We start from the raw sequence: 105,885 nt of genomic DNA, 5'->3' as shown, positions 1-105,885 counted from the left end.
ATATGCCCCTTTTAATTTGAAGTTACGCAACAGACCATCACGTACAGGAGGGTTACAGGTTGAAATCCCTAGAGTGAACTACAAAGTGGGAAAGGAATCAGCACAATACAGAGGACCTGTAATCTGGAATTTTATTGCTAGGCTGGCAAATTTTAGTGTGAACATTCAAAAAGACAGATTTAAAAATATTTTACGTAAGCTCTCACAGAACATAAATAGCTTCTCTTTTGAAGCGCCTATGATTGCTATGAAAGACAGAGATTTTGTATATTTTTAAGTTTCATTACGTTGCATATAAATTTTTGAATTAATTCGTGACTTGTTTGCTAATGAACTTTATTACAATGATTCATATTGAATATTTAAATACCATAGGGTGACTTTATGAATTATTTTAGTTTTACATTTTATTAGTTCGTTGTAGGTCCACATCAGCCTTATGGCTGCCCCCTTCCTTACAACCTGGATTACTAAATAAAATTATTGATTGATTGATTGATGTAGGAGGCTTGATTAATCATTTTACATCAACTGGAATAAGAACATTCTACTGACAACAACTATTCACTTGACTCTGATGATGACTTCCGCACAGTGATGACCGCCTCCCAGTTAGCTCAATGGATAGAGCGCTGGACTGTTGTGTGGGAGGTCGAGGGTTCGAGCCCCGGCCGAACCAACACTCAAGCTCTTAAAACAAGTGAGAAGAATACGCTACCTTTCTATAACATCAAGAAATGGTTAGATATTCTAGGCTTTTCGGATAGGGACTAATAAATAGAGGTCCCGTCTCCTGCAGGGTTGGGGTAGCAGAAGTTAATTTCCCACGCACGAGATTACTGTCTGATGGATGTCCTCCCCTGGGTTGGGATGGGTGGGTTGGGTTCAGGTGGGTGAACCTAGTGGGGGACCACGTGTCCTATTGTTCTCTCACCTGTACAATGTACAAATCTTTAAATACAAAATACAATATAAAATACAATAAATACAAATATAGGTTGTCGAAACGTCAGTCACTACCACCGACAACAGTCCTTCTCAGGACTACACCCACTTGGACGCTCCCACTACACTTTCACACGTTGTCTGTATTCTTATCGAAGACGGCAAATTGGCCAATCAGATTGCGACGCGACATTACTTCCAATTGTGTTAAAATATCTGTTTGAATCTACCTGCGCTGGAGTACCAATAATGAAACATGCCGCGTTCCCCAAAAGATTGTTCATAGAGAAACAATGCAAATGCAAGAAGTACAACAACTACGCCGGACGATTTTCTAGTGGAGTCCTGGAGATGAACAAAAACCAATTGTAAGTACAACCCAGACTATTACATTTTGAGTCAACAGAGAAGCAGTATCAGACAAGGCTTTTCAAGCTGTTGAAACATCTTTAACGCTGTAAACCGTATACAAGACGCTTTGCTATAAGAATATTAGACTCCTCATTAGCATCCATTTCATGTCATCAGCTCAGAGTGCATTGCAAACGTGTCGTGACGGGTAGTCGACCTCTAACCTTATAGAAGGGTGTATGCTGTTTCCAATCGTCTGAAACAACAGCAAGCATCGTTTATCTGGCCTGAGGTTTTGCTCTATTTGTACAAAGTTCTCATCTTGGGTAAAACTTCCCTCCCCAAATCTGATACCAGCCGCGGAAGCGTTCATAACCACATTTATGTCATCCACGTATCTTTTGTACACCCGTAACCCCACCCCATTTTCTTCCATTTCTTTCTGGTTTCCAGATTAAACGCCGGTACACGAGAGAGATCAAAGCCACAGAGCTTACGATCAAGGTTGTTGAGCAATCTGGAACAACCCTTAAAGTCATGCTCCAAAAATCAGACCCTTTCAAACAGAGGTGATACACCAATGCTGACTGCCTTCTTTGCCGAACTGACGGGAAGGGATCATGCCGAAGTACGTGTATTACATATGAGTTGGTTTGCCGTGCTTGTAAATCGAAATATGTAATAGAGACGTCCAGAAGTGCGTATACTCGTGGTAGAGAACACTTCCATGCTTTAGAAGGGCAAGAGGAGAGTTCTGTTCTGTGGAGACATTGTTGTTTCAAAAGTTTTCAAATTTTTAGATTTTGTATAGGTAATCACATGATTTTGAGTGCAATTTGGACTAAATAAGCACGAGTAAATTTTTTCAAAGACTAACAAAACTGCATGAGCCCGTAGGGCGAGTGCAATTTGTGGTCTTTGAAAAAATTTACAAGTACTTATTCATTCCAAATTGCACGATAAAATCATGTGATTATCTATTAATAATATACATGAAAAAATACGAGGTAGCTTATCATAACTACGCAGAAGAAAAGCGCGCGCATCATGTGCAAAAATGACTTATTCAAACCCTGCAAGTGACATTGACCTTGACATTGACCTTGACATTGACCTTGACATTGACCAATCATTCTGACCAATCAGAATGTCTGGTTTGTTTCTTTCTTTGCACTGAATTAACCCTCTTCTGCACTGAATTAACTCTCTTCTGCACTGAACTAACTGAAAACTGCATTCATCTTAACCAATCAGAACTGAGAAATTTTTTCATGTATATTATTATGTTTGTTATCAACTGACGAGGTCGTAGACGAAACTAGTTTTGAAGTTTTCGTAGTAGTGTGTTGAAAGTATAGGTTAGTTGGAGTTTTTCACTTACATGGTTAATATGGCGATAAAATTCTTTGTTTTCTCTCTTTTCATAAATTAATAAAAACTGAGCTACCTGTTTGTGACCTTTCCGTCCACAAGGTTTCCCAGTTTTACCTGTCGATTACTCTTTATTTCACGCACATCATTTTGCCATCTCCACCCACAAATAGCAAAAGCTAGACGAGGCGGGCGGAGAGGTAAGGTTACAGCAGTCATAACAGATAATATAATAATTGTAAAGTAACTAACTAACTAACTAATAATAATTGTAAAGTAACTAAATAAACTATCTAGATAAATAAGAATTACTGAAACACAAGATAAGGTTACAAAATATATAGTCTTACAGAATAATATTACAGTCAAATTTACTCCTAAAAGAGCCTATCGATTATTAGTACATTGATTCAAGGATACAGAATTTGCCATTTTTTGTAGACGAATGGGCACTTCAACATAATCGTCCTCTGTTTCCATTATTGAGAGCAAAAAGTCATGAAATTTTTCTTAAAAGCTCCTTTGGAGAGTTGACGAAGTTCGTTAGGAATTGCGTTCCAAAGTTTAACTCCAAACCGGGTGTAAACAAAACCTAGCCTTGGCCATGGACTACCCTGTGGCCTACCCTATGGCCTACCCTGTGGCCTACCCTATGGCCTACCCTGTGGCCTACCCTATGGCCTACTCTGTGGCCTATCCTGTGGCCTATCCTGTGGTCTACCCTATGGCCTACCCTGTGGCCTACCCTGTGGCCTACCCTATGGCCTACCCTATGGCCTACCCTGTGGCCTATCCTGTGGCCTATCCTGTGGTCTACCCTATGGCCTACCCTGTGGCCTACCCTTTGGCCTACCCTATGGCCTACCCTATGGCCTACCCTGTGGCCTACCCTATGGCCTACCCTATGGCCTACCCTGTGGCCTATCCTGTGGCCTATCCTGTGGTCTACCCTGTGGCCTACCCTGTGGCCTACCCTGTGGCCTACCCTGTGGCCTACTCTGTGGCCTACCCTATGGCCTACCGGTGGTCAGATTTTTAAAAACATAAAAATAAAATCAGTAAGAGTCGAACGAATACGCTGGTGTACAATTATCTGTCTCTGAAAAGGGTATACTAAGAGGTCGCTAACACGATTTTAAACGTCCGAGGGAACGAAACACTGCAAATATCACAGCACTCAACCATAACGGTAGGTTAAGGGGGAGGGTAGAGGAGGGGCCAATATTGCGTGGTCGCAGAGGATATGCAAAATAGCGGGTTTATGATGCAGGCTGTCAGTTGGTAACATATAATGGAGTGCTGGTTTAAAAATGTAATGAACGGCGTTATATCGGAGAGCATACATATCCAGGTAAGAAAACGCAAACATTACGTGCCAGGCCAATTTCTTAAAGTGCTCTTAAGTGCTGTAGAGTATTGAATTTGCAACGAGCACCTCGGGACACGCACGCATCGCCGTCGTAAACATTTCGCAAACTTTACTTGCTTTTCCAAAGAAAGGGCCAGTATTGCACTAATTTGAAAGGAGAGCTGATATGATGATGTTTGCCCAAAAGTTGCGTTTAACCGGCTTCTGTTCCTCGATTTCCTTATTCTATCAAAAGGTTAAGAAATTTTGATCGGAATGTGGCCGCCAAAACAGCAGAAGAAAGTCGTTGGTAAGACAGTACTCAGGAAAACGTTGAAAGGTTTCCAGCAATGCTATCCTTTTAAAAATCTGACCACCGGTAGGACATAGGGTGGGCCATAGGGTAGGCCACAGGGTAGGCCAAATATCCACCACTAACCACCTCCACTTCGGTGAATAGTTGTTAATCATTCATCTCAAAGCAATTCGTGAAATCATCTTTTTGTGTTATATTGTCCCCTTAGCCACTACTAGCCACCTCCACTTCGGTGAATAGTCGTCAATTATTTGTGGCACCAAGGACCATGCATAAACCTCAATTAGGGAAGGTAGTTCACGATATCTCATATCAAATCAGTTTGGAACGTTACCTTCATATAAAACTCGTTCTTAAAGAGAGGAAGAGAGGACCTGGGACCAAGTTTGTATATTAACGACAACCTTAAAATAATTATCCATCAAACGAAAAATGGATTTCTCTTGCAGTTTTATAGGGATGCCACTCCCCGTCGTGTTCGTAGTACACTTGAGTGTAGTTAGAGTTCACCGCGAAGACCTCTGGACCTAATACTTGGGGAATACCATCCCACCAAGAGGCCACTGGTACAAGACCTCCGTAAGCAAGGCGGTCAATGTTGAGGTAATAGTGCATCCCTTGAAAAACGAAAGAGAGGACAAAAGTTAATGCAGCGATTACTTAAAATATAGCAAGAGTTTCTTTTCCGTTCATTCTGATTAAGAAGGTCTTAAGAATTTTAGAGGAAAAATTGATACCTGCTCTCCTCTGTGTTTCGGAAATGTATCTGTGTTTGTTGCCGTACTTTGAAACTTATTCAGAAAAAGGGGAACCGGAAGGCATCTTTTGTCAAAAAAAATGATTTTCTTGCTTTTGAAGAAATGTAAGCAAGTAATAGAACAACGGCTAATTGTAGATAGAATAAGAAAGATAGTAAGTTCATAGCTCGGTAAAGAACTAGAGAAATATGGTTTTTGTCTTATCACGACCGTGGGACAAAGACAAAATTCTGAGTCTCCACGACGAATCGGACCTCAGACCTTTGGATTGCGCGATCTGATGCTCTACCACTGAGCCACAGAGACTCTATGGCAAGCAAGATCTATTACGAAGTTGATATAAAACACGCGTCTTGTTTACTCCTAGGATCGGCAATGTTGACAGCGTCATATTTACTACTAGGATCGGTAATGTCGATAGCGTCATGTGACTGCTAGCATCGGCAATGTCGATAGCGTCATTTTTACTGCTAGCATCGGCAATGTCGATAGCGTCATGTGACTGCTAGCATCGGCAATGTCGATAGCGTCATTTTTACTGCTAGCATCGGCAATGTCGATAGCGTCATGTGACTGCTAGCATCGGCAATGTCGATAGCGTCATTTTTACTGCTAGCATCGGCAATGTCGATAGCGTCATGTGACTGCTAGCCTCGGCAATGTCGATAGCGTCATGTGACTGCTAGCATCGGCAATGTCGATAGCGTCATTTTTACTGCTAGTATCGGCAATGTCGATAGCGTCATGTGACTGCTAGCATCGGCAATGTCGATAGCGTCATTTTTACTGCTAGCATCGGCAATGTCGATAGCGTCATGTGACTGCTAGCATCGGCAATGTCGATAGCGTCATTTTTACTGCTAGCATCGGCAATGTCGATAGCGTCATGTGACTGCTAGCATCGGCAATGTCGATACCGGCATGTGACTGCTAGCATCGGCAATGTCGATAGCGTCATGTGACTGCTAGCATCGGCAATGTCGATAGCGTCATGTGACTGCTAGCATCGGCAATGTCGATAGCGTCATGTGACTGCCAGGATCGGTAATGTCGATAGCGTCATGTTTACAGCTCGGATTGGCAATGTCGATAGCGTCATGTTTACTGCTAGGATCGGCAATGTCGATAGCGTCATGTTTACTACTAGGATCGGCAATGTCGATGGCGTCATTTTTACTGCTAGCATTGGCAATGTCGATAGCGCCATGTTTATAAATAGAATAAAAAAAATGGTAAGTTTCTAGCTCGGTAAAGAAATAGAAAAACATGTTTTTCGTCTTGTTACGAGCGTGGGACCAAGAACAAATTCTGAGTTCCCATGAGAAATCAAACCTCAGATTCTGCGCTCCGATGCTCTACCGAGTAAGCCACAGAGACTCTGGTGAGTAAGGTTAATTTTGAAGCTCATGTGTAACATGCGCCCTTTGTACTGCTAGGATCAGCGATGACGATAGGGTCATCTTTTGTTACAAGAATAAGAAAGATCGTAGGTTTTTATAACGGCTAAGTGATTAGAATACACCAGCCTATTTTAATTTCGGTTTGTTTTTTTGTTGTTCTGAGTTCTTATAGAACAAAAGAGTCAAGATCAATTAAGTAGTAAAATACCTGGAGTATCCATGGGTTCAAATTTCAAACCCAGTTTATTTTTTAACTTCTCCCATTCAAACTCCAGTCCATTTACCGTTGGCGTCTAAAACAATAAAAGTAATCTGTAGATAACACTGTTCATTTCCGAATAAAGCAGCCATAGATTCCTCATCTGACATCATTTAACCCTTTAACACCCAAAAGTGATCAGCATGTAACTTCTCCGTACAATAACTCTCCAGCAAACAGGTAACCTTAACATTTAAACTTATCGGGTAGAAGTTATCTTGTTCTAACACCAAATTCTCGAACCTAATTCATAAGGAAATGTGTAGCAGCCAGGAGGGAGAATTAAAAATCAAATTTTTGAATTAAAAGAGTTTAAAATTGATGAACTAAGAGACTGTATTTGCAAAAACGCCCTGTTACCCATAACGGTCATTTTAGATACCTTCCTTGTAGGGGATCCCAAGCGAACGCAGAAACAGCCACTTAAATCCTGCATTATAAATTTTTACACACTTAGTTGGGCATGAAACGAGATGTGTATTCTTTCCGGTTCATGTTCCATAATTCCCGGAAGACCAGAGAACCGTAAAGGAAAAGTACGGTTCGGAAACCCATAAAATTTTCATCCCCGCAATCAATCCCTTTAACTCCCATAATACCCTGCGAGGAGAGGTCCCCTCGATCGAAGGTTACTCCTAGGATTAACCAAAACAGAATGTCTCCTTCGATATCAATAAAACATCTGGCAGACTAGTAATGAAAATAAGGAAAAATATCAATTAGGGAATTATTAGCTGACCCATTACTAAATTCGCTGAAGTAACACTGACTGACGAAAATATCTCTGCTCCGCGAAATTCTCATGCTGCAAGGAATTTATTCATAGACTAACTGCACATATCGTACCTGATAGGTATCTGTCTTGTAAACAAACGAAAGCTTATGGCCTGGTATACAGCCACGGCTACAATACCAGTAACGAAACATAGTTCCGCGGGTGAAGTGTTGATACAGAAAGACCGCAACCAGAACCAGGAGAATAACCACTATGATTTTCCAAAAGAGTGCTGAAAGCAAAAAAATCATAGAAAATTCTTAGTCTCTTGTTGAAGTTCATCCATTAGAACAAGGATGGCCAGACGATAAAACCAATCAGAACCGACAGAACTAGTACCTTGTACAGTTGCTATTTGATTTTATTTGCAGTTTCTTTGTTGGAGTTGTGGATGTTGATAACTCCCAACAACTCGCAAATGTTCACTCGATACCCTTTCTTTAACCTTCACGAGGTTTTTCTGGACTGACAGATTGTGCACGTCACAGAAATTTGTTATCCAAACGACGTTTGTCAATGTGTGGATTTTGATGCCAAACTAATCCACGGTTTCTCTTTTCACCAGCAATTGCGTTTCTTTATTCTATCTCTCTCTGCTTCCTAATTTTGGTGGTCATCTCGTCAAATGTAGGAGCCAGTAACTTTTCTTTGTAAGGGTGGATTACTACACTGACAATTGGATGTCAGTGACATGCATGCCATAAAACGTAAAAAGTTATAACAAATCGACAGTGATGTACCCCACACGTTCAGTACAGACTCACGAGCAGTGTGATGACGAATATCATTATCTATAAGAGTACAGGCCACGCTAAACCACTGTCGCTATCGACGTCAAATAAAACGACTCTTTCAGTGCGTGATATGCTGCGTGACATAGCGACGCGAGCAGCGTTGTCTGTATTCTTATCGAAGACGACAAATTGGCCAATCAGATTGCGACGCGACATTACTTCCAATTGTGTTAAAATATCTGTTTGAATCTACCTGCCCTGGAGTACCAATAATGAAACATGCCGCATTCCCCGAAAGATTGTTCATAAAGGAACAATACAATTGCAAGAAGCACAACAACTACGGACAATTTCCAGTGGAGTCCTGAAGATGAAAAACAAACAATTATAAGTACAACCCAGGTTATTACATTGTGAGTCATTAGAGAAGCAGCATTAGACGAGGCTTTTCAAGCTGTTGAACCATCTTCTTTAACGCTGTGAACCGAATACAACACGCTTTGCTATCAGAATATTAGACTTCTCATTGGCCTCCACTTCATGTCATCATCTGCAGAGTGCATTGCAAACTATTCAAGATGGCAGCCGCGGGAGATTCAAAGTGGTTCTAAGACCCTTCTTTAGAAATCGATAAAAAAAGTCAGATTGCTTGGTAAGGAAATTTTTTAATACCAGATCTACTGAGAAGCACATTTGAAACATTTTGAGCGCTATTTGTTAAAAGAGTCGAGGTTCCCTTTAAGGTGTTTTCTTTTGTTCGGCTTTTGTTTTACGACCCGCAATCGAAACGGGCTTTAAACTCTAAGTCACTCATAGTTACCGCTCTTAGACAGTTTGTCTATTCCTCGTGATAAACTGGCCACTGTTTCTTTCGTTTTCAACTGATCTTCTTTAACGGAGATTAGATCACTCTCCAACGCAACATGTTTCTCTTCAAGTTTGCTGAGACTAGAAGCAAATCGCTCTCTCAAACTGTCAAGGTTGTCCCTCAGTCCTTCATGGTCTTGCACCCAGGAGTCTTTATTTTCCTCAACAGTTGTGGATAATACCTTCATTTCGTCGTGAACGAGCTGGAACACCTCATTGCTGATCTGTTGTCCGAAGCACATGTCATTACCTATAATAACAGGAGGAGAACAATATCAAAATGAAAAGTAAAGAAAATAGAAAATAAAAACCAAGTCACCCTGGCCGTTAGCAATCAGTGGCCATCATGATCACTGAACAGATCGATCTGCAGAAATATGAAAATTCTCCTTTGCTGTAATTTAGTCTGCCGTTTTATATTTTTTAAATAAATTTTTCCACTCTGTTTCTACTTCATAAGTATGCAGTACATTTACTGTGATAAGATGCAACATTTGTCAAACATACCTCTATTTCTCCATTCCTGCAAATCCCCCAAAACTTTTTTCTTGGAAGCTTCAGAAAGTTTCAGACTTGTGACAAGCTTCTCCATGAGTTGAAAGCATTTCAAATAAAAGGGTTCGGTCCATTTTGCGAATGTACAATGGCCCCATTCATTACGAACATTATCACGTACATCCCTTGCGATGATATCAATTCCCTGATGAGCAAAGTTTGGTGCTTCACATAGGATAGAGAGGGCTGCAGATGAATCCAATGTTTCATCAAAGCCTGTGAAGCCTAACATGAAAGGCTTAACAAACAGTTTAGCCAGAGACACCTTGTCTCTAACACAGTAATCATAACTGTGAGGTTGTTTTTTGTTGTTGTTGTTGATGTTTGCATAATTGAGGCGCCATATTGAAGGTGGAAGGATTCTGCGATAAGAAGACGATGTCTGCGAATGAATGCAGGTTGGTGAGAGAACCAATTTCTGATATAAATCGTGTATCTCTTGCTCAATGACCTTCCTTATTCCTGGTATAAGAGATTTTGAGAGGCAAATCCCGACGACAACCCATCGTTTCTCTTCGAGCGTTAGCATCGCTTAACGTGGGGCTTGTAGACAATCAAGAAGAAAGAAGCCGTTGAATTTGTAGTTCTGCAAAAATCACACGGGGAATATTATACATGCACGGTAAGTCTATTGATGAAGTGTGTTACAAGCTGAACTGTCTACGGACTTAACTTGCAAAGGAGGAGTTTCGGCCTCGCGGTTAGCTCAACTGGTATAGCGCTGGACTGTTGTGCGGGAGGTCGAGAGTTCAAATACGGCCGGACCAACACTCAGGGTCTTTAAATAACTGAGTAGAAAGTGCTGCCTTTGTAATAATATCTACAAACGGTTAGACTTTCTAGTCTTCTCGGATAGGGACGATAAATGGAGCCCCGTCTCACAAGCCCTTATATGTGATTTAAATTTGTGGGACGTTAAAGAACCCACATACTCCTCGAAAAGAGTAGGGCACGTAGTGCCCGGTGTTGTGGTGTATATTTGTGTAGTGTCTATCCAGGGTGGATTGGGGGGAGGGGTGGTGCCTCACATGGACGTTGTGTTCCGTTCGCACTAACCCTTCCGGGTCTAGTCACACCCGGTAAAGTCGTTAAAAAAAAAAAAAAAACTGCTGGTGTTCTGCCCTTAAAAAAAAAAAACAAAACAAAAAAAAAAAAAAAAAAAACGAAAAAACTTTAATGATAAATACTCCCAAAAGAAGGTTTCTCGGTACCTATTTACAAATATGAATGCTAACTATATCTGACAAGCTATTGTTAAATTCTAAATTCTAACTGTCACTCGATCATTCGTTCATGGCAAGTTTCAGGACTTTCTTAAAGGCCTTTACAGATGTAACGTTTCTCAGGTCTTCGTCTAACATGTTCCACAGAGATACTGCTCTATAAGCAGAGGACCTTTGGCCGGTAGCTGATCTGAATAATGGATGTCAATCTTCTCATTATTACGAGTTATGCGATTATGTACATAAGATCGTTTTTTAAACTTAGCACATAGATATTCAGGAGCTAAATTATTCACGTACTTATAAGCTATAACAGCGTCTCTGAATTTGAGTATTTTGTCAACTGGAAGCCAGTTGAGTTCATCCAGTAATGGCGTTACATGGTCAAATTTCCGAGCGCCGCAGATGATTTTGCAGGCGAAATTCTGGATGAGTTGCAGCTTTTGTATGTTCTTAGATGATGTATTAGACCACACGGACGAACAGTAGAACATTTTGCCAAAGACAAGAGATGTAATAATTAAAACTAAAGTCTCTCTATCGAAACAGTATTTCACGCGGTTGATCTGAACTAGCTTAGTCAAGCAAGAAGAGACTAGGTGGGAGATATGAGTGTCATAGGTCAGATGTGAATCTGTGTATACTCCTAGATCTCTTGCCGATTTGACAGCCGTGAGAGTCCTTCCAATAAATGAAACAGTAAAATTAACAGAATGTTTACTCATCATTTGCTTAGTGCCGATCAACATGAACTTCGTTTTCCCAGGGTTTATTAACAAATCATTTGCGCAACACCAGTTGGCAACATTACGAAAATAATATTCGAGCTTGAACTTAGCGTGAATGACGTCGGCTGTGGGAAAAGATAGCAAAACTTTAGAGTCATCGACGTATGACTCGAGCAGGCAGAATTGAGTAGCGTTTGGCAGATCATTTAAATAAATACAGAAGAGGAGCGGCGAAAGAATCGCTCCCTGGGGGACTCCGTGTGTGATTGGTAATGGATCTGATAACAGAATCTATACGCACTGATTGGATCCGATCTGAACGGTAGCTGCGGAACCACTGAACTACGGTGGATGAAGCACCTACAGCGGAGAGCTTCTGGAGTAACTTATGATGGCAAATACTGTCGAAAGCTTTTGAGAGGTCGAGTAAGACTAATACGCTGATTTCCTTTTTGTCCATTGCCTCTAAAATTAGATCGGTAGTATAAATATTCAAGGTCTCAGTTGAATGGAATGACTTATTGCCGCTTTGATGGAATGACAAACGGTTACGTGACGTTAGGTAGGTGACAAATTGTTCTAGAACAATTTTCTCACAAATTTTAGACATAACATTAAGTAGTGACAATGGCCGATTGTTCAGAGGTTCTTCGTGATCTCCCTCTTTTAGGAGTGGGATGACCTCAGAGATCTTCCAGTCTGATGGAAAAGTAGAGGTACTGAGTGAGCAGTTGATTATCTCAGTAATAGGCCCGAGTATTACTTGTAGGGCGTCTTTGAAAACTCTAGCTTTGGTTTTGTCGGGTCCTGGTGCTCTGTTTAATGGTAAGGGCAAGATGACACGCCTCACAATTTCGATGCTCACGGGAGTGAACTCGAAGCAATCATCGGATGATGATATAAGATAGGGAGTAAATGAGTTTGAAGGGATGATATTATTTCCTAATGCCAGCTTTGCAACAGCTTCAGCCGTGCGACTTCCTACGGATGAAAAATATGAATTAAACTCGTTTGCCAAGGTCTTGAGGTCTTTAGAATAGACAAGTTTCTCTTGTGTTTTCGATGGAATGATGTTGTTAATCACTTTCCAAAGGGATCTCGAATTATTCATATTGTTTTGGACTTCTTGATATGTATGATGTTTTTCAGCTTCAAAGATATTTTTTTTTCACAATATTGCGGGAGGTTTTGTATTCTGCCCAGTCGAATTCATTGCGCGTTTAGAGAAAGCGACGATGAAGACGGTTTCTTATTTTCATAAGATCCTTGATCTCATCGGTGACAAATGGGCATGGGCGGCTGCGAATCTTGACTGTCTTTACCGGAGCGTGTGCATCAAGTACTTGGCGAAAAGCGTTATTAAAAATGTCTAACTTGCTGTTTACATCAGGTGCAGCAAACACTGAAAGTAAGGAGTCAGAATGAGACGCTAAGTCGAAGGTGAAATTTTCGGGATCATAGTTCTTATAGCTGCGCACTGTTATATGATGAGGAGAGATCTTGGGAGATTTCAGTTTCAACGCAACGTAAACTGGAAGGTGGTCACTAATTGGAAAATTAATGACACCACTCTTACGAACATAAGAGTGGTCTGAGACTAAGATGACATCTAATAGTGACTCGGTGGTGGTCGTAATCCTGGTCGGTTCCTTTATTAACTGCTGTAGGTTCATTTCACGTGTGAAACTATTGATAGCTGCATACTCGTGACAAGAGCTGTCAGGCCCGTCGCAATTTAAGTCCCCAAGGATGATTATTGGCTTGTTCAACAACAAGGCTTGGGTGTAGATCGGTTTCAATGTATCTTCAAAGAAGCTTAGAGGCGTATCATCCGGATTTTTTAACCTGAACACTAAGCCATAGTTGATGGAAGTTGCGATCTGAAATACTTGAAAAATCTCTAAGTACCTTGGACTTAAGCTCACAACGTTCATAAGCACATACTCCACCTCCTCTTTTATGCAGACGATCCAAGCGAAATAGTTTGTAGCCATCAGGTTGGATCTCGGTGGATCTGATGGTGGTGTTAAGCCAAGATTCAGATATTGTTATGATATCAAACTGTTCACGATTATTTAGTTCTTTAAGCTGAGATCGATGGGAAATATTTCGGAGTGAACGGATGTTTAAGTGAAGGATTTTGAGGCCGGATCGTGGCCTTTCTGAGACCGGAATAAAAGAACGTTCGGTGTGATCGCAAATGTTGACGCTTGAACAGTTCAGTGACCGTAGATTATGCAAATTCGCTCTTCGGTTAAGGTTATGTTGTGCGATCTTTTATCCGATACTTACTATTACTGATGGCCGGGGGTGAAATGAACAATGAAGTCCCTTCACTTGGTACAAGACAAAAGAATTGAGGTGATTTACATAGTTGAATGTCGTTGATATGACAACTGCATCCACATATTCTGTTCAAGTGCAATGCTGAAGCAGATAAAACAACCCATAGTGCTGTTCTCGATATTTTTTAATATCAATGCAGCATGCACGTGTTAACAAAACATTTAACAATTGCTTTCAGTTTAAGTATGTCGTCGCAGAAAATTTATAACAACAAGCAGGTACTCTGTCGAACTCATCAGATTCTCAAGGAGAAGAAGACAACGACTGACAAAACGAATGTAACACTGCATGAAGCAACAAGATTGAAAGAATTTCGCTGCCCGACAAAATACAGATAAGGATAACTACGTCCAGCGTATGAAACAAGTTGAAATCTTTCAATTTAGACAACTGGTAATTCACGCATGGTTAACGATAGACTTCCTGTCTCAGTTTCTCCGAAAAGCATCCTTTGCCCCCGGGAAGATTACGTGAACTGAATGTGCAATCCTTCATTTCACTCAAGGCTAAGTCGTTAAGTATTTTAAACCTAGAATGACTCTCAACGTTACAGCTATTCAGTGATTCTCCTCCACAATTTTATTTTCTTATATTCAACACCTTGTGTATGTAAAATTGCAACAGCAAATACAAATGGCAAGTTTTTCATGAATTTTTAACTTTTTTGTGGCTGATTTAAATCTTTTGTCGAATATTATAAATGGAGAGCATAATTTTGCTAGCAAAAATTACATGGCTTCGCTTAGATCAAGCGGAACACGTTTCACGAAGGTGTAATTTTCGGGATCATAGTTCTTACAGCTGCGCACTGTTATATAATGAGGAAAGATCTTGGGAGATTTCAGTTTCAACGCAACGTAAACTGGAAGGTGGTCACTAATAGAGTACAACTTTACTTGCATACGACATCATTTTCGATTTGTCCAACACAACAAGGGGTCAACGGTTAGTCAGACGTAAACGGAACAATATGCTTGCCTTAGCAGAATACAGCGAATAATTGCTCTCCAACCACAAAATAAGACCTTCAACATTTCTGATTTGTCAGCTGTTCTCCGTAAATCAAGAAATGCTTCACCTCATTCAATGAATTTACCAAGCTCTTACGGCGAATTAATAAGACTTGCCTCCAGTTCATTTTTATTGAAAGTAAGGTTCTTTTCAAAGGCCATTGACGCACTGAAAACACGCAATTCTCAAGCGATAGAAGACCGCTATTTTATGATCGTATCTGTACATACAAATGAACCTTGATACGTTGTCTCAAGCTGTACTGAAAGACCTCTTTTACTTCTTTATCTCACCCCGATTTCACGAAAATACTGAGACAAAGAGTATGTCGCCTCTGTCGATATTGTGAAAGGAGTCTCCTTCGTCAGATAGCTCCCTATCTGCCCAATTTCTCGCTAACAGCCAGTCAACTAGCATTAAAAAGCCGTAGAACAGATGACTTACCTAGCACAAGCCTGAAGACGTTAGAGGAAAGCATCAATGGACAAATGACCGTTTGGCTTTTAGAACGGAGTCCATTTGCTTGATCATAATTGAAATACTTTTCCTTTCAGTTTTGGTTCTCTGAAAGAGATGGACACTTCGTTCAACGAAAGTTCTCTCGACTCCGAAATGATTTATAAGAGATCATTCGTCGAAAATGTGAAATGTGAATCTAGGTTGGATTATCCTGTACAATCTTTGAACAAGAAAGACCGCTTTAGTGATATGCAAAAACGGTCTTTCGAGGAGCGGAAGTTTAGCATGGAAAACAATTCTTAGAAAGGAGTTGGCTCAATGTTCGCCGCTCTCTCGAGTCCGGTCTTTTTCGTTCCTCCCCGAGAAGCGGAGGAGGAGCGCGGGCTCCGGTTCCCGAACAGCGGCTGGTAATCGAGCCTAAGAAAGAAGCTGATTTGTTGAAACTTGAGAAGCGAACGCCTTGCGATTAATTATTGATACTTTGAGTTTTGCATTTGTACCCCTGAGACGAAAATTGACCATTTTATTTTGGGAAAATTTTTTTACAGAATGTTGAATCGGGTCAAGTCAAGTTAAAACCCTTTTTGCCATTAAAAACTCAAAACAAACTTTCGATGACCAATTTTTACCGCTTCAAAGTCGTCCTAAAATCGTCCGCCATTGCTGAAAACATGTTCCAGCTGAGCCCGCAATTGTACAGCAGAAAACGTCATCATGAAGTCTCTCTTTGTTCGCTGCAATGACTATCACACCCATTACTTTTTTGAGAACTTTTTCGTTGTCAGTCGTGAAATGTCGACTTTGTCTGACGATGAATTGTCCCAGAAATCATCTGAAGCTTCTGTGGATAGTTTTGCGCCGGCAAACGATGAATCTTTGCCATGTGAATAAAGATAAATACAGAACAGCACGGACTTCCCATGTGGCTTTGTGGTCGCATCGCTTTATCGCCTTTCAATTGTATTTTTTCTTGTCGTAAGGGATTTTTCTTTTTTGTAAGAAATGATCGAGTGATATATAAAAATTGTTTTCGGTAATGGCTGATTGTCTATGAAGGCGGATATTGGGAGTTTGTGAAAGCCATTTCTAAGCCATTAATTTTTTTAACCCTGACGCATTTGGTCTTATTAACCCTTTCCTGCTTGTTTTTTTACTCTCGGTGCTTTGAGAGGTTTGAAGCGAACTCTGTTGTTGAGTTGACTTTGGCCTCTTTTGTTTTTTCTGTCTTATTCATGATGGCTATTGTTGTGTTGCTTCGGTGAGGTTTAAAGCAGAGTTTGTTTCAACTCTTTTAGAACCGTGACCTCATCGCGTTACAAAGTATTTTTTGGCTTAGATACAGTCTGCAAGTTGTGTTATGACAATTTTCGAAGTAGCTCTGAAGGGTGATAGAAGACTGAACCGGTGGCAATGAGTTTGATATGAAACGGAAGTGGTTCTTTGTTTTGACCGTGAAAGGTGTAACGGAGGAGCATAAATCTCGCAAAAGTTAGCCTGATTTCACATTCGTTTGTCACGGGCGTTGGGATGAATTTGAGACCCTTTGATAGCACGCTGACTTGGCTGTCAGATGGTTGATAGTTTGAGAGGTTTTTAAGAAATTTTCATTTTCTCGGTTTTTTGGCCGCAAGCCTACATCTTAAAGTTTTCCCACGCTCTGTGTCTTAAGCTGTTTGATCTACTTTCGCTGATATTAAAGGCAGCTTTTTTTAGAGTCAGCACACAATTATATTTTTCATCTCTTTTGTATAAAAGTGAGCTCTTTGAGGTCAGAAATCTCATTCCTCAATTCGGCTATTTTATCATTCTTATTTACAATGTTCAACGCGTACTTTCCTTTGTGTAAGGTATTCTGCCAGAGAGTTGTTAAAGGTGGATATTGATCGGTGCATATGTAAAGGTGACAAAACCCGTGGAGGTTCGCACTGACTTCACTTTCGTCGAGATCGCACTAAGGACGGTTTTTCTTGTCCCTTCCTTTGAACGGTAGGCACTGCACCCTGCAGAATTCTTCGCCTAGATCCTTCAAAGTACACAGATCTCTCGAAACAGTCCTCAGAGAGGTTTTTGGAGTAGATCACAAATATTCCTGCAGGATTTAAGGTTACCGTGCACCTTCAGGGGTGTCTCGCGTGCAAGCGATGTAGCGCGTCCGGTTTAAACTGTAGATATCCAAACTCATATATCAAATTAAAGATTATAGGACTGGCTATCAGACTTTACCAAAAATTTTGAAAAAAAATGAATTATCGAATTTTTCACGACTTTTAAATGCGAGCGCATGAATTACCTTTTGAACGTTACATGTCAAAGCGAATTTTGTTTTTCGCTTATTTAATGTTCCTCCGTTTCCGGGGCCAAAGCGCTTAAAAAAACGTGTCTGCGATTTGCCATATTCAATTTCAGTGAAAAGTTACAGAACATTTTTGAAATAGGATTAAAAAAATGTGGAGTGGTAGTACAAAAATCGCTCTCGAAAAAAAAGTATTTTGAAAAGGAAAATTCGGAGACACGTTTTTGTTGTCTATATCAGGGTTCGTAAACTTTTGATCTGTTAAAATTCTTTTTCCATGACCTCTTGAAAGATTCCATGACAAGAATGCAGTGTGAAATAATGTTCGCAAACATTCTCACAATGCGTGTTTCTGTTTATTTCTAATGAAATTAAATCTGATTTTTGGACTCGTCAGTTGACTTCAACTTTGGGTCTTAATGCCTTTCACTCATAGAGAGCATAAAGATTTTCCATGCCTCACACCTAAATTTCTTGACTTTCCAGGTTTTCCATGACCTGTTCGAACCCTGTATATGTACAACTAGCTACTGTCAAAATTTGAGAGCAATCGAACAAATTCCCTTTGACTTGTAGCTCTTAAAAGGTGATTCGGACGCTATGCAAGAACGCTATCATGCAATTCCAAAATCAGGGGCATCACCAATGTGTGGAAGACTCTACAGGCACATACGCATCCCTTCTTGTTTGAAAAAAGTATTTTAAAGATCCTGGCACAAAAACCACTGTTCAGGAAGCTAGGTGTGTACACCACCTTAGAGGCTTTTAGGCCTTTTAAACCATTCCTTATTTATCAGCACTTGCCCTTTTACTCTTCACACCTGAACACCAGTATGCATCTCCGTACTTCTTACCATCTACTTCACACGGCATTGGCCAGGAGAATTTGGTTCACGATCACAAGCATCTTCTTTATGGCAAAAATTTCCTTTTTCCTCACGTCAATGTTTGATTCAGAAGTAATACGGCCAAGGCCCCCGAGGTACCCTCTGCACTTTCTAAAAATATGTCATTTATGTATTTACAAGTGATAACGAAATCGGGCGACTTGACTTTTTTTTCGGGCGATATGACTCAGGTTTCGAGCGACATGACAACGGAGAAGAGAGAACCAAATGAAGGCACAAAATCGAAATGCAGCCTTGCTTCAAGCAGACAAAATTTTACCACCAATTTGCATAGCTAAATATGAGTAGTAAACTAAAAGAATCCCAGTAAAGCTAAATGGCATTTTTATTGAGTTATCCGGCTGTTTGGAGACAGCATTTAAAATTCCCGAAGCATCTCTTGCGATGCCTGTAGTTGCAAACTGGAAGATTTGCATGCACTACAACAATACTGCTATTTTGATAATAAGCTATGTCTTTCAAGCTGGTTAGACTACAACTTGGTATTGGGCTGCTTAGTAAAGCAACTGTTTCCTCTGGAAGCACGATCAAAGCCTACAGTTTGTCCAAGAACTTGTCCAGTGGTGGTATGGTCTCGGACAGACCCTTTCTTTTCCTTGTAGCAGCCACAACCCCTCCGGTCTTTGAAGTTGGGTCATAGGGGTAACCAGACGACATGTTCTGCCAATGGTCAAATACGCACTGAGGGAAGGCCTGGCCACCAGTGTTGGAGCGAAGGTCTGCGGTGAAACCTGGACAAAAGTAAACAAAAGTAATTTATCGTTATGCGTAACTTTGTAAATGTACGGACATAGTGCAGTGATGAGGTGTTAACTTCACTTTCTATGGCAAAGTTGCAAAACATTTATAATCCTACAAATGGCCAAACCACTCACCAAATGATTCCATAACGGGAAGATAGGCTTTTACTTGAAACATGGGAGTTCCTGCAACTTGATTCTCTTCAAAGACATGTCCTCGTCTTCGAGTTAGTACTCCGTAGATTCCTCCAACAGCAGCCTCTGGACACTGCAAAGTATAGATGGATTAACTCTCGAGATATCATTTAGTTTCTGTAATTACTAGTTTCTGTAAATACCCCAACCTTTAACCATAAACCCTTTCACTCCCGAGATATCATTAGCACTATTAATTGTCTGCCAGACAACTCTTATGTTAGTTCAGAGCATCTGGTATTGAATCAACTAAGAATTCCCTCCTTGATTTTTTTACTTATTCCCATCACTATTCTGCTTGATAGTGGAGGTGAAGGTTTTCAGAGCTATGAAATGGCCAATTCTAATTATGAAAATTCTACAAAATGGTGACGAAAATGCCTAAGTTTGTGGGCTGAAGGTCATCTTGTTGCAACACCAAAGTCTCCCCATTAATTTACAAATAATGGAGGAAGGAGAGAGAGGGAGAGAAAGAGAGACTTAAAATGATGACAAACATTATCCTGAAATGAAGACATGAAGTGAACGCAAAACAAAACGAAAAAAAAAACCCGGAAGGATGTCTCTACGTTTCACTACATTATAAGAACCACAAATCATGATTATTTTACCTGGATTTCACACAGGTAAACAGGTTCCATTAAACCTGGCTTCGCGGTCAACATGTACGCTAGGAAACAGCGTCGAGCAGTAGGAATAATTTGCCCTCCGCCACGATGAATTGCATCTGTGTGAAGAGTGACGTCCTTGATATTGAACCTCACGCCACGCACGTTCTCCTCACAAAGGGGACCTTCCTTTGTAGCCCACTGGAATCCGGCTACCACACTATCTTTGATTTCATTCAGATACTGAACTCCCTTGGTAGTGTCAATCACCAAGTTTGGACCGGTTCCCTTGGGTCCAAAGCACCAAATTTTACGTGACTCTGTGGCATCCCACTCATACTTGTCACTCAAGTGGTGGGCGCGTGCTTTCATCTCTTGTCTGGGGTAGACATCTCCTTTGTCTATCTCTTCAGCAAGTCCATCAGGGAAAGGTTCTGCTTCCATGAACAAACGGTTGTGTTTGTTTGGCGACTTTGAAAGGCAGGTTTGATTTGACGGCTCTGTAACTGTTTTACGGTAAGACACGACTGGATCTGATTTCTACACATGCACACACAAAAAATAGACAATCAAAGACTGTAGGTGACTGCAGGTATGGCACAATTTTTGGAGCATTGCAAAAAAACTACAGGTTATGTAATGATGCAAGAGGGTAGTGTTACAAACATTTGTCTCTCATGCAAAAAAGAAAATTGCTGCATCCTACATATTTATGAATAACTAGTCTCACAGGAGAGAGATGATTCAAGAATATATTATTTCTTTGACAGTCCCCAAGTAACTAAATGGTGACATAAAAATATTAACAATAACAATGATGATAAAAGATAGTAATACAATTACAATTAAATGGCTAGGGCTAACTCAAAAGTCTCATGGTTCCCCGATCCTCTGGGCTCCAACGATTACCAATGCTTCTTTTAATTTTGCCTAATAATTATACATGCAAGTGTAAAACCTAAACCCCCATTTTCTTTAATTTCTTTTATACTTATTTGTCACAGATTTGCAAACTTGACCCCTCTACCACAGGAAATTTAAAGCCAAAAGATAACAAATATAATAGAGAAACAGTTGGATAGGTTGACTGAACCTCTTCAATTTTTTTCTTTCTTTAGTATGTACCTTCAAAGGAATACAAGCATGGTCCTCCTCTAAATCTTTCAAACAGATTTCCAAATGCAGTTCTCCAGCCCCTGCTACAATGTGTTCACCACTTTCCTCAATTGTACATTGCACCTTAGGATCAGACTTAGCCAGTCGTTTGAGGCCTTCCACCAACTTTGGCAAATCAGATGGGTTTTTAGCCTCCACAGGCGACACAGAGAATTTCATTTGCTAAAAGAACAAGAAATTCATCAGCAATTCCAAAGGGATACTTCTGTTGGGGGTTAGTACCTCTTTCTATACATTACACTGCTTAATAAAAGTGGATTTCAATGCTTACCATAGACTCATGGCTCATTTGGCACTGGAGATAAAAAATTCTCAGCCTAAATTTCCATAGCCTGAAAGGCATTTGTTCCAAATGCGCAAATTTTTCTCTGGTTATTGTACACTTCTGGTGCTACTACATTTCTAAACCCTGTCACTCTCAAGATTTCATAAGCAATTCCCCATGCTGTCTGCCCCTAGCTGATATTTTTCTTCATTCTCATCACTTGTCTGCTTGATAATGTGAAAAGAAATTCTGTCTTGGTCACTTATGGGAGTGGTTAGGGAAAACTCGCATAAATGCACTAGAAAATCTACTGTCTAAAACTTGAGGTTACTCTAAAGCCAGCTCTAATGGAAAATTGGAGGGTAATCTTGAATACTCTGTGTCCTTTAAAATTCTAACCTTCAAATTGTGGGCATTTTCATAGGTTGTAATAGTACCAGTCTTGACCAAGAACTGATCAACGCCAACCAAACCAACAATGTTGCCACAGGGAACATTTTCAATGGCTTCAATATAGCGCCCCATCATCAAAATTGTCCCAGAAGAATAAAATTAGAAAGGAAATGAACATAAAAGAAATGTTTAGTTTAACTATTGAAGTAGTTTGTTCCTTACTCAAAAAGTTTTAAGTTCAAAGAAATATTCAATGGTGAGCTATTATTAGGATGCCGATTAAAGCACTAGAAATATTAGCTACCTTCCTCATCAAACAAGCATTCTGTTGAACTTGTTACCACATGAGTACTACCATAACTACCTGTCAAAGAGCTGCATAATAACTAGTGTAAAGTACTGTAACTAACTTCTTGTCCAAAGCAAAGTTACAGTAAACACCAGTACATAAGCTGCCCACAAGTCTGGGCTTGAAATTAAAAAAAATTTTTTGATCACAGTTTGCAAATAATTTCTAAAATTTAGTTGGAAATTAAAGAGTCTAGTTGCATAAGTAATTTCATGAGCACTACACGACATACTTTCTGAAAAAGTGCACCTACTATACGTTTCTCAGCAAGAAATCAATGACAAAAGTCATGCAACATTCAACTTGAATTTCACAGGATTTTTTGGCTAAAACCACAACAAACAGTAACAAGTAAGACACAAGGCAGTTAAATATTATTTATAGGCTAGGCTATAAAATGGTTGCTAAATCACTACTAATGGAGAAATTTTAGTCACAAAAGCGAAATCTTCATTCGCAAATACACCTGATACAGGCGCAATTTCGAGCCCTGAAAGTTAGAAAACTTAGATTTTAAAGAAAAAAGATTTTGCAAAGAAATCACATGGGGAGTCTTAGAAAGCAGCTTTCTTTTGGTTGCTACATTGAACATACATACTTTACTGCAACTCCCCAAAAGGGTTTTTCAGTCGTAAGGCTACTAAATAGCTAAAATAACTAAATAAATTACCAAATAATTATAATAAATAACATTAAAAGGTCAACATTTGAATAGGTCATATACAAATTCATAGACTGATCAGAGAAAAGTAGGTTGACAATTTTGTTCCTAAAAAGTTTGATTGATTCTGAAGATTTAACATTGTCTCTTAGATCATTCCAGAGCTTTGCACTGCAGTAGGCAAAGGACCAATGACCAGTGGTTAGGTGGCACCTTGGAATGTTCAGTTGATCACATTGTCTAGTATTTCTAGTGTGCATTTGTGAATGCATAGTAAATTTCTCGGTTAGGTAGTCAGGCACAAGTTTATTAAATACATTTGTACATAATCACTGCATTGTTAAGTAAATTCTGTCATTAACAGGCAGCCAGTTGAGCGATTTGAAAGCTTGTGAGATGTGATCGAACTTTTAAGGCGAAGAACATGGGCGGGAAAATTCTGTTCTAACTGAAGGTTGTTGATGTTGTGTTTACTAGTATTAGACCAAACAGTTGAGCAATAATAATAATAATATAATTTACTAAAAATGAAGGAATTCATAAGGAGAAGTATTGTTTTCTTATCTAACAAGTGTTTTATTCCATTGATTGGTATGATTTGATGTAAGCAAGTAGAGACTGTCTTAGTAATGTGTTTGTTGTAAGTTAGTGATTCGTCAATATAAATGGCAAGATCTTTAGCAACAGTAGAAGGTGTAATTTCTTTTCCATACACCTTAATTCAATGAGATTGGAAACCCAGATTACTTTCTGTTTGCCAACCATAATACAATCTGCAGGGCTCAACACTAACTTTTTAGCTTACTAGCATAGTGGCTAGTGACAACTTAGATGTTACTAGCCAATAATTTTTTTTTACTAGCCACGCATTGATGAAAGCTAGGTCCTATAACAGTACAATTACTAGTAAGACTTGAAAGCACGATACAAGCAACATCCTTTTATTCGTAATGTTGGTACCAGTAATTACATTTTATTTTAACTAGTTCCGATGGCAAAGCAACTACTTTGTGAAATGCAACATGGTTAAGATACTTTGTTGCAAGGAAGAAATCAGCTAAGCTGCAATTAAGAATCAGAGATTGGATTGTCCAGTAGCCATTTTAAAACCAGTTCCAATAATAGAGTAACAACAACAGTATTAAATGTGAGATGCCACAGAAGTTTAAATGAACTCAATTAAGCTGCAAAAGGTTTAGATATTCCATTGTCCAAATTGTGAGAAATTAATGGTGAAATTAATCCGTGAAAGTTGGCTGCATAGCCCTTTCTCCAGAGTCAAGCCAGAGTCTTGGTCTTTTTCTTATTCACCACCAGTAAAAAATCCTCTTCCATCCATTAGAGAGAAGGAAAAAAAACCCAAACAAACAAAAACAAACAGACAAAAAAACAAACAAAAACAAAAAAACAGAGGGATTTCACATCTGAGACTGATTGACACATGGTCAGCACACCTTCTGACACCCTTGAACCAATTTATCTCAAAGAATTGCACCAGTTTTAATTTTGTTTGATGGCCTTATGTTTATCTGACCTCAAATCTCTCAGGCCCACAGACCACATACAAAAATCAAGCAATTTTCCCATGAAGACTCTCAGGACTCTCTTTTGCTTTGAAACTTAGAAGAATATCAAGACCCTGAGACATCATTTTAAAACCTGTCAAGACTTCTTCATAGACAGGCACTGTAGAATTGTTTCAAATCCAAAACATCTTTCTAACCAATCTAGCAAACTGTTGTTGGTGAAATTTGACGGCAAAAAACAGCAGATTTTAACACTGAAAGAATTACATCTTTCTCATCTAATTATTTCTGTAGCATACCACGAGAGATCATCCATGTGTTGTGACGCTAAATGAAATGCTATTCCTTTACAGTGCCCCTCAATTTTGTGTGTGATTTTATCAGGAAGCTCAACAAATTTGGTAACAAAAATAAATGCTGTTATGTCTGTCAAATATTTCTTTTAACATAACATGTTCAGTTACCCATTCAAGTGCCACACAGGGAAGAGTACACAGACATAAATTTGCGTATGTGTCCACTAATGTGATATGTCTGCAAAAGAATTTCGAGAAAGGTGTTGAGTTGGTCTTCCTTGAGAAAGAGACAAACTAGTTTGGTCAATTTAAGTTTGTTTACTCTCAAAAGCAGCCAGTAGAAATGGGAAAAAATACAAAAGGCTTAGCCAAAACTGAATTTCTACTAGTCCGTGGCTATTTGGCTACTGTTAGTGTCAAGCCCTGACCTGTAATCTGTACAGCTTGTGCACCAGTGTTTATGATGTGCATTACTGTTGTAGTGTGATCTTACAGAAGTTTTATAAATTCATGGTGCCTAGATCTGTGGGCATAACTATTTGAAGAGAAATAGTATTGGTGTTGGTAAGTTGTACAACATTTTAATAGCAAGGTTCCAATTTCAGCTTTTTTCAAAAAGTTACTGTAAAATGGTCACCATAAAAAAGTTTTGTTACGTAAATGCTGTAAAACAAACAAAAAAGTTATTAAAAAACACATGACTGCTACTTAGATCACAATCTAATTCTTCTAATTCCAACACAATCACCAACCTCTGAATACTTTTGTTGTACAAATCCTCCTTCTTTCCGGGCACATAATTTGGACCCATAATGCGCACTTTCTGTCCTGTTTCAACAAGTCCTGAAAACACACGTCCAAAGGCATAGAAGCGACCTTTGTCTACAGTTGGAACCATCTTGGAGACATATAGACACAAGGATACCCCTTGAGACAACGGGTTCTGCTGAAATAAACGAACTGCATCATCCATTTGCTGGTACACAACGGATATCTTTAGAACTTGCACTTTGATAAGGCCTCCAAACGACGTTGTCATTGTAGAAGACTTGAGAACAATCAGAGTTCACGGCTAGAACCTCTGCCCCTCGCACTTGTGGAGTGTTATCCAAGAGTGAGCGCACAAGTACGATACCTCCGTACGCACAGCGATCAATGTTGAGGTAGTAACGCACCCCTTTAACAAAGAAAACGAAAAATATGGGGAGGGATTCCAGTCAGACTGTCTACACAAGATGGTTAGTACCCATACCCGTCAGTGTGTTCCGGACTTATGATCGTCAAGAAAACGCATTAATTTCGTACCCAGATCCTGCCGTGTAACTGTAACTGAACCGTTACAACTTATACTTGATTATGAAAGGTCGGGGAACGAGACTAGAGAGGCATTTTATCCCCCCGAGCTCTAATATACTCTGCAGATTGACTCAGAGCAAGGTAAATAATACCGCTTGAATACTGGGACCACAAACCTTATATTTTACTTTTCAATAGAATACTTTAACGAATTCATACACCTGGGAGAACTTTATTCCTGTTGTTTTACTTCATTTTATTTTTTTCTCCAAACAGGGTGACTTCGTTTTCGAGTAACGATGCCTTTTGAAAAGAGGCTTTATCTGTTTGATGCTGTTGTGTTCTGGAGCAATTTTTGTCAGAGTGTCAAATGTAATCTGAGATTCCAAAGGAAATCTTGCACCTTCGTGCCTACCAATCAGAAAGATTAAAATTGAAACCATTGCGACTGGTTTGACTTAAGTTACGAACATCATCGCTCATCGCACGTTCGAGGCCTCTTATTACTTATCTTAGCTCCGATTCTTATAGGTTCTTTGTGATATCTTTCTCTGTGCTGTTTGGACGTTGTGAATTCTTTGATTACTGTGCTTTTCCGGATGAGTGCCGTAAAACCAGAACCAAAGTAATTAAAACAGCCAATCAGAAAAAAGGAAAGAAATGACAAGGAGCCAATGAGAACTCAAAGTAAAAACAAGTTTACTGCCTGAAGCGCGGTAAAACGTGGATGACGCAAGTCGTGATTGGTTTTAGTTTGAAATCTGATTGGTCGAGAAAGTGGCGCGAGTTTTCCGGACCATTTACAGAGAAAGTAATCCGGAGTTCGTTTTGATGTTTACTTGACAATTGCTCAACGGTTGCCTAAAACGCAAACAAAAGTCGTAAAGTTGCATGCAATGACACTGACATGCTGTTGGCTGCTAAAATAATAAGAAATACCTGGGTCATCAAGTGGACGGAACTTGAGGTTCATTTTCTTTTTTAAAGCCTCCCAGCTGAACTCAATTCCATTCACTAACGGTCTCTGTTAAGATAACACAATAAGAGTGATATTCATGTAAATAATAGCTCCTCTTAAATAATAAAACGTCTTGTAATGAAACTGTTCTGAGTCCACAGAATGTTAAGTCTAACCATGACAGTTTATTGTTACATTTTAATAACAATACATTTAGAATCATTTCATTGGCTGATTTCATTAGTTGATAAAAGTAATCTTTGTTTGCAAGCTAAAGGCTTCAGAAAAACAATAAAATTTTTATTTCACTTTCGAATTTCTCATCATTGTTTGTTGACGAAAAATTCAAGGTTAATTAGATCTTAAAATTGTGAAGAGGCAGCTAAATATATATCATAAAACGTTTTGGTGTGTAGTACGAGGGCTCGTCAAAATACGGCACAGCACAACTCGTAAAAAGTACTCAGCAATATTACACACACTATACTTCTACACACACACCAAAACGTCTTATTAGTTATTTATTATCCAACTGCTATATTTCATGCGCATTTCCTATAAAGTGGGAAAAGCGTGGCAGACAGAGAAGCGTTGCGCACGCAGCCGACCGGTTGAACAGGTTTTTTACATTACAAAATAACCAACTGCACAATATCTTGGATATTTGTACTCGAGTCGCGCGTTATTTTTACTGTACTTAGTGCAGTTGGATAATAAGCGGTAATAGACCACTTTTCATAAATGGCTGCCGTATAAATATTCTTTTGTTTAAATTTAAATTAGCCCTTCTGGCCTCGCTTAAGATAATGTATTCTTTTGAATTTTGTACTGGAGAACGAGGCCAGTAGGGCTAATTTAAATTTAAACAAAACGATATTATTGGGTGAAGGAGTTACTTATGGATTTCCATCAGTTTCTCTCACTTGGTTCATTTGCACAGTCAACCACAGGAGTTTCAGTAACTTTTTCCTTGATGGTGTAATGGACCGCTGGGCCTAGGAAATAGTCTACGTGTAGCCGTACCCTCCCCCGCAGAAGAAACGTAAGGAAGGGGGAGAGGGTATGGCGATATGTAGGCTACCTGGGAAAGGTTCCACAAGGCGAAACCCTAACACATGAGCTGGCTCGCGGGCTAAATAGACAGAGGTACAAGGTCCGATAAGCAGCGGTGGACCATCAGTAACTGGTTTTTATTGAAACAACTGAACTAGTCAAGTTTTGAGTGTTTCACAAAAAGCCAGAAGGCTGAGTTATAAGAACAGATGGGGAATAGTCCAATTTTTACAGTTGTGTACTTGGTTGCCCAACCTTCAGTTTGAACAGGTTGTGTTCTAAGTGTGACCTTGTCATAATACAGACAAATTACTTTGTTATCATTCTAAATAGATACTGGTCTCCATCACAACGAGGTCACCTTCAACCTCGCTCCAAATCAAAGGCTTGGCAACCAGTACACAATTGCCCGGGGGGGGGGGAACTCCCGCGAATTTGGATAGGGGTGTGCCGCGAAGGTTCGCGAGCCCTAACTAACTAAGAAAGCGAAAACTGATACCCTTTTTAAGGCCCAAAGCCGAAAAATGACACCTTACAAGAGGCGTTACGTGTATTTACCCGCTTAACGGCTATTAAACCTCTGTTGCAAAATCATTTAGTTACAATACTCAGTGGTGGATCCAGGGAGAGGGTCCGGGGGGTTCGGACCCCCCCTATCAGACCTGACGCTTACAACTTTGAGACTGAAATTCTTACATCCGCAGGATCGTATATCACTTTTTAACAGGCTGATTTTTTTAATTAATGAATCCAAGTAAACGGTAAGCGGCCAAAAAATTTTAACGTGCAACCGCGACTGGTGGGAGGGGGTGTGCGGGGTGTGGGGGAGAAGTAATTTGCATCATAAGAGTCCAACAGTCTTTTCTAAACCAAATTTTGGACCCCCCCCCCCCAAATAAAAAATTCCTGGTTCCGCCCCTGACACTTAAACAAAAAACCGTGCGTTTAGGCGGGCGTTTTCACACTCAGTATTAGATAATACAATTAAGCTGCCTTATCTAAGGACCACACAATGGACACAGAAACAAAAGGGTCAAAAAAGAACCCCATTTAAGGACCGAGAACCGCAAAAACCATACCCTATTCCGCGGCAGGTACCTATATGGCTCATATATGCGAGTAACGCCCCCCCCGGGCACAACTGTATTGGCTTATCCTGAACACTTATTTTACCTGGTGGTCATTTGTCTTGAAAAAGAATGACAAAGTGTGGCCTTGGATGCTTCCCCTTCTACAATACCAATAACGAAGTTTAGATCCTGGAGTATAATGCTCATAGATGAAAATCATGAGGATGCTCAGCACTAACGTCACTGGGATTTTCCAACAGAGACCTGAAACAGAAATAAGTGAATTAACAATAAAAAGACATGAAGAACTACTTTTTTTTTTACATTGACTATTCTCCAATCATAAATTTACCACTTATGAGCCAATTTGTTTCTTCTGAAATCAACTTTTCCATCCCTTGAGACAAACCAGCCACTTTCCCTTCCAGAAGCTCTTGTTGACATTGAAGACCTTTGTGCTTCTCTTCGTAGCTATCTTTAACATGCTGTATGAGAGACGCATTTGATGAGGTCATCATTTCATTTTCCACCAGAGTTTCTTTAATCCTCAACTGATCTTCTTTAAGGACACTGAGGCCACTTTCTAAGGCAACATGACTAGCTTCAAGTCGTTTGATGTCAAGTTGAAAAAGTTGTGTCAAATTTTGAAGATTCTTTCTCAGTCCCTCATGATCCTGCACCCAGGTTTCCTTATTTTCTTCAACAGATATAACCAATGTTGCCATTTCCTCTTGAACAAGTTTCAGTACATCATTATTAACTGGTTGTCCAAAGCACATGTCAGTTCCTGTATTTTATTTGAAATCATACATAAGATGTTACCATCTACTGAATATTACTTGATAAGCCTCTCCCCCCATAAACTTTCGCATGATTCTATTGGCTACTTTACATCACATGGTACAAAATCACCCAACAGTTATCATGCAATACAACCCCTGTTTACATAAATATTTGTCCTCCTAATATTTTCATAAAAGGAACAAAGCCAGCCGAAAATAGCCAGCTCAAGAGTTTGACTTCTTCATCTTTATTACTTTCAACAAAAACCAAAAAAAAAAACAAACTTGTTTTGCAGAGTCCAGTGATAATGACATTAAATGCAGCTCCCAAACATACAAAAAAAAACTGACAAAATTTGTTGTGAGTGTACGATAAGAATATAAATGGGAGAGTTATAGAATAAATAAACCCCTTTCTGGCTTGCCGGTATGTTAGCTGATAATGTCCTTGGCTAAGACATTGTCATCAAAATTCCAAATTAATTTTACCCTCTAAGCTTTTCTTCTGGATGAAATATTCATTTCTCAGACAACATTTCAGCTGTGGACATTATCATGCAGCCGACATACCAACCCCCTGAATGGGATTTATTTACTAAATATTGCTGTGTAGCAAGTACCTTCTCATGATAATACTGCTGAATCATTAATGTAATGATCATTATAACATAACCAAAGTAAAGTGTGCGCTCTGATTGGTCAATTTAGCATCCCCCATTTGCCCATGGGTGTACGCTGCTGACGTGAGCAAATGCAAAGACTATTTTTACACGCGCGCTTGTTTTTTCTGGTTGCGTAAGATTTGTTAAATAAAAGGGAACTCTTTAGCTACAATGTATCAATGTTATGTTATAAAACGAATGGTAAACACCACAGCATACACTATTGAGTTATGGATGCACTTGGGAGGTTTGCTAAGCACTCAAGAAGCTAGAGTCGCTCTCGGCTATTGCCTCGAGTGACTCTTTCGCTTCTTTCGTGCTTAGCAACCTCCCGCGTGCATCCATAACTCAATAGTGTGCGCTGTGGTGTTTACCATTTGTTAATGAGAAAAAAGGAAATGTTCACCAACCTAGGAAGCTTTAATTGCGAAATGAATTCTCCTTGTCAGTACCAAAGTAAAAGTATAGAGAATATGGACTCTGTCATTAGGGTGCAGAAGGTTCGCCAAAATAAAAACATATGAAATTCTGGAATGCACTCCTAATTACGGGTGATTTTCCACTGGCTGAGTGGAACGAAATAAGTGGAAAATGTTTTTCTCACACACCGCTGGGGACTGGGGATGGGTTAAGGTCATGTGATGTGTAAGGCGGTCAGTTGTTTTTTGTTGACCGCCATTGCTTGACCTTTTTCTGCGAAAGTGCGTGTATTATTTACATTTGTTACGAATAGTTAGTCACGAATCATTGGTAAAGCATGCCGAAGGAAACTAGACGTTCGAAGAGGAGTTCTCGGGCGGTTAGGCGACTCGAGCCATACAACAAAAGCCCTAGTCAGCGAGGTAATAGTCGATCAAGTCAAGGATCAAGGCACGAAAGCCCGGAGCGCGAGGACCCTCCAAACCGAACCGAGGAACCGCCAAGTTGGGCAAAGGAGCTGTTGCAGCAGCAGAAACTGTATTCGAAAGAGTTAAAGAAGCTGAAGAACGAGATTGATGATGCGAAGCTTCGAAAACATGGCAAACTGAGCGATCCGGAGCCGGAGTTTCGCTTCGAGGGAAACAAAAAGCAGTACAAACTTAATCGCGACGTCTTGGATAAAATTGACAGGGCTAAGAATACGAGTGATGATGAGTCTAGGTCCGAGCTCCTCGAAGAAGGTGAGCAACTTCTTTTAGAACGGAATAAGCACATTTGTCTTGCCGATAAATATGGGAGGGACACGGTGGAATGTTATGCAGCCGAGCCGCTTGCTAGTGATTCTGGCGACGAAAAACGGATAAAAAAGGCCATCAAAGAAAGCAAGCAACTCAGGGAGGAGAAACGAAAGGCAGCTGCAGCGAAGTGGAAACCGAAGAAGTCGCCCCTACCACGAGGAGTTGATGGGTCGAAACGTGTGGTTGAAAAAACCCATAACTTCCGAACGGCGGGAATGTCGTCCAACGTGGCACGTGACCCCAAGCAGTTGTGTTTTCGCTGCGGTCGAAACGGCCATTACGCCCGGGATTGCCGTGCATCAGTCGCAAGTGGAAGTCCAGGATGGGGCCAGAACAATGGGCAATCATCTGGAAGTCAACAGTGATGCCCTGAACTTCCCCCTAGAAGAGAGTGTATATAGAGGATATCTTGAGTTCGAGAATGTTGATTTTGCTTGTCCCACGGTTGTGAAAGGCAGATTAAGGGAGAATATTTCGTTTTGGCAGAACATTGGAGCTAGCAGGTGGGTGCTGCGTGTCCTTCAAGAAGGCTATAGCTTACCATTTATTTCCCTTCCTCAGGAGGCATTTTTCAGGAACCATCCCAGTGCTGTCGAGGATAATGTTTTTGTTTGCACTGAGATTTCTAAGTTACTGTTGTCTGGTGCTGTAGTTGAGGTGAAAAGTGAGGACTTGGTGGTATGCAACCCACTGGGCGTTGTGAGGAACTCTGCACAAAAACGCCGCCTAATCGTGGACTTGCGTTATGTCAACCAGTTGCTGAGGTCATGCAAATTTAAGTACGATGACATTCGCACAGCAGCAGACTTATTTCATGAAGGCGATTGGTTTTTTAAATTTGATTATAAAAGTGGTTATCATCACATCGAAATATTTCCTCAGCATTGCAAATACCTCGGAATTTCCTTATTCTACAAGGGGCAGCTAAGGTTTTTTAAATTCACGGTCCTTCCATTTGGCTTATCAACTGGTCCTTACCTCTTCACCAAGATCCAGAGAGCACTCGTGAAACACTGGAGGGGTAAAGGCTTCAGATTGTTTACATATCTGGACGATGGAGCAGGTGCAGACCAGGACCGAGGTGAGGCAGTCAGGTTGTCAGCAGAGGTTAGGAGGGATGTTTTGTTGAGTGGCTTCGTCACCAACGAAGAGAAGAGTCAGTGGGAGCCAGTACAATGTGGTGAACTTCTGGGCTTTATAATGGATTTGCGATCTGGAACTTTCCAGGTTCCACCAAGGAGGGTTGATGCTTTGAAACAATTGATGAATGATACTATAGCTAAGAAATTTGTGGTTTCAGCACGACACTTGTCACGCATCACTGGTTCACTGGTTTCCATGGGTCTTGCCTTGGGCCCTGTAGCACGACTCTGGACTAGGGCACTCTACAGGGACATATGTCAAACAGTTCACTGGGACATACCTTTCTTGATATCTCCAGAGAGTCAAGCTGAAGTCCAGGTTTGGAAAGTTAATTTTGACACTGGTGGTTATCCTATATGGTCCCCTAGTCCGAAGGTAGAGGTTATTACTTACTCAGATGCAAGTGGGCAAGGTTGGGGTGGTTTTGCAGTGCAGTTGAGTGATAAGGTAGCCAGGGGCAGCTGGTCCCGTGAGGAAAGTGAAAAGAGTTCTACGTTCAGAGAGGTGACTGCCATCAGGCGTGTGCTGGAATCTTTTGCAGATGAAGTCAGGGGTAAAGATGTGCTCCATCGCACCGACAACAGGAATGCAGAAATTGTTTTGTCAGTGGGAAGCCGCATCAAGGAGCTGCACATGGAGGCTGTAGCAGTTTACAGGTTGTGCCGGGAACTTGGCATGCGCTTAACAGTTGAGTGGGTTAGCAGAGATGAGAACACGAGAGCAGACGAGCTGTCGAGGTTGGAGGATTCTAATGACTATATGTTAGACCCAGCTTGCTTTGATTACATTGACACCTTGTGGGGTCCCCACACCATTGATAGGTTTGCTAGCCTGAAGACGAAGCAGTTGGAGAGGTACTGCAGCAGGTATCATAACCCAGGTTGTGTGGCAGCGGATGCATTTACAGTTTCTTGGTCTCGTGAAGTTAATTGGCTTTTTCCTCCTCCATACCTGGTTCCACGTGTGTTGAGGCACATGTCAGCAGGAAGGGAGAATGGCACCTTGATAGTTCCTGAGTGGCGTTCAGCAAGTTGGTGGCCACTTCTGGTGGAGAAGTGTGGGAGCTGGAAGTCCTTCATTAGCCAGTCCATGCAGATTCAACCATACGAAGGGATCTTCCTATCAGGATCAGCAGCTAGTGACATTTTCACAACGGGCGTTCCTTCCTTCTCCATTCTGGCACTCAAACTTTGTTTTGACGGCATATGCTGAACATTCATCTCGGTGAAACTACTATGATGAAGTCTGTTTTGGACCTCGTTTTCAGCTCTCGCGATCTTGAGCCAGCCAACATTGTCGTGTGGGAGTTGGATAGATTATGTGGCTCATGACTGGTCAGTTGTTGTTTTGACAAGACAGCACGTTTGTGATTATGCTCTGGATTGACAGCCGCTAAATGTGAACACTACTGTGACTAGCAGTTTGTTACCGTTATGGCAGAGCCGCCCCCAGCCGTGTTGGCCTAAGGGGTATCGCTAACACTGGTTAGCGGTGTATGCTGGCTGTATGTTAATGTGGATGTCTGTAAAGTTTTTTCGTGCGCTCTGTTTGCTGTTTTGGCAAAGTAGCCCCTAGCCGTGTTGGCCAAAGGGGAACATCATTCTAGTACTGGTTGCCAGTGTGCATGTGTTGGCTAGTTTGTAAAACCTTATAAGTCTTGCTGTTTGGGCATGTTTTAATGAATGTTATGGAGGTGATGATGTACGCAGTGTTTTACTCGGTACATTCTCTTTCAGTTTCCAGCCCTGTCCCGGAGGGTGTTAACTTATCTGGCTGGTTACGTGGGGAGACTATGACTCGTCCTAGACTGAAGTATCTTGCGATGTCTCTACCAGCGATCCTGATCCAGGACAGAGCACCGAAGACAGTCAGCACTTATGTCCGTGCTTATGAAGCGTGGCGAACATGGGCCGTCCAATGTGAGGCCACTCCCCTACCAGCGGATCCTACAGTGTTTTCCTTGTATTTGGTACATCTTATCCAGCAGGACCGTTCAGTCTCCTGTATTAACTCTGCTATCTATGGAGCTAGCTGGGTCCATAAGAAGAGTGGCTATCAGCAACTGAGTGACCATCCTCTCATACAGCAGGTGGCGGAGGCCGGAAGAAGGATCCTTGCTAAGCCCCCAAATCGCAGGAGGCCTCTGGAAGCCAGCCATGTTAAGAGTGCTATCCGTCGCCTCGAGCAAGGCCCTTTGTCTGATATCCAGGTAGCTGCTTTGTTCGCTTTGGGTTTCTTCGGCTTCCTTCGCTGGGACGATCTGAGTCGATTGACTGTGGACAATCTTCAGTTTGAGGATTCTCATCTTGCCATATTGCTCACACAGAGGAAGAATGATCAGTTTCGCCAAGGCTCGTGGGTTTTCATAGCTCGCAGCGATTCATCACCTTGCCCGGTTGCAGTGGTTGAGAAGTTTCTGAGGGTAGGCAATCATGACAGGAAGTCGCGGCTATTCAGGCGGGTGTTGTCCACAAAGAAGGGAATGAAGCTTAGGATGGATCCTATGTCATATAGCCGGGCAGCTGAGTTGATTAAGGCCGAGCTGCGGAAGGAGGGGCTAGATCCTGCCTTGTATGGAATTCATAGTCTGCGAGCTGGAGGCGCTACAACCGCAGCAGCTTTTGGGGTCCCTGAGCGTCTGTTCCAGAGGCAGGGCGGTTGGCGTAGCGACAAGGCACGGAATAACTATATTGAGGAGTCTTTGGAGTCCCTGCTTCTGGTTACCAGGACAATTCAAGACCAAACCTCATGAATTATAGGCGTGATCCCAAGCTGCTCAGAACCTTTTTTGTACTTATGAACTGATTTTTGCATTATCTAGTGCCCTTATGAGACTGTTTGACTTTGGCAAGGCTTGCTACTTGCACATTATGTTCCATTCTGTAAGCCTTGTGGATTTTGTTTTTGGAAATAGTATTTCTCTTAGTTTTTCACTCTATGCTTTGTGCCGTTGCGGTGGTTGGCTTGACATGGCTCCCAGGGGTGTGTGAGAAGGGTGATTTTCCACTGGCTGAGTGGAACGAAATAAGTGGAAAATGTTTTTCTTACACACCGCTGGGGCCTGGGGATGGGTTAAGGTCATGTGATGTGTAAGGCGGTCAGTTGTTTTTTGTTGACCACCATTGCTTGACCTTCCCACCCACCCACCCAAGAGTTTTTTCAGTTGTTCATTACACTTCTAAACGATTTTAGATTTTGTCTCGATTCTTAACTAGTTCATGTTTTGAAACTCCATGTATACTTGTAAAATTTGATAGCTGTTATTGTGTGAATAAAGGTCAGGCTTGCGGTGGTTGGCTTGACATGGCTCCCAGGGGTGTGTGAGAAAGAGTTTTAACAATGTTGAGTGGGATCTGAGTTGAGCCACAAATGTATCAATAACATTTGTCACATGGAAGGCTAAAAGGTATTTTATCCATTATGTAGCTGTATCAGGGCTATTCTGATGAAAGGGGCTAACTGCCCTGCTGGGCTTTTCGAAGCTAATTTTCTTAAATGGTTTTGAAAAAGAAACTTGGTGATTGAATGATAAATTAAAACAGTTATTGAGCTCTGTTCAATTGAAAAATATTGTTATATGTCAGCACCCCTCTGATAAATTATCTGCCAAAGCCAAAGGCAGAGGCTAATAATTTGTTTGCTCATCCCAATATTTTTCCAAACCTAATATTAATCACTAACTGAAATATACTATATATAAAAAATTATACTCAGCTAAGGTGGTTCTTAATGTAACTCACCTCTATTTCTCCACTCTTCCAAGTCCTTTAAAACCTCCCTCTCTGATGCTTCAGGTAGGTTCAGTCTTCTGATCAGTTTTTCCATGAGTTGAAAACACTTCTCGTAATAAGCTTCAGACCAAGTTGCAAATTTACAATGGCCCCATTCATTACGAACCTCATCACGTACATCCTTTGCAATAATATCAATTCCATGATAAACAAAGTTTGGTGCTCCACATAAAATGGACAGTGCTGCAGATGAATCCAATGTTTCATCAAAACTTGTGAAGCCTGACATGAATGGCTTCACGAAAAGTTTAGCCAAAGACAGTTCATCTTCAACACAGTAATCATAGCTGTGGTGAGATGATTTTGTTGCGTTGTTGTTGATGTTCACATAATTAAGGCGCACTGTAGAAGGTGGAAGGCTTCTAAGATAAGAAGACGATGTTTGTGAATGAATGTGGGTTGTTGGGAGAACCATGTTCTGATATAACTGATGCATTTCTTGCTTAATGATCTTCCTCACTGCAGGTGTTAGAACTTTTGAAAGGCATATTCCATCCACAAGCCATCTCTTTTCCTCAGCCTTTAGCATATCCATGGTAGCTTACTTGATTAAGTTAAAAAACTGAGCATTTTCTGTTTGAAAAAAAAAACAAAGCAGTTGCAATTGAATGTTATTTTTTTTTTTGTTCATCACATCAGGGCTTGACACTAATACAATGGTAGCCAACTAGCCATGGATTAGTAGAAATTCAGTTTTATCTGGTGGTTTTCGACTTCTAAAAGCCAGTTTCACTAGTAAACAAACCAAAATTGTTGTAACATCTAAGTTGCCACTAGACACTTGGCTAGTAAGTTGAAAAGCTAGTGTTGAGCCTTGTCACATGTTAAGCTGCAGCTACAGTGTAACCCTTCAAAATTACTTCTTATCTTATCAGAATACAACCCAAGAATAAAGCCCCTTAATGAAAGAACAGGGATATTTGTTAAGAATTTTGAATATACCCCTTAATGGGAACTGACTAATGATCCTAGATTGGGCTCAGTGTGATCACAAAAAGACATAGAAAAATACTTATTTAGAATCTTTAAAGAAGATTGATAAATAAGAGGCAGTTAAAACACTGATGTTTAATTTCCTCAACCATAGATAACAAAACACAGTGTGACAGCATTTGATTCTTTCATTTGCAGCCTCACAGATGTCTTAACAGGAAATTAGTTGCTGCTAGGTCCTGATAGCCTCAATGTGATTCAGGGGGGGAGGGATTCAAGGCAATTCTGGTTAGAGTGTTGGTTAGAGTGTGTAGCTGAGACCCTCAAGGCCTGACCCTGTTTGAGACAAAATCTGCACATCATAGTGCTTTTAACTCAAGAGGCCAAGTCAAGCCAGGTCAAACTTATTTGAAGTAGATGCAAAATCCATTTTTACCACCACATGCACATACTGGACACCCCCAATATCACACTTTGGCTGATCGTGAGGTGACTCCCATGCTCTGATTAAACCTCAAGGTACCCAAGCCCTTCCCTGCTTGCCGCATATTCTGGCTTATTCTACATATTAAAGAGAAGGGTGTTACGAAACCGAAGACCCTCGAAAACGAAGACCTAAGACTCGGTATTCGTTTTCGTTCTACGTAAACGAAGACCCTGTAAACAGAAAACCGTAGAAATTACAAGTTAAACGCACATTAAACAGTAACAACGCTTAGTAATATAATACATTGCACTTCACGCGTTTCTTCCCATTATTATATACTGCCCATATTATTATACTGCCCGTCCTGTCAGTGTTCTGTTTCAATAGCGAGCCAATTTGGTGCTGATATTCTCGAGGGTTTCCTCGGGTTAACTTACCACACATATTATTAATCTGGAACAGCTAGCAGAATTCCAACGCCAGCCGCCTTTGATTTATAGTTAGCATTGCGTGACAGAATAACAGGGGACGCGTTCTGTACAGGAAAAATGACTCTTGGGTTCTGTCAACAAATAATCGATTTCTACTGTATTTCGTAGCTAAAATAGATTCTGACGGTCGTTAAGCTTTCTCTGCTGGAAAATTCTCGTTAAAAAGTAAGCAATTCTTTTGGCTAATGCAGTGTCTTCGTTTTAACCCGGGTTGGTGGGAGAGGGAGCGTTGCGTGACGAGCCCAAACAACGGCTGCGAAGGAGACTATCACATTATTGGAGCTGTCCACCATCAACTTTCACACTTCCCTATTCCTAATGATTTTCTTAAGTAGACTTTATTAGACAATGTTCAAGGCCAGGCGGGCGATATTTGAATAACAAAACTATAATTCTCTCTCCTTCAAGAAGAAAAAAACAACTTTTAACCTTTTCTCGTAACACAGAAATCGCCAAACAGCAACGATACGTATGGAGTTCCCAGCCCAATCCAACAGGCCGGAAGTGATAAAGCTTAGTCATAGACGAAAACCTTGATAGCTGCTTCTCGGTGGTTTCTTTGGTTGGTTATTGACTGCTTTCCCCAGGAAGATAAGTCAGAACTTTCGTGTCTGGTTTCAATTTTTGTAAAACGTCATGAAAAAAATTATATTCCTCACTTCTTGAATCAATGAACTACTATCGGATCTCATTTCCAGTATCTTACTCCATGAATGAATGCGAGGGCTTGGGTCGTCTCTGGGAACGACTTCGAGACCCAGCGCGCTTGCCCAATAAGAGAAAATTTACTTCGGTTCTGTCCTCGTCTACCGGTTCACAAGAGCCGATATACAAAAGATCGAACAATACACAACAGCTAACCAATGACTCCTAAACAAAGAAAGAACAATGGTAATTCCCTTGTGAACTGGTACACCAGGACAGAACCATTTACTTCTCTGTACAAATAGCTACTGTATGAGAGAAATACGTCATACCTTGATCTGTGAATGATAACAGAAAACGAATTGATCCAAAAAGTTTAATTGTGGAGCAATCTGCTTAACCCCCCACATAAGGCTTAATAGCTCAATGTATAGCTGTAGCAGTATCCAGGTTTTACGGTGGGGTTCGATCCACGTTGAGGCCGTTTTTTTTCTTTTTGTCCATTATTTTGTAATTCATTTACATTGCATTTTACCGATGAGTATAGACTCGTTATTTTATTATTTTTTTCTAATCTTCTCTTCCGTGTTGCCGTTTTAGGAAGGAACACGAGATAATGATGATCATAATAATCTCTTGGAAGGAAACATTACTCTTACAAATAAAAAGCTAACTTGGACAAGTGAAGTTTGGGTGGGGAGGGTGGGTCAACAAGGCCCTTAACCCCCTTCTCTGTTATCGATTGTGCCGTATCAACTTCAAGACGCAAGCTGCTGGTTTCACACATTATTCAAGGCTTATCATCCGCCAGAAAGGCACTTTGTACAAAAGACTAAACAGTGAACTTTTACAACATGTTTGTAGGCATGCACGTACTTGTTCAGGCCATTTGAGGAAGTGCCATCCCCTTCAGCCCCTCACGGGATTTCTACACAAACATTAGGGTCACTTAAGAAATTCAAGCGGCTCGTTGCATTGTGGAAAAATCATTTATTGCAAAACGCCGCTTGTCTTAAGGATAGTGGCTTTCGCTGGAAACCAGCATCTCCTAGAATAAGCTGATATACCTTCCATATTTGAACCAAATTACTATACAGTCCAGCCTGTATTAAGCAGTCACCCACGAGGAATAATACAGGTTCCACAGATTAGGGGTATTCTAAAAAAGGCCATTTTATACCACAATTGACCACTTAATCTGCAAAAGTACTACTAAATTGATTTCGGGAGATAAAAAAAAAGCATTTAATTGAAAGATTATTCTTAGTTAAGTGTGGGTGGTCCCGCTGCAATACAGGTGGAAGACAATACTCGTGCTGTTAGGACTCAGCTAAGGGCGACCACTATCACTGTACACTAAAACAATGGATAGCGTTAAAGGTGCACTCTGATTGGCTGCTCAAACTCCGAATATCCTTTGCTATTCATCTCCAAACAACTCGCACGGAATTTGCGCAGGAATAAATGACTTAAAATCATCTTTTTGTGCTATATCATCTCACTGTTTTATCATACACTAAAACTACTTTTATCTCAGTTTTGGTGGCTAGTGGTGGATAATTTACCTCGCCGCTTCGTGGTTTGGTAAATGTCTACCACTAGACACTTCTACTTTGGTGAATAATTGTTGATTATTTATGGCAATAAGGACAATGCAAAAACAACAGATAGGGGAGGTACATAAAATCGTTCTAAAAGAGAAGAAGAGAGGCCCTGGTACCGAGTTTGTATTATATTAACCTAAAAATAATATATTCATCAAAACGTACAAAAGACTCAGTTTTTTAACTAGTTGCAACATTTGCATTTCCATTACAACAGCACCTTCACATCCTCATTTACAAACCCAGCTTTGTCTTCTTCCTTTCTGTGTTTCAAGTGTTGATTGAGATGGCCACGCTGTATTACTTAGCAGTGGAGAATCCCACAGGTGATCAAAAGGTTAGGGCTCGAATCTTCTTTGGAAATTAGAGATGTTCTAGTCAAACCACGCTCACGAAAAATAAACTGTTGAAAATGTTCTTCAATAAGTCGATAGAAGAAAAGTTTTCTAAGCTATCGCACATCGATGCTTTCTTAGGAGGGTTATGCCACCTTCAAATTAATCTTCTGATTAATCTGCCGTATTTCGGCCTGGAATAAGCGTCCGGGCGCTTACTAAAAATTTCGGTTGAAAGGGGGACGGGAGGGGGGGTGCTTCTTTCGTTTGTTTAAACAAAAGAAAAGACTTAATTATTTACTTAAAAAGATGACAGGGAAGAAGCCGAGAAGTATGACGACAATGTAATTGGAACTTACAAAGTGAAGCATGTTCATGGCACTGACGGTTAAAAGTTTGTTCGTCACATTTCGATTGGGCTATAATTCCTTTTCTTTTGTTTTCTATAAATACATCCCAACAACTCTATAATCAAAACCATATCAAGATTCTCGAACGTGATTGGTTATCACCAGCCCGATTTGAGTATTAACAATGATAATACTCTTGATTAACAGTTCGGATTCCAGCTTCGCGGTCGTCCGATTTTGTCAATCACTCGCATGATCACAGACCGAATTAGTCTCCATTCAGTCCTATTGTCATTATTAATCGTAAAAATTACTGATCCCAAAGGCCAGAAAATGGTCTCGTTGTGCCTGGGAAGTTAACGGCTCTTACCAAGAGCGCAGCAATAGGAAAAAAAATTAAAGGAACAGATAACGCGCATAGAGGAGCTCTACAAGCGCATGAAGATAGAAATAAATGGAACGGGGGGAAAAAACTATTTTCCTTCACTGATTCTGCTGTAGTTGAAAGTTAAAAAGTTATAAACGAATTGACGATATAAACAGGTTTTTATTATATCCCTACTGATGTGAGAGAGCGAGAGAGATGGGGGGGGGAGGGGACGAGCGCTTATTTGAGGGAGACGCTTACGTGACATCAGGGACCTTGAGTAAGCCAAGTTAAGCTGAAGTTGAGGCTTGGCAATGTAAGAGATGGAAAACACTTCCAACCACTCGTGAAATTCAAACTAAAGATAAGAATTCATGTTTTTTTTCATCGACGTCTTGGTTGGCTTTGATTTCTCTTTTTCTCGTCTTTATTCGTTAGGTCCTTATTTTGGGGGAGCGCGCGAACACCTTCGGGAGTAAAACAGATGTCTCTTGCACTTATGTAAAGATGCCACGCCCTGTTGTTATGGTAATACACTTGAGTGTATTCAGAGTTTACCGCAAAGATCTCTGCACCTCTTACTTGAGGAGTATTATCCCACCAAGAGGCCACTTGCACAACACCTCCGTAAGCACAGCGGTCTATGTTGAAGTAATAAGGACCTTAAGGAACCTCGACGGCGACGGCAACGAGGACGTGGAAAAACAAGCGATCAAATTGGCAGAACAATAGCTCAGCACGTGCGTTTTGAAACTTTGTACATTTCTTAGCCGTCCTATGCAAAACAACAACGTGAAATCGCGAAAATTTGCGTCGTCTGCGCGAATCGAAACCACGACGGCAAATTAATTTAATTTCCATTTGGAAATCAACGCTACTTCTATACGTCATGCTGAAGTTGAGCTGTGGCGCCGTATGAGACGGTAAGCTCATGCAGCCATTTTTGAAATTCTAACTGTTGAGTAGAAATTCATTTTTTGATCGAAGTCTTCCTTGGCGTTGCCGTCCTAACTGCTTAAGGTCCCTAATAGTGCATCCCTAGAAAAAAAGGGAAAATAGTTTAAGTGCAGCAATTACAAAGAGAATAGAAAGAGTTTCCATTCCCATTTCATCCTCATTAATCAAAATTGTTTAAGATTAACAACTTGAGCGTTGTTTTTTTGGAAATACGTCTGTGTTTGTTGCCTTACTTTGCAACTTATTTGGAGAAACGAAGACCACCAGGCACCTTATGTTAGAAAGATCGACTCTCTTGGTTTTTATTTTAACCCAAACAAGTCATAGAAAAAGGAAAATTCCATGTAAGGTCTTTGTCATCTTTGCTTACCTCATTCCTAAGCTGTGCTTAACACAACTAGGTTATGTTGAATCCGTTTTCGTTCCCTCTTACGTGCTTAGTAATTTTGATTTCAGTGACTGGCAGCAGTGCTGTCACCATGACACAGTATGATGCGTACCACTGTAAACACTCTCTGATTTGATGATTTTTGTTGCGGTACCTCAGAATGCATCACTCTATTTATTTTCGGTTCGGTTTTGTTGTTCTGGGTTCTTAAAGACGAATTATTCAAGATTAAGTAGTAAAATACGTGGAGTATCCATGGGTTCAAATGTTAAACCCAGTTTATTTTTTAACTTCTGCCATTCAAACTCTACTCCATTTACCTTTGGCGTCTAAAACAACATGGGAAATCATGTTACTACTTTTTGATAAAACAAATGAAAAACAATCACAGAAAGTCAAGATGAACAAAATTTTGACAGTGCGTGCAAGCTATTTGTAATTTGCACTCATATTACAAACTTGCACTTATGTACATTAAAAATGCACCCTTTTTCAGCCAATCAGAGGCGCGTAGTTTTTTTATGTATATTACTTATGATGTACTAAGAAGCAAAATTTGTAATCATACCTCTATCTTTCCATTCTCGCAAATCATTCAAAACTTTTTCCTTAGAAGCCTTAGGAAGATTCAAACTGTTAATCAATTTCTCCAGACGTTGAAAGCATTTCAAATAAAAGGACTGGGTCCAAGTTGCAAATTTACAATGGCCCCACTCATTACGAACCTAAATACGAAACATCCCATGCAAGGTTATGAATTCCAAGACGAACAAATTTTGGTGCTTGACATAAAATAGAGAGCGCTGCCGATAAATCCAATGTTTCATCAAAATCTGTGAAGTTTGACATGGATGGCTCAACAAACAGTTTTGCCAAAGACACCTCGTCTTTAACACGGTAATCTTTTCTGTGGTGAGGTGATGCATTATTGTTGATGTTCTCATATTTCAGGAGCCATTTAGAAGGTGAAATCCTCTCTTGATAAGTAGACGACGTTTGTAACTGAATGCGGGTTGGTGGGAGAGCCAGCTTTTGATACAAATCCTGTATCTCTTGCTTAATGACCTTGTTGATTCCTGGTTTAAGAACTTTTGAGAGGAAAATCCCGACGACAATCCATCGTTTTTCTTGGGGCGTTAGCATTTCTTAGCGTTGGAGCTTGCAGGCAATGGACCTGAATTTCTGCAAAATTGACACGGGGAGTATTACACATGCATGGTAAATCTATCGATTAAGTGTACCACAATCTAATCTGTTTATAGACTTAACTTGGAAAGAGGGACTGTCGGGACTGCTGGTGATCTAAACAGTTATAAAATACTCCCTAACTGCATGTCATGGGGGCGAAAGGAAAAACGAAGCCTCTTAAATGGGTACAAGACAAAAGAACTGGAGTGAATTTCAGAGTCTAATGTTATTGATATCGTAATAACGACAGCTACATTCTCATATTCTGTTCACGTGCAGTGCTAAAGCGGACAAAAGAACCTGAACCATAGCGCAGGTCTCGATATTCTTGCGTATCAATGCAACACGTGTTAAAGGACAAGGTGACTCCAAAAATCGCTTATTTTTTGTAACCACCAATAAATAGTTTACACTAAGCCGAGTTAGCTACCGTTTTTTCAGCTTTCAAAGTTGCTCCGATCCTAATGAAAATCCACTGCTATGCTGCCATTTTAAATAGCTAATTAGCTTAGGTGTTACGTCAAACCCTCCAACTTTTCATTACCCCCCACGTGTTTCAAGTGTTTATCTTTGGATTGTTGGGCAGGGCGGTCCTTAAACCGTACCGTTTCAAACAAGTTCGAGCTCGAAATCTGGAATAAAACAGCGACGGAGATGGTGCAATGAGTGATCTATTAGAAACTACGGATAGGTGTTGTAGTGGCTTATGCCAAGTACTATCAACGCTGAGAGAGTGCATTTACTGTCAAAAACAAGCAGATTTGGAAACCAAGACGAAGGATACAAATACTGTACGTAAACGCTCAATGATCGTCGGCTATAAAAAATGAATACTTCAAAAGGAAGGCGGTGTCTCTTTGTTTGAATTAAGTGTTGGAAATTACACATGTAAGAAATGAGCTAAAACGAACTAGATTCATATCTATCCCAATGCACTTTGTCTCTGTGTTTATTTTTCTGCTGGGTGAAATGAAGGGGTTTCGTGTATTTTAAAGACGGAGGAATTCCAAGCCGTGTGCTTAAATCAGCGTTATTATCAACTGCGATAATTGGCTTCCACGATTGTAGCAGATCACCCATGCCTTCAACAATGCAGAATCGTTAAGAGCAAAGCTGATAAGATTTTAGTAGCAATAACAGGATTCTTTATGTACTATACTTGTCCATCGGTGACAGATTTTTCTAAAATTAATTCGAGACTGTGAAGTCTGCCATCATTCTGACGTGAAGCTGTTAGGAGCAAATCCGTGCAAAAATCAAACATTGCATGGCAAAGTTAAAAAAACCTATATTCGCCGTTCTTTTGCATACAAGTAGCCTGTAGAAAGTATACAATTGCTGTGCAGTTTTTTTCAGTAAAAAAATTATTTGCTTCCGAAAAAACGAAAACGTTTAGTTTTCACTTCCAGGATTTGGCGACACCGAACAGGTTTAAAATAGGTCATGATCCACTCGACTCGCGTCTCAAAAAAACTGCGCTAGAAAAAGCTATCACAATTCCAAGTTGTTGTACAACTTGTCATAGTCTAAACACCGTGATTTCATAAAGATTAGATGAATTCCAGTGTTCAAGAGAAGTCAAAAGCTTATGGCTCTCCCGTGTTGCGTAAAACGGTAGGCGAAAAACAACGATAATTTTTAGAAAGTGCCTTTCCTCAGAATTTCGTATGATTACGAATGATAATACTAGAGTTGATGATCTTTTAGAACATGTAAAGTTTAGTTTGGGGAAATGAATTTGGAATTTTTTACAATTTTTTGAAAATTGTGAAGGAAGACAAAAAAATCATGCCATCCTGTTGTGTGCATGTGACCATCAAGACATTGATATGATAAAAATGAACACGACTCCGATGCATATAGCAAAGTAAATATAATAACCTTAACTCAAATATTATTCTTACCTGTTCATGAGTCCAGAGTTTCAGTGTGTTTTGCCGTTTTCTCCATTCTACTGTCTCCCTAAGTTTGACATCTGCACCGTCGCTTTACGTCGCGGCTCGATCAAAACGGCTGCTCTCGAAAACGTCTAAACTTTGCAATTTGTATTCCTTGATACGACGTGTTGGTGTTCTTTGCGAAAAAATTCTTAAAACACTGATCGAGCCGACTATTTAAAGCTTATGTTCAGAGTTTTCTGCCATCGATCCTGGTCATCAGTTATCTTTTTGACAGACTGTATGCAAATTTGGATATATCAACAAAAGTTGAAATGGTAAATTGGCCACCATAATGATTACAAAAGCTGACGTTTCGAGCGTTAGCCCTTCGTCGGAGCGAATAGAGGAATTGTGGGTTGTGTGTGCTTTTAAAGGTAGAAAATGGAGCTACGTTATTGGTGGGTGCATGGCAACGAGAAAAACATGAATAAATTAGTGGAATGAAAAGCGTTCATTGATCCCTGTGGGATTGAGACTGCCGGTTTGAAAGATGAGCTTTTGTTCAAGATTTTTACGGCTTTCCGTGCCACCTAAGTGCAAGGAAAGACCGCAGATTGCCATATGTTGCTTAGGATGATTAGGTAAATTAAAATGTCTAGCGACTGGTTTAGATGTGTCCTTGTCATTCCTTTCCACGTCTCGAAGGTGTTCTCGGAATCGGTCACCTAGTCTTCTGCCCGTTTCGCCGATGTATATCTTTTTGCAATAAGTGCAAGTTATGCAATAGATTACATTAGCGGAGGTGCACGTGAAGTGATCGGTGATCTTAATGGATCGTTTAGGTCCCGATATTTTCTCAGTGTTGTGAATGAAAGGACACGTTTTGCATCGCGCACGAGCGCATTTAAAAGTGCCTGGTTGCTCATTAGTCTGAAAAGAACTTCTGACCAAAAAATTGCCTAAGTTTTTGTCGCGTTTGAATGAAATGAGCGGAGGCTGCGAAAAGATAGTGCTTGTCTCTGGATCGTTTTGAAGTAATTTGAAGTTTTTAAGAATGATGGATTTAACTGAGTGGTTGTGAGGGTGAAACGTGAGAGTGAATGGAATGCGGTCGGAATCTTCCTTATGCACGTTTGTAGTGCTGAATGTCGATCAATAAGTTGAGAGCGGTGGTAACCCGCTTGTATGCAAATTTGTTTCGCTTGAATCTATAAAAGATCTGCATTGAGGCCGAACGAGCCACAGGCGGCCCAAGGTCAGTGTGAGAGGTTAATCATTAATACATGTGGTTTCATATTGCGTAATTTAAAATGGCCGTGAATATAAAGGATTAGTATGGGATTTCAGGTAAACGGTTCAAGTTGATAAATACTCACTAGAATTATCGATAAAATACAGCTTACCGTATCTACTTTGCTTGTTTTTACTTTCTGTTTGGTTATTTTCCCGATCCATTGCGATTTAAGCGATTTCCTTTAACCCCGAGTTTCCCGAACTGTCAGAGAAAGGACCTTTCTCTTTCCAACTGTAAGAGAAAGTCCTTTCTCTTTCCAACTGTAAGAGAAATAAAAGAATTTGACAACTCATGGTTTGCAGTTAAGAACAAAATTGACGAACAAGTTTTGAACCCCAGAAGAAGCAAACTGCCTAATTTCATTAGAGGGAAACAGGAGAAAGGAAATGCTATCATTCAATTTAAGCAGGATAGTAAAATGTGAATTCTTCAAACATCCTTCAGATGCAAGATTTGGAGCCAGTCCTGATGCTGTGAGTACTTGGGAGCAACAATTTCTTGTTGAAATAAAAACTAGATCCCTTCCCAAAGACAAGAAAATAGAACATCCATGATTAAGACAGTATCTTTGTAACCAGAAGCCCAAAATTCTGAAGGTAACAGTGACATAACTTCTCCTGGATATGGACTTAGATCCAAAGAATAAAAAAGTATAGAAAGGAACATTATCCATGCAGAGAAAATTCTTGACGTTGTTGCATCACTTGTATTTGTTACGGAAAGCCATGATTCCAAGGTGTAATGCATGGCGGCAAATTGTCAAGAAGCACAACAGTTCCGTTTTCTTTGTTAATTTTCTCTGCCAATCTGTGTTATTCTTACAATGTGGATAAACTATTACAGACAATTGTAATCATCAACAGTTAATCCACTCGTATAAAAAATTTTTTTGGAATTGATCTCAAGGCATTCATAAGAAAATGTCAAGTCTTTCATCAGCTCTTTAAAATGAGAGAGTTTCTTACACAAACTGTCATTCATTTCAGTTAGATCTTTCACTTGCTGGGATAGTATATTTGCTTCTTTAGTTTTTTCCTCAAGCTTGTCTTTGAGGTCTTGTAATTCTTCTTGTAATTGATCATTTTGAATATAAACATCAGAACCATTGCTATCCTCCTTTGAATATCGTAGTGTTTTCCTTCGTTTTGGTCTAACATTGTTATCAATAGCAAGAGATCTTTTAGCAGCAGCTATTTTGCTTCTAGGAGTAATTTTATCTGTTGGTTGTTTGTTGATATAATCAGGGTGACAAGCTCTATCTGGGAGATCGTCTAAGTTCTCTCTAAAGCCTTTTTTCCAGTGCTCCGAGCATATAAAGTCACGTTTGAAATCGACTGCTTTGTTTTTCAGAACTTTATTATACGCGTGTTGTTTAACTTTGCTCAGTGGATATCACTCAAACGATAATGTTGTAGTTCATCGAGTTATGTTCGCCAAGAATTCGTACACAAAGCTGCAGCACAGTTCCAATGCTCACGAGTGATTTTAGACATTTTTTCTTCTGTGTATTGGATTGACGGTGGATCTTCGAGATTTTGGCAAAAACCATCAGGCCAATGTCCTGTACAGATCACGTGCCTCTTAAAATTAATTCGAATTTTTTTCCCAGGACAATCAAATACTCTAAGTTTAAACACGAAGGCGCGCTATAAAAGGAGCCTTAGGTCCCACTAGACCATTTGTCAACCAACCGTCGTGTGATGTAGAACTCTTAGAGTCAAGTCAGCTTGAGCTACAGCTACTCCAAAGCAGTGAATAGCGGGCTCATTCCTCAAAATTGTTTTATGTCTTCATCACAATACAAGAATTTTTGAGATTTGTATTTCCTTTCTCCAATGGAAACTGTCTTTATTTGTGGCGGTAAATTTGAGATCGAAGTAGGTGGTTCGCACGTTACCTCATGCCACGTACCATGCTGGTGGAAGTAAAATGGAATTTCTGGCGTTTTATTGCCAACGAATAAGCCGGAAATTAAATATTTCTGCGGCACGAGAGCAACAGGACAAGGGCCTGGGCCCTTGAGTATAGATGCATTGTGGGTATAGTGATACGAGTATTAAAGCTTGTGATTGCACGTGGGCAATCATTCTAGGCCGACACCTTCTCAGCTATTGCTAAGTTTGAATATATATACAAAGTTGAAATGGTAAATTGGCCACCGTTACGATTTTAAAAGCTGACGTTTCGAGCGTTAGCCCTTCGTCGGAGCGAATAGAGGAATTGTGGGTTGTGTGAACTTTTAAAGGCAGAAAAAGGAGCTACGTGATTGGTGGGAACATGGCAACCAGAAAAACACAAATAAATAAATAATTTAAACACAAATAGATTTATTCGTGTTTTTCTCGTTGCCATGTTCCCACCAATCACGTAGCTCCTTTTTCTGCCTTTAAAAGCACACACAACCCACAATTCCCCTATTCGCTTCGACGAAGGGCTAACGCTCGAAACGTCAGCTTTTATAATCATAACGGTCGCCAATTTTCCATTTCAACTTTGTTGATATATTCAACGTATTTCGTTACCCCCACCGACGCAGCCCCAAACAGTTTCTTTAGAAACTATCAGCCTTTATACAGGGCTATACACAGCTTTACACAGCTATACAGGGCTATACACAGCTAAACCCAGCTATACCGAGCTATACCGTCCGGCACACCTATACACAGTTATACAGAGCTATACACAGCTTTACACAGCTATACAGGGCTATACACAGCTATACATGGCTTTACACAGCTATAAACAGCTGTACACAGATATAGAGGGCTATACACAGCTATACAAGGCTATACTGACACAGCTATGTACAGCTATACAAGGCTATACACAGCTATACGCAGCTATACACAGCTATACACGGCTATACAGGGCTAAACACAGCTATTCGGGGCTATACACAGCAAAAGAGAGCTATTCACAGCTATACAGGGTTATGCATAGCTATACGCAGCTCTACAAGGCTGTAGACAGCTATACAGGGCTATACATGGCTATACACAGCTGTTCACAGATATAGAAGGCTATAAACAGCTATACACAGCTATGCACAGCCATACAAGGCTATACACAGTTATACGCAGCTATACGTAGCTATGCACAGCTATACACGGCTATACACAGCTAGACAGGGCTATACACAGCTATAGGGGCTATACACAGCTATAGAGAGCTATGTTCTTATTTCAGTTCGTGTAAAATGATTGGTCAGTTTTGCCGTGATGTTATTGGCTGTAAGACTCAAGTGGCGTAAGTCGGTCGTGATTGGTCTAATTCGATCCGTCGGTAAAGCTAGGTAGTTCTGTTCGGTTCGTATGCAATGTTTAGGTCGTGAATGAGTCGTTTGTATGGGGCCGGTAGTAGTTGACAACTGTTTAGGGGAGTCTGTTCTATAGTAAAGAAGCCTTCCAGAGTCCGTCGTTGAAAGTAGACAGTGCCGTAGGTTAGGCATTGCGCAGTCCCAGCCAACATTGTGGTTCGTAAGTCGATGATGTTCAGCAATGCGATTGTTGACCACCTTTCCTCGTCGCCCGTCTGTGTTCAGTCAGTCTTGTTGCGAGGTTTCTGCCAGTCTCTCCGATTTTTTTTTTCCCAAACGTCGACTGCGATAGGAGAGTCAGACCAGCATCACTCGCGAGAGTTCGGGTCTTTGGAAGCTTTTAGTATGTTTATCCTTGCTATTCTCTATCGCTTTTACTCTAGATGACAACCTAAGAGTGATTGGAGAAACAGATGCTCCTCCTTCCTTGTTTGACTTGTTTAAACAAGCAGAATTTTGCGGAGACGCTGTTCACTCCAGAACGTCATTTCGCCATCTTGAATCTGGTGAATATCGCGGAAAGCGCTTTTTGTCTTCAAGGCTTTGTTATTATTCTAATGCCGTTTCTGGCTATCAACTAACTAGGATTGTGATTGCTGGTGATGTTTCACCAAACCCTGGGCCTGTAACTGGAAGAAGAAATGTCACAGAAAACTCATTGTTGAGTGCTTTCTCCACGATTAAACATCATGGAAGGTGTGACATAACAGTGGGCCACACAAACGTTCGTGGCCTTCACAAACATTTGTCGCAAGTTAAATTCCTGTTATTTCATAATGGCCTAGATGTTCTAGCTGTCTCAGAAACTCATTTGTCTCCAACTGTAGAGAGCTATGAAATCGCTATTCAAGGATACCAGCTTCAAAGAAAGGATCGCCTCAGCAAAATCGGCGGCGGAGTTGCGGTTTATTTTAAAGATTCCTTAGATTGTATTTCAATTGCAAAATATGATAATTGCGACATCGAAGCAACGTGGCTGGAACTCAAAGTCAAATCTCAAAGACTTCTTGTTGGCTGGATATATCGTCCTCCAAATTCTGAAGGTTTCTACGATAAATTTCTTCCAATTCTTGAGAAAATCTCTGCGAGCAGAAAAAATGTCATCATCACCGGGAACTTCAATTCGAATATGCTAGACAACTCTGGAAAAGGCAAAAAGTTTAAAGACGTCCTGCAACTCGTTAATTTTAAAAATGTTATTAAGAATCCTACCAGAGTAACAGAACATTCCAGTACAATCATAGATCTAATTTGCACAAACAACATGCCATAAGTTAATAGTGCTGGTGTTATCGATTTCTGCATCGCCGACCACAAATTTATTTACATCTCATTTAAGTTGGCAAAGTCACGCAATTCCCCTCCAGTAATAAAATACGCCAAGAACTTCAAAGGAGTTAAGGAAGACCCAAAATCTCTTCAGTACGACCTTGAAACCGCACCATGGTGGATTTGTTCTATTTTTGATGAAATAGACGACATTACATGGGCTTGGGAAACAGTGTTTAAAGATGCTGTTGATCGCCATGTTACAAAACGCCTAGTTAAAATTAGACGGCATTCACTCCCATGGATGAACAGTGAAATACTTAAAGTGCACCTAAACCCAAAAGTTTTTTTTCGCTTAACGAAATAAGCTTATTTTTTGGAGTATTTCTGTGCAAACATTTTTTTATTTGCTCAAATCTTCAATTGTCTGTGCCCAGTCAAAATACGGAAAATCGGCCGCCATCTTGCCCCACGGCCGAGTTTAAAGAGGAATGGCTCTAGCGGGTAATGTGACGTCAAATCGAGAACACGAAAGTCTGCATTTCATACATTTTCGCTTGTTTAGGAAGGTTGTAGTCGATTTTGTCCGAAAATATGCCGACCAAGTGTGTTATAGGAGTATGTAGCAACGTGCGAAATTTGCAAGAGGGTATCACGCTTCATACATTCCTCATACAATACACCTGGTCGGCATGTTTCGGACAGTATCGACCACAACCTTCCCATACAAGTGAAAATGTCTGAAAAGCAGACTTTCGTGTTCTCGATTTGACGTCACATTATCCGCTAGAGCCATTCCTCTTTAAACTCGGTCGTGGGGCAAGATGGCGGCCGATTTTCCTTTTTTTGACTAGGCACAGAAAATTTCAGATTTAAGCAAATTAAAAAATTTTTGCACAGAAATACTCCAAAAAATAAGCTTATTTCGTTAAGCGAAAAAATATTTTTGGGTTTAGGTGCACTTTAAAGCCATGAGTAAGCGGTATAAACTCTTAAAACTCTGTGATGGTACGCTAAATACCAAGCAATACTGGGCGGAATATAAATCCGCTCGAAATCAAGTCACTGCTTTATTAAGATCTGCAGAAACTCAATATTGGAAGGAAAAGTTTGATAAAGCCAATAACTCAAGTATGTTCTGGAAAATTATACATAGCATATCTGGTAGCCAGAAGTCCTCCAGAATTGGACCAGTCAAAGATGAAAACAGCTTGGAGGTTTTAGATGATGACATGAAGGCTGACTTATTCAACCAATATTTTGTAAATATTGGCAGAGATGTCGCAGAAAACCTCCCTAACATCCCAAACCAAACCGATATACAACATATTTATAGAGTCTCAGCATCTTCCCGCAACTCTTTGGTTCTGGAACATGAAAATATTTTCAAAAGTCTTAAGAATATCAAAAGTAACAAAGCAGCAGGCCCTGATGGTATATCAAGTACAATAATTTCTCTAGCCGGCCCTGCAATCATTAATGGCTTGGAAAATATCTTCAAGCGCAGCTTTGTCACAAGAACTGTTCCCATTTCATGGAAAAGAGCAAAGGTTACCCCTATCTTTAAAAAAGGGAGATAGAACTGACATTGCCAACTATAGACCTATATCCTTGCTGTGTATCCTAAGTAAATTACTGGAACATCAGGTCTGTAATATAATTGATGAGCACCTAAGTAACTCCTCTCTAAAAAGTCCTTCACAGTGGGGCTTTACAAAAGGACTATCATCAGAAGGCATGTTAGTAAAAATGACAGATACCTGGAAGATGAATATGGATAAAGGTATGATTGTGGGTGCAATATTTATTGACTTTAAGAAAGCTTTTGATAGCATCTCACACAACATCTTGTCATTAAAACTCCAAGCTATTGGATTAAGTGGGAATCTCCATGAGTGGCTGATGGATTATTTGAAAGACAGATTTCAATACACTGTGGTAAATGACCACCCTTCTAACTTGGATGAAGTGAAATATGGTGTTCCCCAAGGATCCCTCCTGGGTCCAAGGCTTTATACTATCTACGTCAATGACCTCCCTAATGCTATTACATCTGGAGACTCGTTCATGTATGCAGATGATACAACATTATATTGTGTGGGGAAGAACTTTGATCAGGTCTGCTCACAATTAAACAACATTCTCGAGCAACTTCTGCTTTGGAGTACAATGAACAAACTTTGTATTCATCCTGTAAAGTCTGAAGTTATGATCCTTAGCAAATCGGGCTTCATTGGTCCTGCTCCTCCAATATGCTTCGGAAATAATTTTATTAATGTTGTCAATAACACTACTTGTTTGGGATTAATCATTGACAATAGGCTTACATGGGCATTGCATGTGGACCATGTAAAAAAATCTTTTGCACAGAAAGTGGGCGCACTAAAAAGAATGAAGAAGCTTCCTGTGAAAGCGCTGGAGGAAATTTACTTTAAATCTGTTGTACCTGCGGTATCGTATGGTATTGTGGTGTGGGGAAACTGCAATTATTCTAGTATGGAATCCTTAAACCCTATTCATGCAAGAGCTGCACGAGTTATCCACCAGTATAAAAGTCTTGAAGAGTTAAATTGGTTGCCAATATCTTACATATATAAAAGAAGACTCCTTCTTCTGATGCATGATGTTTTAAATGATAAAATCTTATATGCCCCTTTTAGTTTGAAGTTACGCAACAGACCATCACGTACAGGAGGGTTACAGGTTGAAATCCCTAGAGTGAACTACAAAGTGGGAAAGGAATCAGCACAATACAGAGGACCTATAATCTGGAATTTTATTGCTAGGCTGGCAAATTTTAATGTGAACATTCAAAAAGACAGTTTTAAAAATATTTTACGTAAGCTCTCACAGAACATAAATAGCTTCTCTTTTGAAGCGCCTATGATTGCTATGAAAGACAGAGATTTTGTATATTTTTAAGTTTCATTACATTGCATGTAAATTTTTGAATTAATTCGTGACTTGTTTGCTAATGAACTTTATTACAATGATTCATATTGAATATTTAAATACCATAGGGTGACTTTATGAATTATTTTAGTTTTACATTTTATTAGTTCGTTGTAGGTCCACATCAGCCTTATGGCTGCCCCCTTCCTTACAACCTGCATTATTAAATAAAATTATTGATTGATTGATTGATTGATGTAGGAGGCTTGATTAATCATTTTACATCAACTGGAATAAGAACATTCTACTGACAACAACTATTCACTTGACTCTGATGATGACTTCCGCACAGTGATGACCGCCTCCCAGTTAGCTCAATGGATAGAGCGCTGGACTGTTGTGTGGGAGGTCGAGGGTTCGAGCCCCGGCCGAACCAACACTCAAGCTCTTAAAACAAGTGAGAAGAATACGCTATCTTTCTATAACATCAAGAAATGGTTAGGTATTCTAGTCTTTTCGGATAGGGACTAATAAATAGAGGTCCCGTCTCCTGCAGGGTTGGGGTAGCAGAAGTTAATTTCCCACGCACGAGATTACTGTCTGATGGATGTCCTCCCCTGGGGTGGGATGGGTGGGTTGGGTTCAGGTGGGTGAACCTAGTGGGGGACCACGTGTCCTATTGTTCTCTCACCTGTACAATGTACAAATCTTTAAATACAAAATACAATATAAAATACAATAAATACAAATATAGGTTGTCGAAACGTCAGTCACTACCACCGACAACAGTCCTTCTCAGAACTACACCCACTTGGACGCTCCCACTACACTTTCACACGTTGTCTGTATTCTTATCGAAGACGGCAAATTGGCCAATCAGATTGCGACGCGACATTACTTCCAATTGTGTTAAAATATCTGTTTGAATCTACCTGCGCTGGAGTACCAATAATGAAACATGCCGCGTTCCCCAAAAGATTGTTCATAGAGGAACAATGCAAATGCAAGAAGCACAACAACTACGCCGGACGATTTTCTAGTGGAGTCCTGGACATGAACAAAAAACAATTGTAAGTACAACCCAGACTATTACATTTTGAGTCAACAGAGAAGCAGTATCAGACAAGGCTTTTCAAGCTGTTGAAACATCTTTAACGCTGTAAACCGTTTACAAGACGCTTTGCTATCAGAATATTAGACTCCTCATTAGCATCCATTTCATGTCATCAGCTCAGAGTTCATCGCAAACGTGTCGTGACGGGTAGTCGACCTCTAACCTTATAGAAGAGTGTATGCTGTTTCCAATCGTCTGAAACAACAGCAAGCATCGTTTATCTGGCCTGACGTTTTGCTCTATTTGTACAAAGTTCTCATCTTGGGTAAAACTTCCCTCCCCAAATCTGATACCAGCCGCGGAAGCGTTCATAACCACATTTATGTCATCCACGTATCTTTTGTACACCCGTAACCCCACCCCATTTTCTTCCATTTCTTTCTGGTCTCCAGATTAAAAGCCGGTACAAGAGAGAGATCAAAGCCACAGAGCTTACGATCAAGGTTGTTGAGCAATCTGGAACAACCCTTAAAGTCATGCTCCAAAAATCAGACCCTTTCAAACAGAGGTGATGCACCAATGCTGACTGCCTTCTTTGCCGAACTGACGGAAAGGGATCATGCCGAAGTACGGGTATTACATATGAGGTGGTTTGCCGTGCTTGTAAATCGAAATAGGTAATAGAGACGTCCAGAAGTGCGTATACTCGTGGTAGAGAACACTTCCATGCTTTAGAAGGGCAAGAGGAGAGTTCTGTTCTGTGAAGACATTGTTGTTTCAAAAGTTTTCAAATTTTTAGATTTTGTATAGGTAATCACATGATTTTGAGTGCAATTTGGAATAAATAAGCACGAGTAAATTTTTTCAAAGACTAACAAAACTGCATGAGCCCGTAGGGCGAGTGCAATTTGTGGTCTTTGAAAAAATTTACAAGTGCTTATTCATTCCAAATTGCACGATAAAATCATGTGATTATCTATTAATAATATACATGAAAAAATACGAGGTAGCTTATCATAACTACGCAGAAGAAAAGAGCGCGCATCATGTGCAAAAATGATTTATTCAAACCCTGCAAGTGACATTGACCTTGACATTGACCTTGACATTGACCTTGACATTGACCAATCATTCTGACCAATCAGAATGTCTGGTTTGTTTCTTTCTTTGCACTGAATTAACCCTCTTCTGCACTGAATTAACTCTCTTCTGCACTGAACTAACTGAAAACTGCATTCATCTTAACCAATCAGAACTGAGAAATTTTTTCATGTATATTATTATGTTTGTTATCAACTGACGAGGTCGTAGACGAAACTAGTTTTGAAGTTTTCGTAGTAGTGTGTTGAAAGTATAGGTTAGTTGGATTTTTTCACTTACATGGTTAATATGGCGATAAAATTCTTTGTTTTCTCTCTTTTCATAAATTAATAAAAACTGAGCTACCTGTTTGTGACCTTTCCGTCCACAAGGTTTCCCAGTTTTACCTGTCGATTACTCTTTATTTCACGCACATCATTTTGCCATCTCCACCCACAAATAGCACAAGCTAGACGAGGCGGGCGGAGAGGTAAGGTTACAGCAGTCATAACAGATAATATAATAATTGTAAAGTAACTAACTAACTAACTAATAATAATTGTAAAGTAACTAAATAAACTATCTAGATAAATAAGAATTACTGAAACACAAGATAAGGTTACAAAATATATAGTCTTACAGAATAATATTACAGTCAAATTTACTCCTAAAAGAGCCTATCGATTATTAGTACATTGATTCAAGGATACAGAATTTGCCATTTTTTGTAGACGAATGGGCACTTCAACATAATCGTCCTCTGCTTCCATTATTGAGAGCAAAAAGTCATGAAATTTTTCTTAAAAGCTCCTTTGGAGAGTTGACGAAGTTCGTTAGGAATTGCGTTCCAAAGTTTAACTCCAAACCGGGTGTAAACAAAACCTAGCCTTGGCCATGGGCTACCCTGTGGCCTACCCTATGGCCTACCCTGTGGCCTACCCTATGGCCTACCCTGTGGCCTATCCTGTGGCCTACCCTATGGCCTACCCTATGGCCTACCCTGTGGCCTACCCTATGGCCTATCCTATGGCCTACCCTGTAGCCTACCCTGTGGCCTACCCTGTGGCCTACCCTATGGCCTACCCTGTGGCCTACCCTGTGGCCTACCCTATGGCCTACCCTATGGCCTACCCTGTGGCCTACCCTATGGCCTACCCTATGGCCTACCCTGTGGCCTACCCTATGGCCTACCCTATGGCCTACCCTATGGCCTACCCTGTGGCCTACCCTGTGGCCTACCCTATGGCCTACCCTATGGCCTACCCTATGGCCTACCCTATGGCCTACCCTATGGCCTACCCTGTAGCCTACCCTGTGGCCTACCCTGTGGCCTACCCTATGGCCTACCCTGTGGCCTACCCTGTGGCCTACCCTATGGCCTACCCTATGGCCTACCCTGTGGCCTACCCTATGGCCTACCCTATGGCCTACCCTGTGGCCTACCCTGTGGCCTATCCTGTGGCCTACCCTGTGGCCTACCCTGTGGCCTACCCTGTGGCCTACCCTGTGGCCTACCCTGTGGCCTACTCTGTGGCCTACCCTATGGTCTACCGGTGGTCAGATTTTTAAAAACATAAAAATAAAATCAGTAAGAGTCGAACGAATACGCTGGTGTACAATTATCTGTCTCTGAAAAGGGTATACTAAGAGGTCGCTAACACGATTTTAAACGTCCGAGGGAACGAAACACTGCAAATATCACAGCACTCAACCATAACGGTAGGTTAAGGGGGAGGGGAGAGGAGGGGCCAATATTGCGTGGTCGCAGAGGATATGCAAAATAGCGGGTTTATGATGCAGGCTGTCAGTTGGTAACATATAATGGAGTGCTGGTTTAAAAATGTAATGAACGGCGTTATATCGGAGAGCATACATATCCAGGTAAGAAAACGCAAACATTACGTGCCAGGCCAATTTTTTAAAGTGCTCTTAAGTGCTGTAGAGTATTGAATTTGCAACGAGCACCTCGGGACACGCACGCATCGCCGTCGTAAACATTTCGCAAACTTTACTTGCTTTTCCAAAGAAAGGGCCAGTATTGCACTAATTTGAAAGGAGAGCTGATATGATGATGTTTGCCCAAAAGTTGCGTTTAACCGGCTTCTGTTCCTCGATTTCCTTATTCTATCAGAAGGTTAAAAAATTTTGATCGGAATGTGGCCGCCAAAACAGCAGAAGAAAGTCGTTGGTAAGACAGTACTCAGGAAAACGTTAAAAGGTTTCCAGCAATGCTATCCTTTTAAAAATCTGACCACCGGTAGGACTTAGGGTGGGCCATAGGGTAGGCCACAGGGTAGGCCAAATATCCACCTCTAACCACCTCCACTTCGGTGAATAGTTGTTAATCATTCATCTCAAAGCAATTCGTGAAATCATCTTTTTGTGTTATATTGTCCCCTTAGCCACTACTAGCCACCTCCACTTCGGTGAATAGTCGTCAATTATTTGTGGCACCAAGGACCATGCATAAACCTCAATTAGGGAAGGTAGTTCACGATATCTCATATCAAATCAGTTTGGAACGTTACCTTCATATAAAACTCGTTCTTAAAGAAAGGAAGAGAGGACCTGGGACCAAGTTTGTATATTAACGTCAACCTTAAAATAATTATCCATCAAACGAAAAATGGATTTCTCTTGCACTTATATAGAGATGCCACTCCCCGTCGTCTTCGTAGTACACTTGAGTGTAGTTAGAGTTCACCGCGAAGACCTCTGGACCTAATACTTGGGGAATACCATCCCACCAAGAGGCCACTGGTACAATACCTCCGTAAGCACAGCGGTCGATGTTGAGGTAATAGTGCATCCCTTGAAAAACGAAAGAGAAGACAAAAGTTAATGCAGCGATTACTTTAAATATAGCAAGAATTTCTTTTCCGTTCATTCTGATTAAGAAGGTCTTAAGAAATTTAGAGGAAAAATTGATACCTCCTCTCTTCTGTGTTTTGGAACTGCATTTGTGTTTGTTGCCGTACTTTGAAACTTATTCAGAAAAAGGGGAAGCGGGAGGCATCTTTTGTCAAAAAGAATGATTTTCTTGCTTTTGAAGAAATGTAAGCAAGTAATAGAGCAACGGCTAGTTATAGATAGAATAACAGAGATGGTAAGTTCTTAGCTCGATAAAGAAATAGAGAAATATGGTTTTTGTCTTATCACGACCGTGGGACAAAGACAAAATTCTGAGTCTCCACGACGAATCGGACCTCAGACCTTTGGATTGCGCGATCTGATGCTCTACCACTGAGCCACAGAGACTCTATGGTAAGCAAGATCTATTACGAAGTTGATATAAAACACGCGTCTTGTTTACTCCTAGGATCGGCAATGTTGAAAGCGTCATATTTACAACTAGGATCGGTAATGTCGATAGCGTCATTTTTACTGCTAGCATCGGCAATGTCGATAGCGTCATTTTTACTGCTAGCATCGGCAATGTCGATAGCGTCATGTGACTGCTAGAATCGGCAATGTCGATAGCGTCATGTGACTGCTAGGATCGGCAATATCGATAGCGTCATGTTTACAGTTAGGATCGGCAATGTCGATAGCGTCATGTTTACTGCTGGGATCGGCAATGTCGATAGCGTCATGTTTACTACTAGGATCGGCAATGTCGATAGCGTCATTTTTACTGCTAGCATCGGCAATGTCGATAGCGTCATGTTTATAAATAGAATAAGAAAAATGGTAAGTTTTTAGCTCGGTAAAGAAATAGAAAAACATGTTTTTCGTCTTGTTACGAGCGTGGGACCAAGAACAAATTCTGAGTTCCCATGAGAAATCAAACCTCAGATTCTACTCTCCGATGCTCTACCGACTGAGCCACAGAGACTCTGGTGAGTAAGGTTAATTTTGAAGCTCATATGTAACATGCGCCCTGTTTACTACTAGGATCGGCGATGACGATAGGGTCATCTTTTGTTACAAGAATAAGAAAGATCGTAGGTTTTTATAACGGCTAAGTGATTAGAATACACTAGCCTATTTTAATTTCGGTTCGTTTTTTTGTTGTTCTGAGTTCTTATGGAACAAAAGAGTCAAGATCAATTAAGTAGTAAAATACCTGGAGTATCCATGGGTTCAAATTTCAAACCCAGTTTATTTTTTAACTTCTCCCAATGGAACTCTATCCCATTTACCGTTGGCGTCTAAAACAATAAAAGTAATCAGCAGATAACAGTGTTCATTTCCGAATAAAGCAGCCATAGATTCCTCATCTGACATCATTTAACCCTTTAACACCCAGAAGTGATCAGCATGTAACTTCTCCGTACAATAACTCTCCAGCAAACAGGTAACCTTAACATTTAAACTTATCGGGTAGAAGTTATCTTGATCTAACACCAAATTCTCGAACATAATTCATAAGGAAATGTGTAGCAGCCAGGAGGGAGAATTAAAAATCAGATTTTTGAATTAAAAGAGTTTAAAATTGATGAACTAAGAGACTGTATTTGCAAAAACGCCCTGTTACCCATAATGGTCATTTCAGATACCTTCCTTTGTAGGGGATCCCAAGCGAACGCAGAAACAGCCACTTAAATCCTACATTATAAATTTTTACTCACGTAGTTGGGCATGAAACGAGATGTGTATTCTTTCCGGTTCATGTTCCATAATTCCCGGAAGACCAGAAATCGTAAAGGAAAAGTACGGTTCGGAAACCCATAAAATTTTCATACCCGCAATCAACCCCTTTAACTCCCATAATACCCTGCGAGCAGAGGTCCCCTCGATCGAAGGTTACTCCTAGGATTAACCAAAACAGAATGTCTCCTTCGATATCAATAAAACATCTGGCAGACTAGTAATGAAAATAAGGAAAAATATCAATTAGGGAATTATTAGCTGACCCATTACTAAATTCGCTGAAGTAACACTGACTGACGAAAATATCTCTGCTCCGCGAAATTCTCATGCTGCAAGGAATTTATTCATAGACTAACTGCACATATCGTACCTGATAGGTATCTGTCTTGTAAACAAACGAAAGCTTATGGCCTGGTATACAGCCACGGCTACAATACCAGTAGCGAAACATAGTTCCGCGGGCGAAGTGTTGATACAGAAAGACCACAACCAGAACCAAGAGAATAACCACTAAGATTTTCCAAAAGAGTGCTGAAACAAAAAAAATCATAGAAAAGTCTTAGTTTCTTGTTGAAGTGCACCCATTAAAGCAAAGATGGCCAGACGATAAAACCAATCAGAACCGACAGAACTAGTACCTTGTACATTTGCTATTTGATGATATTTGCCGTTTCTTTGTTGGAGTTGTGGATGTTGATAACTCCCAGCAACTCGCAAATGTTGACTCGATACCCTTTCTTTAACCTTCACGAGGTTTTTCTGGACTGACAGATTGTGCACGTTACAGAAACTTGTTATCCAAAGGACGTTTGTCAATGTGTGGATTTTGATACCAAACCAATTCACGGTTTCTCTTTTTACCAGCAATTGTGTTTCTTTATTCTAACTCTCTGTGCTTCCTAATTTTGGTGGTCATTTCGTCAAATGTAGGAGCCAGTAACTTTTCTTCAGTTGTAAGGGTGGATTATTACACTGACAAGTGGATGTCAGTGACATGCATGCCATAAAACGTAAAAAGTTATAACAAATCGACAGTGATGTACCCCACACGTTCAGTACAGACTCACGAGCAGTGCGATGACGAATATCATTATCTATAAGAGTACAGGCCACGCTGAACCACTGTCGATATCGACGTCAAATAAAACGACTCCTTCAGTGCGTGATATGCTGCGTGACATAGCGACGCGAGCAGCGTTGTCTGTATTCTTATCGAAGACGACAAATTGGCCAATCAGATTGCGACGCGACATTACTTCCAATTGTGTTAAAATATCTGTTTGAATCTACCTGCCCTGGAGTACCAATAATGAAACATGCCGCATTCCCCGAAAGATTGTTCATAAAGGAACAATACAATTGCAAGAAGCACAACAACTACGGACAATTTCCAGTGGAGTCCTGAAGATGAAAAACAAACAATTATAAGTACAACCCAGGTTATTACATTGTGAGTCATTAGAGAAGCAGCATTAGACGAGGCTTTTCAAGCTGTTGAACCATCTTCTTTAACGCTGTGAACCGAATACAACACGCTTTGCTATCAGAATATTAGACTTCTCATTGGCCTCCACTTCATGTCATTATCTGCAGAGTACATTGCAAACTATTCAAGATGGCAGCCGCGGGAGATTCAAAGGGGTTCTAAGACCCTTCTTTAGAAAACGGTAAAAAAAAGTCAGATTGCTTGGTAAGGAAAGTTTTTAAAACCAGATCTACTGAGAAGCACATTTGAAACATTTTGAGCGCTATTTGTTAAAAGAGTCGAAGTTCCCTTTAAGGTGTTTTCTTTTGTTCGGCTTTTGTTTTACGACCCGCAATCGAAACGGGCTTTAAACTCTAAGTCACTCATAGTTACCGCTCTTAGACAGTTTGTCTATTCCTCGTGATAAACTGGCCACTGTTTCTTTCGTTTTCAACTGATCTTCTTTAACGGAGATTAGATCACTCTCCAACGCAACATGTTTCTCTTCAAGTTTGCTGAGACTAGAAGCAAATCGCTCTCTCAAACTGTCAAGGTTGTCCCTCAGTCCTTCATGGTCTTGCACCCAGGAGTCTTTATTTTCCTCAACAGTTGTGGATAATACCCCCATTTCGTTGTCAACGAGCTGGAACACCTCATTGCTGATCTGTTGTCCGAAGCACATGTCATTACCTATAATAACAAGAAGAGAACAATATCAAAATGAAAAGTAAATAAAATAGAAAATAAAAACCAAGTCACCCTGGCCGTTAGCAATCAGTGGCCATCATGATCACTGAACAGATCGATCTGCAGAAATATGAAAATTCTCCGTTGCTGTAATTTAGTCTGCTGTATTATATTTGTTACATAAATTTTTCCACTCTGTTTCTACTTCATAAGTATGCAGTACATTTACTGTGATAAGATGCAACATTTGTCAAACATACCTCTATTTCTCCATTCCTGCAAATCCCCCAAAACTTTTTTCTTGGAAGCTTCAGAAAGTTTCAAACTTGTGACAAGCTTCTCCATGAGTTGAAAGCATTTCAAATAAAAGGGTTCGGTCCACTTTGCGAATGTACAATGGCCCCACTCATTACGAACATTATCACGTACATCCCTTGCGATGATATCAATTCCCTGATGAACAAAGTTTGGTGCTTCACATAGGATAGAGAGGGCTGCAGATGAATCCAATGTTTCATCAAAGCCTGTGAAGCCTAACATGAATGGCTTAACAAACAGTTTAGCCAGAGAAACCTTGTCTCCAACACAGTAATCATAACTGTGAGGATGTTTTTTGTTGTTGTTGTTGATGTTTGCATAATTCAGGCGCCATATTGAAGGTGGAAGGATTCTGCGATAAGAAGAAGATGTCTGCGAATGAATGCAGATTGGTGAGAGAACCAATTTCTGATATAAATCATGTATCTCTTGCTCAATGACCTTCCTTATTCCTGGTATAAGAGATTTTGAGAGGCAAATCCCGACGACAACCCATCGTTTCTCTTCGGGCGTTAGCATCGCTTAACGTGGGGCTTGTAGACAATCAAGAAGAAAGAAGCCGTTGAATTTGTAGTTCTGCAAAAATCACACGGGGAATGTTACACATGCACGGTAAGTCTATTGATGAAGTGTGCTACAAGCTGAACTGTCTACGAACTTAACTTGCAAAGGAGGAGTTTCGGCCTCGCGGTTAGCTCAATTGGTATAGCGCTGGACTGTTGTGCGGGAGGTCGAGAGTTCAAATCCGGCCGGACCAACACTCAGGGTCTTTAAATAACTGAGTAGAAACTGCTACCTTTGTAATAATATCTACAAACGGTTAGACTTTCTAGTGTTCTCGGATAGGACGATAAACGGAGCCCCGTCTCACAAGCCCTTATATGTGATTTAAATTTGTGGGACGTTAAAGAACCCACATACTCCTCGAAAAGAGTAGGGCACGTAGTGCCCAGTGTTGTGGTATATATTTGTGTAGTGTCTATCCAGGGTGAATTGGGGGGAGGGGTCGTGCCTCACATGGACTTTGTGTTCCGTTCGCACTAACCCTTCCGGGTCTAGTCACACCCGGTAAAGTCGTTAAAAAAAAAAAAAAACTGCTGGTGTTCTGCTCTTAAAAAAAAAAAAAAACAAAACAAAACAAAAACAAAAACAAAAACAAAAAAACAAAAAAACTTTAATGATAAATACTCCCAAAAAAAAGGTTTTTCGGTACCTATTTACAAATATGAATGCTAACTATATCTGACAAGCTATTGTTAAATTCTAAATTCTAACTGTTACTCGATCATTCGTTCATGGCAAGTTTCAGGACTTTCTTAAAGGCCTTTACAGATGTAACGTTTCTCAGGTCTTCGTCTAACATGTTCCATAGAGATACTGCTCTATAGGCAGAGGACCTTTGGCCGGTAGCTGATCTGAATAATGGATGTCAATCTTCTCATTATTACGAGTTATGCGATTATGTACATAAGATCGTTTTTTAAACTTAGCACATAGATATTCAGGAGCTAAATTGTTCACGCACTTATAAGCTATAACAGCGTCTCTGAATTTGAGTATTTTGTCAACTGGAAGCCAGTTGAGTTCATCCAGTAATGGCGTTACATGATCAAATTTCCGAGCGCCGCAGATGATTTTGCAGGCGAAATTCTGGATGAGTTGCAGCTTTTGTATGTTCTTAGATGATGTATTAGACCACACGGACGAACAGTAGAACATTTTGCCAAAGACAAGAGATGTAATAATTAAAACTAAAGTCTCTCTATGAAAACAGTATTTCACGCGGTTGATCTGAACTAGTTTAGTCAAGCAAGAAGAGACTAGGTGGGAGATATGAGTGTCATAGGTCAGATGTGAATCTGTGTATACTCCTAGATCTCTTGCCGATTTGACGGCCGTGAGAGTCCTTCCAATAAATGAAACAGTAAAATTAACAGAATGTTTACTAATCATTTGCTTAGTCCCGATCAACATGAACTTCGTTTTCCCAGGGTTTATTAACAAATCATTTGCGCAACACCAGTTGGCAACATTACGCAAATAATCTTCGAGCTTGAACTTAGCGTGAATGACGTCGGCTGTGGGAAAAGATAGCAAAACTTTAGAGTCATCGACGTATGACTCGAGCTGGCAGAATTGAGTAGCGTTTGGCAGATCATTTAAATAAATACAGAAGAGGAGCGGCGAAAGAATCGCTCCCTGGGGGACTCCGTGTGTGATTGGTAATGGATCTGATAACACAGAATCTATACGCACTGATTGGATCCGATCTGAAAGGTAGCTGCGGAACCACTGAACTACGGTGGATGAAGCACCTACAGCGGAGAGCTTCTGGAGTAACTTATGATGGCAAATACTGTCGAAAGCTTTTGAGAGGTCGAGTAAGACTAATACGCTGATTTCCTTTTTGTCCATTGCCTCTAAAATTAGATCGGTAGTATAAATATTCAAGGTCTCAGTTGAATGGAATGACTTATTGCCGCTTTGATGGAATGACAAACGGTTACGTGACGTTAGGTAGGTGACAAATTGTTCTAGAACAATTTTCTCACAAATTTTAGACATAACATTAAGTAGTGACAATGGCCGATTGTTCAGAGGTTCTTCGTGATCTCCCTCTTTTAGGAGTGGGATGACCTCAGAGATCTTCCAGTCTGATGGAAAAGTAGAGGTACTGAGTGAGCAGTTGATTATCTCAGTAATAGGCCCGAGTATTACTTGTAGGGCGTCTTTGAAAACTCTAGCTTTGGTTTTGTCGGGTCCTGGTGCTCTGTTTAATGGTAAGGGCAAGATGACACGCCTCACAATTTCGATGCTCACGGGAGTGAACTCGAAGCAATCATCGGATGATGATATAAGATAGGGAGTAAATGAGTTTGAAGGGATGATATTATTTCCTAATGCCAGCTTTGCAACAGCTTCAGCCGTGCGACTTCCTACGGATGAAAAATATGAATTAAACTCGTTTGCCAAGGTCTTGAGGTCTTTAGAATAGACAAGTTTCTCTTGTGTTTTCGATGGAATGATGTTGTTAATCACTTTCCAAAGGGATCTCGAATTATTCATATTGTTTTGGACTTCTTGATATGTATGATGTTTTTCAGCTTCAAAGATATTTTTTTTTCACAATATTGCGGGAGGTTTTGTATTCTGCCCAGTCGAATTCATTGCGCGTTAAGAGAAAGCGACGATGAAGACGGTTTCTTATTTTCATAAGATCCTTGATCTCATCGGTGACAAATGGGCATGGGCGGCTGCGAATCTTGACTGTCTTTACCGGAGCGTGTGCATCAAGTACTTGGCGAAAAGCGTTATTAAAAATGTCTAACTTGCTGTTTACATCAGGTGCAGCAAACACTGAAAGTAAGGAGTCAGAATGAGACGCTAAGTCGAAGGTGAAATTTTCGGGATCATAGTTCTTATAGCTGCGCACTGTTATATGATGAGGAGAGATCTTGGGAGATTTCAGTTTCAACGCAACGTAAACTGGAAGGTGGTCACTAATTGGAAAATTAATGACACCACTCTTACGAACATAAGAGGGGTCTGAGACTAAGATGACATCTAATAGTGACTCGGTGGTGGTCGTAATCCTGGTCGGTTCCTTTATTAACTGCTGCAGGTTCATTTCACGTGTGAAACTATTGATAGCTGCATACTCGTGACAAGAGCTGTCAAGCCCGTCGCAATTTAAGTCCCCAAGGATGATTATTGGCTTGTTCAACAACAAGGCTTGGGTGTAGATCGGTTTCAATGTATCTTCAAAGAAGCTTAGAGGCGCATCATCCGGATTTTTTAACCTGAACACTAAGCCATAGTTGATGGAAGTTGCGATCTGAAATACTTGAAAAATCTCTAAGTACCTTGGACTTAAGCTCACAACGTTCATAAGCACATACTCCACCTCCTCTTTTATGCAGACGATCCAAGCGAAATAGTTTGTAGCCATCAGGTTGGATCTCGGTGGATCTGATGGTGGTGTTAAGCCAAGATTCAGATATTGTTATGATATCAAACTGTTCACGATTATTTAGTTCTTTAAGCTGAGATCGATGGGAAATATTTCGGAGTGAACGGATGTTTAAGTGAAGGATTTTGAGGCCGGATCGTGGCCTTTCTGAGACCGGAATAAAAGAACGTTCGGTGTGATCGCAAATGTTGACGCTTGAACAGTTCAGTGACCGTAGATTATGCAAATTCGCTCTTCGGTTAAGGTTATGTTGTGCGATCTTTTATCCGATACTTACTATTACTGATGGCCGGGGGTGAAATGAACAATGAAGTCCCTTCACTTGGTACAAGACAAAAGAATTGAGGTGATTTACATAGTTGAATGTCGTTGATATGACAACTGCATCCACATATTCTGTTCAAGTGCAATGCTGAAGCAGATAAAACAACCCATAGTGCTGTTCTCGATATTTTTTAATATCAATGCAGCATGCACGTGTTAACAAAACATTTAACAATTGCTTTCAGTTTAAGTATGTCGTCGCAGAAAATTTATAACAACAAGCAGGTACTCTGTCGAACTCATCAGATTCTCAAGGAGAAGAAGACAACGACTGACAAAACGAATGTAACACTGCATGAAGCAACAAGATTGAAAGAATTTCGCTGCCCGACAAAATACAGATAAGGATAACTACGTCCAGCGTATGAAACAAGTTGAAATCTTTCAATTTAGACAACTGGCAATTCACGCATGGTTAACGATAGACTTCGTGTCTCAGTTTCTCCGAAAAGCATCCTTTGCCCCCGGGAAGATTACGTGAACTGAATGTGCAATCCTTCATTTCACTCAAGGCTAAGTCGTTAAGTATTTTAAACCTAGAATGACTCTCAACGTTACAGCTATTCAGTGATTCTCCTCCACAATTTTATTTTCTTATATTCAACACCTTGTGTATGTAAAATTGCAACAGCAAATACAAATGGCAAGTTTTTCATGAATTTTTAACTTTTTTGTGGCTGATTTAAATCTTTTGTCGAATATTATAAATGGAGAGCATAATTTTGCTAGCAAAAATTACATGGCTTCGCTTAGATCAAGCGGAACACGTTTCACGAAGGTGTAATTTTCGGGATCATAGTTCTTACAGCTGCGCACTGTTATATAATGAGGAAAGATCTTGGGAGATTTCAGTTTCAACGCAACGTAAACTGGAAGGTGGTCACTAATAGAGTACAACTTTACTTGCATACGACATCATTTTCGATTTGTCCAACACAACAAGGGGTCAACGGTTAGTCAGACGTAAACGGAACAATATGCTTGCCTTAGCAGAATACAGCGAATAATTGCTCTCCAACCACAAAATAAGACCTTCAACATTTCTGATTTGTCAGCTGTTCATCGTAAATCAAGAAATGCTTCACCTCATTCAATGAATTTACCAAGCTCTTACGGCGAATTAATAAGACTTGCCTCCAGTTCATTTTTATTGAAAGTAAGGTTCTTTTCAAAGGCCATTGACGCACTGAAAACACGCAATTCTCAAGCGATAGAAGACCGCTATTTTATGATCGTATCTGTACATACAAATGAACCTTGATGCGTTGTCTCAAGCTGTACTGAAAGACCTCTTTTACTTCTTTATCTCACCCCGATTTCACGAAAATACTGAGACAAAGAGTATGTCGCTTCTGTCGATATTGTGAAAGGAGTCTCCTTCGTCAGATAGCTCCCTATCTGCCCAATTTCTCGCTAACAGCCAGTCAACTAGCATTAAAAAGCCGTAGAACAGATGACTTACCTAGCACAAGCCTGAAGACGTTAGAGGAAAGCATCAATGGACAAATGACCGTTTGGCTTTTAGAACGGAGTCCATTTGCTTGATCATAATTGAAATACTTTTCCTTTCAGTTTTGGTTCTCTGAAAGAGATGGACACTTCGTTCAACGAAAGTTCTCTCGACTCCGAAATGATTTATAAGAGATCAGTCGTCGAAAATGTGAAATGTGAATCTAGGTTGGATTATCCTGTACAATCTTTGAACAAGAAAGACCGCTTTAGTGATATGCAAAAACGGTCTTTCGAGGAGCGGAAGTTTAGCATGGAAAACAATTCTTAGAAAGGAGTTGGCTCAATGTTCGCCGCTCTCTCGAGTCCGGTCTTTTTCGTTCCTCCCCGAGAAGCGGAGGAGGAGCGCGGGCTCCGGTTCCCGAACAGCGGCTGGTAATCGAGCCTAAGAAGGAAGCTGATTTGTTGAAACTTGAGTAGCGAACGCCTTGCGATTAATTATTGATACTTTGAGTTTTGCATTTGTACCCCTGAGACGAAAATTGACCATTTTATTTTGGGAAAATTTTTTTACAGAATGTTGAATCGGGTCAAGTCAAGTTAAAACCCTTTTTGCCATTAAAAACTCAAAACAAACTTTCGATGACCAATTTTTACCGCTTCAAAGTCGTCCTAAAATCGTCCGCCATTGCTGAAAACATGTTGCAGCTGAGCCCGCAATTGTACAGCAGAAAACGTCATCATGAAGTCTCTCTTTGTTCGCTGCAATGACTATCACACCCATTACTTTTTTGAGAACTTTTTCGTTGTCAGTCGTGAAATGTCGACTTTGTCTGACGATGAATTGTCCCAGAAATCATCTGAAGCTTCTGTGGATAGTTTTGCGCCGGCAAACGATGAATCTTTGCCATGTGAATAAAGATAAATACAGAACAGCACGGACTTCCCATGTGGCTTTGTGGTCGCATCGCTTTATCGCCTTTCAATTGTATTTTTTCTTGTCGAAAGGGATTTTTCTTTTTTGTAAGAAATGATCGAGTGATATATAAAAATTGTTTTCGGTAATGGCTGATTGTCTATGAAGGCGGATATTGGGAGTTTGTGAAAGCCATTTCTAAGCCATTAATTTTTTTAACCCCGACGCATTTGGTCTTATTAACCCTTTCCTGCTTGTTTTTTTACTCTCTGTGCTTTGAGAGGTTTGAAGCGAACTCTGTTGTTGAGTTGACTTTGGCCTCTTTTGTTTTTTCTGTCTTATTCATGATGGCTATTGTTGTGTTGCTTCGGTGAGGTTTAAAGCAGAGTTTGTTTCAACTCTTTTAGAACCGTGACCTCATCGCGTTACAAAGTATTTTTTGGCTTAGATACAGTCTGCAAGTTGTGATATGACAATTTTCAAAGTAGCTCTGAAGGGTGATAGAACACTGAACCGGTGGCAATGAGTTTGATATGAAACGGAAGTGGTTCTTTGTTTTGTCCGTGAAAGGTGTAACGGAGGAGCATAAATCTCGCAAAAGTTAGCCTGATTTCACATTCGTTTGTCACGGGCGTTGGGATGAATTTGAGACCCTTTGATAGCACGCTGACTTGGCTGTCAGATGGTTGATAGTTTGAGAGGTTTTTAAGAAATTTTCATTTTCTCGGTTTTTTGGCCGCAAGCCTACATCTTAAAGTTTTCCTACGCTCTGTGTCTTAAGCTGTTTGATCTACTTTCCCTGATATTAAAGGCAGCTGTTTTTAGAGTCAGCACACAATTATATTTTTCATCTCTTTTGTATAAAAGTGAGCTCTTTGAGGTCAGAAATCTCATTCCTCAATTCGGCTATTTTATCATTCTTATTTACAATGTTCAACGCGTACTTTCCTTTGTGTAAGGTATTCTGCCAGAGAGTTGTTAAAGGTGGATATTGATCGGTGCATATAGGTGACAAAACCCGTGGAGGTTCGTAGACTTCACTTTCGTCGAGATCGCACTAAGGACGGTTTTTCTTGTCCCTTCCTTTGAACGGTAGGCACTGCACCCTGCAGAATTCTTCGCCTAGATCCTTCAAAGTACACAGATCTCTCGAAACAGTCCTCAGAGAGGTTTTTGGAGTAGATCACAAATATTCCTGCAGGATTTAAGGTTACCGTGCACCTTCAGGGGTGTCTCACGTGCAAGCGATGTAGCGCGTCCGGTTTAAACTGTAGATATCCAAACTCCTATATCAAATTAAAGCTTATAGGACTGGCTATCAGACTTTACCAAAAATTTTGAAAAAAAATGAATTGTCGAATTTTTCACGACTTTTAAATGCGAGGGCATGAATTACCTTTTGAACGTTACATGTCAAAGCGAATTTTGTTTTTCGCTTATTTAATGTTCCTCCGTTTCCGGGGCCAAAGCGCTCAAAAAATCGTGTCTGCGATTTGCCATATTCAATTTCAGTGAAAAGTTACAGAACATTTTTGAAATAGGATTAAAAAAATGTGGAGTGGTAGTACAAAAATCGCTCTCGAAAAAAAAGTATTTTGAAAAGGAAAATTCGGAGACACGTTTTTGTTGTCTATATCAGGGTTCGTAAACTTTTGATCTGTTAAAATTCTTTTTCCATGACCTCTTGAAAGATTCCATGACAAGAATGCAGTGTGAAATAATGTTCGCAAACATTCTCACAATGCGTGCTTCTGTTTATTTCTAATGAAATTAAATCTGATTTTTGGACTCGTCAGTTGACTTCAACTTTGGGTCTTATTGCCTTTCACTCATAGAGAGCATAAAGATTTTCCATGCCTCACACCTAAATTTCTTGACTTTCCAGGTTTTCCATGACCTGTTCGAACCCTGTATATGTACAACTAGCTACTGTCAAAATTTGAGAGCAATCGAACAAATTCCCTTTGACTTGTAGCTCTTAAAAGGTGATTCGGACGCTATGCAAGAACGCTATCATGCAATTCCAAAATCAGGGGCATCACCAATGTGTGGAAGAGTCTACAGGCACATACGCATCCCTTCTTGTGTGAAAAAAGTATTTTAAAGATCCTGGCACAAAAACCACTGTTCAGGAAGCTAGGTGTGTACACCACCTTAGAGGCTTTTAGGCCTTTTAAACCATTCCTTGTTTATCAGCACTTGCCCTTTTACTCTTCACACCTGAACACCAGTATGCATCTCCGTACTTCTTACCATTTACTTCACGCGGCATTGGCCAGGAGAATTTGGTTCACGATCACAAGCATCTTCTTTATGGCAAAAATTTCCTTTTTCCTCACGTCAATGTTTGATTCAGAAGTAATACGGCCAAGGCCCCCGAGGTACCCTCTGCACTTTCTAAAAATATGTCATCTATGTATTTACAAGTGATAACGAAATCGGGCGACTTGACTTTTCTTTTCGGGCGATATGACTCAGGTTTCGAGCGACATGACAACGGAGAAGAGAGAACCAAATGAAGGCACAAAATCGAAATGCAGCCTTGCTTCAAGCAGACAAAATTTTACCACCAATTTGCATAGCTAAATATGAGTAGTAAACTAAAAGAATCCCAGTAAAGCTAAATGGCATTTTTATTGAGTTATCCGGCTGTTTGGAGACAGCATTTAAAATTCCCGAAGCATCTCTTGCGATGCCTGTAGTTGCAAACTGGAAGATTTGCATGATGCACTACAACAATACTGCTATTTTGATAATAAGCTTTGTCTTTCAAGCTGGTTAGACTACAACTTGGTATTGGGCTGCTTAGTAAAGCAACTGTTTCCTCTGGAAGCACGATCAAAGCCTACAGTTTGTCCAAGAACTTGTCCAGTGGTGGTATGGTCTCGGACAGACCCTTTCTCTTCCTTGTAGCAGCCACAACCCCTCCGGTCTTTGAAGTTGGGTCATAGGGGTCACCAGACGACATGTTCTGCCAATGGTCAAATACGCACTGAGGGAAGGCCTGGCCACCAGTGTTGGAGCGAAGGTCTGCGGTGAAACCTGGACAAAAGTAAACAAAAGTAATTTATCGTTATGCGTAACTTTGTAAATGTACGGACATAGTGCAGTGATGAGGTGTTAACTTCACTTTCTATGGCAAAGTTGCAAAACATTTATAATCCTACAAATGGCCAAACCACTCACCAAATGATTCCATAACGGGAAGATAGGCTTTTACTTGAAACATGGGAGTTCCTGCAACTTGATTCTCTTCAAAGACATGTCCTCGTCTTCGAGTTAGTACTCCGTAGATTCCTCCAACAGCAGCCTCTGGACACTGCAAAGTATAGATGGATTAACTCTCGAGATATCATTTAGTTTCTGTAAATACTAGTTTCTGTAAATACCCCAACCTTTAACCATAAACCCTTTCACTCCCGAGATATCATTAGCACTATTAATTGTCTGCCAGACAACTCTTATGTTAGTTCAGAGCATCTGGTATTGAATCAACTAAGAATTCCCTCCTTGATTTTTTTACTTATTCCCATCACTATTCTGCTTGATAGTGGAGGTGAAGGTTTTCAGAGCTATGAAATGGCCAATTCTAATTATGAAAATTCTACAAAATGGTGACGAAAATGCCTAAGTTTGTGGGCTGAAGGTCATCTTGTTGCAACACCAAAGTCTCCCCATTAATTTACAAATAATGGAGGAAGGAGAGAGAGGGAGAGAAAGAGAGACTTAAAATGATGACAAACATTATCCTGAAATGAAGACATGAAGTGAACGCAAAACAAAACGAAAAAAAAAAACCCGGAAGGATGTCTCTACGTTTCACTACATTATAAGAACCACAAATCATGATTATTTTACCTGGATTTCACACAGGTAAACAGGTTCCATTAAACCTGGCTTCGCGGTCAACATGCACGCTAGGAAACAGCGTCGAGCAGTAGGAATAATTTGCCCTCCGCCACGATGAATTGCATCTGTGTGAAGAGTGACGTCCTTGATATTGAACCTCACGCCACGCACGTTCTCCTCACAAAGGGGACCTTCCTTTGTAGCCCACTGGAATCCGGCTACCACACTATCTTTGATTTCATTCAGATACTGAACTCCCTTGGTAGTGTCAATCACCAAGTTTGGACCGGTTCCCTTGGGTCCAAAGCACCAAATTTTACGTGACTCTGTGGCATCCCACTCATACTTGTCACTCAAGTGGCGGGCGCGTGCTTTCATCTCTTGTCTGGGGTAGACATCTCCTTTGTCTATCTCTTCAGCAAGTCCATCAGGGAAAGGTTCTGCTTCCATGAACAAACGGTTGTGTTTGTTTGGCGACTTTGAAAGGCAGGTTTGATTTGACGGCTCTGTAACTGTTTTACGGTAAGACACGACTGGATCTGATTTCTACACATGCACACACAAAAAATAGACAATCAAAGACTGTAGGTGACTGCAGGTATGGCACAATTTTTGGAGCATTGCAAAAAACTACAGGTTATGTAATGATGCAAGAGGGTAGTGTTACAAACATTTGTCTCTCATGCAAAACAAAAAATTGCTGCATCCTACATATTTATGAATAACTAGTCTCACAGGAGAGAGATGATTCAAGAATATATTATTTCTTTGACAGTCCCCAAGTAACTAAATGGTGACATAAAAATATTAACAATAACAATGATGATAAAAGATAGTAATACAATTACAATTAAATGGCTAGGGCTAACTCAAAAGTCTCATGGTTCCCCGATCCTCTGGGCTCCAACGATTACCAATGCTTCTTTTAATTTTGCCTAATAATTATACATGCAAGTGTAAAACCTAAACCCCCATTTTCTTTAATTTCTTTTATACTTATTTGTCACAGATTTGCAAACTTGACCCCTCTACCACAGGAAATTTAAAGCCAAAAGATAACAAATATAATAGAGAAACAGTTGGATAGGTTGACTGAACCTCTTCAATTTTTTTCTTTCTTTAGTATGTACCTTCAAAGGAATACAAGCATGGTCCTCCTCTAAATCTTTCAAACAGATTTCCAAATGCAGTTCTCCAGCCCCTGCCACAATGTGTTCACCACTTTCCTCAACTGTACATTGCACCTTAGGATCAGACTTAGCCAGTCGTTTGAGGCCTTCCACCAACTTTGGCAAATCAGATGGGTTTTTAGCCTCCACAGGCGACACAGAGAATTTCATTTGCTAAAAGAACAAGAAATTCATCAGCAATTCCAAAGGGATACTTCTGTTGGGGGTTATTACCTCTTTCTATACATTACACTGCTTAATAAAAGTGGATCTCAATGCTTACCATAGACTCATGGCTCATTTGGCACTGGAGATAAAAAATTCTCAGCCTAAATTTCCATAGCCTGAAAGGCATTTGTTCCAAATGCGCAAATTTTTCTCTGGTTATTGTACACTTCTGGTGCTACTACATTTCTAAACCCTGTCACTCTCAAGATTTCATAAGCAATTCCCCATGCTGTCTGCCCCTAGCTGATATTTTTCTTCATTCTCATCACTTGTCTGCTTGATAATGTGAAAAGAAATTCTGTCTTGGTCACTTATGGGAGTGGTTAGGGAAAACTCGCATAAATGCACTAGAAAATCTACTGTCTAAAACTTGAGGTTACTCTAAAGCCAGCTCTAATGGAAAATTGGAGGGTAATCTTGAATACTCTGTGTCCTTTAAAATTCTAACCTTCAAATTGTGGGCATTTTCATAGGTTGTAATAGTACCAGTCTTGACCAAGAACTGATCAACGCCAACCAAACCAACAATGTTGCCACAGGGAACATTTTCAATGGCTTCAATATAGCGCCCCATCATCAAAATTGTCCCAGAAGAATAAAATTAGAAAGGAAATGAACATAAAAGAAATGTTTAGTTTAACTATTGAAGTAGTTTGTTCCTTACTCAAAAAGTTTTAAGTTCAAAGAAATATTCAATGGTGAGCTATTATTAGGATGCCGATTAAAGCACTAGAAATATTAGCTACCTTCCTCATCAAACAAGCATTCTGTTGAACTTGTTACCACATGAGTACTACCATAACTACCTGTCAAAGAGCTGCATAATAACTAGTGTAAAGTACTGTAACTAACTTCTTGTCCAAAGCAAAGTTACAGTAAACACCAGTACATAAGCTGCCCACAAGTCTGGGCTTGAAATTAAAAAAAATTTTTTGATCACAGTTTGCAAATAATTTCTAAAATTTAGTTGGAAATTAAAGAGTCTAGTTGCATAAGTAATTTCATGAGCACTACACGACATACTTTCTGAAAAAGTGCACCTACTATACGTTTCTCAGCAAGAAATCAATGACAAAAGTCATGCAACATTCAACTTGAATTTCACAGGATTTTTTGGCTAAAACCACAACAAACAGTAACAAGTAAGACACAAGGCAGTTAAATATTATTTATAGGCTAGGCTATAAAATGGTTGCTAAATCACTACTAATGGAGAAATTTTAGTCACAAAAGCGAAATCTTCATTCGCAAATACACCTGATACAGGCGCAATTTCGAGCCCTGAAAGTTAGAAAACTTAGATTTTAAAGAAAAAAGATTTTGCAAAGAAATCACATGGGGAGTCTTAGAAAGCAGCTTTCTTTTGGTTGCTACATTGAACATACATACTTTACTGCAACTCCCCAAAAGGGTTTTTCAGTCGTAAGGCTACTAAATAGCTAAAATAACTAAATAAATTACCAAATAATTATAATAAATAACATTAAAAGGTCAACATTTGAATAGGTCATATACAAATTCATAGACTGATCAGAGAAAAGTAGGTTGACAATTTTGTTCCTAAAAAGTTTGATTGATTCTGAAGATTTAACATTGTCTCTTAGATCATTCCAGAGCTTTGCACTGCAGTAGGCAAAGGACCAATGACCAGTGGTTAGGTGGCACCTTGGAATGTTCAGTTGATCACATTGTCTAGTATTTCTAGTGTGCATTTGTGAATGCATAGTAAATTTCTCGGTTAGGTAGTCAGGCACAAGTTTATTAAATACATTTGTACATAATCACTGCATTGTTAAGTAAATTCTGTCATTAACAGGCAGCCAGTTGAGCGATTTGAAAGCTTGTGAGATGTGATCGAACTTTTAAGGCGAAGAACATGGGCGGGAAAATTCTGTTCTAACTGAAGGTTGTTGATGTTGTGTTTACTAGTATTAGACCAAACAGTTGAGCAATAATAATAATAATATAATTTACTAAAAATGAAGGAATTCATAAGGAGAAGTATTGTTTTCTTATCTAACAAGTGTTTTATTCCATTGATTGGTATGATTTGATGTAAGCAAGTAGAGACTGTCTTAGTAATGTGTTTGTTGTAAGTTAGTGATTCGTCAATATAAATGGCAAGATCTTTAGCAACAGTAGAAGGTGTAATTTCTTTTCCATACACCTTAATTCAATGAGATTGGAAACCCAGATTACTTTCTGTTTGCCAACCATAATACAATCTGCAGGGCTCAACACTAACTTTTTAGCTTACTAGCATAGTGGCTAGTGACAACTTAGATGTTACTAGCCAATAATTTTTTTTTACTAGCCACGCATTGATGAAAGCTAGGTCCTATAACAGTACAATTACTAGTAAGACTTGAAAGCACGATACAAGCAACATCCTTTTATTCGTAATGTTGGTACCAGTAATTACATTTTATTTTAACTAGTTCCGATGGCAAAGCAACTACTTTGTGAAATGCAACATGGTTAAGATACTTTGTTGCAAGGAAGAAATCAGCTAAGCTGCAATTAAGAATCAGAGATTGGATTGTCCAGTAGCCATTTTAAAACCAGTTCCAATAATAGAGTAACAACAACAGTATTAAATGTGAGATGCCACAGAAGTTTAAATGAACTCAATTAAGCTGCAAAAGGTTTAGATATTCCATTGTCCAAATTGTGAGAAATTAATGGTGAAATTAATCCGTGAAAGTTGGCTGCATAGCCCTTTCTCCAGAGTCAAGCCAGAGTCTTGGTCTTTTTCTTATTCACCACCAGTAAAAAATCCTCTTCCATCCATTAGAGAGAAGGAAAAAAAACCCAAACAAACAAAAACAAACAGACAAAAAAACAAACAAAAACAAAAAAACAGAGGGATTTCACATCTGAGACTGATTGACACATGGTCAGCACACCTTCTGACACCCTTGAACCAATTTATCTCAAAGAATTGCACCAGTTTTCATTTTGTTTGATGGCCTTATGTTTATCTGACCTCAAATCTCTCAGGCCCACAGACCACATACAAAAATCAAGCAATTTTCCCATGAAGACTCTCAGGACTCTCTTTTGCTTTGAAACTTAGAAGAATATCAAGACCCTGAGACATCATTTTAAAACCTGTCAAGACTTCTTCATAGACAGGCACTGTAGAATTGTTTCAAATCCAAAACATCTTTCTAACCAATCTAGCAAACTGTTGTTGGTGAAATTTGATGGCAAAAAACAGCAGATTTTAACACTGAAAGAATTACATCTTTCTCATCTAATTATTTCTGTAGCATACCACGAGAGATCATCCATGTGTTGTGACGCTAAATGAAATGCTATTCCTTTACAGTGCCCCTCAATTTTGTGTGTGATTTTATCAGGAAGCTCAACAAATTTGGTAACAAAAATAAATGCTGCTATGTCTGTCAAATGTTTCTTTTAACATAACATGTTCAGTTACCCATTCAAGTGCCACACAGGGAAGAGTACACAGACATAAATTTGCGTATGTGTCCACTAATGTGATATGTCTGCAAAAGAATTTCGAGAAAGGTGTTGAGTTGGTCTTCCTTGAGAAAGAGACAAACTAGTTTGGTCAATTTAAGTTTGTTTACTCTCAAAAGCAGCCAGTGGAAATGGGAAAAAATACAAAAGGCTTAGCCAAAACTGAATTTCTACTAGTCCGTGGCTATTTGGCTACTGTTAGTGTCAAGCCCTGACCTGTAATCTGTACAGCTTGTGCACCAGTGTTTATGATGTGCATTACTGTTGTAGTGTGATCTTACAGAAGTTTTATAAATTCATGGTGCCTAGATCTGTGGGCATAACTATTTGAAGAGAAATAGTATTGGTGTTGGTAAGTTGTACAACATTTTAATAGCAAGGTTCCAATTTCAGCTTTTTTCAAAAAGTTACTGTAAAATGGTCACCATAAAAAAGTTTTGTTACGTAAATGCTGTAAAACAAACAAAAAAGTTATTAAAAAACACATGACTGCTACTTAGATCACAATCTAATTCTTCTAATTCCAACACAATCACCAACCTCTGAATACTTTTGTTGTACAAATCCTCCTTCTTTCCGGGCACATAATTTGGACCCATAATGCGCACTTTCTGTCCTGTTTCAACAAGTCCTGAAAACACACGTCCAAAGGCATATAGAAGCGACCTTTGTCTACAGTTGGAACCATCTTGGAGACATATAGACACAAGGATACCCCTTGAGACAACGGGTTCTGCTGAAATAAACGAACTGCATCATCCATTTGCTGGTACACAACGGATATCTTTAGAACTTGCACTTTGATAAGGCCTCCAAACGACGTTGTCATTGTAGAAGACTTGAGAACAATCAGAGTTCACGGCTAGAACCTCTGCCCCTCGCACTTGTGGAGTGTTATCCAAGAGTGAGCGCACAAGTACGATACCTCCGTACGCACAGCGATCAATGTTGAGGTAGTAACGCACCCCTTTAACAAAGAAAACGAAAAATATGGGGAGGGATTCCAGTCAGACTGTCTACACAAGATGGTTAGTACCCATACCCGTCAGTGTGTTCCGGACTTATGATCGTCAAGAAAACGCATTAATTTCGTACCCAGATCCTGCCGTGTAACTGTAACTGAACCGTTACAACTTATACTTGATTATGAAAGGTCGGGGAACGAGACTAGAGAGGCATTTTATCCCCCCGAGCTCTAATATACTCTGCAGATTGACTCAGAGCAAGGTAAATAATACCGCTTGAATACTGGGACCACAAACCTTATATTTTACTTTTCAATAGAATACTTTAACGAATTCATACACCTGGGAGAACTTTATTCCTGTTGTTTTACTTCATTTTATTTTTTTCTCCAAACAGGGTGACTTCGTTTTCGAGTAACGATGCCTTTTGAAAAGAGGCTTTATCTGTTTGATGCTGTTGTGTTCCGGAGCAATTTTTGTCAGAGTGTCAAATGTAATCTGAGATTCCAAAGGAAATCTTGCACCTTCGTGCCTACCAATCAGAAAGATTAAAATTGAAACCATTGCGACTGGTTTGACTTAAGTTACGAACATCATCGCTCATCGCACGTTCGAGGCCTCTTATTACTTATCTTAGCTCCGATTCTTATAGGTTCTTTGTGATATCTTTCTCTGTGCTGTTTGGACGTTGTGAATTCTTTGATTACTGTGCTTTTCCGGATGAGTGCCGTAAAACCAGAACCAAAGTAATTAAAACAGCCAATCAGAAAAAAGGAAAGAAATGACAAGGAGCCAATGAGAACTCAAAGTAAAAACAAGTTTACTGCCTGAAGCGCGGTAAAACGTGGATGACGCAAGTCGTGATTGGTTTTAGTTTGAAATCTGATTGGTCGAGAAAGTGGCGCGAGTTTTCCGGACCATTTACAGAGAAAGTAATCCGGAGTTCGTTTTGATGTTTACTTGACAATTGCTCAACGGTTGCCTAAAACGCAAACAAAAGTCGTAAAGTTGCATGCAATGACACTGACATGCTGTTGGCTGCTAAAATAATAAGAAATACCTGGGTCATCAAGTGGACGGAACTTGAGGTTCATTTTCTTTTTTAAAGCCTCCCAGCTGAACTCAATTCCATTCACTAACGGTCTCTGTTAAGATAACACAATAAGAGTGATATTCATGTAAATAATAGCTCCTCTTAAATAATAAAACGTCTTGTAATGAAACTGTTCTGAGTCCACAGAATGTTAAGTCTAACCATGACAGTTTATTGTTACATTTTAATAACAATACATTTAGAATCATTTCATTGGCTGATTTCATTAGTTGATAAAAGTAATCTTTGTTTGCAAGCTAAAGGCTTCAGAAAAACAATAAAATTTTTATTTCACTTTCGAATTTCTCATCATTGTTTGTTGACGAAAAATTCAAGGTTAATTAGATCTTAAAATTGTGAAGAGGCAGCTAAATATATATCATAAAACGTTTTGGTGTGTAGTACGAGGGCTCGTCAAAATACGGCACATCATAACTCGTAAAAAGTACTCAGCAATATTACACACACTATACTTCTACACACACACCAAAACGTCTTATTAGTTATTTATTATCCAACTGCTATATTTCATGCGCATTTCCTATAAAGTGGGAAAAGCGTAGCAGACAGAGAAGCGTTGCGCACGCAGCCGACCGGTTGAACAGGTTTTTTACATTACAAAATAACCAACTGCACAATATCTTGGATATTTGTACTCGAGTCGCGCGTTATTTTTACTGTACTTAGTGCAGTTGGATAATAAGCGGTAATAGACCAGTTTTCATAAATGGCTGCCGTATAAATATTCTTTTGTTTAAATTTAAATTAGCCCTTCTGGCCTCGCTTAAGATAATGTATTCTTTTGAATTTTGTACTGGAGAACGAGGCCAGTAGGGCTAATTTAAATTTAAACAAAACAATATTATTGGGTGAAGGAGTTACTTATGGATTTCCATCAGTTTCTCTCACTTGGTTCATTTGCACAGTCAACCACAGGAGTTTCAGTAACTTTTTCCTTGATGGTGTAATGGACCGCTGGGCCTAGGAAATAGTCTACGTGTAGCCGTACCCTCCCCCGCAGAAGAAACGTAAGGAAGGGGGAGAGGGTATGGCTATATGTAGGCTACCTGGGAAAGGTTCCACAAGGCGAAACCCTAACACATGAGCTGGCTCGCGGGCTAAATAGACAGAGGTACAAGGTCCGATAAGCAGCGGTGGACCATCAGTAACTGGTTTTTATTGAAACAACTGAACTAGTCAAGTTTTGAGTGTTTCACAAAAAGCCAGAAGGCTGAGTTATAAGAACAGATGGGGAATAGTCCAGTTTTTACAGTTGTGTACTTGGTTGCCCAACCTTCAGTTTGAACAGGTTGTGTTCTAAGTGTGACCTTGTCATAATACAGACAAATTACTTTGTTATCATTCTAAATAGATACTGGTCTCCATCACAACGAGGTCACCTTCAACCTCGCTCCAAATCAAAGGCTTGGCAACCAGTACACAATTGCCCGGGGGGGGGGGGAACTCCCGCGAATTTGGATAGGGGTGTGCCGCGAAGGTTCGCGAACCCTAACTAACTAAGAAAGCGAAAACTGATACCCCTTTTAAGGCCCAAAGCCGAAAAATGACACCCTATAAGAGGCGTTACGTGTATTTACCCGCTTAACGGCTATTAAACCTCTGTTGCAAAATCATTTTGTTACAATACTCAGTGGTGGATCCAGGGGGAGGATCCGGGGGGGGTTCGGACCCCCCCTATCAGACCTGACGCTTACAACTTTGAGACTGAAATTCTTACATCCGCAGGATCGTATATCACTTTTAACAGGCTGATGTTTTTAATTAATGAATCCAAGTAAACGGTAAGCGGCCAAGAAATTATAACGTGCAACCGCGACTGGTGGGAGGGGGTGTGGGGGGTGTGGGGGAGAAGTAATTTGCCTCATAAGAGTCCAACAGTCCTTTCTGAACCAAAGTTTGGACCCCCCCCCCCCCCCAATAAAAAATTCCTGGTTTTGCCCCTGATACTTAAACGGATACATCAAGTTTACAAAAAAACCGTGCGTTTAGGCGGGCGTTTTCACACTCAGTATTAGATAATACAATTAAGCTGCCTTATCTAAGGACCACACGATGGACACAGAAACAAAAGGGTCAAAAAAGAACCCCATTTAAGGACCGAGAACCGCAAAAACCATACCCTATTCCGCGGCACGTACCTATATGGCCCATATATGCGAGTAACCCCCCCCCCCCCGGCACAACTGTATTGGCTTATCCTGAACACTTATTTTACCTGGTGGTCATTTGTCTTGAAAAAGAATGACAAAGTGTGGCCTTGGATGCTTCCCCTTCTACAATACCAATAACGAAGTTTAGATCCTGGAGTATAATGCTCGTAGATGAAAATCATGAGGATGCTCAGCACTAACGTCACTGGGATTTTCCAACAGAGACCTGAAACAGAAATAAGCGAATTAACAATAAAAAGACATGAAGAACTACTTTTTTTTTTTACATTGACTATTCTCCAATCATAAATTTACCACTTGTGAGCCAATTTGTTTCTTCTGAAATCAACTTTTCCATCCCTTGAGACAAACCAGCCACTTTCCCTTCCAGAAGCTCTTGTTGACATTGAAGACCTTTGTGCTTCTCTTCGTAGCTATCTTTAACATGCTGTATGAGAGACGCATTTGATGAGGTCATCATTTCATTTTCCACCAGAGTTTCTTTAATCCTCAACTGATCTTCTTTAAGGACACTGAGGCCACTTTCTAAGGCAACATGACTAGCTTCAAGTCGTTTGATGTCAAGTTCAAAAAGTTGTGTCAAATTTTGAAGATTCTTTCTCAGTCCCTCATGATCCTGCACCCAGGTTTCCTTATTTTCTTCAACAGATATAACCAATGTTGCCATTTCCTCTTGAACAAGTTTCAGTACATCATTATTAACTGGTTGTCCAAAGCACATGTCAGTTCCTGTATTTTATTTGAAATCATACATAAGATGTTACCATCTACTGAATATTACTTGATAAGCCTCTCCCCCCATAAACTTTCGCATGATTCTATTGGCTACTTTACCTCACATGGTACAAAATCACCCAACAGTTATCATGCAATACAACCCCTGTTTACATAAATATTTGTCCTCCTAATATTTTCATAAAAGGAACAAAGCCAGCCGAAAATAGCCAGCTCAAGAGTTTGACTTCTTCATCTTTATTACTTTCAACAACAACCAAAAAAAAAAAAACTTGTTTTGCAGAGTCCAGTGATAATGACATTAAATGCAGCTCCCAAACATACAAAAAAAACTGACAAAATTTGTTGTGAGTGTATGATAAGAATATAAATGGGAGAGTTATAGAATAAATAAACCCCTTTCTGGCTTGCCGGTATGTTAGCTGATAATGTCCTTGGCTAAGACATTGTCATCAAAATTCCAAATTAATTTTACCCTCTAAGCTTTTCTTCTGGATGAAATATTCATTTCTCAGACAACATTTCAGCTGTGGACATTATCATGCAGCCGACATACCAACCCCCTGAATGGGATTTATTTACTAAATATTGCTGTGCAGCAAGTACCTTCTCATGATAATACTGCTGAATCATTAATGTAATGATCATTATAACATAACCAAAGTAAAGTGCACGCTCTGATTGGTCAAATTAGCATCCCCCATTTGCCCATGGGTGTACGCTGCTGACGTGAGCAAATGCAAAGACTATTTTTACACGCGTGCTTGTTTTTTCTGGTCGTGTAAGATTTGTTAAATAAAAGGGAACTCTTTAGCTACAATGTATCAATGTTATGTTATAAAACGAATGGTAAACACCACAGCATACACTATTGAGTTATGGATGCACTTGGGAGGTTTGCTAAGCACTCAAGAAGCTAGAGTCGCTCTCGGCTACTGCCTCGAGTGACTCTTTCGCTTCTTTCGTGCTTAGCAACCTCCCATGTGCATCCATAACTCAATAGTGTGCGCTGTGGTGTTTACCATTTGTTAATGAGAAAAAAGGAAATGTTCACCAACCTAGGAAGCTTTAATTGCTAAATGAATTCTCCTTGTCAGTACCAAAGTAAAAGTATAGAGAATATGGACTCTGTCGTTAGGGTGCAGAAGGTTCACCAAAATAAAAACATATGAAATTCTGGAATGCACTCCTAATTACAGAGTTTTAACAATGTTGAGTGGGATCTGAGTTGAGCCACAAATGTATCAATAACATTTGTCACATGGAAGGCTAAAAGGTATTTTATCCATTATGTAGCTGTATCAGGGCTATTCTGATGAAAGGGGCTAACTGCCCTGCTGGGCTTTTCGAAGCTAATTTTCTTAAATGGTTTTGAAAAAGAAACTTGGTGATTGAATGATAAATTAAAACAGTTATTGAGCTCTGTTCAATTGAAAAATATTGTTATATGTCAGCACCCCTCTGATAAATTATCTGCCAAAGCCAAAGGCAGAGGCTAATAATTTGTTTGCTCATCCCAATATTTTTCCAAACCTAATATTAATCACTAACTGAAATATACTATATATAAAAAATTATACTCAGCTAAGGTGGTTCTTAATGTAACTCACCTCTATTTCTCCACTCTTCCAAGTCCTTTAAAACCTCCCTCTCTGATGCTTCAGGTAGGTTCAGTCTTCTGATCAGTTTTTCCATGAGTTGAAAACACTTCTGGTAATAAGCTTCAGACCAAGTTGCAAATTTACAATGGCCCCATTCATTACGAACCTCATCACGTACATCCTTTGCAATAATATCAATTCCATGATAAACAAAGTTTGGTGCTCCACATAAAATGGACAGTGCTGCAGATGAATCCAATGTTTCATCAAAACTTGTGGAGCCTGACATGAATGGCTTCACAAAAAGTTTAGCCAAAGACAGTTCATCTTCAACACAGTAATCATAGCTGTGGTGAGATGATTTTGTTGCGTTGTTGTTGATGTTCACATAATTAAGGCGCACTGTAGAAGGTGGAAGGCTTCTAAGATAAGAAGACGATGTTTGTGAATGAATGCGGGTTGTTGGGAGAACCATGTTCTGATATAACTGATGCATTTCTTGCTTAATGATCTTCCTCACTGCAGGTGTGAGAACTTTTGAAAGGCATATTCCAACCACAAGCCATCTCTTTTCCTCAGCCTTTAGCATATCCATGGTAGCTTACTTGATTAAGTTAAAAAACTGAGCATTTTCTGTTAGAAAAAAAAAACAAAGCAGTTGCAATTGAATGTTATTTTTTTTTTTTTTTTTCATCACATCAGGGCTTGACACTAATACAATGGTAGCCAACTAGCCATGGATTAGTAGAAATTCAGTTTTGGCTGGTGGTTTTCGACTTCTAAAAGCCAGTTTCACTAGTAAACAAACCAAAATTGTTGTAACATCTAAGTTGCCACTAGACACTTGGCTAGTAAGTTGAAAAGCTAGTGTTGAGCCTTGTCACATGTTAAGCTGCAGCTACAGTGCAACCCTTCAAAATTACTTCTTATCTTATCAGAATACAACCCAAGAATAAAGCCCCTTAATGAAAGAACAGGGATATTTGTTAAGAATTTTGAATATACCCCTTAATGGGAACTGACTAATGATCCTAGATTGGGCTCAGTGTGATCACAAAAAGACATAGAAAAATACTTATTTAGAATCTTTAAAGAAGATTGATAAATAAGAGGCAGTTAAAACACTGATGTTTAATTTCCTCAACCATAGATAACAAAACACAGTGTGACAGCATTTGATTCTTTCATTTGCAGCCCCACAGATGTCTTAACAGGAAATTTGTTGCTGCTAGGTCCTGATAGCCTCAATGTGATTCAGGGGGGGAGGGATTCAAGACAATTCTGGTTAGAGTGTTGGTTAGAGTGTGTAGCGGAGACCCTCAAGGCCTGACCCTGTTTGAGACAAAATCTGCACATCATAGTGCTTTTAACTCAAGAGGCCAAGTCAAGCCAGGTCAAACTTATTTGAAGTAGATTCAAAATCCATTTTTACCACCACATGCACATACTGGACACCCCCAATATCACACTTTGGCTGATCGTGAGGTGACTCCCATGCTCTGATTAAACCTCAAGGTACCCAAGCCCTTCCCTGCTTGCCGCATATTCTGGCTTATTCTACAGATTAAAGAGAAGGGTGTTACGAAACCGAAGACCCTCGAAAACGAAGACCTAAGACTCGGTATTCGTTTTCGTTCTACGTAAACGAAGACCCTGTAAACAGAAAACCGTAGAAATTACAAGTTAAACGCACATTAAACAGTAACAACGCTTAGTAATATAATACATTGCACTTCACGCGTTTCTTCCCATTATTATATACTGCCCATATTATTATACTGCCCGTCCTGTCAGTGTTCTGTTTCAATAGCGAGCCAATTTGGTGCTGATATTCTCGAGGGTTTCCTCGGGTAAACTTACCACACATATTATTAATCTGGAACAGCTAGCAGAATTCCAACGCCAGCCGCCTTTGATTTATAGTTAGCATTGCGTGACAGAATAACACAGGACGCGTTCTGTACAGGAAAAATGACTCTTGGGTTCTGTCAATAAATAATCGATTTCTACTGTATTTCGTAGCTAAAATAGATTCTGACGGTCGTTAAGCTTTCTCTGCTGGAAAATTCTCGTTAAAAAGTAAGCAATTCTTTTGGCTAATGCAGTGTCTTCGTTTTAACCCAGGTTGGTAGGAGAGGGAGCGTTGCGTGACGAGCCCAAACAACGGCTGCGAAGGAGACAATCACATTATTGGAGCTGTCCACCATCAACTTTCACACTTCCCTATTCCTAATGATTTTCTTAAGTAGACTTTATTAGACAATGTTCAAGGCCAGGCGGGCGATATTTGAATAACAAAACTATAATTCTCTCTCCTTCAAGAAGAAAAAAACAACTTTTAACCTTTTCTCGTAACACAGAAATCGCCAAACAGCAACGATACGTATGGAGTTCCCAGCCCAATCCAACAGGCCGGAAGTGATAAAGCTTAGTCATAGACGAAAACCTTGATAGCTGCTTCTCGGTGGTTTCTTTGGTTGGTTATTGACTGCTTTCCCCAGGAAGATAAGTCAGAACTTTCGTGTCTGGTTTCGATTTTTGTAAAACGTCATGAAAAAAATTATATTCTTCACTTCTTGAATCAAATTGAACTACTGTCGGACCTCATTTCCAGTATCTTACTCCATGAATGAGTGCGAGGGCTTAGGTCGTCTCTGGGAACGACTTTGAGACCCTTAGCGCTTGCCCAATAAGAGAAAATTTACTTCGGTTCTGTCCTCGTCTACCGGTTCACAAGAGCCGATACAAAAGATCGAACAATACACAACAGCTAACCAATGACTCCTAAACAAAGAAAGAACAATGGTAATTCCCTTGTGAACCGGTACACCAGGACAGAACCATTTACTTCTCTGTACAAATAGCTACTGTATGAGAGAAATACGTCATACCTTGATCTGTGAATGATAACAGAATACGAATTGATCCAAAAAGTTTAATTGTGGAGCAATCTGCTTAACCCCCCACATAAGGCTTAATGTATAGCTGTAGCAGTATCCAGGTTTTACGGTGGGGTTCGATCCACGTTGAGGCCGTTTTTTTTCTTTTTGTCCATTATTTTGTAATTCATTTACATTGTATTTTACCGATGAGTATAGACTCGTTATTTTATTCTTTTTTTTTCTAATCTTCTCTTCCGTGTTTCCGTTTTAGGAAGGAACACGAGATAATGATGATCATAATAATCTCTTGGAAGGAAACATCACTCTTACAAATAACAAGCTAACTTGGACAAGTGAAGTTTGGGTGGAGAGGGTGGGTTAACAAGGCCCTTAATCCCCTTCTCAGTTATCGATTGTGCCGTATCAACCGTTCAAGACGCAAGCTGCTGGTTTCACACATTATTCAAGGCTTATCATCCGCCAGAAAGGCACTTTGTACAAAAGACTAAACAGTGAACTTTTACAACATGTTTGTAGGCATGCACGTACTTGTTCAGGCCATTTGAGGAAGTGCCAGCCCCCTTCAGCCCCTCACGCGATTTCTACACAAACATTAGGGTCACTTAAGAAATTCAAGTGGCTCGTTGCATTGTGGAAAAATCGTTTATTGCAAAACGCCGCTTGTCTTAAGGAAAGTGGCTTTCGCTGGAAACCAGCATCTCCTAGAATAAGCTGATATACCTTCCATATTTGAACCAAATTACTATACAGTCCAGCCTGTATTAAGCAGTCACCCACGAGGAATAATACAGGTTCCACAGATTAGGGGTATTATAAAAAAGGCCATTTTATACCACAATTGACCACTTAATCTGCAAAAGTACTACTAAATTGATTTCGGGAGATAAAAAAAACATTTAATTGAAAGATTATTCTTAGTTAAGTGTGGGTGGTCCCGCTGCAATACAGGTGGAAGACAATACTCGTGCTGTTAGGACTCAGCTAAGGGCGACCACTATCACAGTACACTAAAACAATGGATAGCGTTAAAGGTGCACTCTGATTGGATGCTCAAACTCCAAATATCCTTTGCTATTCATCTCCAAACAACTCGCACGGAATTTGCGCAGGAATAAATGACTTAAAATCATCTTTTCGTGCTATATCATCTCACTGTTTTATCATACACTAAAACTACTTTTATCTCAGTTTTGGTGGCTAGTGGTGGATAATTTACCTCGCCGCTTCGTGGTTTGGTAAATGTCTACCACTAGACACTTCCACTTTGGTGAATAATTGTTGATTATTTATGGCAATAAGGACAATGCAAAAACAACAGTTAGGGGAGGTACATAAAATCGTTCTAAAAGAGAAGAAGAGAGGCCCTGGTACCGAGTTTGTATTATATTAACCTAAAAATAATATATTCATCAGAACGTACAAAAGACTCAGTTTTTTAGCTAGTTGCAACATTTGCATTTCCATTACAACAGCACCTTCACATCCTCATTTACAAACCCAGCTTTGTCTTCCTTTCTGTGTTTCAAGTGTTGATTGAGATGGCCACGCTGTATTACTTAGCAGTGGAGAATCCCACAGGTGATCAAATGGTTAGGGCTCGAATCTTCTTTGGAAATTAGAGATGTTCTAGTCAAACCACGCTCACGAAAAATAAACTGTTGAAAATGTTCTTCAATAAGTCGATTGAAGAAAAGTTTTCTAAGCTATCGCACATCGATGCTTTCTTGGGAGGGTTATGCCACCTTCAAATTCATCTTCTGATTAATCTGCCGTACTTCGGCCTGGAATAAGCGTCCGGGTGCTTACTAAAAATTTGGGCTGAAAGGAGGACGGGAGGGGGGGTGCTTCTTTCGTTTGTTTAAACAAAAGAAAAGACTTAATTATTTACTTAAAAAGATGACAGGGAAGAAGCCGAGAAGTATGACGACAATGTAATTGGAACTTACAAAGTGAAGCATGTTCATGGCACTGACAGTTAAAAGTTTGTTCGTCACATTTCGATTGGGCTATAATTCCTTTTCTTTTGCTTTCTATAAATACATCCCAACAACTCTATAATCAAAACCATATCAAAATTCTCGAACGTGATTGGTTATCACCAGCCCGATTTGAGCATTAATAATAATACTCTTGATTAACAGTTCGGACTCCAGCTTCGCGGTCGTCCGATTTTGTCAATCACTCGCATGATCACAGACCGAATTAGTCTCCATTCAGTCCTATTGTCATTATTAATTGTAGAAATAACTGATCCCCATAGGCCAGAAAATGGTCTCGTTGTGCCTGGGAAGTTAACGGCTCTTACCAAGAGCGCAGCAATAGGACAAAAATTAAAGGAACAGATAACGCGCATAGAGGAGCTCTACAAGCGCATGAAGATAGAAATAAATGGAACGGGGAAAAAAAACTATTTTCCTTCACTGATTCTGCTGTAGTTGAAAGTTAAAAAGTTATAAACGAATTGACGATATAAACAGGTTTTTATTATATCCCTACTGATATGAGAGAGCGAGAGAGATGGGGGGGATGAGCGCTTATTTGAGGGAGACGCTTACGTGACATCAGGGACCTTGAGCAAGCCAAGTTAAGCTGAAGTTGAGGCTTGGCAATGTAAGAGATGGAAAACACGTCGAACCACTCGTGAAATTCAAACTAAAGATAAGAATTCATGTTTTTTCTATCGACGTCTTGGTTGGCTTTGATTTCTCTTTTTCTCGTCTTTATTCGTTAGGTCCTTATTTTGGGGGAGCGCGCGAACACCTTCGGGAGTAAAACAGATGTCTCTTGCACTTATGTAAAGATGCCACGCCCTGTTGTTATGGTAATACACTTGAGTGTATTCAGAGTTTACCGCAAAGATCTCTGCACCTCTTACTTGAGGAGTATTATCCCACCAAGAGGCCACTTGCACTACACCTCCGTAAGCACAGCGGTCTATGTTGAAGTAATAAGGACCTTAAGGAACCTCGACGGTGACGGCAACGAGGACGTGGAAAAACAAGCGATCAAATTGGCAGAACAATAGCTCAGCACGTGCGTTTTGAAACTTTGTACATTTCTTAGCCGTCCTATGCAAAACAACAACGTGAAATCGCCAAAATTTGCGTCGTCTGCGAATCGAAACCACGACGGCAAATTAATTTAATTTCCATTTGGAAATCAACGCTACTTCTATACGTCATGCTGAAGTTGAGCTGTGGCGCCGTATGAGACGGTAAGCTCATGCAGCCATTTTTGAAATTCTAACTGTTGAGTAGAAATTCATTTTTTGATCGAAGTCTTCCTTGGCGTTGCCGTCCTAACTGCTTAAGGTCCCTAATAGTGCATCCCTAGAAAAAAAGGGAAAATAGTTTAAGTGCAGCAATTACAAAGAGAATAGAAAGAGTTTCCATTCCCATTTCATCCTCATTAATCAAAATTGTTTAAGATTAACAACTTGAGCGTTGTTTTTTTGGAAATACGTCTGTGTTTGTTGCCTTACTTTGCAACTTATTTGGAGAAACGAAGACCACCAGGCACCTTATGTTAGAAAGATCGACTCTCTTGGTTTTTATTTTAACCCAAACAAGTCATAGAAAAAGGAAAATTCCATATAAGGTCTTTGTCATCTTTGCTTGCCTCATTCCTAAGCTGTGCTTAACACAACTAGGTTATGTTAAATCCGTTTTCGTTCCCTCTTACGTGCTTAGTAATTTTGATTTCAGTGACTGGCAGCAGTGCTGTCACCATGACACAGTATGATGCGTACCACTGTAAACACTCTCTGATTTGATGATTTTTGTTGCGGTACCTCAGAATGCATCACTCTATTTATTTTCGGTTCGGTTTTGTTGTTCTGGGTTCTTAAAGACGAATTATTCAAGATTAAGTAGTAAAATACGTGGAGTATCCATGGGTTCAAATGTTAAACCCAGTTTATTTTTTAACTTCTGCCATTCAAACTCTACTCCATTTACCTTTGGCGTCTAAAACAACATGGGAAATCATGTTACTACTTTTTGATAAAACAAATGAAAAAAAATCACAGAAAGTCAAGATGAACAAAATTTTGACAGTGCGTGCAAGCTATTTGTAATTTGCAGTCATATTACAAACTTGCACTTATGTACATTAAAAATGCACCCTTTTTCAGCCAATCAGAGGCGCGTAATTTTTTTATGTATATTACTAATGATGTACTAAGAAGCAAAATTTGCAATCATACCTCTATCTTTCCATTCTCGCAAATCATTCAAAACTTTTTCCTTAGAAGCCTTAGGAAGATTCAAGCTGTTAATCAATTTCTCCAGACGTTGAAAGCATTTCAAATAAAAGGACTGGGTCCAAGTTGCAAATTTACAATGGCCCCACTCATTACGAACCTCAATACGAAACATCCCATGCAAGGTTATGAATTCCAAGACGAACAAATTTTGGTGCTTGACATAAAATAGAGAGCGCTGCCGATAAATCCAATGTTTCATCAAAATCTGTAAAGTTTGACATGGATGGCTCAACAAACAGTTTTGCCAAAGACACCTCGTCTTTAACACGGTAATCTTTTCTGTGGTGAGGTGATGCATTGTTGTTGATGTTCTCATATTTCAGGAGCCATTTAGAAGGTGAAATCCTCTCTTGATAAGTAGACGACGTTTGTAACTGAATGCGGGTTGGTGGGAGAGCCAGCTTTTGATACAAATCCTGTATCTCTTGCTTAATGACCTTGTTGATTCCTGGTTTAAGAACTTTTGAGAGGAAAATCCCGACGACAATCCATCGTTTTTCTTGGGGCGTTAGCATTCCTTAGCGTTGGAGCTTGCAGGCAATGGACCTGAATTTCTGCAAAATTGACACGGGGAGTATTACACATGCATGGTAAATCTATCGATTAAGTGTACCACAAGCTAATCTATTTATAGACTTAACTTGGAAAGAGGGACTGTCGGGACTGCTGGTGATCTAAACAGTTATAAAATACTCCCTATCTGCATGTCATGGGGGCGAAAGGAAAAACGAAGCCTCTTAAATGGGTACAAGACAAAAGAACTGGAGTGAATTTCAGAGTCTAATGTTATTGATATCGCAATAACGACAGCTACATTCTCATATTCTGTTCACGTGCAGTGCTAAAGCGGACAAAAGAACCTGAACCATAGCGCAGGTCTCGATATTCTTGCGTATCAATGTAACACGTGTTAAAGGACAAGGTGACTCCAAAAATCGGTTATTTTTTGTAACCACCAATAAATAGTTTACACTAAGCCGAGTTAGCTACCGTTTTTCAGCTTTCAAAGTTGCTCCGATCCTAATGAAAATCCACTTCTATGCTGCCATTTTAAATAGCTAATTAGCTTAGGTGTTACGTCAAACCGTCCAACTTTTCATTACCCCCCACGTGTTTCAAGTGTTTATCTTTCGATTGCTGGGCAGGGCGGTCCTTAAACCGTACCGTTTCAAACAAGTTCGAGCTCGAAATCTGGAATAAAACAGCGACGGAGATGGTGCAATGAGTGATCTATTAGAAACTACGGATAGGTGTTGTAGTGGCTTATGCCAAGTACTATCAACGCTGAGAGAGTGCATTTACTGTCGAAAACAAGCAGATTTGGAAACCAAGACGAAGGATACAAATACTGTACGTAAACCCTCAATGATCGTCGGCTATAAAAAATGAATACTTCAAAAGGAAGGCGGTGTCTCTTTGCTTGAATTAAGTGTTGGAAATTACACATGTAAGAAATGAGCTAAAACGAACTAGATTCATATCTATCCCAATGCACTTTGTCTCTGTGTTTATTTTTCTGCTGGGTGAAATGAAGGGGTTTCGTGTATTTTAAAGACGGAGGAATTCCAAGCCGTGTGCTTAAATCAGCGTTATTATCAACTGCGATAATTGGCTTCCACGATTATAGTAGATCACCCATGCCCTCAACAATGCAGAATCGTTAAGAGCTTAGCTGATAAGATTTTAGTAGCAATAACAGGATTCTTTATGTACTATACTTGTCCATCGGTGACAGATTTTTCTAAAATTAATTCGAGACTGTGAAGTCTGCCATCATTCTGACGTGAAGCTGTTAGGAGCAAATCCGTGCAAAAATCAAACATTGCATGGCAAAGTTAAAAAAACCTATATTCGCCGTTCTTTTGCATACAAGTAGCCTGTAGAAAGTATACAATTGCTGTGCAGTTTTTTCCGTAAAAAAATTATTTGCTTCCGAAAAAACGAAAACGTTTAGTTTTCACTTCCAGGATTTGGCGACACCGAACAGGTTTAAAATAGGTCATGATCCACTCGACTCGCGTCTCAAAAAAACTGCGCTAGAAAAAGCTATCACAATTCCAAGTTGTTGTACAACTTGTCATAGTCTAAACATCGTGATTTCATAAAGATTAGATGAATTCCAGTGTTCAAGAGAAGTCAAAAGCTTATGGCTCTCCCGTGTTGCGTAAAACGGTAGGCGAAAAACAACGATAATTTTTAGAAAGTGCCTTTGCTCAGAATTTCGTATGATTACGAATGATAATACTAGAGTTGATGATCTTTTAGAACATGTAAAGTTTAGTTTGGGGAAATGAATTTGGAATTTTTTACAATTTTTTGAAAATTGTGAAGGAAGACAAAAAAATCATGCCATCCTGTTGTGTGCATGTGACCATCAAGACATTGATATAATAAAAATGAACACGACTCCGATGCATATAGCAAAGTAAATATAATAACCTTAACTCAAATATTATTCTTAGCTGTTCATGAGTCCAGAGTTTCAGTGTGTTTTGCCGTTTCCTCCATTCTACTGTCTCCCTAAGTTTGACATCTGCACCGTCGCTTTACGTCGCGGCTCGATCAAAACGGCTGCTCTCGAAAACGTCTAAACTGTGCAATTTGTATTCCTTGATACGACGTGTTGGTGTTCTTTGCGACAAAATTCTTAAAACACTGATCGAGCCGACTATTTAAAGCTTATGTTCAGAGTTTTCTGCCATCGATCCTGGTCATCAGTTATCTTTTTGACAGACTGTATGCAAATTTGTTTCGCTTGAATCTATAAAAAGATCTGCATTGAGGCCGAACGAGCCACAGGCGGCCCAAGGTCAGTGTGAGAGGTTAATCATTAATACATGTGTTTTCATATTGCGTAATTTAAAATGGCCGTGAATATAAAGGATTAGTATGGGATTTCAGGTAAACGGTTCAAGTTGATAAATACTCACTAGAATTATTAATAAAATACAGCTTACCGTATGTACTTTGCTTGTTTAAAATTTCTGTTTGGTTACTTTCCCGATCCATTGCGATTTAAGCGATTTCCTTTAACCCCGAGTTTCCCGAACTGTAAGAGAAAGGACCTTTCTCTTTCCAACTGTAAGAGAAAGTCCTTTCTCTTTCCAACTGTAAGAGAAATAAAAGAATTTGACAACTCATGGTTTACAGTTAAGAACAAAATTGACGAACAAGTTTTGAACCCCAGAAGAAGCAAACTGCCTAATTTCATTAGAGGGAAACAGGAGAAAGGAAATGCTATCATTCAATTTAAGCAGGATAGTAAAATGAGTGTCAGCCAATGTGAATTCTTCAAACATCCTTCAGATGCAAGATTTGGAGCCAGTCCTGATGCTGTGAGTACTTGGGAGCAACAATTTCTTGTTGAAATAAAAACTAGATCCCTTCCTAAAGACAAGAAAATAGAACATCCATTATTAAGACAGTATCTTTGTAACCAGAAGCTCAAAATTCTGAAGGTAACAGTGACATAACTTCTCCTGGATATGGACTTAGATCCAAAGAATAAAAAAGTATAGAAAGGAACATTATCCATGCAGAGAAAATTCTTGACGTTGTTGCATCACTTGTATTTGTTACGGAAAGCCATGATTCCAAGGTGTAATGCATGGCGGCAAATTGTCAAGAAGCACAACAGTTCCGTTTTCTTTGTTAATTTTCTCTGCCAATCTGTGTTATTCTTACAATGTGGATAAACTATTACAGAGACATAAGGTTCAATGCATTCAAACAGACAATTGTAATCATCAACAGTTAATCCACTCGTATAAAAAAATTTTTTGGAATTGGTCTCAAGGCATTCATAAGAAAATGTCAAGTCTTTCATCAGCTCTTTAAAATGAGAGAGTTTCTTACACAAACTGTCATTCATTTCAGTTAGATCTTTCACTTGCTGGGATAGTATATTTGCTTCTTTAGTTTTTTCCTCAAGCTTGTCTTTGAGGTCTTGTAATTCTTCTTGTAATTGATCATTTTGAATATAAACATCAGAACCATTGCTATCCTCCTTTGAATATCGTAGTGTTTTCCTTCGTTTTGGTCTAACATTGTTATCAATAGCAAGAGATCTTTTAGCAGCAGCTATTTTGCTTCTAGGAGTAATTTTATCTGTTGGTTGTTTGTTGATATAATCAGGGTGACAAGCTCTATCTGGGAGATCGTCTAAGTTCTCTCTAAAGCCTTTTTTCCAGTGCTCCGAGCATATAAAGTCACGTTTGAAATCGACTGCTTTGTTTTTCAGAACTTTATTATACGCGTGTTGTTTAACTTTGCTCAGTGGATATCACTCAAACGATAATGTTGTAGTTCATCGAGTTATGTTCGCCAAGAATTCGTACACAAAGCTGCAGCACAGTTCCAATGCTCACGAGTGATTTTAGACATTTTTTCTTCTGTGTATTGGATTGACGGTGGATCTTCGAGATTTTGGCAAAAACCATCAGGCCAATGTCCTGTACAGATCACGTGCCTCTTAAAATTAATTCGAATTTTTTTCCCAGGACAATCAAATACTCTAAGTTTAAACACGAAGGCGCGCTATAAAAGGAGCCTTAGGTCCCACTAGACCATTTGTCAACCAACCGTCGTGTGATGTAGAACTCTTAGAGTCAAGTCAGCTTGAGCTACAGCTACTCCAAAGCAGTGAATAGCGGGCTCATTTCTCAAAATTGTTTTATGTCTTCATCACAATACAAGAATTTTTGAGATTTGTATTTCCTTTCTCCAATGGAAACTGTCTTTATTTGTGGCGGTAAATTTGAGATCGAAGTAGGTGGTTCGCACGTTACCTCATGCCACGTACCATGCTGGTGGAAGTAAAATGGAATTTCTGGCGTTTTATTGCCAACGAATAAGCCGGAAATTAAATATTTCTGCGGCACGAGAGCAACAGGACAAGGGCCTGGGCCCTTGAGTATAGATGCATTGTGGGTATAGTGATACGAGTATTAAAGCTTGTGATTGCACGTGGGCAATCATTCTAGGCCGACACCCTCTCAGCTATTGCTAAGTTTGAATATATATACAAAGTTGAAATGGTAAATTGGCCACCGTTACGATTATAAAAGCTGACGTTTCGAGCGTTAGCCCTTCGTCGGAGCGAATAGAGGAATTGTGGGTTGTGTGAACTTTTAAAGGCAGAAAAAGGAGCTACGTGATTGGTGGGAACATGGCAACCAGAAAAACACAAATAAATAAATAATTTAAACACAAATAGATTTATTCGTGTTTTTCTCGTTGCCATGTTCCCACCAATCACGTAGCTCCTTTTTCTGCCTTTAAAAGCACACACAACCCACAATTCCCCTATTCGCTTCGACGAAGGGCTAACGCTCGAAACGTCAGCTTTTATAATCATAACGGTCGCCAATTTTCCATTTCAACTTTGTTGATATATTTAACGTATTTCGTTACCCCCACCGACGCAGCCCCAAACAGTTTCTTTAGAAACTGTCAGCCTTTATACAGGGCTATACACAGCTATACACAGCTATACAGGGCTATACACAGCTAAACCCAGCTATACCGAGCTATACCGTCCGGCACACCTATACACAGTTATACAGAGCTATACACAGCTTTACAAAGCTATACAGGGCTATACACAGCTATACATGGCTTTACACAGCTATAAACAGCTGTACACAGATATAGAGGGCTATACACAGCTATACAAGGCTATACTGACACAGCTATGTACAGCTATACAAGGCTATACACAGCTATACGCAGCTATACACAGCTATACACGGCTATACAGGGCTAAACACAGCTATTCGGGGCTATACACAGCAAAAGAGAGCTATTCACAGCTATACAGGGTTATGCATAGCTATACGCAGCTCTACAAGGCTGTAGACAGCTATACAGGGCTATACATGGCTATACACAGCTGTTCACAGATATAGAAGGCTATACACAGCTATACACAGCTATGCACAGCCATACAAGGCTATACACAGTTATACGCAGCTATACGCAGCTATGCACAGCTATACACGGCTATACACAGCTAGACAGGGCTATACACAGCTATAGGGGCTATACACAGCTATAGAGAGCTATGTTCTTATTTCAGCTCGTGTAAAATGATTGGTCAGTTTTGCCGTGATGTTATTGGCTGTAAGACTCAAGTGGCGTAAGTCGGTCGTGATTGGTCTGTTTCGATCCGTCGGTAAAGCTAGGTAGTTCTGTTCGGTTCGTATGCAATGTTTAGGTCGTGAATGAGTCGTTTGTATGGGGCCGGTAGTAGTTGACAACTGTTTAGGGGAGTCTGTTCTATAGTAAAGAAGCCTTCCAGAGTCCGTCGTTGAAAGTAGACATTGCTGTAGGTTAGGCATTGCGCAGTCCCAGCCAACATTGTGGTTCGTAAGTCGATGATGTTCAGCAAGCGATTGTTGACCACCTTTCCTCGTCGCCCGTCTGTGTTCAGTCAGTCTTGTTGCGAGGTTTCTGCCAGTCTCTCCGATTTTTTTTTTCCCAAACGTCGACTGCGATATGAGAGTCAGACCAGCATCACTCGCGAGAGTTCGGGTCTTTGGAAGCTTTTAGTATGTTTATCCTTGCTATTCTCTATCGCTTTTACTGTAGATGACAACCTAAGAGTGATTGGAGAAACAGATGCTCCTCCTTCCTTGTTTGACTTGTTTAAACAAGCAGAATTTTGCGGAGACGCTGTTCACTCCAGAACGTCATTTCGCCATCTTGAATCTGGTGAATATCGCGGAAAGCGCTTTTTGTCTTCAAGGCTTTGTTATTATTCTAATGCCGTTTCTGGCTATCAACTAACTAGGATTGTGATTGCTGGTGATGTTTCACCAAACCCTGGGCCTGTAACTGGAAGAAGAAATGTCACAGAAAACTCATTGTTGAGTGCTTTCTCCACGATTAAACATCATGGAAGGTGTGACATAACAGTGGGCCACACAAACGTTCGTGGCCTTCACAAACATTTGTCGCAAGTTAAATTCCTGTTATTTCATAATGGCCTAGATGTTCTAGCTGTCTCAGAAACTCATTTGTCTCCAACCGTAGAGAGCTATGAAATCGCTATTCAAGGATACCAGCTTCAAAGAAAGGATCGCCTCAGCAAAATCGGCGGCGGAGTTGCGGTTTATTTTAAAGATTCCTTAGATTGTATTTCAATTGCAAAATATGATAATTGCGACATCGAAACAACGTGGCTGGAACTCAAAGTCAAATCTCAAAGACTTCTTGTTGGCTGGATATATCGTCCTCCAAATTCTGAGGGTTTCTACGATAAATTTCTTCCAATTCTTGAGAAAATCTCTGCGAGCAGAAAAAATGTCATCATCACCGGGAACTTCAATTCGAATATGCTAGACAACTCTGGAAAAGGCAAAAAGTTTAAAGACGTCCTGCAACTCGTTAATTTTAAAAATGTTATTAAGAATCCTACCAGAGTAACAGAACATTCCAGTACAATCATAGATCTAATTTGCACAAACAACATGCCAAAAGTTAATAGTGCTGGTGTTATCGATTTCTGCATCGCCGACCACAAATTTATTTACATCTCATTTAAGTTGGCAAAGTCACGCAATATTCCCCTCCAGTAATAAAATACGCCAAGAACTTCAAAGGAGTTAAGGAAGACCCAAAATCTCTTCAGTACGACCTTGAAACCGCACCATGGTGGATTTGTTCTATTTTTGATGAAATAGACGACATTACATGGGCTTGGGAAACAGTGTTTAAAGATGCTGTTGATCGCCATGTTACAAAACGCCTAGTTAAAATGAGACGGCATTCACTCCCATGGATGAACAGTGAAATACTTAAAGTACACCTAAACCCAAAAATATTTTTTCGCTTAACGAAATAAGCGTATTTTTTGGAGTATTTCTGTGCAAACATTTTTTTATTTGCTCAAATCTTCAATTGTCTGTGCCCAGTCAAAATACGGAAAATCGGCCGCCATCTTGCCCCACGGCCGAGTTTAAAGAGGAATGGCTCTAGCGGGTAATGTGACGTCAAATCGAGAACACGAAAGTCTGCATTTCACACATTTTCGCTTGTTTAGGAAGGTTGTAGTCGATTTTGTCCGAAAATATGCCGACTAAGTGTGTTAGAGGAGGATGTAGCAACGTGCGAAATTTGCAAGAGGGTATCACGCTTCATACATTCCTCATACAATACACCTGGTCGGCATGTTTCGGACAATATCGACCACAACCTTCCCATACAAGTGAAAATGTGTGAAAAGCAGACTTTCGTGTTCTCGATTTGACGTCACATTATCCGCTAGAGCCATTCCTCTTTAAACTCGGTCGTGGGGCAAGATGGCGGCCGATTTTCCGTATTTTGACTAGGCACAGAAAATTTAAGATTTAAGCAAATTAAAAAATTTTTGCACAGAAATACTCCAAAAAATAAGCTTATTTCGTTAAGCGAAAAAATATTTTTGGGTTTAGGTGCACTTTAAAGCCATGAGTAAGCGGTATAAACTCTTAAAACTCTGTGATGGTACGCTAAATACCAAGCAATACTGGGAGGAATATAAATCCGCTCGAAATCAAGTCACTGCTTTATTAAGATCTGCAGAAACTCAATATTGGAAGGAAAAGTTTGATAAAGCCAATAACTCAAGTATGTTCTGGAAAATTATACATAGCATATCTGGTAGCCAGAAGTCCTCCAGAATTGGACCAGTCAAAGATGAAAACAGCTTGGAGGTTTTAGATGATGACATGAAGGCTGACTTATTCAACCAATATTTTGTAAATATTGGCAGAGATGTCGCAGAAAACCTCCCTAACATCCCAAACCAAACCGATATACAACATATTTATAGAGTCTCAGCATCTTCCCGCAACTCTTTGGTTCTGGATTATGAAAATATTTTCAAAAGTCTTAAGAATATCAAAAGCAACAAAGCAGCAGGCCCTGATGGTATATCAAGTACAATTATTTCTCTAGCCGGCCCTGCAATCATTAATGGCTTGGAAAATATCTTCAAGCGCAGCTTTGTCACAAGAACTGTTCCCATTTCATGGAAAAGAGCAAAGGTTACCCCTATCTTTAAAAAAGGGAGATAGAACTGACATTGCCAACTATAGACCTATATCCTTGCTGTGTATCCTAAGTAAATTACTGGAACATCAGGTCTGTAATATAATGGATGAGCACCTAAGTAACTCCTCTCTAAAAAGTCCTTCACAGTGGGGCTTTACAAAAGGACTATCATGAGAAGGCATGTTAGTAAAAATGACAGATACCTGGAAGATGAATATGGATAAAGGTATGATTGTGGCTGCAATATTTATTGACTTTAAGAAAGCTTTTGATAGCATCTCACACAACATCTTGTCATTAAAACTCCAAGCTATTGGATTAAGTGGGAATCTCCATGAGTGGCTGATGGATTATTTGAAAGACAGATTTCAATACACTGTGGTAAATGACCACCCTTCTAACTTGGATGAAGTGAAATATGGTGTTCCCCAAGGATCCCTCCTGGGTCCAAGGCTTTATACTATCTACGTCAATGACCTCCCTAATGCTATTACATCTGGAGACTCGTTCATGTATGCAGATGATACAACATTATATTGTGTGGGGAAGAACTTTGATCAGGTCTGCTCACAATTAAACAACATTCTCGAGCAACTTCTGCTTTGGAGTACAATGAACAAACTTTGTATTCATCCTGTAAAGTCTGAAGTTATGATCCTTAGCAAATCGGGCTTCATTGGTCCTGCTCCTCCAATATGCTTCGGAAATAATTTTATTAATGTTGTTAATAACACTACTTGTTTAGGATTAATCATTGACAATAGGCTTACATGGGCATTGCATGTGGACCATGTAAAAAAATCTTTTGCACAGAAAGTGGGCGCACTAAAAAGAATGAAGAAGCTTCCTGTGAAAGCGCTGGAGGAAATTTACTTTAAATCTGTTGTACCTGCGGTATCGTATGGTATTGTGGTGTGGGGAAACTGCAATTATTCTAGTATGGAATCCTTAAACCCTATTCATGCAAGAGCTGCACGAGTTATCCACCAGGATAAAAGTCTTGAAGAGTTAAATTGGTTGCCAATATCTTCCATATATAAAAGAAGACTCCTTCTTCTGATGCACGATGTTTTAAATGATAAAATCTTATATGCCCCTTTTAATTTGAAGTTACGCAACAGACCATCACGTGCAGGAGGGTTACAGGTTGAAATCCCTAGAGTGAACTACAAAGTGGGAAAGGAATCAGCACAATACAGAGGACCTGTAATCTGGAATTTTATTGCTAGGCTGGCAAATTTTAATGTGAACATTCAAAAAGACACTTTTAAAAATATTTTATGTAAGCTCTCAGAGAACATAAATAGCTTCTCTTTTGAAGCGCCTATGATTGCTATGAAAGAGAGAGATTTTGTATATTTTTAAGTTTTATTGCACTGCATGTAAATTTTTGAATTAATTCGTGACTTGTTTGCTAATGAACTTTATTACAATGATTCATATTGAATATTTAAATACCATAGGGTGACTTTATGAATTATTTTAGTTTTACATTTTATTAGTTCGTTGTAGGTCCACATCAGCCTTATGGCTGCCCCCTTCCTTACAACCTGCATTACTAAATAAAATTATTGATTGATTGATTGATGTAGGAGGCTTGATCAATCATTTTACACCAACTGGAATAAGACTATGATTCTACTGACAACAACTATTCACTTGACTCTGATGATGACTTCCGCACAGTGATGACCGCCTCCCAGTTAGCTCAATGGATAGAGCGCTGGACTGTTGTGTGGGAGGTCGAGGGTTCGAGCCCCGGCCGAACCAACACTCAAGCTCTTAAAACAAGTGAGAAGAATACGCTACCTTTCTATAACATCAAGAAATGGTTAGATATTCTAGTCTTTTCAGATAGGGACTAATAAATAGAGGCCCCGTCTCCTGCAGGGTTGGGGTAGCAGAAGTTAATTTCCCACGCACGAGATTACTGTCTGATGGATGTCCTCCCCTGGGGTGGGATGGGTGGGTTGGATTCAGGTGGGTGAACCTAGTGGGGGACCACGTGTCCTATTGTTCTCTCACCTGTACAATGTACAAATCTTTAAATACAAAATACTATATAAAATACAATAAATACAAATATAGGTTGTCGAAACGTCAGTCACTACCACCGACAACAGTCCTTCTCAGGACTACACCCACTTAGACGCTCCCACTACACTTTCACACGTTGTCTGTATTCTTATCGAAGACGGCAAATTGGCCAATCAGATTGCGACGCGACATTACTCCAATTGTGTTAAAATATCTGTTTGAATCTACCTGCGCTGGAGTACCAATAATGAAACATGCCGCGTTCCCCAAAAGATTGTTCATAGAGGAACAATGCAAATGCAAGAAGCACAACAACTACGCCGGACGATTTTCTAGTGGAGTCCTGGAGATGAAAAACAAACAATTGTAAGTACAACCCAGACTATTACATTTTGAGTCAACAGAGAAGCAGTATCAGACAAGGCTTTTCAAGCTGTTGAAACATCTTTAACGCTGTAAACCGTTTACAAGACGCTTTGCTATCAGAATATTAGACTCCTCATTAGCATCCATTTCATGTCATCAGCTCAGAGTGCATTGCAAACGTGTCGTGACGGGTAGTCGACCTCTAACCTTATAGAAGGGTGTATGCTGTTTCCAATCGTCTGAAACAACAGCAAGCATCGTTTATCTGGCCTGAGGTTTTGCTCTATTTGTACAAAGTTCTCATCTTGGGTAAAACTTCCCTCCCCAAATCTGATACCAGCCGCGGAAGCGTTCATAACCACATTTATGTCATCCACGTATCTTTTGTACACCCGTAACCCCACCCCATTTTCTTCCATTTCTTTCTGGTTTCCAGATTAAACGCCGGTACACGAGAGAGATCAAAGCCACAGAGCTTACGATCAAGGTTGTTGAGCAATCTGGAACAACCCTTAAAGTCATGCTCCAAAAATCAGACCCTTTCAAACAGAGGTGATACACCAATGCTGACTGCCTTCTTTGCCGAACTGACGGGAAGGGATCATGCCGAAGTACGGGTATTACATATGAGTTGGTTTGCCGTGCTTGTAAATCGAAATATGTAATAGAGACGTCCAGAAGTGCGTATACTCGTGGTAGAGAACACTTCCATGCTTTAGAAGGGCAAGAGGAGAGTTCTGTTCTGTGGAGACATTGTTGTTTCAAAAGTTTTCAAATTTTTAGATTTTGTATAGGTAATCACATGATTTTGAGTGCAATTTGGACTAAATAAGCACGAGTAAATTTTTTCAAAGACTAACAAAACTGCATGAGCCCGTAGGGCGAGTGCAATTTGTGGTCTTTGAAAAAATTTACAAGTACTTATTCATTCCAAATTGCACGAT

General features: G+C 39.9%; 6 protein-coding genes and 2 pseudogenes across 9 annotated transcripts; 1 reads left to right on the top strand and 7 right to left on the bottom strand.

The window, feature by feature from the left end:
• Positions 1-2,328: 2,328 nt before the first annotated feature.
• Positions 2,329-15,790, bottom strand: LOC148732822 (uncharacterized). The gene is made up of 7 exons (XM_088758220.1): positions 15,432-15,790; positions 9,632-10,265; positions 9,078-9,374; positions 8,511-8,621; positions 7,595-7,755; positions 6,698-6,782; positions 2,329-4,948 (listed from the first exon to the last, which is right to left on the bottom strand). Exons 2-7 carry the CDS (start codon positions 10,206-10,208, stop codon positions 4,746-4,748), a joined length of 1,434 nt encoding a protein of 477 aa, XP_088614346.1. The 5' UTR covers positions 10,209-10,265; positions 15,432-15,790; the 3' UTR covers positions 2,329-4,745.
• A 3,164-nt stretch (positions 15,791-18,954) lies between these two features.
• Positions 18,955-22,252, bottom strand: LOC148732821 (elongation factor 2-like). The gene is made up of 5 exons (XM_088758284.1): positions 22,031-22,252; positions 21,316-21,528; positions 20,194-20,730; positions 19,523-19,655; positions 18,955-19,378 (listed from the first exon to the last, which is right to left on the bottom strand). The coding sequence occupies exons 1-5, from the start codon at positions 22,157-22,159 to the stop codon at positions 19,182-19,184; spliced, it is 1,209 nt and encodes a 402-aa protein (XP_088614410.1). The 5' UTR covers positions 22,160-22,252; the 3' UTR covers positions 18,955-19,181.
• A 3,355-nt stretch (positions 22,253-25,607) lies between these two features.
• LOC148732819 (uncharacterized) lies at positions 25,608-39,400 on the bottom strand. 3 transcript variants are annotated; one of them, XM_088758281.1, is made up of 6 exons: positions 38,626-39,400; positions 36,778-37,401; positions 29,586-30,020; positions 29,337-29,497; positions 27,092-27,176; positions 25,608-26,033 (listed from the first exon to the last, which is right to left on the bottom strand). In XM_088758281.1, the coding sequence occupies exons 2-6, from the start codon at positions 37,361-37,363 to the stop codon at positions 25,822-25,824; spliced, it is 1,479 nt and encodes a 492-aa protein (XP_088614407.1). In that variant the 5' UTR covers positions 37,364-37,401; positions 38,626-39,400; the 3' UTR covers positions 25,608-25,821. The 3 variants fall into 3 exon arrangements, with proteins under 3 accessions (XP_088614407.1, XP_088614408.1, XP_088614409.1); XM_088758282.1 differs by having other exon boundaries at positions 39,109-39,400; XM_088758283.1 differs by lacking the exon at positions 38,626-39,400 and having other exon boundaries at positions 36,778-37,938.
• On the top strand, positions 31,916-34,249 carry LOC148732820 (uncharacterized). The gene has a single exon (XM_088756201.1). It carries the CDS (start codon positions 32,060-32,062, stop codon positions 34,247-34,249), a length of 2,190 nt encoding a protein of 729 aa, XP_088612327.1. The 5' UTR covers positions 31,916-32,059.
• A 4,467-nt stretch (positions 39,401-43,867) lies between the features above and the next one.
• Positions 43,868-44,489, bottom strand: LOC148732818 (uncharacterized; annotated as a pseudogene).
• A 29,146-nt stretch (positions 44,490-73,635) lies between these two features.
• Positions 73,636-76,878, bottom strand: LOC148732817 (elongation factor 2-like). Its single transcript, XM_088758218.1, has 5 exons — positions 76,715-76,878; positions 76,000-76,212; positions 74,879-75,415; positions 74,207-74,339; positions 73,636-74,062 (listed from the first exon to the last, which is right to left on the bottom strand). Exons 1-5 carry the CDS (start codon positions 76,841-76,843, stop codon positions 73,866-73,868), a joined length of 1,209 nt encoding a protein of 402 aa, XP_088614344.1. The 5' UTR covers positions 76,844-76,878; the 3' UTR covers positions 73,636-73,865.
• A 3,413-nt stretch (positions 76,879-80,291) lies between these two features.
• Positions 80,292-88,979, bottom strand: LOC148732816 (uncharacterized). 2 transcript variants are annotated; one of them, XM_088758217.1, is made up of 6 exons: positions 88,682-88,979; positions 86,348-86,971; positions 84,297-84,731; positions 84,047-84,207; positions 81,778-81,862; positions 80,292-80,719 (listed from the first exon to the last, which is right to left on the bottom strand). In XM_088758217.1, the coding sequence occupies exons 2-6, from the start codon at positions 86,931-86,933 to the stop codon at positions 80,508-80,510; spliced, it is 1,479 nt and encodes a 492-aa protein (XP_088614343.1). In that variant the 5' UTR covers positions 86,934-86,971; positions 88,682-88,979; the 3' UTR covers positions 80,292-80,507. The 2 variants fall into 2 exon arrangements, with proteins under 2 accessions (XP_088614343.1, XP_088614342.1); XM_088758216.1 differs by lacking the exon at positions 88,682-88,979 and adding an exon at positions 88,199-88,475.
• A 1,892-nt stretch (positions 88,980-90,871) lies between these two features.
• Positions 90,872-94,047, bottom strand: LOC148732815 (uncharacterized; annotated as a pseudogene).
• Between the last annotated feature and the right edge of the window lie 11,838 nt (positions 94,048-105,885).

The sequence above is a fragment of the Stylophora pistillata genome, chromosome 4 (assembly GCF_964205215.1).
Source record: "Stylophora pistillata chromosome 4, jaStyPist1.2, whole genome shotgun sequence".
NCBI classification, from domain to species: domain Eukaryota; kingdom Metazoa; phylum Cnidaria; class Anthozoa; order Scleractinia; family Pocilloporidae; genus Stylophora; species Stylophora pistillata.
This window is presented reverse-complemented; position numbering and strand designations above follow the sequence as displayed.

Excerpts from the sequence above, each read along its gene's own strand:
- LOC148732822 (XM_088758220.1), bottom strand. The coding sequence starts at position 10,208 with ATGCTAACGCTCGAAGAGAAACGATGGGTTGTCGTCGGGATTTGCCTC. Across the intron at positions 9,375-9,631 it reads GCAGGAATGGAGAAATAGAG|GTAATGACATGTGCTTCGGA; the intron begins GTATGTTTGACA and ends CTGTTATTATAG. Across the intron at positions 8,622-9,077 it reads AGACAAACTGTCTAAGAGCG|GACTCCACTGGAAATTGTCC; the intron begins GTAACTATGAGT and ends TTTCATCTTCAG.
- LOC148732821 (XM_088758284.1), bottom strand. The coding sequence starts at position 22,159 with ATGATGGGGCGCTATATTGAAGCCATTGAAAATGTTCCCTGTGGCAAC. Across the intron at positions 21,529-22,030 it reads AAAATGCCCACAATTTGAAG|CAAATGAAATTCTCTGTGTC; the intron begins GTTAGAATTTTA and ends TTGTTCTTTTAG. Across the intron at positions 20,731-21,315 it reads ATGCTTGTATTCCTTTGAAG|AAATCAGATCCAGTCGTGTC; the intron begins GTACATACTAAA and ends GTGCATGTGTAG.
- LOC148732820 (XM_088756201.1), top strand. The coding sequence starts at position 32,060 with ATGGGTCGAAACGTGTGGTTGAAAAAACCCATAACTTCCGAACGGCGG.
- LOC148732819 (XM_088758281.1), bottom strand. The coding sequence starts at position 37,363 with ATGGATATGCTAAAGGCTGAGGAAAAGAGATGGCTTGTGGATGGAATA. Across the intron at positions 30,021-36,777 it reads GGAAGAGTGGAGAAATAGAG|GAACTGACATGTGCTTTGGA; the intron begins GTGAGTTACATT and ends AATAAAATACAG. Across the intron at positions 29,498-29,585 it reads AACAAATTGGCTCATAAGTG|GTCTCTGTTGGAAAATCCCA; the intron begins GTAAATTTATGA and ends TTTCTGTTTCAG.
- LOC148732817 (XM_088758218.1), bottom strand. The coding sequence starts at position 76,843 with ATGATGGGGCGCTATATTGAAGCCATTGAAAATGTTCCCTGTGGCAAC. Across the intron at positions 75,416-75,999 it reads ATGCTTGTATTCCTTTGAAG|AAATCAGATCCAGTCGTGTC; the intron begins GTACATACTAAA and ends GTGCATGTGTAG. Across the intron at positions 74,340-74,878 it reads TTTACCTGTGTGAAATCCAG|TGTCCAGAGGCTGCTGTTGG; the intron begins GTAAAATAATCA and ends TATACTTTGCAG.
- LOC148732816 (XM_088758217.1), bottom strand. The coding sequence starts at position 86,933 with ATGGATATGCTAAAGGCTGAGGAAAAGAGATGGCTTGTGGTTGGAATA. Across the intron at positions 84,732-86,347 it reads GGAAGAGTGGAGAAATAGAG|GAACTGACATGTGCTTTGGA; the intron begins GTGAGTTACATT and ends AATAAAATACAG. Across the intron at positions 80,720-81,777 it reads CCGTCCACTTGATGACCCAG|GGGTGCGTTACTACCTCAAC; the intron begins GTATTTCTTATT and ends TCTTTGTTAAAG.